Source organism: Glandiceps talaboti, chromosome 14 (genome assembly GCF_964340395.1).
Source record: "Glandiceps talaboti chromosome 14, keGlaTala1.1, whole genome shotgun sequence".
Classification (NCBI taxonomy): Eukaryota; Metazoa; Hemichordata; class Enteropneusta; family Spengelidae; genus Glandiceps; species Glandiceps talaboti.
The window spans coordinates 15761296-15882949 of record NC_135562.1 but is presented as its reverse complement, the minus strand read 5'-3'; the positions used below and the strand labels follow the sequence as shown (position 1 = coordinate 15882949).

Here is a 121654-nt window from a genome sequence, read left to right as displayed (position 1 = left end):
ATATATATATATATATATATATATATATATATATATAACTCGGTGAGTATCAATCTGCTAAGACAGTGCTCTATACCGCAGTGGCAGAGCGTAATAAAACTATATATATATATATATATATATATATATATATATATATATATATATATATATATATATATATGTCTGTGTGTCTGTGTCTGTGTCTGTGTCTGTGTGTGTAAGATCATAGAATGCTGTAAGACATTAACTGGAAGCCCACAATGTTGTAATGTATTTGATATGATTTTAGTATCATTTATTTATTTTTCTCATAAACCTATCGGCTACAAAACCCAAGAGAAAACTGTACACTCTAAGGAAATCTGTTTTACCAAGTTCATTGGATACTTAGAAATTATGTGGTCAACAACAGCATGCATCCCTTATCACGTACAGAAAGTATCATGGAATGTTCTGCTTGAATCTGGGTTGGTAAAAATTTCTCTGTTTAAAGTGAAGTCATCAACAACACCATAATCAGTTTTACCATCCACAGCTAACTCGGACAGAATCTTTCCAAACAAACAGCTGAACCTGTAGAATGACAACAAAATGAAAGCAACCATAAATATTCCAAACCATCAACAACAGGGTCACTCACAGGGGTCGGGGGGGGGGGATAAACATTTTTTTCCATGATTTCCCAGATTGCTAATATTGTTTTATTTTTCCTGTTTTAATAATCACTGTGTTATTTTGCATTACTTAGTACATAGCTAATCCTAGAACAAACGAACAGGTTATTTGTTCAATAAAGACATTCAGCTACCAATACAGCTCTGGAAAATATTGGAATAAATTAAAACGAAAAAAAAATGATTTAATTTTTTTCGTCTGCATCTAGACTGAGTAACAAGAAAACATGTCATTATGTTTGGAACACTAATTTAAAAACAAGAACTAGTATATACTATATTGTTGTATTTTCTGTAAAAAATTAACGAACACTGGTGACTCAAAATGGAACAATGGTCAACATTCTCATATGGACGTACAGTAATGTGTGTAATGCATGGACCAGATCTAGAAGGTCAAGGTAATGATCCAGGAATGAATTCTACTGTTTCGCCCAGTACTGAAAATTTCACCACATATAGAGGTGTGACTGCACACACACACAAACAACCTGTATCTGCTTCTTAAACTCTTGCCATGGGATGGGATGGGATGAGGAAGAAGGGAGTATTAATACACATGACGTTTCAGGTACAAATTTATAAATACACAAAGCTACTGTCTCGCACGTGTATGACACATTTGTGTCTATGTAAGAAATATTCTGTTCGTATGCTTCTATCTTGAATTTGAAACCATTCTCATCATTAAAGAGAACCGTCTTTCATTTAGAAATTATCCATTCAAAAGTACATAGATCACAAAGTACTTAGTTGAATGCATGGCCAGCACAATGTATTACTTGTTCATCAAAATTAGAGTAATTTATTACTTACTTGAATGCATGACCCGCACCAATGAATAGAAAGATTTGTGGATAACCTTTACTTGCCAAAGAGTCCAGGATGAAATTTGTATCTGGAGTGTTGGTATAAAGGCAAGTTTTGGTACACAGTACTGGCCCCACAGCCTGATGAAACAGAGGACAGTAGATATCAGTTGAGCATAAAACTATTGATATATGATATATATATTACCATACAAATATGTTTAAACTACCTATACATGACTGTTATATGTTTATTCGTCTCTAGATATCTATGTCTTCTCAACAACCAGACACATATTCACAAAATCTGAATAGTACATACATACATACATACATACATACATACATACATACATACATACATACCGACTGAAATGCTGACAGACAGACTTCTAATAAAATAATTCATTATAACCAACCTTGGGAATATATTTTCTTAAAAAGTCAAGACATTTTTTCTCTTTGACAGGATCAGGCTCATATGTTCTTGTCTCTGTGGTGACAATCTTTGTCCTGTCATCAATTGCAATTTTAACACCTGTATTGCCATGGATTGGATGACCATAGAATAAATGATCACCGCCAATGAAATCCCATGTTGGAAAACTTAAAAGAAAGCAGAAAGCAGTATATTGCAATCCATTATAAAAGTGATGTCTCAATGTATCATTAAAGATCCAACACATTCACAGTGAACATACATAAATTTAGGACTGGTACATCTTCAGACTGGGGTCCTGTGATTGTTGCTTTGTGGACATTCAACCGCGAGCCAAGTATAAAATATGCTACCACACGACTTTGTGTGACTGCATGTACCCGAGTGCAATTATACAGTTACAATACATACACATGTATAGCGTGAACCCATAACTTCAATTTTCTGAGGAATTCAGTAAAGGACGCTAATTATTAGTTTACTAAGAGTGGTATATACAGCCCACCAGGAGATATTCCTACCGATTTACTTGTCTTTGACAGCACAAAGTTGGCGTCATTCAGAATTTGATGGAAGTGACGTACGGGCCTTGGTAGGGAACTTCCGATACCCATAATTATACAGTTCACACAAAGAAATGACTCGAAACCTCGTTGAATGAAAGTTACCAAACATGGCCTATGCGTCAATATTTTGGGTAATTTTAACAGGTATTTTCATCTTTAATGGTATGTATAATGAAAGTAAACTCGATATTGTCAAACTCTTGTGCAATAATACTTGTCTTTCAAAGATTCAACTGTAATATCCAAATATGGAAGACAAGTAACACTGACGGAAGAGTAATTTTGAATAAGCAAAATCCTATTAAATCCTCTACAGAGACTGACCCCACCCCACTCAATTCCCGACTGTGTTACATTCTGACTTGTTTTAAACATTTAACTGTGGAGATATATACCGTACTTACGCGGGTTAGCGCCCTCACATGGGCAAATGCTGTGTTTTTGTTTATACAATGTCTATTTACAGAATAGTTGCGGTTGACCGCAACTATTATATATATATTAATATATGTAATCAATATATATATATATATATATATATATATATATATATATATATATATATATATATATATATATATATATATATATGTATATATGTATATATGTTTATATATATTGTTTGATCAGCAGCTTTAGCAACTAGTGGCATTGTAATCTCAAGCAAACTCTCATAATTCACTTATTGTACTTACTTGTCCTTGGTGAAGTCTTTGATATGTGGCGTTGCTACGTAAGTGACCTGTTCTTGTGAAACTGTAAGTGGTAGCTGAAAACCCAGTGATTCAATCACTTTATTGGTCCAAGCACCAGATGAAATGATGAGACGACGACAACGGAATATGCCTTGATTGGTGTGTACCTGTATTCATTCATAGAAACAAACACGTGTACGCTTTGTCAAAATCCGATTGTGTCTCTACTCTATCATAAAGTTGTATAGTTTCTGCTGTGATCTCCACTTCAAACGAAAGAAGAGAACGTTGAAAAATTCCTTGATTACATGTAGTGTACATGATATGTTAGCTATAATTTCTTTAGCTGTATACAATGAAGGCAAACACAGCTCTTCAATTGGAGACCTGGTAGGAAAGAGTTTACTGTCCACATGTGACTCGGTAGTTGCATCCCTGGGTTACTAGCTTGTCAAGTTGACCTAGTTCATATAAGTAAACACATGGATATATATTTGATACAGTGTAGCGAAAGATTACTGTCTTACTTCCCGTCTATTCTTTCCCATAACACGCTTACGGTACTGGCATTTTCTTTCTTTTCTTTCCGCTGACCAGTATATATTTCGCATGCCAATCTTTGGTGAATACATACATACTACAACCCCCGGAGGGGGAGGGGGTACTCCCATAGAAAGGGTATACGTATGTACCGCGGCTTTGACCCTTTTTCGACTCGTGTAGATTTTTGAGTCTTGATTTTTAAAGCATTGTGTAGAGTGTCTGTCTACACAAGTACCCCCCTCCCCCTCCGGGGGTTGTAGTATGTATGTTTTCACCAGAGATTGGCATGCGAAATATATACTGGTCAGCGGAAAGAAAAGAAAGAAAATGCCAGTACCGTAAGCGTGGTATGGGGAAGAATAGACGGGAAGTAAGACAGTAATCTTTCGCTACACTGTATCAAATATATATCCATGTGTTGACTTATATGAACTAGGTCAACTTGACAAGCTAGTAACCCAGGGATGCAACTACCAGCCGAGCACCTATAAAGATGAAGATATGTAGACAAATGTCTGTGGTCACAGCAGAAGAAATTAAAATGAAAGTGGTGGTGGAGAGAATTCCAGAAAACACGAAAAATAATGCGAGGAAAGGTGCAATACTATTAACAGTGCAGTGTATATCAACAACCTACCAAAACAAGGTCAGACTACAGATATGAGTTACAAAGTAATATTTTTTCTTTCAGATCATTATCAGGATTGTCTTTTGGGTACAAAATACATATGTATACCATCCTCAGACGTTATGTAATTTCCCAATCTGAATATAATCCGATGTAGATGTCGGCTAATCGTACATGATTGTTATTTTACCTCGATATTTTGCTTGAATTGCCCTGTGTGATACATGTTTACGTTTTCGACTTGATGGCCGCCTCTATTGGTAATGACCGAGGTATTGCTCTGCCAATATGAGTCTGCAGACAGTATATATTACTTGTATGCATGTATGTATGTATGTATGTATGTATGTATGTCTCTGTCTAGTCTCTCTCTCTCTAGTCTATGTCTGTCTGTCTGTCTAACTCCAGCCTAACTGGAGGATCATTTTTCATCCTGACAACCACAACATATTCACTGCAAATTGTTAAAATGCCAATAACTAGACATTGATCATGTTATTCAGTGGTTTATATTATCCATGTATTGCCATAACCAACTGGAGGGGGGGGGGGGGTTGCTTCCATAGAAAGGGTATATACGTATGTACAGTGGTTTTGACCCCCCCCCCCTTTTTTTTCTACTCATGTAGATTTATGTATGTATGTATGTATGTATGTATGTATGTATGTATGTATGTATGTATGTGTGTATATATATATATATATATGTATGTATGTAAGTATGTATGTATGTATGTATGTATGTATGTTACGAGCATTAGTGCTATTGATTGATTAGTCTTGTTTTGATAATTCTATTCCATTCACTTACCAATACATGTACATCATCTGTATCTTTGACTAATTTTACAACTTCACAGTTTTCTAGTATCGTGGCACCGTGTTGTCTTGCTAACTGAGTGTGTACACCATTCGCCATAGCTGCATCAATTAATCCCATGTCTTTCATATAGAGACCTCTTATATCAGCTTCAGTATTGAACTGATGAAATCGTTCCTGTATTTGTACACCTTCCAACAAAGCATGCCTGCAATTTAATATTTTCATTTTCAAAGTAGAGACAGAGAAATTTAAGCCTGCAATTAAATATTTCCATTTTTAAAGGGGAGAGAGAGAGAGAGAGAGAGAGAGAGAGAGAGAGAGAGAGAGAGAGAGAGAGAGAGAGAGAGAGAGAAAGAGAGAGAGAGAGAGAGAGAGAGAGAGAGAGAGAGAGAGAGGGAGAGAGAGACAGAGACAGAGACAGAGAGACAGAGAGAGAGAGAGAGGGGGGAGGGAGACAGAGACTTAATGTAAGCAATTAGGAGGTCCTAAGACATAATTATCATGCTTTAAAATTTGTTCGCCTAAGGTATTCGTTGCAATGATCGGTCTAATCTACTTCTCATGGTGGCTTTCTTATGGGGTTGGAGAGGTAGAATTTATTTGCGGCGGCATTTCAAAACCATATACACACCAGATCTTTTATTAAATATTAACAAAAGATCTGTCGTTCGTGTGTGTGTGTGTGTGTGTGTGTGTGTGTGTGTGTGTTCTTATGTTCGTATTTTCACATGATACAAGGCACAAGAACAATACAGCTACACCATGCATAAGGTATTACCAAATAAATGGCATATGCTTCGCTTACTGTACAACTTTATTTGATAACTGTGGCTCTGTATATCTAGAATTAATGACAAAATTGTATATACTTACTGGAGATTGTTCTTTCTCAAGGCTGTTACCATTTTCTGAATGTACAAGTCAGTGCTTGGTGAGGTACTAGCGAAAAGTTGTAAACCACCAGTCTTGTAGATTAACTGTATACCAGATTCTTCTTCTACTTCTTGAAATGCACTGTAGCTGTCTTGTAATAATTTGGTATACTTCTCATCATTATACATCACCCTTCTGAGAAGTAATTATAAAACCAACATACTAAACATTTGGTAGTTAGCTAGTATTGCTGTTAATAGTCTTAACAACTCAACAAAGCTATAACCATAATACTTCAAATATCCAGAGTATGGTGATATCCAGACAGGCCCTAAATATTATATATTTATCCTATATCACCTCAAATCTGTATATATATATATATATATATATATATATATATATATATATATATATATATATATATATATATATATATATATATATATATATCAGTCTGCTAAGACAGTGCTCTATACCGCAGTGGCAGAGCGTAATAGTTTTGGTAGTACTGGAACTCTTTCTTGGTTGTAACTCGGAGTTTCACGCATTGTGCGATCATCAGACAACAATATATATATCTGTACCCATGGGTAGATGTATTTACGTGTTTACCTTGATTAAATGATTGCTTGTGTTTACTCACCAGTTTGTTCACAAATCCCTTTCTGTACATACAATAACAAACTTTTAAAACAAACTGTGTAGTGTTTTGCAATTAATTTAGTTGATATACAAAAACTGGTCTATGTTTCAAATATTTTTTCAAGCAGAAAAACAAAAATAAGCACCAATTTCTTATCCCATGGCTATGCTACTTTAAAATGTTTTTACAGATGTAACATTTTGATAACATTTGGTCTTCAAAACCGTGAGACAATCATTTTTTGTCGTAATGTGATTAGATCTTACTACTGAGGTGTGATATGCATGGAGTTTGACATTTTGTTTAAATATTTTATTTCAACTCAGACAATATATATATGTATACTCTAATAAAGTCCAGTCTTCAGATATTCTAGTGATATTAGAGGTGCACTACACATTTTTTTATATACTGTTTTGTTCTATATAACAACCGTATCGTAATATCGTACATACTACACAGTGCTGAATCACCTAAGATATGTATACATACTTGTGTAGCAATACACATGATATGGTGCAACATATTCAATCACATTTTGGGATCCGTACCCAAAAATCAGCACCCAAGTGCCTCACGATGTCAACTTATTATAATACAACTTACAGATAAAATATGTCTCTTAAATGACGTGTAGAATTTCTAATATGTTGTTTGTTGTCTGATCGATAAAATAAAATAGTGCCGCTTTAAAGTGAACATTTTATGTTGTATTTCTAAACCATCCTGTCAGATGTTAATCAAAGTTACTTACATCGTTCGGGAATGATCCTGTGAACTGCCATGGTAATGACCCAATTTGAATTGTTCAAGTCCAAGGACATCTAAGTGAAACATAAAGATAGTTTATAAATCAAACCAACCAAACAAAGTGGACTAAAATCATGAGGTGATTGTAACAATAAACACAACATATTAATTGTGTCGTCATACACTGATGTGCTAACTTTAGTCGAGTATATGATCTAAACGACTATAGACTAAAGTCTAGTGAGAGCAAGCTGAAAGTATTCCATTCATACCGGTAGCACATTCGTCTGGAGGCCAAGGTGGTCTCTAACTAAGTTAGTGGAGGTGTAAATCGTAATAATACCGTATAGGAACTAGACTAGTGTCACATGTACATGTGTACAGGCGAATGACCGATATCAATGAATCAAGTTATGTATGTTTTCTATCCTTCCTTATACATAACATTTACCACCCGAATACTGCTATATATAATACCATAGTTTGTATATACATTAATATACTATAGATTTATATACACACCAATGTAATAATAACAAACCTATCTGTAGTCCGCGGTTTATTAAGATGTGTATAGAGAATTAAGGACAGTGTAGTAAATGTCGCATTGGCGTCGTAACATATATGGTTGATTCGTGTGCCCATGTTTCATACCTACTTGGACCAACTCTCTTGGAAAGCCAGTAGATAGTAGCACTGCCTATTCCTCCACAGCCGACCACGATGTACTCATAATAAAGTGGAACACTGTCAGCCATAGTCTGGATGCCAACGTGTAGGGGTCTAAATTAAAAGGTGTAAATCGTAACGATACCGTATAGGAACTAGACTGTGCCAGCCATTGTTGCATTGCTTTCAACGTCCATGAACTTTGACATCACTATTAGCGTAAACACATACATGTGTACATTATAACGCTGGAGTCAGAATTTACGACAGGGGAGGAAAGGGGGCTGTGGAGGAATTGTTTTGGTCAAAGAATTTGGTACACTACATGACACACTGTAAACTAACAGTAGAAATTAACTTCAGCTTTCATACATAACATGCGGAGAGATGTGTTTACAAATAGATGTGGGCTTTGTGAAAAAGGTCTCTCATGGGGTGTAACCTGTACTTGGAAAACTTAGCCAGCATTTTTCTTTTTGAATCTTAATTCTGGGTAGAAGATAGCTTATGGGGAGGGTTTGGGTACACAAATGCATTCGCATAGCTGTCACGCAACTAAGCACTGGATACATAGCAGTTGCGGCGAAGGCGCGATAATTTTTAAAAAAATTACTCGGTAAGTAACCGCTCCTGAGGTTTAATTGTGGTTCAAATCATGAGCAAAATATTTCGCCCCCCCCCCCCCTTTCAGACCATCAGATTTTTCATGCCCCTCTTCGAACTCTCAAATTTGTACATGTCCCCCCATTATTCGTAGCCCGAAATTTCGTTATATAAATGACGTTTTTCCTCAAAATTTTGAAGAAACAAAACGTTTTTAGTTGACTTCTAAATCAATCAAATCAAACGATATATTAATGCGAGAAAGCTTTAGTTATTAATTTGTTTTTGTGGACAATGTTCGAATTCGACTGACGAATCCTGCGAGTCGAATCGATCAATGCACCGTTCACCAGTCAGACGAAAATGGTCGACATGTTTGTTGACTAGCCGAGAAGTGCATACGGAACTTATGAGGCAGTCCGAATAAATAGAAGGCGATTATTAGTTATGTTTGATGTGGCAGCGTAATGTGATATTTTCACTGAGGAAAACAACACTTCAACTATTTGACTACTAAATGATTGACTGGTCAAATTTAAAGTAGTGAAGCGTCGATGGTAGAATAATTTAGACTGACCTTAAACACCCCTGATTATAAAATGCATGGCGAAATACAGACTCCTGGGTTTGGAGATAAACACGGATTCGATTTTGTCAGACACGGTACGGTTGGGGTCAGCGATTAGTGAACTCAAGACCTTGAATACCCTCGCAGAGGGCGCTAATCAAATGAACGTACTCATGGTCTCTCTCTCTCTCTCTCTCTCTCTCTCTCTCTCTCTCTCTCTCTCAAGCACACACACATATATATGTAAATATTATAACATCCTACAATGCTGTAAGACATGATTTGAAAACCCTCAAGTTTGCAATGTATGTATGTTTAATGTCATTTATTTATTTTTCTCATTAAATTCAAAGTACAATCAGCTACAAACCCCCAGAAAAACTGTACACTCTAAGGAAATCAGTTTAACAAGTTTCAAAAGTGTGACTTAGAAATTATATAGTCAACAACAGCATGGCATTCTTATCATGGCTAGAAAGTATCATGGCGTGAAGTTCTGCTTGAAATCTGGGTTGGTAAAAACTTCTCTGTTTAAAGTAAATTCATCAACAATACCATAATCAGTTTTACCATCCACAGCTAACTCGGACAGAATCTTTCCAAACAAACAACTGAACCTGTAGAATGACAACAAAATCTAATTAAACACTTAAAAAGACAACCAGGGGAAATACAAGAAAATGTTGAAATATAAGTATTATATGAAACATAATTTAAAGTGTTTAGTCTGTCCAGAATATCATTCAACATTGGATTGAACATTGTTCCAACACTTCTGTGGTTAGAACCGTACTTTTAGTGTGACAAAAGTGTATAACGCCAAATGCATTGTATCAGATTCGTTGATACCAGACTTATAAATGTGACCAGATTTGATCTACACTCCTCCCATAATAGGGTAAGTATATATAAGTACGGTATAAGTACAGTGGTAAACAGCACCACTACCACTAAGGACGTGGATATGAACTATTTGTACTTTTACACGGACAAAGCAACCTAGATCAGCTAGCCAACACTGTTTATTCAAAATGATTTAATTTAAATAACTTGCACAGGTCTTGTAAAAAATCAAAAAAGTAATAAGTATAAATCAACTCTTAGTTTGTCATTCACTAAATTTCAAAAAGAAATGTAAAAAACGTTGTTATTGTACAATAACAAACATTGTACACATTTTTTTTAATGTTTTGCAATTTATTGAGTTACAAACAAGGACTTAGTATATGTTATTTCACATTGTTTTTGAAGTAGATAGACATTGTAGTTGTTTTATCAATTAAAAATCCAAAATATCAATACTCAATTCTAATATATATGACCACTATAGGAGTCTATCAAATACATAAATTTCACATCTTGATGATAACATTGAAATAATGTTCAAATGGAAATTCATCTGTGTTGGTAATTCATTTCAGGTGATAATTTTCTAGTTTTGTGCTTGGATCAAAAACTTAATGCAGTACTTTGAAATAATGAAGCAGTTATATGTTTATTACTTATTCATCAAAATTAGAGTCATTTATTACTTACTTGAATGCATGACCTGAACCAATGAATAGAAAGATTTGTGGATAACCTTTACTTGCCAAAGAGTCCAGGATGAAACCATTATCTGGAGCATTGGTGTAAAGGCAAGTCTTGGTATAAAGTACTGGACCTACAGCCTGGTGAAACAGATGAGAATAGACAACCTGCTGATGAGTGATGACATTTTTTTTGTAAATGTTCATATACATAGCATGCATGCACACACTCGTGTATATATATATATATATATATATATATATATATATATATATATATATATATATACATATACATATATATATACATACATATATATACATACGCATGCATGCATGCACAGACAGACAGACAGACAGACAGACAGACATACACACACACATACATACATACATACATACATACATACATACACACACATACATACATACATACATACATACATACATACATACATACATACATACATACATACAGACATACACACATACATACATACATACATACATACATACATACATACATACATACATGCATACATATATGCATGCATGCATGCATGCAGACATACATACATACAAACAGACAGAAACAGCCAGAGACATACATACATACATACATACATACATACATACATACATACATACATACATACATACATACATACATATATAAATGCAGAGCCAGAGAGACAGACAGACAGACATACATACATACATACATACATACGTATACATACATACATACATACGTATACATACATACATACATAAATGCAGACAGACACAATCAGATATACAGACAGACAGACAGACAGACAGACAGACAGACAGACAGACACAGACAGACAGACAATGACGATGATGCAAAATAACCAACCTTGGGTATGCACTTTTTTAAAAAGTCAAGACATTTTCTCTCTTTGACAGGATCAGGCTCATATGTTCTTGTCTCTGTGGTGACAATATTTGTCTTGTCATGGATCGCAATTTTTACACCTGTATTGCCATGGATTGGGTGACCATAGTATAAGTGATCGTTACCAAAGAAATCCCAAGTTGGAAAACTAAAACAAACAGGAGGAGGATATTGTATTTTAATAACACATCGTCTCTATATAGCCTTCAGTGACTGGTAAGGACCTGGTATTACTGACAATGATGACTTTAATTTGCATACAGAGGGTAATAATCGTTTTTGATTTTCCCTAGGTCACTAGTACAGTAGCACGAGAGTCCAACGGTGGTTTGTTTTTTACTGAAAAAATGTGTACATGCAGATATGTTGTGTTGTTATTTGGGTACTAATAAATGTCACACTTTTACATTCGTGATATTAGTATATAGCAGCTATTTTCATCGGTTTTGTAACATGAACAAATGTTTACTGTATTATAGCCCTTGGGGTAAGAGAGGTATGCTTGGCTAGTGCTCTAATAGCCAGGTATATTAAGCGTATTTTATTATGCCTCGTTGTAGAACTGTCCAATATGTCTTGAGACCACAGACATGTCATATACTCTGACGTCATCTGGAAGACAATGAGACCTAGTAATAATCTAGCAGTAATGGGTACCACAGGAAGTTGAGGCACACGGTACGTTAGGATACAATTCACAAGGTGGTGTACAGCATACTTCGATAATCCGATTAATTGACCAATCAGTGTTTATTACAGTTAAATTGGTACTCCTGAAGCATGAAAGTGGATGCACTTAATATGAAGTAAGCTGTGGTACAAAAGTGTTAGCAATGAATTTTTTGTATCCACCAATGTTGTATGACAAAGGCAAAAATACGGTCGTGACACACACTGTGTCGGTGACTCTGCCTGTAAGTCCATGCATAGCTTTCATGATTCCTGAGAAGCATTCTATTTTAATAGTGGAATTGTTATCATCTCAAATAACAAACTTTCATAACTCACTTATTGTACTTACTTGTCCTTGGTGAAGTCTTTGATATGTGGCGTTGCTACATAAGTGACCTGTTCTTGTGAAACTGTAAGCGGTAGCTGAAAACCCAGTGATTCAATCACTTTATTGGTCCAAGCACCAGATGAAATGATGAGACGACGACAACGGAATATGCCTTGATTGGTATGTACCTATATTCACAGAAATAAAATCATTCTGCTGTTAAAATTCACGAAGTGAATATTCGCCATAATCAGTGGTCCACACCTGCTGTGGGTTTTGACTTTTAATATTTCTTCAAATAATGAAATGAGAAGAGTATACGTACATACAAAGTGTAATGGCAAACTGGACTTATCTATTCAAATTTTGAGAAATACTTTGTATTACTTTCAAAAAGCTTTCTTTTCAACTTTAGAAAAGGTAACTGAAAAACAACGTCATACTGTATTAAATTTTCTTAATCATTGCATGATAATGTATATAACATGCGATCATTCTTTTTTATTTTGGTGCATTCAGTATTACAGTTCCTTCATCATTCACTTACCAATACATATACATCATCTGTATCTTTGACCAACTTTGTAACTGTACAATTTTCTAGTATCGTGGCACCGTGTTGTCTTGCTAACTGAGTGTGTACACCATTGGCCATAGCTGCATCAATTAATCCCATGTCTTTCATATAGAGACCTCTTATCTCTGGTTCAGTGTTGAATTGATGAAATCGTTGCTGTATTTGTTCACCTTGTAACAAAGCATGCCTGGTGTGAGTAACATATAAATGGTATTCTGTGATTAATTTACAATAATTTCAATACATATATTTTACACAATTCCAAACAAACGAACGAACAAACAAACAAACAAACAAACAAACAAACAAACATACATACATACATACATACATACATACATACATACATACATACATGTCTGTCTGTCTGTCTATGTCTGTCTATCTGTCTGTCTGTCGGTCTGTCTGTATGTGTCTATCCACATGTACGTTTGTATTTTATATCTCGGTCTGCCTGTATGCATGAGTGTATATATGTATATATGTATGTATTATGTGTGTGTGTATGTATGTATGTATGTATGTATGTATGTATGTATGTATGTATGTATGTATGTATGTATGTATGTATGTATGCATGCATGTATGTATGTATGTATGTATGTATGTATGTATATAATGTATGTATGTATGTATGTATGTATGTACACTACCAGACAAATGTTTCTTGACCATTCCCGCGTTGTAAACGAGGGATTATCGCGTGTGTAAACGAGGGATTTCACACATGCGTGGCTGTGTCCACGCATTTTGCTTCCGTGTAGGTCCACGTGAAATGCATGGACGTGATGTTATTTACGATAGTACACTATATAGTAGAATTAAACCAAGTTCAATTCCTATGGCTATGTAGTGAATTTATACTGACCAAATTTCACCAGGATATTGTAGAATGTGTTACATAAAGTTGCTGCTCAGTAAAAAAAAAAAAGACTGCCTAAACATTGACCGCAACTGTGCCAGCGTTTGTTTGACTATGATTATCCTGATGTTATTACATGTATGTTTACCACAACTTACAAGTAGGTCCACGTACATGTAGTTATCGGTAGGAACGCTGGTATATTTTCGGCCTGTGTTGTGTCTTGATCCCACGAACTCTACACGTGGGTGATACTTCTATGCTCTACGTAAACCCTTTTGGTTTATATATACTTCCCGCCCTCACTGTAAAACAACACATACACATATGGCTTAGCATGGGTGGTCACACGCTATTTTATTCACGAATTTGGTGATTTATCGGCACTGCTTTTGTCAATTTCGTCTGGCCGTATGAACCTTGTTAGTGATTATAGACCGCTCACGACTTTATGCACTGATCTGTCTGCTATAACCACGGAGAACCATAGACATGAAAATGTTTTGAATATCGATGTTTTAGCAACGATACAAGGTGGACGAATACACTGTTATGCACTTTCACATAAAGGAAATGGCAAGCACAGTACGAATCGAATGCGTACAGACTCGTCTTTGGAATGTCGACCTAGCCTCTGGGTCAACAACGGAAGTCAGCAGTGTCAAAGGTTATCCGCGTATCATGATAAATATCGCTGTAAAATCGATACACTTATTAGTCATAGAAAGCGTGATATATGTTAATATTTGTAATTACATCTAATTCATTTATTTTGTCGTCACTGCTCAGTTTTCTCTACACTACCAATAAATAAACAGTGCAGTAGTCCGTAGCTAGTGGGCGGGATATATTTGATGTTTAATATATATTTATTCACTCAACCCACATGACTACAATCTACTATCCCTTCATAAAATATAACTCACGTTCATCATAATATGTATATGTACATGTAGGTTACCATTTTGCAGTCGGTGAATATAATTACGATCTCAATTTAAAGGGGGGAAACTTGATACGGGCCATCATGCATGTGACGCTCATTTCTATCGATGACGTCGCCTCAGAAGTTTCCCGTTGATAGCAAATTGACAAAATCTTTTTTTTTCATACACTTATTTTTGTCTTTTAATCCGTGTGCTACCATTAGTGGTATCAGTAGATGTTTACACTCACGGTATAATGCGTTAATTTGGGCAAATAGTGAGTTTGTTCTAGCAAGCTACTAATTAATGCAAAGCTGATAAACACAGATAAGACATTGATATCAGGTAGGAAATAGAGAAAAACAGTGAGAGGAAACAGTATTTAAAACTTTATTTGAAATATACAGAAAATAATATTAGAAATCCGGAAAATCGCGAGTACAAAATTGATCATTTGTCCTTTACCCTGTGATCTGATGGGAAGAAACCAATAACACAGAGACCATATGGAGACAGCGGAAAACATAATTACCTGAACTTGACACTCACGTATGAAAATTAAAAAAAAATCTATCTACCCCAACTATTCTAAAATGGAGCGTAATCGGAACCACAAATTTTTTTTAAATAGGCCTTAACGTCTTGGTGTAATTCGATCATGAAATCACTCACCCCCCCCCCCCTCGTGACGCGTGGGGTCATTGTTGTGTTTATCCCAAAAGAGATAATGGCTGCCACACATTTTTATTCCATGAACGTTTTAAATAATGTGAGTGTCGCATATAAATGACAAATGAACATATCGATTTTAAATGGCTGTAAAATAAGCGTTATGAAAGCGTTATGTCTTTTTTATCTTCCAATATGATATAATATGCAAGTCTTTGGGAATATGATTCACTAAAAATAACCCTTTCCACGCCATAAAATGAACGTTTTAAACGATGTGGCACGGGACTATTTTCGTGGCTATCCCGAAAAGGACAAATACGTACAATGTACCATACATGTACATGTACATGACTTTTGTACATGTACGTCGAAGGGGAGGGGGATGTCAAAACCGCGGTACATACAAGTATATATGCCGTTACTACACTGAGTACCCCCCCCCCGGGGGGAGGGGCAGCAGTGTTACATCCCTGGAACAGTTTTCAGTATTTATTCTAGAACTACGTGTATAGAGTACATGTACAAGGATTTGCGTGTATTTTTTTTACTGCAAAAGCCCCTAGAAAACTAAGAAACGTGTACTTAGAAAATGGACTTCGATGCATTTTTGGTTGAGTTAGTCACTAAATCTAAATGGTTTTACTTGTTGTGAACTAAATAGTACATGTACATATGCATGAGTCTTGCTGCTAGTGCTAGACGTTCGGGCTTTCTTTCGATAGTATAAGCGAACGAAGTTCGCAGTGAGGGCTTGCCCAAACATGCGATGTTCGGTCGTGTGTCGTATTCTATGTGAAGAACATCCGAGGTCTAGCAGATAGACTACATGTACATGTACATGTACATAACGGACGTCTAAGTTTACGTACGGTACATTGTCTAAATTGTCATATTGACAGTTTGCGCTGTTACAAATTGATACATGGCTTTGGTGGTTGGCTTATTCGCATGATTATTCTTTCAAGTAATGATTCCTTGGTCACCGACATGAGAAGTAAGGACAGGTAGTGTATATGTACAAAGCTGATGACAAAATAATTTTACAACTGTCACAAATTGACCAGTATTCAAAGGTCATGGGGCTGAGCAATTTCTTAAAGAACTTAATAACATGTATCATGTACATGTGATCATGACACGCGTGTACCATGTCTTCACTTTAATAGTGAGGTCATGCAAGGAGGACTTTAATAGCTATCCATGTAATACGTCGATGTCAAGTCATACCAAATATGATCCAGTATTTATGTCAGAAGTGGAACTAGTTAATTGTATCTGCTGTCCAGTAGTGGAATGTGATGAGCTAAAATAATACATTATAAATGAACTGCTATCACACTATCATAGGTTTTGACAACGCTTCACACATGCATAAAAAGTGTGTTGTTTTCAGTGTCACTCAACGGTCACCCAACTCTCGTGGCCCGGGATTATTTTCGTGGCTATCCCGAAAGGGTCTATAACACATTTTCAGACGATAAAATCTTTGAAATAACAACCATTTAAATAACGTGTGCGTCTTTTGATTTACAAAATGTATATAATATGCTACAAATACACGAATCCTGTAGTTTATTGAGTGTCCGTATCGTTCAGTAAACCCTCGTGGGGTGGGATAATTTATGTTGACTTTACCTCATAAGTGACAAATTTGATAGAGAAATTAAACCTAAGCCTGAATATTCGTCGATGGAAAATAAATATTCTTAGTTACTTTTACATACGGGAGTATTCTGAATGTTTGTCTATAGACTAGGGTTCGCACGGTCCTGGAAAACCATAGAATTTCAAACCCTCCCTAGAAACCCTGGAAAATGCACCCTAACCCTAAAAATGATCGCGATCGATTGATTGGCGATCGACATTTCAGTACGTGCTCGAGCACATATTCACATGATTCACTACACTCGTTGAATAACCTTTTTACCCTTTATACTGTACCATACGAACTTTTGGTTTTGCCCTGTTCGGAGTCCATCAACGTCATATCAACGTTCTCTTGATTACATGACCTGACTATTAATTTTCAAAATTATTACATCAAGTTTCCACTTTAAACACGCCCATCTGAAGCCCTGATCGACGTGTAAACTTAACAACTGTAAATTAAAAGGGAAATGCCTGACATATTCGATGATATCGTCTAAAAGTCTAACATTTTGGATAACTATCCCTTTTCCAATGATCGGTAATATCGGATAAAAGACTTCGTCTTGAAAGTCTAAGTTATTCAATGTGTTAGATATATATCGGATAGCATCGATAACATCGATAACATTTGATAAATATGCTTCATTGGGAAGGAATCTCTGTCGTCTGGATAGGTATTCAAAATGTTTGTTTTTTAGACAATATTATCGGATAAAAACGCTTCATCGGGAAGAGAATTCCGTCGTCAAGTTTGTCTAAGTTTTTCAAAATGTTATATGTTTAACGATGCTATCGGATAACACCCGACACTACCGTACAGGCGTAGGCACACGTCCACACAAATGGCTGTCTGATATAGTTATTTTTCGTTGAAATAGAATTGACGAAATGCAATAACAACGTAGTACATTTTTGTAATTACATTTCTTCTTGTAGACGTAGGTATTGTTTTCAAGTTGCACTATCACCGTTTTGATTTCTGAAGGCCAGAGTTAATATGTAGTTTATTGAATGTCATGGTGTAACTCTGTCGTTCACGCAACCCTCGTGTTGCGGGACCATATTTCCATTTTGTACTTGTTAAGGATGCATAATTTTTTTCTTGCATTCATTTAATATGACAGCTTTTATCACCACAATAGTTAAAGGGAACACACTGAGTGCGTACGTATATATATCAAAGATAACTGTTTTTGCTGCATACTTGGTATTCACAGTATTCGGCCACTTTTTCATCTCCTCGTATCACAGGTTCATTTTTGTGACTATCGAAAAAGAGACAAGTTATGCTTTCAAAAATAAACGTTTGAAGAATCTGTGAATCTTTTTATCTCGCAAATATAATAAATAATGTAAGTTTTCTCAATACCTCACCGGCACAGACAGCATGTACATGTACATGCACATTGTACATGTACTGTGGTGCGTCAACTCGCGTGACTTGGGCCGTGTTTCGTGGCTAACCTTAAATGTCAAATCTTATATGAGATATGATAAAACTGCTTAGTTGAAAAGGGATCTCCGTCATCTAGATAGTCTAAGTTACGAAACTGTTAGATTTTTGGACGATGTTATCGGATAAAAACGCTTGGACGGGAAGGGACCTCCGTCATCAACTTTGTTTAGTACGTTATTCAACATGTTAGATTAATTTATTTGGTCGGCGTGTAGTCATCCAGGATGCTTGCACGAAATACATTTACTACACTATTTTATACATTCACTACTTATTATTACGAATGTACATTGCATGTTTGATTTCATTATCTCAGCACAAGAAAAAAAAACGTACCATAAATCTTAATCACTAATTCATCTGCTTTTACATGTAATACATCTAACATGACGCTGTCGTACATGGCACACATCTACATGTACACACATTTTAATTGACTGAAATGGTTGTCCGATACAATTATTTTTCGTTGAAATAAAATAGGCAAAATGCAATACAAAGTAATTTATTTTTATCTTATAAACGTAGGTATTCTTTTCAAGTCGCACTATCACATGCCAGTTTACATGAGAGTTATGTAGTGTACATGTACATGTGTATAAGATGTCACGATGTAACTCTGTCGTTCACGCAACACGTCACGCAACCCTCGTGTTGCGGGACCATATTTCCAGTTTGTACTTTGCATCTTTTCTAAGCTTTTGTCACCAAAGTCATTTTAAGGAGGAACACGCCGAGTTTGTACGTTTATCAAGTATAACAATTTTTACTTGAATATTTCGGTGTTTACATTCTTCAACCACTTTTCCCTGCCTCGTGATGCAGGGTCATTTTCGTAGCTATCGTAAAGGAGACGAAGTTGGGCTTTAAAAAATAAACGTTTTAAGAATCTTTTTATCTCGCAAATATGAAATATAAGATTTCTCAACATACAGCATATACATGTACCGTGGTGTCTCTGTGCCTCTCAACTGTCATTGAACTCGAAAATCACGGAGTAACGTGTGGAATTGTGTCTTTCCCTAGGGTATGTAGCTAAGTATGTATTACCTGTGGGAGCTAAACTAGATAAACGCAGCTAAACTGCATGACTTTAGCGGATATGTATGTTCTAAACTTATAAACTATCCACTAATTAGTCCCTAGCGAAAAAAGTTTTACAAGGATGTATCCGCTAATTATCGCATCTAAATATCGTTCTCAACTTTATAAACGTTATCCACTAATTATGGCATCTAAATATCTACCTACACTTTATACATTATATAAACTATCCGCTAATTAGACGGGCACAATATCAATGTGACAATAGGGAGTATGATTTTTGAAGCATGTGCTAAAGTATATAATGAGACGTACATATGAAGTGATGAGGAGCGAGACGGTCATCAGTTGTTGAAAAATATTTGCAAATTTTGGCGAGGCAGTACTGTTGACTGGCTTTTAAATGAACAGCGTTTGAATTTAAGTACTTTACGTTTGAGAATTGTCTGGAGGAGAACTTTGGTTACGACACTAGAGGAATGAGAAGATATATAGCAGGAGTATGTGAAGAAGAAGTTGAAATAATTTTCAGCAGCGAGCCGAAGGTACGAAATCAATATTGTATACTTCTTTTTCTTCTTTTTGAATTTCTTTTTGTACTGGGAATTCCTCCCACCGATTTTCTGTTATGCAGACATGTACACACAATCACACGAATTTCCACAGAGTTCCATTCAGGTGTGGGACTACCTGACAGGGCCATGTTGCACGCTCTATATCACGTTACAGCTGTGGAACTGTCAAGGCTTTCCCAGTCAGTCCACAGGCTATCATTGAGTCACCCAGGCCCGGCAAACAGCACCTGTGGGCTCGTGTGAGTAATCGTCCCCGACTTTTCGAGTCATTATTCTAAGCCCCCCCCCCCCCCCCCCCGATATTCGCATTGGTCTTGTGAGTGAGAGACGGCTGAGTGATACAGCCTACCCATTGAGTCTGTAGAACACTCGCCCTGGATTTGGGTCGGTCACAGAAAAATCCCTAGTTTCCAGTGGGATTCAAACCCATGACCTCCCGACTGCTACTCCTGTGCACTAACCACCATGCTACACGGAGCTGGTATATTCTACAAACTTCCTTATATACACTGTCATGTCACAGGCACTCGAATCAATATGTATGATTTTAAAAAAAACATGTTTTCACACACACACACACACACACACACACACACACACACACGTACGTACGTACGTACGTACGTACGTACATACATACATACATACATACATACATACATACATGCACGCATGCATGAATGCATACATACATACATACATACATACATACATACATACATACATACATACATACAGTACAAGACTGCAACGAAAACTGTGAAACATTTATATGACATTTCATATAATTACACACAATTACACAATTACACACAATTACACAATCACACAATTAGGCCGACTTCTTTTTTGTCTCGTCAAATGCCTGCTCCCGCGCCGCAAACCCATTTTAGATGTAGTAATCACGTTACTTCTGGGACGGAAAAAAATCGACAATTTATGCTGCAGCTTGGATCGAATTATGAAGATTTCTCGGGTTCGATTACATTCTGGTATTTTGCTATCGACTTGTAGCAATTGTTGAGCTCCTAGTTTTATCGAGGTCCAAATCAGCAATAGAATTCGATGATCAACCCAATGCTCTCCAAAATCATTAGTAGCATTTTCACTATTGCTACTATTGTAAGACACGACGCCTATATAGCTATACTACATAAGATTTATAAAAAAACAATCCATCGAACATGATAAAGTCGTCATTGAATTTGCCACTGGCTGCTATTGCTTAGTATACTACATGTAAATATACTGAGACGAAACGCTCCTCTCTATATGACGTTGTATTCCCAAACGTTAGAACAATAGGCAGTGTAACATATAACTTGTAAGTTCATGGCTGCTCGGGTCGGTCACCAATCGCCTGTTTGACTTTTTTTTCTCACTTCTGCAATTTTGAATAGTTACCTTTGAATTTACTGGTTAAGAGTCATGTAAAGAAAAAATTTCAAGATTGTGGTATAGGGTATATAGAATCACCTTTAAAAGAGGGGGAAACACACCCGTTGATGTGTCATATCTCACACAATTCTTGAGATTCAAGTGCCAGATTGTTTTTCGTTTGATTATATTTGCTGTGACGTAACCATAATACTATGAGTTGTAAACAGAAACATTCTTGACGTTCGACTAGCATGCATAAAATTTGAAAGGAGGACACACCGCTTCATGGATTCTACATTACACAAAAATTATATATTGGCGTTTATATTATACTTTCCGCGATTTTCGAAGAAAAATAAATATCGTAGCCTTCCACAAAAACAAACACAAACGCTGCCGTTTCCCGTAATTTTCTCCTACTCGGAAAGGTCACTGATTCCGTAAACAGGCTAGGCGAGCTAGACTTCACATGTGTGCATAAGATTATAAGATTTACTTATTGTATTAGTGGTCTGAGTTCAAACACCTTCCACCTTCCCCAGTGCTGTAACATCTTTTGCCCGTGGCATTCCTCGCTAATTCATCGTTACCAGAATTTGATTGTTTCTAAGGACGTATTATTAGGCATGCTTACGATAATTTCTTTACATGTCTACGCACAGGCTTCCAATCCCTATTACTGTCTGTACCATATATATTTTATTTGACCATTTTCGTCAGGGACGAAAATCTCTGGTTTGCGAAAGCTACTACCATCGAATACATCCAGTTGATAATATTTGTCTCTGTCACTATCTTTAAATCTCCTTCCATTGATCTGCTTCCATGCATTGAATCTAGCTCACTGTACGCCCACTACTCCATTCACCAATTGTGAGGTCATGTAATGTTATATAATGTTATGTAATGTACATTAGTCATAAAACAAGGTTCACGTACCCAATATCTGAATACAATATTGAGGATAGCGCAACATGTTATCTGTAAAGAATAATATTTAACTCGAGAGTGTAATCACGGTGAGGGCAAATCGTATGCGGCGTCCACGATCGATATTAGACGATAAACGTAATATTTGATTGTAATACATTTGTAACATTTGATATATATGTAACAACGTCAAGTAAAATCACACGTTCGCAAACTATTCCTGGTAACATATTTTTGGTTCATCTGAAGACATTTCATCACCCAGTATCTGGGCTATTACAGATCCTGTACTTACATTCAACTAAAGTCATGATCGTACATAGCGGTAGAAACATACATATAAAGAGGACAGAGTAGAGACTGAACTTCTTGAGATAGTCACAGCTCAGACCACTAAGGTCACACCAAGACAAATCACTGGGCTATCAACAATTCCATTTATCCGCATTTCTCAAGTCAAGCACCAACAACATTTCAGTGAATTTGATATTTTATTATTGTAAATGTGGTAGACAGTGTTGTACTTACATTTGTTTCGGGTACTAGCCACGAAACACGGCCCAACTCACGCAGTAAGGTGTATTAGCTAGTTTTGAAAGTTTAGCTAGGACTTAGAAGTTTAGACAGCTAAGCTAGAAGTGTATAAATCTAAACTTTTTTAAGTTTAGAAAGTTTAGCTTGAAATTTAGTCATCTAAGTTAGAAGTGTCTAACCATTATGGTCTAACTCTAATTCTAAACTTTATAAACTATCTAAAGTTTATCAACTTTAGCTCGATATTTAGATGGTCTAAATAGCGGATAAAGTTTAGACTTTATAAACTATCCACTATTTAGACCATCTAAATATCGTTATAAACTTTCTAAATTGTCCACTATTTAGACGATCTGAACTTAAATATCCCACAACGATATATCCGCTATTTAGACGATCTAAATATCGTTCTGAACTTTATAAATTATCCGCTAACTAGATGAACTGTCCCTACTGTAAAAAGTTTTACAAGGATATATCCGCCAATTATCCGATCTAAAAATCGTTGTAAACTTTAGAAAGTTTATAAACTATCCACACTTATGCCCTTTATCTGTCATAATGTTGACACATTGTTTGACATGTACGGGATTAGCACACACTTACATAACATTTCTGTACTCACATATGACCCCATAAAAATTGAACTTGTATTACGTCATTCTTCTAACATTAGATTTAAACTTGCCTAGCCACTTGAAGCACTAGTGCTCCCCGCATTCAGTGTTTACATCGTTTACATTATATATGTCTTAGAATTTTAGCAACCGAGGACGGTATCGACACTTGTCTTTGTTTTCCAATGGCAAGCACGTTATCTTTGTGTGCTTTATGCAATGAAAATAGTCGACAAGATATTCTAAATTTTGAAATAGAACTTCTGCTCCAACGTTACCCTTTCGCCTCAAATTGACTCGAACTCACAAGCGTGACCATAACCGGCATATCGAAATCGACTGAAATTCTCACTACAATTCTGAGTAGAAAAACAAACACCTGTGTGCTAATGTGACGGGTATTCACATGTATATAATGGTGCATACATTACAATAATTACGCCACAAGGACGGACTTTGGACAACATTCTGGCTGTACAGTCGTAAAACCTGTCAACATTACAGTTTATCTTACAGCCAACAAATGTGTCCGAGTCATTTGCAGGCATTCGGTTGGCATACCACAGTGAGCGCAGGCTCAGTTAGTTTTGTTTACAAATATAAACAAACAAGTAAACAAACAAGTAAAAAAAACAGACAAACAAATAAACAAGTAAACAAACAAATAAACAAGTAAACAAACGTAGAAATAAACAAACAAACAAACAAATAAAGCAAACAAAAGCAAGCAAAAGCAAACAAACAAACAAACTAACCGACACATGAGTAGATACATACATGAGTAAACGACAACAAACAAACACTACCCCCATATATGATCTAGCGAGGTGTATTTTTGACTGCTTCAAAAATCATACTCCCTATTGTCACATTGATATTGTGCCCGTCTAATTAGCGGATAGTTTATATAATGTATAAAGTGTAGGTAGATATTTAGATGCCATAATTAGTGGATAACGTTTATAAAGTTGAGAACGATATTTAGATGCGATAATTAGCGGATACATCCTTGTAAAACTTACTAATTAGTGGATAGTTTATAAGTTTAGAACATACATATCCGCTAAAGTCATGCAGTTTAGCTGCGTTTATCTAGTTTAGCTCCCACAGGTAATACATACTTAGCTACATACCCTAGGGAAAGACACAATTCCACACGTTACTCCGTGATTTTCGAGTTCAATGACAGTTGAGAGGCACAGAGACACCACGGTACATGTATATGCTGTATGTTGAGAAATCTTATATTTCATATTTGCGAGATAAAAAGATTCTTAAAACGTTTATTTTTTAAAGCCCAACTTCGTCTCCTTTACGATAGCTACGAAAATGACCCTGCATCACGAGGCAGGGAAAAGTGGTTGAAGAATGTAAACACCGAAATATTCAAGTAAAAATTGTTATACTTGATAAACGTACAAACTCGGCGTGTTCCTCCTTAAAATGACTTTGGTGACAAAAGCTTAGAAAAGATGCAAAGTACAAACTGGAAATATGGTCCCGCAACACGAGGGTTGCGTGACGTGTTGCGTGAACGACAGAGTTACATCGTGACATCTTATACACATGTACATGTACACTACATAACTCTCATGTAAACTGGCATGTGATAGTGCGACTTGAAAAGAATACCTACGTTTATAAGATAAAAATAAATTACTTTGTATTGCATTTTGCCTATTTTATTTCAACGAAAAATAATTGTATCGGACAACCATTTCAGTCAATTAAAATGTGTGTACATGTAGATGTGTGCCATGTACGACAGCGTCATGTTAGATGTATTACATGTAAAAGCAGATGAATTAGTGATTAAGATTTATGGTACGTTTTTTTTTCTTGTGCTGAGATAATGAAATCAAACATGCAATGTACATTCGTAATAATAAGTAGTGAATGTATAAAATAATGTAGTAAATGTATTTCGTGCAAGCATCCTGGATGACTACACGCCGACCAAATAAATTAATCTAACATGTTGAATAACGTACTAAACAAAGTTGATGACGGAGGTCCCTTCCCGTCCAAGCGTTTTTATCCGATAACATCGTCCAAAAATCTAACAGTTTCGTAACTTAGACTATCTAGATGACGGAGATCCCTTTTCAACTAAGCAGTTTTATCATATCTCATATAAGATTTGACATTTAAGGTTAGCCACGAAACACGGCCCAAGTCACGCGAGTTGACGCACCACAGTACATGTACAATGTGCATGTACATGTACATGCTGTCTGTGCCGGTGAGGTATTGAGAAAACTTACATTATTTATTATATTTGCGAGATAAAAAGATTCACAGATTCTTCAAACGTTTATTTTTGAAAGCATAACTTGTCTCTTTTTCGATAGTCACAAAAATGAACCTGTGATACGAGGAGATGAAAAAGTGGCCGAATACTGTGAATACCAAGTATGCAGCAAAAACAGTTATCTTTGATATATATACGTACGCACTCAGTGTGTTCCCTTTAACTATTGTGGTGATAAAAGCTGTCATATTAAATGAATGCAAGAAAAAAATTATGCATCCTTAACAAGTACAAAATGGAAATATGGTCCCGCAACACGAGGGTTGCGTGAACGACAGAGTTACACCATGACATTCAATAAACTACATATTAACTCTGGCCTTCAGAAATCAAAACGGTGATAGTGCAACTTGAAAACAATACCTACGTCTACAAGAAGAAATGTAATTACAAAAATGTACTACGTTGTTATTGCATTTCGTCAATTCTATTTCAACGAAAAATAACTATATCAGACAGCCATTTGTGTGGACGTGTGCCTACGCCTGTACGGTAGTGTCGGGTGTTATCCGATAGCATCGTTAAACATATAACATTTTGAAAAACTTAGACAAACTTGACGACGGAATTCTCTTCCCGATGAAGCGTTTTTATCCGATAATATTGTCTAAAAAACAAACATTTTGAATACCTATCCAGACGACAGAGATTCCTTCCCAATGAAGCATATTTATCAAATGTTATCGATGTTATCGATGCTATCCGATATATATCTAACACATTGAATAACTTAGACTTTCAAGACGAAGTCTTTTATCCGATATTACCGATCATTGGAAAAGGGATAGTTATCCAAAATGTTAGACTTTTAGACGATATCATCGAATATGTCAGGCATTTCCCTTTTAATTTACAGTTGTTAAGTTTACACGTCGATCAGGGCTTCAGATGGGCGTGTTTAAAGTGGAAACTTGATGTAATAATTTTGAAAATTAATAGTCAGGTCATGTAATCAAGAGAACGTTGATATGACGTTGATGGACTCCGAACAGGGCAAAACCAAAAGTTCGTATGGTACAGTATAAAGGGTAAAAAGGTTATTCAACGAGTGTAGTGAATCATGTGAATATGTGCTCGAGCACGTACTGAAATGTCGATCGCCAATCAATCGATCGCGATCATTTTTAGGGTTAGGGTGCATTTTCCAGGGTTTCTAGGGAGGGTTTGAAATTCTAGGGTTTTCCAGGACCGTGCGAACCCTAGTCTATAGACAAACATTCAGAATACTCCCGTATGTAAAAGTAACTAAGAATATTTATTTTCCATCGACGAATATTCAGGCTTAGGTTTAATTTCTCTATCAAATTTGTCACTTATGAGGTAAAGTCAACATAAATTATCCCACCCCACGAGGGTTTACTGAACGATACGGACACTCAATAAACTACAGGATTCGTGTATTTGTAGCATATTATATACATTTTGTAAATCAAAAGACGCACACGTTAATTAAATGGTTGTTATTTCAAAGAATTTATCGTCTGAAAATGTGTTATAGACCCTTTCGGGATAGCCACGAAAATAATCCCGGGCCACGAGAGTTGGGTGACCGTTGAGTGACACTGAAAACAACACACTTTTTATGCATGTGTGAAGCGTTGTCAAAACCTATGATAGTGTGATAGCAGTTCATTTATAATGTATTATTTTAGCTCATCACATTCCACTACTGGACAGCAGATACAATTAACTAGTTCCACTTCTGACATAAATACTGGATCATATTTGGTATGACTTGACATCGACGTATTACATGGATAGCTATTAAAGTCCTCCTTGCATGACCTCACTATTAAAGTGAAGACATGGTACACGCGTGTCATGATCACATGTACATGTTGTATTGTGGCGTACATGTATAAATGACGTGAGGAAGTTGTTGTAACGATAGCTAGACTACAAGCACTTATTGCTGGTAAAATTGAAAGGTAAACGGTAAAAGTTGATTTGAAGTTTGAAGGAGCCAAGTGGGTGGTGGGTACGGCAGGGAGTTCCCGCCCTCCCCTGGAGATTTTTTAAATTCAAGGACTAAACAGTTAAATTTCCTATCTGCTGTTATTTCAACATGTCAAGGTGATGACAATACCCTCTCCTGATCCGTCGAAATTGAAATTTGAATTTCGAAAACTAACATCAACAAAAATACTCAAAGTATATTGTTTCATGCCATACCATTTACAATTATTTTATCATAATGAAATATTACAGTATTCAATATACTATAAGTCAGGTAGGCCGTCGACCGACGCCTTTTGCCAAGTAAACTTTGTGTCTGAACAAGTGAAAACATAAATCCGTTCTCCCGACGGACAAGAAAACTTCATGTGAAAATTACGGGCCCTGACATTAAAACAATTGACACATTCTACACAAAATCACATCATTGTAACAGGAAAAGAAATTAGTAAGATTTACATATTTGTACTCGGAAGTGTTTTATACAAAATGTTGCGAAACCACTTCATGTTAGTGTACAAGTGATTTAAGGTTATAGACCACGTTCAATGTCCCTTGCTGATATTGGTTTGCAGTTAAGAAAGTAATGATTATACACATCCATAACTATACATTTTCTGAAAGCTCTTGATCCACTCTTTACAATGAAATTAGTAAAATTTGGTTTTATGTACTTCAGATCACGTGACCTCTACATACGTGATAATTTGCATGTTTGGTTCAACAAAAATTAGCTCCTTCAAATTTCGACCAACAATAGAAAACGACGCACAGTGTTTATCACCACGTCAGTGGCTACAAAACCGTGTCTCAGATTTTTCCTATCTGTTTTTGTAACGAAGATATATAAATAATAATAAATAGTGTCCAAATAAACCATGTATGTCTCATCTAAATCCGTCTTACTTTCGAACAAAAGACGCAATCAAAAATCTGAGACACGGTTTTGGAGCCACTGACGTGGTGAATAAGATCCTACTGTGTTTGTTATTGTCGGGTACTCTTTGAGGTTGCTAATTTCCACAAAGTAACGCAATTCTTTACAAAATGTAAACTTGAGAAAATGACAAAAACATGTGTTTGGGTTGAAACAAACAAAAAACGTTTAACACATTCCTTACAGAAAAGTTGTAAGTGTCACATCCTTTATCACCTTAGAAAATTTGTTTTTTTCCATGTTATGACCATTCTATTGGCCAAAAAATATGAAATCTGTCAGTTCAAAGGTAGCCAACGCCCACTATTCGACATGCGATTTTGGCTATTCGGGTTAAAAATTAACTTCCTCATTTGCATATGTTTGCGAACAAATTGAGGGCGGAGCCTACTTCCTTTTATGGAAAGCAGAGTGTCAAGCTACGTTTTAGCGGTCTCAGGTTTTATGTAAAATAAACGTAGTGGTTTCCGGTGAGAGAGTAAATGTTCCCTGGGTTCCCGTTCAACATGAAACGACGGAAAATATACCAAATGCTTTGAAAGTGGTGTTTTAACTAATAAAGAATCTAGTTAGCTTCATAAAACATATTTAGTATGATGGTATTTTCTTGGAGTAACAATGTATAGTCCGGTCGCGATTGTAGATGTACTAATACTACTATGTTTTGCTTAGAAGCATCTTACTCAGAGTCGATTGTTTTTATTTTGATACATAACATGTATCTGTGTCGAAATCAACGTCAAAAGACGCACCACTATTGTTGTAATTTGATATGTTGCCATTGTTGAATTTGTTGTGTCTACCAGCGCCGGTTCATCTGGATACAGCATACACAGTACATTCAACCATGGGTGGAGGATCTATGATTCAACACATCGCTTCAACGTCAATGCAAAACGAAAACTGTTAGACACTTCTAGCAATATAGCTCTCTCATGTCTCTAGCTCTTCGGCATATTAATTTTTTTTTTACAAAAGCAAAAATAGTCGGAGATGACACGGCACCACGCGAGGGCTTCAGTGAGCACGGGCCGTGTTTAGAAAGAAGACGAAACCACCTCGTGTCAATTTGTGGTTGGTAATGAACTCAATCAAAAGAAAATGAAATAAGCGAGTACATAGTTTTCAAGAGGGATAGTTATCCGACAGCTTCGCTCTACTACGCGTATACGACGACTTCGCATTTGGAAGGTCGAAGACTGTAGCGTGATGACACGTACTACGTGCTACGAAGGGAAGGGGGCGGGGGCGGACTTAGCGTTCGATACTGACGTACCGCGTATACCGATGGAAAATCTGTACATTGAATATCGTAGATTTTTGAGGACATGTACCCAAAAATTCAATAACTGGGAATGACAATGTACCACGTTGTTCGTTTCTGTGACATTTTATTTAGTGTCACCTAAGTGAAGTAGTGTCGATGAACAACACGGGACGGTATATGTATTATGTTTACATGGAAACGATCTGTTGACCTGTCATGTACTAGATAACTAGTCTTGCTGCTAGACGTTCGGGCTTTCTTTCGTATAAGTTACTATAACATATAAGCGAACGAAGTTTGCAGTGAGGGCTTGCCCAAACATCCTCGATAGCGATGTTAGGTCGTGTGTCGTAATTGTAACGGAAGAACATCCGAGGTCTAACAGATAGATTACTAGATAACGGGAGAGATACGAGTGGTGAGTTATTTTTTTTATTACAAAATAGCTATGCATGTGGTTCACGAAAAGATAACTTCCAAATCGTGGGTTTTGACTTCACTCGCTGAAACATAATCACCACTACTGTACCACAAGGGCGAGTATGTTTTGTAAACCTAGGCTATGAATCATTACTTCGCCTAGATAGCGAAAATGGATTCCCCAGAGGATCGATGCGTTGCTGATAAATCAGCTGATAAGTACTTTTTTCCCTTTTTTGTTTAAAATTGTGATGATGTGGTACTATTTACACCTTTCCACCATTCTTTGTTGTAGGATGCCTTTGGGTTTTGGAAGACTTCGCAAAGACCATCTGTGCTAAACTGTAACAAAGCTGACTTTCACTTGCATTTTGACACCTATTGTAATACATTCCTTTATGCACAGTAAAATTTCATTAAAATTGAGAAATGTTTTCACCATTTAAATAGTTTTGAGTAGACAATCGGTTATAAGCAATATCTTGAAAAGACTGAGTAAGAGAGAGAGAGAGAGAGAGAGAGAGAGAGAGAGAGAGAGAGAGAGAGAGAGAGAGAGAGAGAGAGAGAGAGAGAGAGAGAGAGAGAGAGACAGCAACTCTAATTCATTCTCTTTATTCATTTTTTTAGCTCGCTCATTACATTATTGGGCAACTCTTTTTTGACACTGGAAGGACGTCCTCTTGTTATTCATACTTGTGGTACACTGTACCATGACCATAGCAATTCTTTTACTGGTCTGAGACTGTTCTGTATCAGCAAGTTTATGTAAATGAGTAGCCAAGTACTTGACACATTTCGTCAAATGTATGCTAATGAGCTGCCTAGTACTTGACACTTTCCGTTATATTATAATAAAGTGTGCAAATGGTTGTAAAGCCATGTGCATTTGTTTTGGTTTTTTATTCCTTCCCATATCTCAAGATTGAGAAGTGCTACATTTATTTGGGTTGCATACAATGATAGCTCAAATGGTTGGTAGTCATTTCCCCCCAAAAAGTTAATTTTGTAATTTTTTCTAGCTTTATCGTGGTCTATAACCTTAACTACTAATCTCGGTAAGCGAAAGATTGCGTCAACCTTGCAACGGCAGAATTCTCCTATTGCAAATACACGTAATTAGCAAATCTAAGAAAGTATTGAAAATGAAAATTATTGTCATGAGATTTCGTTGGTTACACGTTAGTTGGTATTTTGACAGAATCTCCACCAATCCACCCATGGTCGAAGTTATGTGTCGCTAATTATATTTCACGCAATTCGAACTTTGAACTTTGAAGAGCGTTCTCATACCTAGCTAGCAGACATGTTGCGCAAGTCGAAGTCGATCAATCACAATGTATTTTACAGGTAAATGCAGATGTGAACAATAACATGCTACACGCATGCACATGGGCAAAACATGAATGATTTACTGTGATAGCTCTCCAGTCAGAAAATATAAAATAGGAACACAATAGCAGCAGTCAAACATATTACATAATATGTCCTGACGCATGACGAATCATATGTAAGAAACGATCAATGGACTTGAAAATCAAAGACTAGGCTTAAGTCAAAAACAAGCCAACGACAATAGTTCACGACCATGCCGTCGTTTCAAAGACAGCAACATGATGCATGATGAACGCACTACTGATTTTCGCCCGAGACGGTACGGAAAATATAACATGTAAAAATCTACTGTAAAAGACGTACTTGTTCATTGAATCTGTAATGATTGCACACAGCGTAAATAAACGTGATTAGGGCTACTATCCTTTTTTTTTCACTACAACAAATTTAGTTATTGATCGTTTCATGTAGCAACGATATAAAAATGCTTTCTGTTTCAAAAACGATTTTCAAGAAACATAACACTCGCTAAAATGACATACGTGCACATTTCAAGAACTGTTGACACAAGCATAGATTAGATGTCGTTATCCCTAAAATAAATAAACTACGGTGTTTAAACACATCCAGGATAACATTCGATGTAATGTGTAAGACAATTTAATAGGGTAGGAAACTAAACAAATCTAGTGTGTGTTCATTAAACTCCAAGGACAAAACCACGACTTAAGTCTCAGACCACTAAAACACTTCTTTTAATCGTTTGAACTTCAGTAAAAAGTTCAAAAACTACTTGTGAGAATACAAGTCCCGGGTGTCGTTGACTTTAACAATACTTATAAGCCTATGTACATTGCGCGCAGAAATGTCCACTGATGACGTCGTCGTTTCCAACATGTTACAAACTCAAAGCATAGCGTAAGGTTGGAGAGAAACGACGTCTATGCTCAAAGATTTATAAGACACAAACTAAATTTCATTGGAAGCCATTCATAAGAAGTGGGTAAATATGAAATTGTGTTATCACCTGCAGCGGAGTAGAAAAAGTCGCTAGCCTTGAGTGTTAATGCAAATGTATTCTACTCGCACGGTCATTTTCTCATACACTGTACATATTTGTATTGACCATAACACTCGTGACCTCCACATGGCGACGACTCTGAATAATGTTGAAGTACAGTGTATGTTTCGTCTTGTTCCCATTCAAGTTAGAAACGTGTTTTACGGGTATCTGTACGACTTGTGCACTGTGTAGCTAAGTAATCTCATTGTTTCCCTACTAGTTACTAGACTAGTAAAATCACAACCTTTGTCTACCTTCATGCTGTAAGCTACTTCCAAATGATAAATACACAAACATGTAAATTGCCGGCTATTACGGCAATATGAAAGCCTTGCTGTTGTTTAGCTGAAACTCAAACCACTATAGTTGTCTGAGGCTGAAGTTATTAATACTAGTATATGTTTTAACTGTTAAAATTACGGATTGTACTAAAACCGGAAGTAGTCACATAAGCAACACAGTAAGACATTTTCAATATGCATAATAAAGACGAAGTGAACGCGCCCGTCTTTCATCGACCGGAAGATATCGTTCATCTCATGTTTTGAGTCGTCAAGTGTGCAGGCACGTTTTATTACATACATGTACAATCGCAATTGTGAAAGACGCCAAACGATGTAGTCGAATACAGTTAGTCACGACATGGTCACAACACAACAAGCCGCATGCTTACGTGAAGTGTAATAGTCACACGTTTGAGTCTAGTAACAGAAAACAACGTAAACAGTAAATGTTTCATTTTTTGGGTGTGCAGAATGCATCCTTGGTTCATGAATATCATTCTACACTACCATGATGTGAAATCTTGAAACACTTAAAAAGACATGCATGTACAGTGTGACACGCAACACACGGGTTGAAATGAAACACGAGGGATATAACGCGAGTACTCCACGTGACTCCCAACACGCATTTGCGTGTCACGCAAATTTCCCCGCGTTTCGAATGCATTTGTCCCGCGAGTGTTGGTCAAGTTACATTTGTCTGGTAGTGTATGTATGTATGTATGTATGTATGTATTATTATTTTCCCAGGAACAACCGATTCGAAAAAAATAAAATCTGTTGCACGTATTCTATATTGTTTTCTATAGATCTCATTAGTTCTTTTGTAGAAATTGACAGCATATAAATTACTCCTATTTGCACATAATTTATAAAGTTTGTAGTTACATCCTTCTTTTTCTTTTTTCTTTCTTTTCTTTTTTTTTTGGGGGGGGGGGTTAAATCTGCGTGCACTGACTAGCATAATTAGTATTAATATGAATCTCAAATACTTTTTGATATAGCATATTGATTTGGGGAAATTTAAATAATGAAATTGTTTAAATACTTTTCAATGTATATAAGTAAGAATCTATTTTATTGACAGAATATGTGACATCTTATGCCATAGAGGGCGAATGCCTTCGTGATAAATGTTTAAAAGCGTGTGAGTTACTTAGTACAACTAGCATTCTCATCAAACCGTTTCACTTTCCTCTGTGTCTACGTGCCACTGTCATGTCATGTATGTTTGTCTGTCATCTACCAAATACCCAGAACTGCACTACATGATGATACATTTTTCTCAACTTACTCGAGATTGTTATTTTTCAGGTTAGATTTCGTTTTTTCCACCAAAAAGTCATTGCTTGGTGAGTTACTAGCGAAAAGTTGTAAACCACCAGTCTTGTAGATTAACTGTATACCAGATTCTTCTTCTACTTCTTCAAATGCACTGTAGCTGTCCTGGAATAATTTGATATACTTCTCTTTAGCATTCGCAACCCGCCTACAAGACAACAGGTAACTGTACCACATAAGTAGACGTTTAATTTGGCAATATTTTTATATTTATTTTCAGATATTTTATATTTTTAATTAACGCAATCTAAAATTGCGCTGTGTTGATTGTTTTGTTTTGCTATTTTCTTTCCTCTTTTGCTTAGTTTTGGATGTTTAAGTTTTGTACGATGAGAAGGACATGTAGCATGTTTTTATAAAAGATAAATAACAAGAAAAAACAACAACAACAACAATAATCATCTTACTTACATTGTTCGGGAATGGTCCTGTGAACCGCCATGGTTATGACCCAATTTGAATTGCTCAAGTCCAAGGACATCTAAATGAACGAATGCAATTGTGTATTCAAATATCATACCAACAAGCATTGACAAATTAAAGGCATATTAAAACATTCACACGAATGAGCCACTAATAATAGCATAATATGTATGCCATCACACATTGGTTAGGTAAGATAATACTAGTATCGTCAATTATAGTTACCACTAAATAGATTGAAATAAGTGCTCGAACCAAGCCATATTGGAGGCAACTCTTCCCCTCCCCACATACATACATACATACATACATACATACATATATACATACATACATACGTACACACACGCACACACACATACATACATACATACATACATACATACATACATATATGCATACATACATACATGCATAGATACACAGGCGTACGAACACACACCATTAAAAAATGTGTTAATTGCATGCAAAATAGGTTAGCCTAGGAGTACCTCGTCAGTTCTCTTTTCGTTATTATAATATATTCAATGACGCTATCGACGATGACACACTTCTAGAACTGAGATGTAATATAAACACCATGTCTACATCTCAATAGCAATACAAATAAACCTTTTTCAATTTAGGTCAAAGCAAGGGTCACTGGTCGAGGCCATTGTGTTTGTTGTGTTCACCGTCTGGACTATTCATCAGTCGGTCTGTGTTATCCAAAGCAATGGAACAAACACAGGGTTAACAAATATTTTTAACTACTGAATCCACCACATTATTATCTCATAACTACCTTGATATAAGCATATAACTGGGTGTGTAGTATTGAAATTGTTTTCGTTAATAAGTATGAAAACAATAATTGCTAGTGCTCGAACATAGAAGTGTCGACTCGATTAATATTACATTCCATTGACCTCAAATTCTATACCTACTTGGACCAACTCTCCTGGAAAGCCAGTAGATAGTAGCACTGCCTATTCCTCCACAGCCGACCACGATGTACTCGTAGAACTGTGGATCGCTAGCAGCCATTATTGACAATGCTACAGTGCAATTGGTTTTACTATTTACATAATTACACAGGGGTGACCTTCAAGCTTGCATAGCATGTCACATACATGTAGCTGTAACCAATCGCTAAAGTGACCTTTCAGGCAAAGGTTAGAATACTTCTGCGCACGGAACATCAGGTTTACTATTATTTGTACAGCTTACACATGTGTAGACTTAGTATTTCCCGCGGTACGTAGTATAGAGGTAAATTAATGTCTCAATGTTTCGCCTAAATAGAATACTGACCTTGAGCAATTAGAGGCATAAAGGTGACGGTCACATGTCGTGTGACCACGTGTGTTGGGCATTGGTTCAGGGTGAACTGGTAGTCTAGTCAGTGCTTTCTTCGTAGACGGACACATTTCATTTTGTATCCGTTCCAGTTCTAATTTATGTACTGTGTACTTTCATGTATTTTATTCTATTGCGTAGATCTATGTAAAATCGAATGAGGTCCGACATTCTCTACCCGGTACAAGTCGCAAGGCCACGGACACAGGTTTCCAGAGAATATTTTTTTTACCTTTATATACTAGGTTTTTTACCTCTGTTTTTTCCTGGGCGACGATTGTGCAAGTCTGGGGGTTCTTTTTTATGTTTTTGCATCCCAACAGTATGCAATTATTAACCACAAAACTGTCAACGTTTTGTAATTATATCACTAGCTTTACGTATGTAGTTGTTACCATAGTAACTGTCGGTTAACATTGACAATAATTACAGCCCCCCCCCCATTACAGCCCCACCCCCTCCCACCCCACCTCACCCCTTCCAATGACAGATATGAACAATCATGTGCTTAAATTTCGGAAGCAACGATGTTTTCATGGTTATCTGTTGTACGTGACCAACCCTAGGTTTTGGATATGACTTAGATATTGGCTGCAACTGGAATTAGGTACAATAAGTTACTTGTAATATCTACACACCATGAACAGTACTAGTATTGTATCACCTCATCAAATCAAATCAAATCAAATCAAATTGGTTTTTAGGTCTGCACCCAGAAAGCAGCGCCCTCAACCTGTTTCTGTACTACTTATGGCAAATATCGACCAATGATTAACATGTACAATGAGGTAATATAGTAATTTGCAGTGTAACCTGTACTTGCCAATCATCAAATTGACAACTTTCATGTCGCTCAAGATTTAAACTTGCCATTGAACTACCTACAGATAATATTGACCACTAAATAAAAGATAAATAACAGATTTTCAGTGAATACATCTTTGGTTACTTGATGAAAATGATGTCCCTCCAAGTTGCAGCTAGTGCAGGCTCACAATTTTGTTCGCAAGCCTCCTTCGCGCTCTAAAAAAGATTATGCCGCTACAATGACAGTGAATGCACACAGAAGTTTTCGTAGCCTCCAACCCCAGTCGTTCGGTACCCCCCCCCCCCCACACACACACACCCACACCTAGTCGCGTATTCTGGAGACGTTCAACTCAAAGTTTCATGGTAAAATTCAGTAAAATAACAGTGGCACTGATCGACTTCGTGTCCATACATACAGATACTATATATTTACATGCATTTACAAATACATATTGGAGTTGGAAGGAGATATCTCAAATCGGACTGTAACCTATACTTGTCAATCATCAAAATGAGAAATTCCATAGTCACAGCTGACCACTAGGTGGCGGTATGATCCGCCAATTGTAGATGTTATTAAATAGTTCGATGCCCCCGTCTCTGTTGATCCTAGGATTGTAGCGTCTGGTGTTGATAGCCTCCCTGATCTTCCTCGGGTGGGGATGTATCAATAAAATTTATAATCCATGGAAACAGCGCCACAGACGATGATATGATAATATATATAGCTACGGGAACGTTCCGCTAAAGCCGATGTGCAACATTTTTGGTGAATGCTAAAAACTTCGAACTGCTTGTGCATTACTTACCTCTGTAAATCATTTTATCTACTATAAGGTAAAGACTATTTTGGTCAACGGCAGAAATAGACTGTGTGTGTGTGTGTGTGTGTACGTACGTACATGTACGTACGTACGTGTGCGTGCGTGCAAGTGTGTGCGTGTATGTGTGTATATGTATGTATGCGCGTGTGCGTGTGCGTGCGTGTGTGTGTTCATAACGTACATACCTATATCTGCACAAGCTGATCCACGTTTTTTTTTGTAGAATGGCTACTGAAACTGACATGTACAACATTTTCTGTTCAATTTCTAGTCGTTGATGATAAGCAATATTGGTCATACACAACAAACTCAATCTATTGATGTACATGTATCACTGAATTCCAAACAAAAAGCAGATTTTGTGTCGTTTTCCTGGTCAAAGTGCGTTATTCAAATGCTTATTTTATATATCCTAATCATTACTACATACCCCCATTGAACAATTGGCTATGGGGCCCTGTTAAACACACACCACGTACACATTCCACGAAGAGAAAACCTATCTAGTAATAAGCAGTTTATTGAAGCCCCCAATAAGTATTGTTGTGTGTTAAAGAGTTTATTTCTCTACTACTATCGTGTTTGTGGATATGACACCTTGCTAAAGTCGTATAGGGAAAAATATTAAAACGCGTTCCACATCACGCAAACTCGATCATGCGCCATTCAGACTCTATCACTCCAAAAAACATTCTTTGGCCGCAGTAGGGAATTAATTCAAACTGAGATTGACATTTCGGCTTACCACAATCAGTTCCAAGTGATTATTGGTTGACTTTAATTCTCATTTGTACAGCTACAGAACAATATAATCATTCGATGACAATCTTAAATTAACACATCACCTCATATAAAACGTCTCATCGTACTCGGTACAAAACTGTCACCCTAAGTTTGCGATATGTTTCCATGTCATGCTCCTGTACGTACGATCATTTGACCTTTAACCAACATTGCCAAACTAGTCGAATTTAAATAAAATTGCTAAAATACGGTAACCCCTCGTAAAGGTATTACACAGCCCAAATATTAATCGATTATCCACTCTGACAACAGTGGCTCGGGAAAGGCTATATTTGTTTACAAATAATTTTTTTTCTTTTGAAGATTGAACTTTCTGCGCGAGGGGTTACGTCTTCCTTCTCGTGCCTTGGCGAAGGCTGCATTCTCCTGTCTCCTTTTCCAATATTTCGCGTTATTTGATATGGTCTTATTAATACTTGTGTTTGATCGACCATTTCTTCGGTTCATAATACGGATCCTCTGACCCCATGTCTGAGGTGGATGATAAGTGCGCCTGCCATTCTTCAGCATCTGCCTTCCAATTGAAGAAGGTTTTGGGCTGGGCGTTTTCATTTTGTACCTGAAGACCGAAAGGAAATTACACTAACGAGTTAATATAAAACAAAAACGATTGTCTCTTTATCTATTTAATACGTATAATATTCCTTCAAGGCAAAACTGAACCCATGCCGTGCATCTATGGCAACAAGTTAAAATTATAGGCAAAATCAATTATTACAGAAACAGCTCACCGATGTTGCTAAATCAACAAAAATCTACTGATTGTCTCAAAAATAGCAGAACGTTAGCACATGCTGTCCTTTTATAGTGAGCAGATAATAATAATAATGTTGGGTTCTTATATAGCGCTTTCCCATTCCCACACCGTGCTCAAAGCGGTTTACAATTATTATTTCTGGCTCGGATCAGAACGGCACAACGGCCCTTTAGTCTTCCTCAACTCCCTGGGGAGCATACAATATATTGAAGCCATTTCAGCGCATAGGAATAAAGCCTTCACATTGCAACCTACATCCTACCAGGTTCCCAATTATACAGCTTGGTTGACTGAAGCACAGTCATGGTTCAAATCTTGCCCAAGGACTTTAGCCACTCAGAAACAAACAGCAGGCAGCGACAGGGCTCGAACCTGCAACCTGTAGATTCCAAGCCAGTCACGCTAACCATTCACCCATCGTGGCTCCACTGGTAACTCATCAGTGTAGCAATGTCGGTAAGATGTCTTGTCAGACAATTAAAGAAACACTAGGTGGCAGCCAGACCATAAAATGCAGCAACGTTAACGTTTGAAACAAACGACAGCGTTCGAGTATGCACAGATGAATTCAGTGATCACTCGTACTACGTGCATTGAACTGAACTTCTAGCCAACCACCCAATATTTTAAGTTCGTTTAATTCGCCGTGTCATGTCACTGTGTGTTTATAATTGTGTTCAGTGTAGTTGTAATGATTCGATAATTATATATATACTTTGAGTGTATATATACTAGGCATAATTTACATTTCTCAGAATCAAATTAAAAAGTTAAGAGGTTAAAAGGTAGTGTTTATCATCATTATGTCCTCAATTTTACGATTTCCTAGTTATTATAGAGAGAATCCATTTCATGGACGATAAAACGATAAGGACTTTAATGATCCTCCCTGACAGTGATTGTCAATGATGCTCTTTAATTAAAGACACATTTCTAGCATGGATATTATGTTGCAATTAAAAATATACATTGCCAATCGAAGTTGGTTTCTAGTGAACTTTTCAGAATTCGCTACTCCACTACATTACGCAATCCGTGAGATGTCACAAACAACAAGAACAGAAAACGTAATTCGACGTCATTATGGTCCAGTCCCAGGGATGTATGCATGGTCGAATTCTTTATTTCATCAGGGTAATATTAGACAAGTTTTTCATGATGTACGATTAATGTCATTTTTTTAGAAAACAAGAAATTTTATAACTAAGCTTATCCATCTGATGGTACTGATGTGACTGCACGGTGGTCATCTGATAACGTCCAGGTCGAAACAATACCATGTAACTATCGTCACTGCGATTGTGCTATGTACTAAAACACAAATAAATTGACACACTTACCGGTTGCGAGACAGGTCGGGTAGAATCCTTATATTACAACGTCTGAGTCAAAATTGTGAGCGAGCTGTTAAGGCTTGTGGAAACTTCAGACGATCAACCGTGACGAGCCAAATGAAGGTACGTTCTGGATCCCAGCTGAGGTATCACTTCCTATGTGTATGGTGTGTCTCTTCGAATTCCTTCGATATTTGTTGCGACACAGGGTTTATATAGCCTTCAAGAGGATCCAAGCTGCATCGATGTTTAACCAATCAGAGGCTAGGGAAGGTTAATCGAGCCAACGATATATCGTATAACAATTAACATTGATTTCATTATATTATGTTAATTTGGAACCTGGCAACGTTCCAATTAATTATTCAGACTGAGTGTGTTCCTTGACAGTAGATTGCGATATATGCAAATACTCATATTGACTTAGTCTCCGTAGATTAGATTAGGTATATGTGTATACACCCTTCAATGAGATAAACTCGGCAATTAGCATCGGAATATTTCATATATGTTAATATTAAGCTGCAAAAGTACGGCACCTTGTTGGAAAAAAATGTAAAAGTAAACAAAATATAAACAATATGGCCAATTCCAAGCCCCCGTGGGCAAACCATGTAATCATGATTCAGCAGAAAACGGGAATAATATGCTATTTTTGGTAATGCTGAAATCTGTTCAAGCTACGGTGGGTCTACATAACCTTCAGAAGGATCCTAGCAACAGTACTGTTTGGCCAAACAGAGGGAAAGCTAGTAGAGACAACAATCATACTTATTTTCGTTTATAACAATTGGCATCCCTAGGTCGGGTGTATTAACTTTATTATGATATGTTACCTTGGACCCTGGCAGCGCTCCAGTTCTTTGTCCATTGTCTCCTTTCACAGTGTATATCACAGACTGGGACGAGGCTGCAATATGGAAATCGCCATGTTGACAGGCTCCCGTAGAAGTTTAGCAGAACTACATCATGTGTCCTGTGACTAGTGACATACTCTATAGACTTATACTTTGTCACGAGAACCATAATTATACTAAGCTGAACTTATTAAATGTAACCACACAGCAAAACCAGAAGATTAGCCAGTCTACTTCGCAGATCTGTGATTCCCCTTCACTCTTCACAGTCTACTTGCAGCGGTGTCAGTGTCAATTTCAATAATATCATAACACCGCGTGTGTTATAATAATGACGTGTATATCTGAATGTACATACATTAAAAGACACCCATTCAATTCGTTTGCAGTACATTTTATCTTAATGAGTAACGATGAAATAAGCAACTAAGCAAGACTTCAGTAGAAACCCCACGTTCTTATATATGCAATCCCTCCATATATCATTAACTATATACGTCAGCATTATTGACGATAGTGATGTCCTCGTGGGTCAAGAATTTTTGTGGACTGTCTGGTCCCAAACTTTGGAACCATTGTTGGCACAGGTTTTTGTTGTTTAAAAAAATGTTTGAAAGTTTGTTGCACCCCAAGGGTGTTTTATTCCAATCGTCTCACTCCATATATATTCAAATGTAAGAAATCACGATATTTCAAACTACTGAGTTGATCTTTATTTCTTTAAATCTGTATTTTTGTAAATATTTTATCTTTTTATCTCCTACATAATTATGCGGTAAACCAACCACGAAAACTATTAATTAGCTACAGCAACGCGTGGACGTATACCATACACACATCTGTTTACCTAGTACATGACAATAGGAAATGAAAGAGTTCAAGAGAAAAGAGAGCGTTCATGTCAATTCAGGGTATAGAATCAAGCCCTATCTGTTGTATAGAATGAGCCACTCCATGGATTCCGTTTTCTAAAAAGGTGATCCCCTTAGATTACCTTTCTCTAAAACATAACCCTCCCACCCACTGTTCAAATAAATAGAACACTTATTAAAATGCCGACAGATATGATAAGGGACATGAGTCCTAGAGTGCTGTTACTTTACTCAAGAAAACTCCAACCAGGTCTCGGGGAACACGGGGTATATTGTTTTATAGTTTTGAAAAAGTGGTGTCATGGAACAAGGTGGAGTATAACAAATAAACTGACATATACATACCTATGTTAGCAAGACTAGTAGATTGTATGCTGATCAAGACTCAAGAATATGGCGGGGGTGAGGGGGATTGAATATGATAAAAACAACAACATTATAATCAGTAGCGAACTCAATTAATCACATAACCTATATCACTGTTTCTTTCTTGATATTTGAAGTAGGTTTCGGCTTTGACTAATATATGATGTCTGAATTTTGGTTTATAAACTATGGCAAAAGTCTGGAAGTTAAAATTTGTATATGACTTTTTTTTTAAAATTATTAATTACCGACCCGCAAACGGGGCGCCCTCTTTGGTCGATGTTTCTTTTTGCTAGTTGGCGCCTTTTGTGCTGTTTATTTTGTGCTTGTTGTATTACCCATTTTATCTATCGGTATGCCACGCAGAGGGAGAAAGAGAAAAACTGAAGAAGCCGTGGAATATCATGCTTGAAGTCGACAGAGAAATCGATAAATTAATTGAGCAGTTTCCAGCCTTAGCAGCCGAAGAGACGTTACCACTACTGGGTCATGTATTCAACAAAACACTGTCCGACCACATGTAGCCATACATCTAGACACGATTTGTGCAATCTACGTAACGATGATCACTTGGTATGGTGAACAGAAGAATATACACAAAATTACTTCTTTTTTGCACATCTATTACAGATTGTTGGAAGAACAGTTTTATATTGTCATTTTAGTTGTCAGTTTCCACATCCACTATTTCTTGCGAGACTTCACCACAATTTTTGCAATTTTATTTTATTTTTTCTCGAATACGTAAAAAATTCAGGGTCGATGTGAAAAACTAGATGGTGTCGGGTAACCGGAACCAAAAAAATGTTTAGGCCTAATTGAAGCTCTACAGTTTGGTTTGGTAGTACATGGTGTATTACATGAACATTCATGTACACTAGAATTGTGAACATGGGTCAGAAAAAGGGTGTGCATCACAGTATCGATACACATAGACACACTTTCGTGTTTCGAATTATTTTCATATCCTTTTGATATTCTAGCACAATCCTGTTTTTGTTTATGTTAGTGTACGTTATATTCATCATAATTCTTGTCTTTATAAATCATTAAACCACTGATGATGCACACTTCATGACAAAGTGGTCAATTTTATCACATAAGTTGCTTTAGAACCTGTGAATATGTAACGAGCCCAAGGACACACACAAACACACCTCCATCCACCAATGAACACAACTATTGCGTGCAGGCAGTGGAATCACGTGCCCCCTCATTCCAAACTTAAAATAGACATGTTTTGCTCATTTATATAACAAAACATTTTGTGTTTGTGTCGACATAGCATTCAGGCATAAAAAAAAAGAAATCAAACCAAACCAAACCAAACCAAACCAAACCACATAACAGTACATATTTTGGCCGTGCACGTATTAGACGGTGCCGTGCGCTTATTTGCCCAGGCATCGAAGTGGTTTCCAATGACAGCGACCCAGAAGGTATAGGTATGCTATTTGTTGGTAACCGAATAATTCTATAAAGAGTTTGCACAAGATAACAGAGATCACCAACGTCTGCAACTCCTAGGTACGTATACTCTATGGGGTTCCTGACCCAAGACGAGTTCACTTCATTGATGGGGAGGTCATGTTCTCTGTGACAGAGAATTATACATCATATCTATGTTCTATTGGGTGGTTTAATAACGTTTTGCCCACCGTTCGTATGCCTACACACATATATTAGACACTGAATTCAAACGGCCACAAACTATTCTTCAGTATTCTAGTCGAACACAGGCATTCGTCAAGCGATGATGTAGTCTCCCATATCTATACATTTTGTTTATATTCAGAATGTGCTGCTATAAATAGTAGACTATTTTAACATGGATTAAATATCTACGTCTGGGACCATAGACAAAGTAGTGTCTGTTATTTTTCATATGTTGTTGGATAATATACATCGAAACCTCCTAACGGATGGATTCTGAGACATGTGCTTCTCCAGTTGTAACGGAATATATCCATCAAACAGGATAATATTGCGAAAACAGGCAAAACATGGCTTGCAGACAGAGCAATGCCGGGGATTGGATAGAGGTAGGGCTAACGTTAAGTATATTTTCTCTAAAAGTGACATTTCATAGGTTCCAATTTTATTAGAAAACACGGACGAGGATGTGATGGTTGGCAAATTGAGACTAATCTGTTCAAACATTGACAACGTAATAAACATTTAGCGATATATATATATGTATATATATATATATATATATATATATATATATATATATATATATATATATATATATATATATATATACTAATTCAGTGTAAGAGGTAAGTCATAAACTGAAGGAAAAGTGCTCAATACTGAGAAGTAGAGCTGTATTACACAAAATACACAAGTTATGGTACGGAGCCGTTACTCACGGTTTCATGCTTGAATGCGATCTTCGGACGACACAATCAATAATCACAATCAATCTTCGTCCGAAGATCGCATTCAAGCGTGAAACTTTGAGTAACGGCTCCGTACCATAACTTGTGTATTTTATATATATATATATATATATATATATATATATATATATATATATATATATATATATATATATATATCATTTCTTATACTCATGGACATGGAGCTCTATTGAGTTCATTGGTATACCTCCATTGTCGCCATGAAACATGCACACTACTAGCTTCTGTCACAGCAGATGATGCATTGATATTAACTGCATAAAGCTAGTTACATATTGACTGCAATGTCCTGTTTACTCTGACCTGAAATATACCAGATAAGTAGAGGACTAAGTAAATATTTAAACCATATATATAGCCCAGTTCAGTCGATTGCTTTATTTTGGGGTGAAAGGTCACCATATTTATTGAGTAAATGTAAAGCATCCAAAATCCACAGTTGCAATTTAAAGATGGACTTGTAATCTCTAATTCAAAATAGCATGGAGATTTTAAATACTTAACAAAGTACATCAATGTGAAATTTTCTCATCACAGTGTCAAATTTATAATATAAAGCGATTGCATTGTCGACAAAAATATTCTTATATTTGTTTTTTGTATGTATATACATACATATATATATATATATATATATATATATATATATATATATATATATATATATATATATATATATATATATATATGCATACATAGTTGAGGATAATCGTGCTTCAAAGTAACAATATACAAAAATATCATCCAAATTAAAAACATGATTTCAAAATGTTAAAAGATGATACTTTGGAAAAGGAGTCTTAGTAAAATTCTATAATACAATTATTTGTGAACGTTGCCATGGCAACGCATCAACCAAATTTTGAGAAAAGGCAAGCAGAAATTTGTACTGCCTACAATATGCAAAATCTTCCCTTTTGATATTAAGTTATTTGTATGTTGACTCTGTGGAGATATCATATCAGTGCGTAGATACAGTCTTTAGTACTCATTTTCACATTTGTATAACTGCATATAGCTATACATACATACATACATACATACATACATACATACATACATACATGCATACATGCATACATACATACATACATATACATACATACATACATACATACATACATACAATATATGTATGTATGTATGTATGTATGTATGTATGTATGTATGTATGTATGCTTCAAAATATGTTGGCATAAGTACGTCAATGGTATAGAAAATTATAGAAGAAATGAAAAGACGTTGTCAAAACAAAACTCAACTCTAATAGATGATATGCACGTACGTCATCCGTTACCTAGCAACCCAGGCGGCGCCATATTGAGTGGCAAGAACGAACAATGGCGGGTAAACAAAGTACGTCGTTAGCCGCGCCTCTGGGCGGAGTTCAACCTCTACGTTCCTCAAAGTACGTGGAAAACTTAACCACCGATGCAAAACAACGCTACCTTCAAAAGTTACATATTTGTGGACTAAAATCGGACCCGTACACATTTTTGAAGTCCGAATTCGACTGCAATGAGCCAAAGTTGTGGCCGGAGGTAACCTACGCTGATATTTATGCATACTTTATTAGCAAGCCGAGTTTGTACACTCACTCACAACTGAAATCGTACAAAAGTTTAGATGCATACCAATTCGTTGTTACCGGACAAACTTTTGATGTAATGTGCAAAAAAATCAAAATCAATGACGACCCCAACACTGGATTTCTGTTTGTAGGGAAAGTACGGCATTCACAGAGCATCTTCACTTCGCCCCCGAACCGCGTATGGGTTGCACTCACAGCAGACGGTACAGTGACTACCGCTCATTGTATCTGTATGGCTGGGCTTGGTGAAGCCTGTTCTCATGTAGGAGCGATCCTATTCTACATCGATGCAGTGACTCAATTCAAAAGAAGAACTGACATGTCAGCATGCACCTCAAAAGTCTGTTCATGGCTACCACCGACTCTGAAAAAGGTTACATTTGAAGAAATCTCGAACATAAACTTCGCCAGACCAAACAAGAAATACAAACTGCTTTGCAACGCCAGTGCCACGGAACGTGTGATTACCGGTAGTGACAAATCTACAGGGAAAGCCCCGACTAGAAAGTCTGCACCATCGTTAACACAGGGCGAATTAAAAGACTTCGTGGTTAAACTCGAGCAAACAGGTGTAAAAAGTGCCGTGTTACGTGTACATCCTGACACATACAAGCAATTTGTACCCACGTCAACAAAGCTGGTCAAGCCGCTCACTGAACTCTACAACCCGTCCTTCCATGACCTCGCGTACAATGAACTGTTGCTAAAGTGTGACAATGTTTATGAAAACATGACCTTATCAAAATCTGAGGCTGAGGACATAGAAATTGCTACACGCAAACAGGCCACTTCCAATATTTGGTTTAGACAACGTGCAGGCTTGATTACTGCAAGTAGATTTAAATCAGTATGTAGTACAGATCCAAGTATGCCCTCCCAGAGTCTAATTCTCAGCATATGTCACCCTCTTAAACACAAATTTTCAACAGAAGCTACATGTTATGGTTGTGTGCATGAAAAAGATGCCATTGAAAGATTGAAAATACGTATGATAAATGAAGGGCATGTAGGAGTTCAAATTTTACAGTGTGGACTGTACAGAAGCACCAAGTATCCCTTTCTTGCAGGTTCCCCTGATGCTTTAATTAGATGTGAGTGTCATGGGATTTTTACAGTTGAAGTAAAGTGTCCCCTCAAATGTAAACATAGGACTCCACAAATGCAAACAGAATTAGATGCATCATTTTGTATGCAGAACATTGATGGAAAGTATGTTTTAAAGCGAACTCATCAATATTTTTATCAAGTTCAGTTACAAATGTTTTTAGTTGGCATTTCATCCAGCTATTTTGTTATTTGGTCACCTGAGGGTGAAGTAATACAGCAAGTATATTTTGATGAAATCTTCATGGAGCAGATGATAAAGAAAGCTGATAAACTCTTCAGGCATTGCATTCTCCCTGAAATACTCTCCAAGTGGTACTCTAGAAAATATCTACAACTGGGGAGCACAGAGAACCAGCCAGAAAGTCAGTTGTCATGTGATACACATTCAGATACGTCTGTTTGTTATTGCCGTGGTGAGAGTTTTGGGAGGGACATGATTGTTTGCAGTAGCAAAGATTGTGAAGTGAAATACTATCACTTGGATTGTTTGAAAATTAAGCATGCTAAGAAGGGGAAGTGGCTTTGTCCAAGTTGTTCAAAGAAAAGGACAGGAAAAAAATAGACTGTCCTGCACAGTAACACACCACTGTTGATGATGACTAGGTCCTAGGTAAAACAATGGGTAACACCAGTAGAAAGGTCTGTAATTAGTAGCATTCATGTAAATAAAATATATTTACTGCACTAATATACTTATGTATTATTTGAAATTACAGGAGGCTAGTCAGGTGACCCCTTTATATTTTTAAAATCCATAAGTTTAATATTTGAACTTGCCTCATTGAACAGTAGTGTGTACCTGCACAGGACAATAATTAAGAGAAGAAATGGAGAAACAAGTAATACAAAGAATATAGTTTTTTTTAATTCTGAAACAGTTCAAAATGAATTAGTACATTTCATTAAATCTCTCCCTGTTGTTGTAAATATTTCATTAGGACATAAAAAAATCAATATCAGTTCTGTATAATTTGTGTAGTAAAGCTATAAGAAGTACAACAGGAATACTATTACACATTTATATCTATAATGAATGTAATTCGAGGTAAAATATAAACTTACAATAAATTACTGACACTATTCAACATTGTCTTTACAATTCATTTGACAGTTGTTTGTTATTGCATGTACAGGAAATTATTTGTAAACAAACAATAAATACAAGGGACCAAATCAAAATCACAGTTTGAAACTTCATACATTGTTAAAATGCACTCTACAGTACACTGACCTCAGATTACAAGTTACAAAATGTAGGTTTTAATAGCAATTGTCTCACCAAGCACAGAAGAATAATTCTTTGCAATCTTCTCAATTCTAACTACTGATAAGATAAACTCTTACTATTGACTTTGAGTTAGGCGTAATAAAAAAAAAATTGTGTGGTTCTGAACTTCTGATTACATTCTATTTGAGAATAGGTGGGATAGGGCAATTTTTTTTTTTCATTTCCTAGTCTCTAGTTCAGGTAGTTATGTTTTCTGTTGTTTTCCATATTGTACCCATGTCATTGATTTCTTCTCATCACATATGGTCATTACAGATTGGAAGAATTTTATGTTGTGTTTGTTTATTAGATGATGTAGGTTTCCACATCCATCATTACTTCCTAGACTTCAAATTTGTTGCGATTTTAGCATTTTTTTTGCTCAAATATGTAACCCGAACCAAACAATTATTTTGTTTGACCTAAGACACTGACATGGTTCCTTTCTTTTTGTTTTGTTAACAAGAACAATACACATTCATATACCAAGGCCTTAGCACTATGTTCTAGAATACTATTAAATCAATTGTGGATCAGACATTGTCGTTTCATGTATAGCATGCCATGTATACAGTGTAAAGGCTATATGGATACAACTTTTTTCAGTGTTTGTGAGAGCTAATATAAATACTAGAGTGAACCTGGGTGTCTCTAGTGAGGTGATTTACAGAATGCACACATCCTGGAAGCAGATTGTGATTCAGCTGTGTTTTTTTTTAAGTATCTAGGGGAACAACAGATTCACAAAGATTGCACAAAGCTGAACAAACTATGGCTATATCATCCACTACAGTATTACCACCACACGTTTTATTCATGATCATTTTAATGGGGAGGGTTCCTTGTAATATTCTATATTTATTTCTTAGAAGGCCAATCACTCTTTCAACATGGATTCTCACATGAGCTAATTCCCTGGACCAATCAATATCCTTCCTTTCAAGTTGCAGTTTCCCTTTGGTAAATGCAGGAATTTTTAATACTGCCCTATAAGCACTAACAGAAGCTTCAATAGTAAACCCTCTATCTGCTAGAACTTCATCCCCGGGTAACAATTTTTTCAGGATTCCACAACTTTCGGTCAAGTAAACATCTGAGACCCTCCCTCCCCATGCTTTGGATATATATATTATTGTACCTTGTGGTGATATTCCAATTAAAAATTTTGCAGTGTTATGATGTTTATAATTGGACCATGTCTGCGCCCTGGCTACTAGATCTGTTGGTCTTTCACTAAAAACTTCGAAACAATCTAAAATAACAACACAATTTTTGAAGTGATCTCTAAAACATAATGGCATAGTTGAACGTAAAACTTCTCTGTCAGGCCATATAATAAATGATGACAACCTTGAGGACATTACTGGGACCCACCTGTTAAAAATTCTGCTGATTGTGGACTGGTCAACTCCAAATCGATATGATAAATCTTCATCAAGTAAATTTAACCTAAGTTTCATAAGAACAGATAAAAACTCCTGGAATTATGTCAATTTGTTTTGTGAATATGTCTTAATGTGTGAAGCAACTAAATTAAAAACCATTTTAACTATAACAAAGTTAGGTAATCCTGTATAAAAACTACATTTCTTTTCATTCAAACTAAAAGTTTCTTCAGAAAAAGATATGCTATCTAGTCTTTCTTTCAACCTGTCCCTTTCAATTTTCAAATTCTGATTGTCATCTCTTAACTGTTTGTTTTCAATAATCAGCCAACTATTCATTTCCTTTAGCTCTGCAACTTCTGATCTCAGTTTTATACTCGCATCATTATTCTCTTGAGTCAGGTCCTTGGTTAACATCTCTTCCTGTTTTCCAAATTTGGTTTCCTGCTCAGTTTCATTGGATTCCTCATCAGGCACCATACAAGCTTTAAATTTACTGCTTCTCCGTTCAAACCTCTGAAGATCAGTTTCCGCCTTTCTTTTTCTTTGTTGTGTGATGAACGAAAACACTGATGGTACATAGTCTGGATGATTGGGGTCGTCATTCTTGGCACCTTGAATGAACGACAAAATATCTAGGTTACAGCAATATTCATACATGGGAATAATTATACAAAAAGTGATACTGCAAAACAAGGGTTATTGGCTGTAGTCATTTTCCTCAGGATAATTAAAAAGAATTTCATTTATAGAATGTCAGATGTACAATAGTAATAATTGTCGAGTACATTCAAGGTCTAGTCATGGAAATATCACCCATATGTGTGATACTTCATTTCTTAGTCTAGTTCCTATAATTTGTATAAAATATCATTACCATTTATATTTCTATGAAAAATGTTCTTCATTTTTCTTTCTTTCAAGAACCACTACTACTGATACTCAAAACCAATGAGCTATACAAATCCCCTATACTTGCATGTCGAAAAGAAACAATCGTGTCTGAAGCAAAAACTTGCATCACGGCTAACTTTTACAGAAATAAACAAACTGATAAGAGTCGCTTGAACCTACATAAGAGGGACCGTGTGTTGTTTTTTGTATCAAGTTTGACAATGATAAGAAGTAGACTTTTTTCGGCACCATCAAAGGCATTTTTCATCGCCCACAACTGTTACAATGCGAAGTTCTGTTCACAGGCAATGGTGTACAACGCGCTGTCAACACTCGTACTAGTCCTGCTTGCAGACGGTGCACGGGTCTTCATTACTGACAGGACCCTCAACACCAGAAGGAAGTAGGACTACACTCGTACTAGCTATTTTGTACTAGTTCACTGAGCGAACGCGCCATATTTTCATTAGTCCTGCTTGCATACGGAGTGAGTTGTACCTTCGGAATTCGGACAACGCGGTGGTGAGGGTCATATCATCATGTCGACCCGTACAAGCAGGACTACATTTTCATAATCGTAGCATTTCTGTCAATAGCAAAAAGAACTAATGCATGAATTTGAACTTCGAAAATATCAGGTGTGGTACTTGGATAATCAATCATCTTGAAACTTAAAAATATTTGGGGGAGGCGTTTCAAAGACAACTTTATTTTTCTACTTACCGGTAATGAAATGCTTGCTACACAGCCATGCATGTTTTGGTTCTAGATTCTTCCGATTTATTGCCGAAAGCCACTGTCGCCGTCGATCTAAATCCTTTGGAATTCGGTAAAAGGAAAAATCACATCCTTTTTTATGACGGTTTGTACATCCAAAGGCACAGCAACTCTTTCCCATGGTACTGAAATTTCAAATTAGGCGCTAGTGGAAGCAGAAGACACGCATTTGCTTACAGTGCATGCCACTCGCTTTTGCCACTCAATATGGCGGCCGTCGTGAATTAGCCTCGTTCCCGTGACGGATGACGTCATATGCATATCATCTATAACATGTTAAGACTTTGGCCATCTTTACACTAGTGATTTCTTAATCCTATACCAATGTTTTATCTTGAGGTCTATTCAATGGCACTGATGATGCCTTCGAATTCCCCGGCCAAAAATGTCTCCACCATCGTTGCAGCGTCTTCACGCCCGATTTCCTTTAGGGCTGTATGTATAGCTTTTAAAGGCTGTCTTTCAGTATGTAGTAAAAAGAGAAGGGTTTTTGTTGGGCTTCCTTTCGATTCCAAGTATCTTATTTGGTCTAACCCAAATCTGAACTTGCTTGCTAGCATTTTCCAATCTGCTTCCAAAGGGTGCTCCGGGTCCAGTAAGACTGCCAGTTTTTGAATAAGTTCAAAGGTGATATTATATTGCGGATCCGGCTTCGTCTCGCGTTTGATCCATGGATTGGTATTGTTTCCTGGCAGCCTGAGCCACGTATGCCCATTTGTTAACTTAAAGTGGCGGTCCTCAATTGCACTGTAGGCATTGGTTGTAGATAATAATCCGTCTCCACATATTTCTCCGGTATTCTCTACACTTCCTCCAATAGCCATTTGCCCTGTGAACTCGTTCGAAATTTGACGATGAGACCTCGCACCATCTTCATGTTGACTGATTGTGCATAAATCAAAACGTTGTTGCATCTGGAGATATGTTTGTGGTACTGGTGTCATTGCCTGCCGTTCTTCGGGTGACGAGACATCATCGGTCATTGTCGACGTCGGGGTCAGTTCTTGACTGCTAACAAGGTCAATCCCTCTGCTGCTAGGTCCACTTTGAGATCCCTGTGAAAACATTACCAGAAGATAGTATATCTAATTATTGTGTACTTAATTAAGGAGCGGGCAAGTTCGGAAAGGCTGAAGCCACTCCAAACTGATACATATCCGAAGAAAAGAAACCTTTAGGAATCACGATTATTCAGTATGCATCTACTGAATATTCATGTCTGCTAACATCCATGATGCAGTGATGTATCACTTAAAGAACAATATAGTTGAAAAGGCGTTTCAATGTGTGTGTTTTTTTTTGTGGTAAGCGAAAATTATATGATGTCAAATCATTAAATGACTCTCCAGAACACACAGTTAATGAAAATGCGTTTACTTCTTGGAGTGGCGTTCCCCCTTCCTAACCAACTGCACAAGTCATAATATTTATCCAAAATATTTAAAATCCGGCAACGTCGGCTTTTGAATCTTAGCCCATTAGCAAGCTATATGTTGTTCAGCAAACTCCGGCTGTGTGCTTAATTTGTCGTGTATTTAATGACATTGCGGATGATCTTCCCTACCTGAGATGTGATTCTCTTTGATATGCACAGTTCCACGCCTTTAGACATTCCTTGGCAAACGTTAATGACGCAGCGGAATTTATTAATATCTTCGTTTTCTGGTTCAAAGATGTGTGTAGTGTTGGCTTTGCACTTTCCTTCACAGACGGAAAGGATATGTATTGTCTGAAATGACACGAAAATTAATGTCAGTGTATCGATATAGGATTGCTTGAATTTTAAATTGCTATAATATGATATGTAATGGCATATATGCTAGAAGAATATTTGTCTTTGCAAGAGATAAACGGGTCAATCAATTGGTTGACTTTTCCACCTTCACTTGTTTCCCTACATGATGAAAATGGCATTCTGTAAAGCAGTCGTGTTGTTTACACTACAGGGTTCTCTTGAACATTACTACGCACCTGCTCTGTGGAGTTAAGACACTCCCATCCTTTCAGAATCTTATCAACAGCTACGTTAATGTCCACGCCATTGTTATGACAGAAAATTTGCTTCTCACCGTCGACTAGTTGTGAATCGAGAGAAAGTGCCTCTTCATCTGCTAACTACAAGGTAGTTACACAAAGTGAAATATGAATACACAAGATTTACCAAATCTAACAAATTATTGATAAGCAAATGAACTACAAATCTTACAATAATGGAGAGGATCCTATCACTGATACCAATTTGTATGACCTGAGTTTAACACAGATTATAATTGAAAAAAATAAATCTAACTTGTTTATTGTTACAGTGAAACATTACTATCTGATTAAACAATGCAAAGTGGTTCGTGAACTAATACTCTTTTTTGCCGAAAATCACCCCGTTGACCAATATTTGGCTGGTATAATTGATTTTTAAAATATTTCCTAATGATCCTGATAACATCTCATTATAAAGAAATACTGTATACATTTATTTATTTTCTTTATAAATTTCAGCTATGTCTTTTCACATAAAAATATCAACTAAAGTGTGTGTATTTGTTTTACAACGTACAGTACACAGAGTGCAGGCAGTGATGTGAGTAGATGTGGCAGTATTTGTTCACATGTTTATAGGTCACGACCCCTGATAAGTAGAATGCCTGCGTTGACCATGGGTGCCCTCACACAGGTGATTTGCGATGTAATAATTGTAATATCTACTCACCATAACATTATCAGGGAGGTCTTGTCCCACGTAAACTCTTAGAAGCACGTCGTCACCAGCGGCACTGCGATTGTTGTACGCTCTGACAAAAAGCCTGGTAATTGTGTGGCAACCGCTTTCCTCACTGCATGCACATGTAAATTTAGTGAAATGTCGTGTGATTACCAAGCATTTGTCTGCCTTGACCCAATATTTGTAATCGCATTGCGACGAATGATCGTCTTCCCAGTTGGTTTCAGCACACATAGCAGTCTCACTCCTTAGGACGGAAAGTGTAGATGGGTTAACAGTTACTGCGCAGTGGGGAAATGAAACCATGACTGGCTCTTCAAACACTGTGCCGTGAGGACCACATACAACCACTGGACTAACTCGACGACCATGGCGAATACTGTTCGGTCGTTGCTTATCATTCCAGGACATTTGACATTTTTCAGTCTCGTTCCACTGGACACCAATGTAGACTGACTTAGTTTGACCCTTAGGAACTGCACCTGGAGGAATTAGGAGTCTTAATCCTGTTTGGGGGACATCGATACAAGCTCCTTCATAAGTGACATCAAGGGTTGAGAAAATCCCTTGACTCTGATCTGGCAAGAAATCATAAGTGCTCTCTACGATTGATTGAAGTTCATGCTCTCCTGAGTACGAGTCGCCGTCTGAAAATAGAAGCGGCAATATGTTTTATATGGTTAGAAATATATAGAATAATTTTTACACAGCCAGGTTTTAAGATAGACATAATCTCAGTGTAATGTTTGAAGGTCTGTAATTGCAATTTAGAAAGATGACTTTTTTCTCTTAAACTAACACTTGATTTCAGTCTGACATTAGTCTAGTCATGTGGCAAGTTTTGTGGAATTGCCAGAAAAAACGAACAAGTTTAATAGCTGTAATTTTCTTTTCTTTTCGAAAGTATTTAATATGGATATGTAATTAAAACTGGTAGTTAAGATGTTGGTCTATTTATACGGAACATAGCAATGATGCCTCCGATGAGTGTCAACGCGATTTTTGGTCGTGTATAAAATATCCTGTAGGCAATGGTACACTGTACAATAGACTAGTAGTAATGTACACATTTGACATTGGTTTAATAAGTACTCAAACGCACTCTTAAAATTGAGGTATAACAAGGGACCACTTTTTTACAGTTTCCTTCAGTTATTTAGGTATTCTAGGTGGGCGAGCTGGAGTGATATTTATAAGTTTGAAGCAACCAGCTGTTAGTTCTCATCTTGATTATGCAAACTCCATATTGTATGGAATGCCACAGTATTTGTTTAACAGATTGCAGCGAGTACAAAATAATGCCGCACGAGTTGTAAAAGGTTTGAGAAAGTATGATGGAATAACATAATCTCTTACTGAGCTTTCCTGGCTGCCTGTCAAGGCAAGAGTTGATTTTAAAGTAATTTGACTATTTTTAAGGCTTCGAATGGAAAATCACCTTTGTATATCCAGGATTCGTTCACACGTACCAACAATTCTCGTTACAATTTAGGTAACGACTGTAGTCAAAATCTTGTTGTACCTCGATCATATAATACACTAAATGACAGAGCGCTTACCATTTGTGGACCAAAGCTATGGCACTCAATTCCTGGAGAACTAAAGCTGATCACTGATGTTGAACTTTTTAAAGGCGAACTTAAAACACAACTGTTATAAACTGTATTGATGTCTTACCACGTGTCTTTTACCAAGTAGTCATTTTAGCCTTTTTGTAATTATTGTAACCAATTTGTTGTTTTTAGCTTTATATTGTTTTACCATGCTTTTAAATATATTGTATGTACAGCGCTTTTGAATATTAATAAATAGAAAAGGCACTTTAGAAGATAAATAAACTTTAAACTTTTAAACTTTAAGCAGCCAAACACCCTTTGACGTTTATGCATGTTTGCACGAACACGTCTACATATACACAGAAACTACACAACCACCAGCACCACCACCACCACCACCACCATCATCATCATCATCATCATCATCATCATCACCACTACTACCACCACCACCACCATCATCATCATCATCACCATCATCATCATCATCATCATCATCATCATCACCACCACCATGAATTACCTTTCTGACATGAGTGTCCTTCAATATATAGTGGCAGTCTTTTCATGATGACATAGTCTATTGGTGAATTCTTTATCGGTTGACCATCCAACTCTATGTGAACTTGGTGTTCACCGCACACATCACCAATTATTGTTACACTGAGTGTTCCATCGTTTCTATCAGCAACACTCAGATACTCCCATGTTCCATCGGGTTTGCGAAGCTTTACTGTTACTTCTTGGATTGGTGCGATTTGACCTCCACTACTATCACGGATAACTATGACAAGGTTAACAGCATCACCCAACCACACCCTCTTGGGAGGTTTATCGACGGTACATCGGGAAACATTGGCAATGGATCGAACCGTCCCTAACATATTTTGGTCGGTTATGTTGTTGCTTGGCTCAAAGCGTATGTTTTCAGGTGACAGGAGGCCTCTATCAGAGTCAAGGAGCTCATTTGCCTGGCGTACAAGGTCACATTTTTCAGAGAGGAGTATACGAACATTCTGATTAGTAATTAATGTATTTATATCCATCAAAAGTCGGCGACTTTTTAATTGCCACTCGTCGTAGTGTGAGGTCGCATTTTCTAACATTATATCGCATGATCTATTCAGCTCGTTGAGGAGTTCTTCCTCTTCTTTCTTTACCTTTTGAATTAGAGTGGTTGATTTATTCTTCACTTTACATTCTTCCCCCTCTCTCTGTTTTTGTATTTTGGCTTTCCATGCAACCCTTTTATCACCATCATTACTTTCCCCAGTGGCTTTTATGAATATGGCTTTGAGTTCTTCCCTATATTCATGGATGACTTCCTGTATGTCGCGACAAACATGTGTAGGGTCATGGCCATTGTCGAATTTAATGCATTCATCACACACTGGTACTTGACATGTTGTACAGAAGTGTTTCGCGGTGTTGTATGAGTGGGTGTTGCAGTTTATGTAGTTAGGGTTGACATCTGTTGACATTTTTAACCCCCTCATACCTGAACTGCTAATCGCAGAATCACCACTACTAATACTGTAGAAATTACTGTCACAGCTACTTGCATAGCTGAAAGCGGAGTCCACGGATTCTTTTCCAATACTTCTCATTATGCTGTCTGACCCAAGGTCGGATGAACTGTCGTCATCTTTTGGCAGTAACGACATATCACTCTTGAATGTGAGATATTGAAGTTTATCGTATGTGGGATATGTGCCCGATCGCAAACGAGTTACTGGCACGTTCTCACATTTGCCTTCCCCAGACGAAACGGAACGGGTCCGACCTTTACCGGTTTTTCCAACCAGAGCTACTGGCTGTTCACTAGTATCATCATAGAAACTAAGATTCCTTGGATCATGAAACTCCTCACCTATCATGGTTGTTGGTTTATCAGTAAATTCTACGACGTCGATTGAATATTGAGCACCACTTTTAGGGCATTTTGAACACATCTTGGATGATGCAGACATTTTGAAACATGGTACACAAATGGCATGCTGACATTCAAGTTGTACACAATCACTGGGCTCCAAGCAGATGGAACAAGTTTCAATCATTTGAAAACAATCGTCCAGAACTGCCATTTGAGCAGCCATCTTGGTACAATTACCTGTTAAGTTGTTATCAACGACACATGAACTGAAGTGATAGCCACGTAGCACTACCTATCTTTGTGAGAAAATTGACGTCAAACTGGCATGTTTGAAATGTATCACTTGATACTCATTATTTCTTTTAAAAAAATATTACTTGATATTTGTTATTTCTTAATGTTGCTTATAGTATGGCACACATTCAAGAAAAGGCACTGATATGGTAATGTCTTTAATTTATTAATAATAAAATAAGCTCGAAATGTTGGCATAATAAAAGAAACAGAAATACAAAAGAGCAACCACAGGTTCAGATGGTGATTTCATATTACTAAGATGAGAGCCCAACTTTGTTATAGATGCTGGAAGCAGCGTTACTCACTGAAGTATACTAATTGGTTCAGTAATATTCATACATATTAATATACTCGTGATGATATGTATAAAAGTTAAATTCTAATTCATAGGGTAGGGTAGTAGAGACGATGGTGGCAGAGATGAGAGAGCTGACTTGCTCCTAGTTACATGATCTTAATACTATGGAAGGGTGGAATATTTCATGAGTACCGTTCAAAAATATGAAATACATTCACTCGGGGTCGCTATGTGCCTGGAAAAAAGTTGTTCTCATCCATGGAATACGTTCAACCGAGGCTGTATTATAAGACATGGGACACTCGGCAATTGGAGCATGTTAGCACGTTTGTTAAATGCACAAATCGAACTTCATAGGGAGTCCAAATATGTCGACACAATAGTGGCAATCAGCCAAACATTCAACGTGCTATACAGTTTGTATTTGGACATTACGTAGATGCAACATCTAAAGGTTACCTGACCACAACCACTTACTGTGTTTGATGTTTTATTTACGTATATTGCGGAAGTTGAGTGGAATTGTACATTTACTTAGCACATATACCTACAGAATCAGATGCGTTCTTGATATGTATTTAAACGAATTCGAATTAAAATCAGAAGGATGTGTTGGAACCTCACTGTACATAGAGGTTTATTTCAAAGGAGTCAACATATAAGCCACCATATTACATATGTTATACTATTGTGCTATATCGCAAGAGACTTTAACTCTAATGACAATGTGCAGGAATGCATATATCTCTATGATCTAAAAAGGTCCAAAGGTCACAATCGCAAGAGACTTAACTATAATAAATAATATCATGTGCAGTGACGTCACTGCACAGCTGTGCCTTGATGTCACCGTGACTTGACATTTGGTCAAAGCTTAAGGTCACCGTTGGTCAGATACCAATATACTATTTTTAATAGGCTTTGTAATTTTTATTTTTTTTTCCTATATTATAATTTTAATTTCTTTCCCTATATTATAATATATACGGATCCACAAAATTCATCAATTTGTGATTTGAAAGATGTACATAATACAGATAGAGGCAATAAAGTAAAACATAGAACTAGTTTTGCTCTTGAATTAAATAACTATGATCAGATATTTATTCTAAAACCAATTATTCAGAAAACAAATCCTAGCTCCAATCAATATATTTTAGGTTTAATCAAATCGGTTGGTACTAATAGTGAAGGTATTAAATTATTTAAGAAATGAATTGGATGATGTCATAGAACAAAGGCTCCATACTTTTTGGAATGGTAGGTTGACATTTTATTTTACTGAACTAATTAAGGAATAGTATAAATGCACTTCATATATAATGTGGTATTTAATGTTGACAGTTTACTATTACAACCTACAGCTAGAAGAAAAATAATTTTACCAACTATGGTATTATTATTATTAATCTTTATTACGGACACATAGTTCAGAGAAGAAGAAATTCATACCACAAGACAACTTAAATATTACATAAGGCTGCGCAAATTAAATTCTGTGTTTGACGTCAGCGTGCCTAGGTTTGAGAGAGATGGGGAGAAAACAAACAATTCAAATTAGGCTTCGTACGTCAATTTTTGTAACTTTGCCATAAACAACACTGAATTTGTTTTTACACAAAACGGAATTCATTGGATGTAGGTAACTTTGTTGATATGACAGCGTTGCTTTCTGTCATCAACACAAATAACAGTCCAGGGCTCGAAATTAGCGTCGGTCACGGCCAGCGGCCCACGGCAGCTATTAAAATCTTCTGGCTGGACCGGAAGATTTTAGAAAGACCTGCCCAACTGGACGGTAGATTTTGCTGCAATGTTAGCTCAGAATGTTGCTATCATTTTCAAAATTATGCTCAAAATTCAATTTGAATTCCTCTAAAGGCAATTGTTTTGACCAGTTTCAGCTCTAAATCAGTTGTACCATCAGGAAACTGATCGACTAGCTCGGTAATGGTAATGCGTCTTTCATGACCCATTACCTTGGAAGACGTTCTTTGTTCGCTGCGCATATGCAATAAATAATGAAATGATGTAACTCAGTGAAAATCGCTACAAAATGAGGTGATGTAACTCAGTGAAAATTGCTATATAAAGAAGGTAATGCAATGCAGTAAAAATTGCTACAACTCAGTGAAATTTGTCCTACAAAACGAGGTAATGCAACTCAGTGAAAATTATCGAGTAGACTTCACACATTCGAATAATTTAGCTGACTGACTGACTGATGACTGACTGACTGACTGACTGACTTGTTGGTTGGGTGGGTGGGTGGGTGGGTGAGTGAGTGGGTGGGTGCAGTGGTTGGTTATTTGGTTGGTCGGACGGACAGATGGTTGGTCGGTCAGTTGATCGGTCGATCAGTGATTAATCAATTGATCAATTGATTGGATGATTGACCGAAAATAATATCTGCTGTGAGGGTTACTGAACGGTTGTAACATTCCCAGGGATAAGACAATACTTACGTGTACTTTCACTGTTGTCGCTAGTTTGAAATTGTGTATAAAATGCACTATCCAACAAAGAGGGCAGCAGAGCTAGTTAAGTTCCATAAGACTAGTCCTGTTTTACAGTTTCTACGAATTGAGTTTCTAGGAATTCTGACGCATTCAACGAATTATAACTGAACGCATTCGAGAATTTAGACAACCAATATAATGCTAGTATATATGCATCACTTCGTATGTCTGGTTAAGGAGGGTTTCACCCATAGAGAGTAACCCTCACAGCAGATATTGTTTTCGGTCAATCATCCAATCAATTGATCAATTGATTAATCACTGATTGACCGACCGACCGACCATCCAATCAACCAACCAACCAACCAACCAACCCCACTCACTCACCAACCAAACAAACCATCAACCAACAAGTCAGTCAGTCAGTCAGTTAGTTAGTCAGCAAAATTATTCGGATATGTGAAGTCTACTTGAAACAGTTCACTGAGTTGCAGTACTACGTTTTTTTTAGCTTTTCTCCGTTTTAATACAATATTATTATTTATCGATTCATCTAACAACTCAATATTGTAATTACCAACATCTATTCTTTTTGTAAATCATTTAGTTCCTTGTAAATATCTTAATTTATTGTTGTCCTTAGTTATTTAAACCAATATTTATATAGTTTACATTGTAGTAGTCTGATATGTTTATAAATTGCACGTGTAAATCTTAACATGTCAATGCAACCGTCGATCTGTTCAGGTAGCAATCAATTGCCATGCAATATATATTTACTATTGACTTAAGTAGAGTCATTGGGTTCAAGTATCATATCATGTCATTAATCTAATATTTTCCATTCCATGTCATGTCTGGGGATAAGCAAAAATGACGTTTAGTAATCTCGTATTTTATTCTTTTGTTGTTTTGTGCCACCGATCTTTATTTCCGTATGTTGCTAATATTGGCACAGGCAGCTGAATCAATCTTGTATATGAATTTTTACAACAATACATTACAGATTCTTTCAAGTGTTAGCGGATATGATTATATCTCACTATATACCATACAATTGAATCAACACCATATTTACTTATTTCTTAGACGAAAGTACTCGTTTGGTTAATTGGATAATTTAATTGGATAATTTAACCTACATGTCGCCTAAACAGATAGATGTACAATAATTGAAATAACATTACAGTAAATGCTATCGATCTCTCGGCCCTTCGGCCCTCGATATCTGTATGCGATTATAGTAGTGTTGCGTCGGATCGGAGCGCGGCGACGACCTAAGTTTAGATAAAACGTAGGAAAAAAAGGCGCGAGCGACTGTCGACAGTCTATAGGTTGACCTGTCATTGTTGCCTGCAAGCCTAGTTTGATCTATAGGGGAGTTCATCTCTAAATTACGTAGGTCGTCACCTTTCACCTGTGTCTGTTTGTCCACTTGTCAGTCACCATGGTTGTGTATTATTCTGCTGTCTACCCAGTTCTGTCCTTGTATTATATTTTATCCTGTTGATGTCTCTACATGTCTACCTTTTCCGTCAGCACTGATTCTGTAACTATGTCCCATTGTCTGTCTATATCTGTTCCTTTTATGTAAGTTTCCTTCTATGGCCAAGTTACGCTGTGTTGGCACATAACTACTTTTGTAAGAGATGCTACCAAATCTTGACAGAAACCACTATGTGTCGTAAATTGATTGTTATAGGTTTCTCTCTCTCTCTGTCTGTCTGTCTGTCTGTCTGTCTGTCTGTCTGTCTGTCTGTCTGTCTGTCTGTTTGTTTGTTTGTGTGTGTGTGTGTGTTTTATTGACGCCTAGTCATAATGGCATGTAGCCACGATTGATATCAGTGTCACCGACTTAATAGCATATGACCTTTCAAGTCAGTTTGCAAACAAGTCGGATGTATACTCGAAACACAACGCATGTTTTCATAGACACTTTATGTAATAGATAAAACTGCACTAGCTTCAACTTAACATTTTGAGACTGTTTTGTTAGCTATAATGACATACTCATTATATCGTACAAAATGAATAGTATTGACTTTGTGCGTTCAACTGTATTTGATATGCAATAGCTTTATGCATTTTAACGGAATTTTAACGAAGTACATATTTATAGTTTCAAGGATTCTAATTGTGTAAGCTCCTGCTAGATATAAAATAGAAAGGAAAATGTCATTCCTACTGTAGTCTTCCTCACTGGTGTCGTCGTTAAGGTCAAACGCGTCATGTTACCCAACTACCAACTGAACTGCTTTGACTCTAACAGGCAGATAAATATAAAAGCGTACTGGTGATTTATTTATAGTCAGCAGTTGACAGCTTAGTGTGTGAAATATTTGATTACGTCTATAGTATACCAGTCTGATAATTAAAAGGTAGATGAACTCTTGCCAGACTGGTTAATAGGGCATAATTTAGGAGAGACTAAATAATAACGTGACATCTGACCTCAACAGTTGACGTTTGAGTGGCCCATTGCTTGATAGAAGGGATGTCAAATTGGAGTTTGAAAATAATGTGACAAACGTTTTTGATTTTAGAATGGTCATTTTTTATTTGCAAAACCTAGGAATCACTGGCTGAATCCTGAGTACTGTTTCTGTGCACTTCAAACTAAATTAGACTAAAAATGAATCATATATCAATACCTTTACTAGTACAACTTGTCTAGAGTGTGGCATTTTACCTTGCTATATATTTTCAATTTAACTATTAAAAAATCAAATAACAAAATTATTGCTAATATAATGCAATACCTAAGCTTATTGAAATAAATGCAAAATATTGAAAACAGTAGTAGTAGTGGCACATTAGCTGCATTTTATAAACTTTTTACTGGAGTGTAAATGCTCATAAAACCTCGGTTAAACTATTCTAGTATAATTGTAACATCAATGGATTCATTCTATGACATTACTATTGTCTCCTGACTCTGTTTGAATAGTTGATTGCATAGTAGGGTTTTCCATTTATTAATGTGTGTACACACATAAAAACGTGCTCAGCTTGTGTATACGTTATATCTTGATGACAGGTTTGAGTTTAGAGTAAGCTTCATTGTATGTAGAATACTAGGTGTATTTTTGAATGCACAGTAAAACATTACTCCCTAAATCGTATAAAACTCAGCTTATGCCTCTCTAAGGTCACTCAGAGGAAAACATCGAATTTGATGATTATGTGATACTGTCTTAATCACCTCTACTTAATGATATACTTTAAGTGGAGGCTGAAACTCCAGGCTGTAGAATAACTTTAGTAATGTTCTTGAATATAAATATGTGTGCTATTTTCGCTCCGACACTACATTTAAAAGGACCATCCATCTTTTTAATACAAATCTGAGAACTTCCGTTAAGTGTCTGCAAGCGTGCGTCACCATATTGGCGAGAGTTTTCATCACAGAACAGTGATAGGGCCTGGTCCCTTAGGTCATCCATGCAGGTCTTCAGGAAAGCATTCTGTAAGGTTGTGTATCATAGCAACATGGCCTATTTTCTTCCAAAGTCGAAGCCCTAGGCCTGCAGTGTAAACAAAATTTAAAGAGTGTGTATAGTATGGTGTGTGTATAACAAACCTTTTACACACTTCTTAGCTTTTTGTCATGTACTGAGTTACAAACACAGACTTTGACCATGTTGTTTCACATTGATTTTACAAGTAGGAAACCATGATAGAAATGTTTTATACACTAAAAATACAAAAATAAATACCCAATACTCAATGCATGCCATTTTAATTTCCTATTGTGATTGCTTTTGTGTGCAACGTGTATATTACAAATATTTCTGATATACGAGCATATTTCGCAGGTCAAAGGCATGATGCAATAAATTACCTTGATCGCACATTCTTCCAAACATGGATTATGTTATCCTCAATATCACTTAATTGAAGCCGTAAACTTCGGGGAGAATCTCCCAATGTTTCCCCACATTTGTTGCGAAACCTCGCAGAGTATCATTGGATATACATGTTGAAGAGAGTAAAGCAAGCATTGTTAATCATTTGATAGGGTTTGGAGGTCATATACACTGTGATAATTATCTATCATGCCATACATTATTCATTCTACCAGTAAACTGTCAGAGACATTGAATAAACCATCAATTTCAGGGCAAAGAACATTATAAACTTTTATATTCTGAAGAGCTCTCGTCAATAAAAGCTAATTTTTTTTCAAAACAAAAGTGAAATTCATTATACCTGATTTACTGTTGCAGTGAAAAGTCCTGAATAAAAAGTGTCGACAAATTTAATGAAACTGAATATGTGGATCATATCATATGATTGGGCTTAAACGTTGCATATAAAATTTAGATAAGACTTTATTAGCATTGATCAAAACATTGGGGCAATTTTAATATTAATTTTAATTTTTTTTTAATTATCACATATGCGTTATATCACTCCTGCATCACTACCTGGTAGTTGTTTCCATCTTGTGCATTGCTCCATTCAGCATATCACCATGGGATCCATTACCGTGTGTGTGTATGTGTAATATTCTTATCTGTCACTCCAGATTGTGTACTTCTAATTCCGAGATAAATTTTACAACCGTTGTGAATTATGCCCTGATCTACATATTACATTTCCCATGACCAAATATTATATACCTATTTTGACCAACTCTCTTTACAATAAGAGTACACAGTAACACTTTCTATTCCGCCTCACCCAACTACGGTGTGATTGTAATATTTGCTAGACTTGTTACGCTAAACTGTTTTCAATATTGTCTTTCAATGAGCACCTTCCGGGAGTCATAGTCGTAGTCACAGTTACTTGTATGGTGCGCCCTCACCGTTCTCACCATGTCCCAATAGCATTTCTGTCTGCATCATCATCACCTAGTGCGACTGATCAGTTTGCAGATCACGTGTATTCAATCGAGATGCGTGCTTATCCGATTTTTCGTTGATTCTGTTATCACTGACTTACTAAAAAGGTGCATAGAAAAGGTGCACACTAGAGTGAATACTGGACAGGTTGCAGATTCTGAAGTGGAAATTGCGAAAACTAACCAGTTGAAGAATGCTTATTGTGTTGCCGTCCAAACAGACGTGATGTCTCTGAAGCTTGTAGGCCATAATAAAAACATTCACTCTGCCGTTTGTTGAAAATGTTAGCAATTCAGAACGTGCACGCTTAGGCAATGACATCAAATGCATCCGTTTGAGTTACAGATATACATTATCTATTATTAATATGTGAAGGTTTGTGACCTTTCACACCAGAGCTTGCTGAATGAGATGCTCGCGTGCTATTCACATCACCAACAGGAGTTTGAAATGTGCTGATAATTTGAGAATACCAGAGAAGACATTCCGATCGAGATAATATCCACCATTCTTATAGTCATCCCTAAATAGTAGATTAAACATTAATATTGTGTAAATATCACAGAGTACATAATTACAAAGGTTAGACACCAATTTAATATGACCTTAGTATTCAATTTGAACTTTTGTTCCAAACACAACTAGAAAATTTACCTGAAATTTTCGACTGTACACTTCAGTCTTTCTAGTTGTGTTTGGAACAAAAGTTCAAATTGAATACTATGGTTTACCAACACAGATGAATTTCCATTTGAAGTTAATATGACCTTGTTGCCACCTTTCTCAATGAACAGTTACTGTACATTTTAGAGGTGTACTTATATGGTAAAATATATTGAAACGGTGCTCACAATGAGGACGAACTTGACAATTTTCTTTTCTGGCAATTTATGTGAGTTTTTCTTTTCTGGCACTTTATGTGATGTGTTTGAAGCAATAATATCCCCATTATATATCTCAAGCTTAAGCAATGCGTATAGGCAAAGTCGGTTTCACAACAGTAGAGCTGCAGACACCTATAGCATTTACTATTTAGTTTCGATCTGCCTGCTTGTGAAATTTGATGTAACGATGACATCTTTTGTTCTTTTCGTATATGTCAAGTGGTCAAATATTAACTATTTCAATAGTAACAGCTGTTTATGGATGATGTCATTAAATTTCGGCGAACATATATGTTTGTCAGGCCCTTTCCATGAAGAACGAATCAGTGCCTACAAATAAGTACTTTCGGTATTGATGTATAAGTTCATGACACTATTGGGTCTTATTTTGTATAATCATTACATTTTTACGTTGCGAGACATCTTCGTTCAAACTAAATAAAACATTTGACGTCGTGTAATTGAAAAGAAACTTGCAAATATTGGTATACATGTATAATCGAACGAAGTACGTTAACCGAAGGAGGCGTTATACAACAGGTATGTCTATTCCCTTCTCGGGCGTTTTTTATCATGTTTAAAATAACGGAATAACATGTCGTTGACCATGATATAATGCCTTTAGGTCACAGGGGTTGTAAGATTTGATCAAACATCTGTATTTATATTAGACATGTGTATTTGATTAGGACTACTAGGAAAATATATAATGTGTGTAGGCGTGTACATTTGTGGCGACTTCAGTAGTTTAGAGGCTATCCATTTGGGTTTGAATCTGAAGAGCTCTTGATACCACATCGGCATACAGACTACGGCTTCGGGATATCGAATGAAGGATTTGCCATTGGGTCGCTCCCAACTCTATATAAAGCGCATATACACAAGAAAGAATCTCCTAATCTATACAGTAGTGTCAAGTCCAATTGTAAAGTATTATATGTGAAGACTGGCTCGCACTCATCTCGTAAACGGCAGCTGCAGGAAATAAAATCATTATGACATCCGACACATATCTAGTTCTCTTCCTTGTTTGCTTAATCTCTAATTTCAACAAAATACTTCAAAATATGTTGCCTAATATGCTTTATTCTTCCTGTCATGGCCATTCTGAATCAGGTCTGATGAGATCAAAGACTAATAGTATTCAATTGCCAACGAAACTATGTTGTTATCTGCAAACTACACTGGCATTTGGTTGTTGCTAGTGACATAATCAAAGTCATATTCTTGAACGATATACGCAGAATAAGAAAGCAACCCTAACAAATTTCAGATCCCGCCAAGCAATTTTCGAGATAACTGTTTTAACCAATATTCAGATTTCTAGATGCAATTTGCATATCGGTCATGAGATGTCTTCTGCCGAATATTGTTTCTATCTACACATCACAAACGAAATCATCCCACTAAACTTCAGGCCAAGCTCCCTGGTAAATTTTGGGTTTAAATATTTTTTTTTACCAAATTCAAATTCTTTTGTCCCAAAATTATACACTTGTACTGCGATCATTTACATTTGAACAATTTTCTTAACCAGACACCCAAAGTAGAATCCCCACCAAATACAACAAGCACATACACACAGATACACATACATACACAAACACAGACACGTACAGGCATCCATACATACATACATACATACATACATACATACATACATACATACATACATACATACATACATACAGACAGACAGCCAGAAGACTGACACTTTGTCACGCCTATACATTTACTGAGTTACAAACTTATGACATTAACAAATTCTGCCCTTTACTGTTTGTGATTGGCTATGCCCTCTGTAATATCAATTAATTCGTAATCTCAAGGGGTACTAACCCTGAAGTGGCCTAAATAATGGTTTCCAGCCGTAATGCAATAGCAATTATCTCACATGCTGAGTATAAAAGCAGACATTCGTCCATTCTTCCAAAAAGGCGAGATAATCTAATAATCGGTGATGCTGATATTACTTTTGAAAGATTTCATTGGCAGATGGAGAGATGGTGCAATCATTGTTCTCAGAATGCGATAGCCTAATATGTATTCGTGGTATAATGACATCATACTGAGTATGAGTATACTTCACCGCAGTATCGGACTTCAACTCATTCTGGTTTCAGTACATTTCTCTATCAGTAAGCTCTGTAGCGGTTCAACTCAACTAACAGAATTGTTCATTTCAACGGCTTGTATAGCAGGATATTTGAGGTAAGACCATAGTTTGACATGTATGTTTTCATATAGCATACTTAAAAAAAAAAAAAAAAAATTTCATCTCTGACCAAAGGTATGCAATACAGATTTACCAGCCAAAATATCGTTGTAGTACACAGTGATTTTATTCCATACAAAAATAACGCTTGAGCAATGCTGCATGGCTCGAGTACTAAACCGATTTGTTACTTCTAAAATCTCGAGGGCAAATTTGCAAATGTTGCTACACACATGTACTAGCTTTACCATATATATTATTTACTTAATTATTATCCTAACAGATGTTGGGGAAACACTTGACAGTAACTTGAAGAAAAAAAACCACCATCTCATTGCTTGCTGGACCATGTAGGACATCGCATATCATCTTTAAAACATGTATACATGACGATTATCACCATAGATAATAGGCATGTCCAAAGAGGTCAAATATCAGGGTTTAGTAGGAGCATGCTTGTCAAGACATGACACAGGTGCCAGACATCATGTTATACTCCCATTGTTTCAATGATGTTTCAAAGTCCTGTTATATAACAGACTGGACACTTTCCAGTTAATAGGGCAGTTTTTTACACAATAAAAGAGTCTTCAAACTTGTTATCCACCAACGAAACTGTCCAAAATTTACAATGGAGCTGTTGCAAAATCTAGTTAACCATCACAATGTCACTACCTGACAACCTGCAAACATATGTGCATGTCATGTCTAAGCACACAGTATGCATGTGTATACCTTGATTGGATCCCAAACACAATTTACCTATTTGTAACTCTCCATCTGAAGTCAGTCTGTAACCTTTTTACTATGAAGAAATGTGATCTGATTTATTAATATGATAACGACCTAGTGTGCACGGTTACAAACAGAAATGCAAGACAGTGATGATGTCAATGTTCTGGTGAAAATGCTAAAAATAAAACTCGTCAAAGTTGTATAGAAAGGAGTGGTGTTATGGTAATATGGTAAAACAAAATACTCCCATGGTATTTTTTAAATACTCTCATGATGGTAAAACAAAATTCTTGACATAAAAACTACTCCCATGATAAACAAAACTACCACCATGAAATTAATAATACACTCATGGTAAAAAGTTAATGAGTATAAGAAACTAGATGAACAAGTAATAGATAGAGAAGTACTGTCCGCATTGGCCAAGTGATCTGAGGATGATATATATTTTGCCCTCTAGAGACAATCCGCGTAGCATTTCTCATATACCCTTCCCGGGCCCATAGACTAATCACTTACCGCTGCGCATGCGCCGCAAAAATATATGTCCTCCAATAGACAAAACATTGGCTGTCTTATATTCTCCGTTCAACGTAAAAATTGCGTTGTCTAAATCCCATAACCTGTGTACATGTGTTTTGACCGGATCCGGTAATTTAATTCCCGGCGACCGGATACGAATGAAAAATAGTGTTACTTTGTAACACATATTTGCAGTCTGACTTTGTTTTTGAATGCTTTTGACCTACATAGTTATTAGTAAATTTACACATATACGCGTATTATTGTTCGTGTTTTCTGGAATTTTCTTTTTCATTTCTTCTGCTGTGACCATAGTCTCGCTGCCAGACTCGTGACTATCGTCCCTAATCGTTTATGTATGCCGAGCGGCTTAGCCCTTAGAAGAGAGGGACTTTTCCCGACAAGTCCATCTCTTCTCGCGGCTGCGCCGCTCGGCATACGAAGTCACGAGTCTGGCAACGACACTACTGTGACCACAGCAAATCGACGTTTCTCTAATTTCTACATGTTACTTTATATATTTACTCGATTGTAGTTGCATGGCTGGGCTACTAGTGTGTCACGTTGACCTAGTCAACACATGGTTATATATTTAACACAGTGCAGTGAAAGATTAATATAATAAACTCGCAATTGGTGTCTTTCTTTCCGTCTATTCTTTCCCATACTGGTATCGTGGCATTTTCTTTCTTTTCTTATTTTCCTATTTCTTTATAAATTTATGGCTTATGTTTCGCTAAAAGTGTTATTTACCGACGCGTGTTTTGTTAATGTTCTCATGTGCAGATGTCAGTCACACTGGTTACGCCTACCGTGGGTACAATGTACACACTCGCACACTTCTACTCAAGGCAGGCGTACCCAGTGCAGTGTGACTGACAGTGTGACAGTATCAATACATGATAGGTAATAGATAGTCGGGAGGGCAATGTGCCAATAAACGAGGGTGCGTAGCCCCCGAGATTTTGGCACATAACCGTACCGAACGAGTTGTCTATCTTATTTATACTACGACGTGATTGGCTCAAACGGATCTTTTGAAACACATCCCTAAGAAAGAGTGGGCTATGGCTCCATCCATATAACCAATCGAAATCAAGGCTCCTGATTGGCTAAGTCGGTCAGGCCTTAGTATACCCACTCATTATGTATCAAGTTATAAGAACTGAAAATGGCGTCATTTTGTTGACCTTTGGCCTACTTATGATATTTTCAACTTCAAAATGTTTGAAATTTTTCTTTGATTGGATGATAATTCATAAAATGCAGTATGTAAGATTCAAAAATATGACGTTCAAGTAACTTTTACATTGTGTTGTGGGCATTACGTCATTTGGACACGTCATTTGGGTCATGGTACGTCGTATTACAGAAAAGGCCATCAGGTTACCAACTGCACAATCATTGGAGAGTTGAAAAAAAACTACATTTTGTGAATTTAAGCTAAATTGTCCTTTTTGAATAACCGATGTTTTTTATAACAAAAGTTACCATTGGTTGAGCAAATATTTATTTATTGATTCTGTTGAACTTTAGTAGATTTTTCATGAGCAAGGCATGCCTTAATTGGTGATTACTTGCCAATGAGTTCTCACAAGTTCTCCACCTCCAAACATAGTCAGTCATATACAAAATTGGGTCCCAGGCACCGGCAGTCGTACCTCAGCAATGCAGTATTCATACAATGTACATTTTCGTTTTAATAGAGTTTCATGATTCCATGTGTATTCAAGATTATTTCGAAAATCGGATATTCCCAAGACACTATTGGCTTTAGCTTGTTCTATATTTTGTGTTAACATAAGTTTAGCTTCATTGGACCTAACATCAAGTTCATTGATTTGTTGTGACGTACTGATAATTCCACATAGGATCTCTGTGAGTAAGACAATATGTCAACCTCGACAACTACTGGTAGCGGCAGCTGTTGGGTAATCACAAGTTGGAGTTCGAAATATGAAGATAGTACAGTATCTCCGCGGAAAACATATGAAGTAAGTGGTGATCTATCTATCTATCTATCTAATAAATTTATATAGCGCCAAATATCCAAAGAAAACAATGTTCAGTGGCGCTTAGAGTTAGAAAGGAGATGAAAAAGCTCTCTGAAATATGTGGGTTTTCAAGCGTCTTTTGAAAATGTTAACATTGGGAGAGGTTTTAATGTCCAGGGGTAGAGAGTTCCAAAGTTCAGGAGCTGCTGAAGAGAAGGAACGGCGACCATAGGAAACCAGATTCCATTTGGGTGTATGCAGAAGGCATTTATCCGATGAACGAAGAGTGCGTAATGAAGAACGAGGTGTAATTAAGTTCTTGAGATATTGTGGAGATATTCCATTTAGGGCTTTATAAGTGAAGAGCAGAAGTTTGAAAACAATACGATGAGATACTGGAAGCCAATGAAGTTGTTTTAGAATAGGGGTTATGTGTTCGAATTTCCTGGTGCGCGTAATAATCCTAGCTGCCGTATTTTGGGCACGTTGTAAGCGCTGTAAGTGAACGTCAGGCAGACCATATAGTAAGGAATTACAATAGTCCAGCTTCGATGATATGACAGCATGGACGAGGGTGGCACAAGAATCCTGAGAGAGGTATTTCCTGATGTGTCCAATTTTACGAAGGAGGAAGTGAATGGTGCGGCAGGTGGTAATTATGTGTTGTTGAAATGTATAATTGTCATCAAATATGACACCAATGTTTCTCGCAGATGAAGTAGTTTCAATAACACTTGAACATATGTTGATGGAAGTGAGAGGCAACGGCGAATGATCAAATTTGGAACGAATTAAAATGACTTCTGTCTTAGAATCATTTAACTTCAGTTTATTTTGCGTCATCCATTTCTTAATATCGTTGACACATTCTTCAATAGAAGATATGGCGGAGGTGGTGTTGGATTTCTTAAAAGACAAGTACAGTTCATTATCGTCGGCGAATTGGTGAAACTGAAGTTTATGACGGCGAATGATCTGACCGAGTGGTGAAATGTAAATAGTAAACAATAGAGGACCTAGGACAGAGCCCTGAGGTACTCCGAACCGTAGCAATTGAGCAAGTGACATTTTCCCATTTACTGTAACTGATTGAAATCTGTCTGTGAGGTATGAGCAAAGCCATTTAAGAGGAGTTCCTTTGATACCAAGATCTGACAAACGCTTTAGAAGTATTTCGTGATCTATGGTATCAAACGCTGCCGATAGGTCTAAAAGAACAAGAAGAACAATTTGTCCGGAGTCGAGTGCAGTCAGAATATCATTATGTACAAGGAGAAGTGCTGTTTCGGTACTGTGGTGTTGTTTGTAGGCAGATTGAAGTGGCTCAAATAAAAGGTTATTATTCAAGAAGTCTGTGAGCTGAGCAGCAACTACCTTTTCAAGTAACTTAGACAGAAAAGGTAGATTGGAAATTGGACGAAAGTTTTTGAGAAATTCCGGATCGAGCGTGGGTTTCTTTATAAGTGGTGTGACAACTGCAGACTTCAATAAATGAGGTACAACGCCAGATTCGAGTGACAAATTAATAATCCAAGTGATAATCACGAGTAGTTTATCAAGACACAGCTTGACAAATGATGTTGGCAATGGATCTAAACTACTTGACTTGTTTGGTGCACCCCTGATGATATCGTGAATTTCCTTCTCTGATACTGGTTGAAAACAATCAAGCGATTCCGAAGAGATGACTTCCACATTGCTAAAGTCAACAGCTGAGCTTTGGGCATCTAGACTTGAGCGGATATCAATGATCTTTTGCATGAAAAAATCACAGAAACGGTTACTTAATTCCAGTTCAGATATGTGAGAAGGAAGCAAAGTGTCATTAGGTGATGAAGAAATTGATGACAATATTTTGAAGAGAGACTTTTGATCATGTGCATTCTTTTCAATGAGATCTTTGTAGTAGGTCACTTTGGCGTTGCGGATCAGGAAGTTGACATTTTTACAAGATTCACGATATATTTCTCGGTGAATTTCAAGTTTTGACTTACGCCACAGCTTTTCAGCACAGCGTCTATCTTTCTTGGCAACTGCAATGTCAGGTGTGTACCATTTACAATCCGGTCTAATAGTAACAACACGCTTTTTTATGGGTGCATGTTTGTCAAGAAGTTCTCTAAGTTTGGTATTATAAGTATTAACAGCATCAATAAGATCAGACGGTGGATCGGAGAACTCTGTAACGCTGTCAAGATCTTTCAACAAATCTTCCGTTGAAATTCTTGCAAGTTGACGATAAGTAATTTCTTTTTTGAGTCGACGTGGTTTAGGGAGAGATAACTTGGCAACAACCGGGTTGTGATCAGAGGAACGGAGACCATCCACACGAAGAGATGATATGAGAGAGTCATCGACGATGCGTTTTAAAATCAAATAAAAAAGTCAGGTATGTAAATATGGATCTTCGTAAGTCAGAATGTACAGGAGGAGGAGGGGGCATACTTGAATGTATGTGTACCATTCAAGTCTGTTAGTAATAGTTATCATTCTCCTAAATATGTTTAAAGACAATAAAACATTTTTATAATGTCTAAACCTGTATATTCCATCGTGTGTACGTTTACTGGAGAAAGGATGCAGTAACAGAAGTGTCCATGGCAAGAAGAACAGTTCCAGGATGACCATTCTAAGCAACTGAATTGAGATGACAGGCAAAAGCAACTCAAAAGTGTTAGACAAACAAGTAAGGAAGATTCAGGGTACAGCATATTCAGCAGGTTCCTGTCGTAATTTTCACTCGCAGTGGAAATCATTTTTTCCCGTTCTGTTCGTACTTCAGATTGAAACCATTACCATGTACCACTGAAACCCTCTGTCATTTTCTGTTTTATTTGAATCTTCAGTCAAATCCCAAGGTGCACTACACAACTATGTGTATGCAATAAGGCTACAGCAGGGAGTCCGGTAGTTTGAAAAACCAACCCGCCCACCCCTGGAGTAATTTTTTTGCTGTTAGTTAGTTGGTACTTTAACCTTATATGTGATTCAGCATCCACCTTTTGTAATGTGAAACTTTCATGTTTAGCATTGCATGGCTTGTCCAGGTACTAATAGGTGCCTTTTCTTTAGAGGCTGCACATTTTTGTTCTCTAGCTGCTATTAATAAAGATTTGACCGTTTCGGCCAAACACTTGTTTTGTGTAGTTTGTAGAATAAGTACTCTGCATTAAGTGGCTTCGACAGCCAAAATCATACCAGAATTATTTATCAAATTTGGAATGATTGAAGTCATATCCGACAATTATCATAATTATGACTTATAAATATTGTTTTACTGCATGTAGGTCTTCAAAATACATGTTACTAGGGAAAAAAGTGAATACTACATCGAACGAAGATATTCAGAATTCCAGATGCTAAATTATAAGGTAAGAGATTAAATATTGGTTATTACCTTGGCTGATGGTATCCCCGAGAGAGAGAGAGAGAGAGAGAGAGAGAGAGAGAGAGAGAGAGACAGACAGACAGACAGACAGACAGACAGACAGACAGACAGAGAGGGGGAGATTCACACTTTGCTTGGATTAGTCTGCAATGCTCAGTTACTGATATTGCATTTAGCACTAATTTTCTATCTAGTTTAATATTTTCAAAGCTACATTTTGTCACCAAAAATGTATGAATATCCAAAATGCATGAATATCTTATGTAGCCTTCATTGGCATCATATATCTGTACTCTGTCTTCAAATGCAGCTAAGAGAATTATTCCCCACGATACTGTTAACTATTCCTCGCCGACATAATATATTTAATATCGACAGGAAAGGTAAGTTTAATATGGTTTTCATTTTAATCTACAGTACGAAAAATTTCTCACGAGACAAAGATTGCTTGTAAATCCCTCCAAATTACATAAGATATATTCTGAAAACTGCACGTCCCTTTCTCTGTATTACGGTATTATAAAGTGTGAGAGTTTATGATTAGCGGGAACGCAATGCCTCTGACCACTAAAGCTGGTGTTCAGAGGCATCACATAACTATTGCTTGGCTTCCAAGAAATCCCAAATTGAAACTATTTTTTAAAACTATATTGGTGTTTCAGTGGAACGCATCTACTACACTGCGTAATGTTGTTTCTGTATGATTAGGTGCTGGGATGTGTTGAGTCCCTTGTTGTTGATGTGTGTCGTACTTTGGTTATCTCGATCGTTCGTCATGACTGCAAAACTAAAGATATCTTATTGGGAGGGTGGGAGCCTGGTGTATCAGCCTTTTCATCATGTGAAATCATTAAACGACTCTCCAGAACCCAACGTTTATGAACATACTTTTATTTCCGGGAGTAGCGTTATTATTTAAATCATTGGAAACTTTTTACTAAGAATGTTTACATGATGCATTATTTATATGTCAATATGATCTGATCAATCTTAGCATTTAGACTGCAAACTGTGTTAACAGAGTCCAGAGTATATCCACTCGATCTATTTTAAGTTACGATTTAGTGATGTCTATCTATGTGCGTGGCATGTGCACTTTGTTATAGTTCATGTTTGTACCAAATTACATGGAAATTGAAGTGTTCATTCTTAAGATATAGCCTGATTACTGAAAATTATTAATTTTACCTTTATTTTAAATTCCAGAATTCGTTAATAAGCGACTTGATGCTCTGAATGTCTATATAGAACATCTTTCCGACCACAAACGTCTTCGCAGTAGGTAGGTACATTCATATGTATTTCATAACATTATTTGATATTGTTCGTGATCTAAAATTAGAGAGCTCTTGTCGATATGATCTTAATTATCGGTACCTTCAATATATAGCCGATTCTAATCGTTGCTATGCGACGGATCGCCCTCAATCAACGGACGGCTTCGAATTCGACTTACATGTTGGTCGTTTTTCGTCATTCAACTTTTAAAGATGGCAGGCACATCCTTTTCACAGCATCTTAGGTCTATTTAATCGCTAGCTTCATTGCAAATATAGTATATCACTCTTTCATTACTGTTTGAGACACGTCTTCAAAATCGAATGGCACGACCATGTAAATTTCAATACCCAATGTACTATACCTTGGTTTTGAGTGAGGCCTATATATGTTTCTTGTTTGTTGTTATCAGCTAGTGTGACAGTGGCCTGGTAGACTAATATATATATATATATATATATATATATATATATATATATATATATATATATATATATATATATATATATATATACGTGTGTGTGTGTGTGTGTGTGTATATATATATATATATATATATATATATATATATATAATATATCCGAACAAAGAAAGAGTTTTGATAATCATATCTTATGTTTGCCAAATACTCCAATGAATATCTGTATCCTTTCTATCCTTTCTGATTTATTGCCAGTGAACCAGTTGCAAATTTCTTTCGAGAAGGCAAGCTCATTAACTTGCATGACATTTATGATGATCAGGTAATTAACAAATATCATCCTATGTACATTGTTAGGAAAGGAGCACTTAGAACCAAGTAACATTGCATTAACTTGACTTGCTCGTAACAAGTATAGTTCTCTTGCCTGCAATTAAGTTATATATAAGGAACCTTTCCAAGAATCCAAGATGAGGCTTATGCGTACACTTGTCTTCTCCATCTTCTTGTACGCTTTTGAGACATGGGCTCTCACTGCAGAACTTCACCGAAGTAAACAAGCCCCGGAAATAAGAGTGTTATAGAACGATAATGAACATCTCGTACAAGGACCCTTATTATGAATGAGGAAGTTAGCAACAGGATCAGAAGAGCCATTGGGCCATATATATAGATCTACTAACGGTTGTCAAGAAGAGGAAACTGAAAGGGTATGGACACGTCACTAGATTAACCGGCCTTGCAAAAACCACCCTTCGAGGCACAGTACCAGGGGGAAGACGTAGAGGTAGACTGAGAAAGAGATGGGAAGACAACATCCGGGAGTGCACGGGCCTGACCTTCGCCAGATAGCAGGGGGCTGCAGCAGATCGTGACACGTGGCGGGACATTGTCAGGGCCGATATCATCAGTGGCGCCTCAACATCTCCACTAGGGTTATGAGACAGTAGTAGTAGTAGTAGTAGTAGTAGTAGTAGTAGTAGTAGTAGTAGTAGCAGCAGCAGCAATACCGTACATCATTACATATTGACCAGGGATTACTTCCAATGGTGCGCGCATACCACTGATAAGTAGACTACAGTGCAATACCAAACATATTATAGCATACTAAGGCCTAAAAAAATAGTTACCCGATCGACACACCTATTTTTCAAGCCGACCCTAAACTTTGTTTACGTATTCGAAAAGAAAATCGCGAAAATTGTGAAGTCTCGCAAGAAATAGTGGATGCGGAATCTGGCATCAATTTAAAAAGACAGTATAAAAGTGTTCCTCCAATCTGTAGGGATGTACATCTAACACTGAGGCCATTTCAAAAACAACGGAAAACATCTGCTTACCCTACCTATTCTAAAGTTCAGCGTAATCGGAAGCATACAATTTTTTGTTAGGCCTAATAAATGAGTGCATGATCGTTCCATGCATATGAAATCGCGTGATCACAGCGTATGCTTTTACGGAACTTTGGGGTTTAGTAGGTTCTTGTTGAAAACAAGCGAGAAATTAAAGAATCCTAGCGTGACCCGGCCCCGGGACCTACACAATGAGAGTTTTGCTTTACACGGGGTTTCGACTATAGTTTGTATACGAATCTTCAGAATAATATGAAAATTCATAAAAGTTTTGAAGTCACTTTGACGTTGTGCCTGTTTTTTTTTCACAGGATCCATTTTCCAGTTTAGACCCTGATGCAGTGTTTGACATCGAAACAGGTGGCGGATCAGGGCCAGGTATTTAGGCTATATGTGTTTCATTAATTAAAGTAATTGTTAATCGGACATATTGTCTGATTAGAACTAGTGTGTAGGAAATAATCTAAATTGCAATAATAATCAACCCATAATTAGCGCTGTCGCAGGTGTATTCGTCGCTAACGCCAGTAGATTATACTCGCTAAAACTGCTCAATTAATCATTAAAGGACACTGTATTGAGATCTGTTACTAGCTGGTCTATTTCATGCGTAGGTACTGTAGTGACATATTAATATCTTGATGGAATATTTGCATTTGAATCTATCCCAAGTTAGTTTATGAGTTGCCTCGATACCTATACACGGCGCGCACGGTAGTGCACATTACTGTTTCATAAATGTATGTTCCGTATTTCTGTCTTTAAAATTGTCCATCACCGACCAATATAGGGTAATTATTAAAGATTACATTTATAGTTAATAGTGTATTGATTTTGCAGTTCAATATTTATAGTGTGCACGTGGTGGTCAAGAAAATGGTTGTTATGGTTTTATCATTTTTCACCTTATTCAAGAATATAAAAATATGATCGTAGTATAGAATGGCTGGAGCAAGTCATTCTGAACAATTGTGGGAAACAAGTTGGGAAGAACAGGGGTGTTTTGGGTGTTTGATCTATCCTGTTTGATGTCACACAGGTGCAGATTTGCACTTGTGATAAGAGTTTATTTCAACGTAGTGTTAGAATTGGCGCGAGATTTTGAAATGTTATATGATGTAATAAACAAATCTAATACTTATAATTTTATAATTATAGTTTTGTAACATTGGAAAGTTATATCGTACAACATCTTATCGTGATTAAGATCAACTCGAAATGGCACAAGTATCATGTATTTGATCAATTGAAAAGAGGTAACACGCACATAAATTACGACCATCGGCTCAGATAACCTTACTAGTTGTGAATATGATGTTGTATTGATGATCATCATAAGCATAATATGTTGCCCCAATCTGATTAAAATATGATGTTGGGAAAGCTGCTAGAGGTCTCTGTTTACCCCTATTTCCACCGTGTTGTGATGTTTGCTTTGTTCCGGATGATCGCTGCCATCCCACATCTGACCCTGTGTAATAGAAAATCTCGTTTGAATCTCAACGACCTTGTAAGGTTTCTACAACTTCTACTTCTACCACTTCAACTTCTCTACTGTGTAAACATCCGAAAGGGTTATTATCACACAGGCATAACGCTGGCGGCGTCCTTTAGATCTCACACGTGTTCTACTTAGCAAGATCTATGAGATAGGTGATATCAATGCTGGAGATGGCAGATTTGAAACTGTCTATTGTCTTTGCTTGTTGAATGAATAATGGTAAGAGATTCCATTCTGGAATTGTCCGAGGAATAAGTGAATATTTATATTCAGGTACACTTCCCCTGATAATTCTGGTAGTTTACCATCTTGAAAAGCAATTATTTGTAGCGTTGTATAGGAAAGTTAGTCTGCTAACTGCCCTGCGATTTTCAAGGCATGGCCCATTGAAGCTTCCGTAGCATATCGGATACACTGGCTTCCCTCTTGTAGTTTCCGGTGACAAATCGAGCTGCTTTGCGTTGATTTTTTTCAACAGCATATGTTTGCCAACTTTGGTGTAAGGGTCCCAAATACTTGCACAATATTCCAAACGCGGTCTTACAAGGGATATATATGCGGTTTGTTTGGTACTGGGAGGACAGTCATGTAGATGTCTTTGTCGTATCCCTAGATGTGATATTTGATATGTGGTGCTCCCATTCCATGTCTATCACACGCTTCTTTCCAAATCATTTAGAGAGACCTCCGTACGTGTTGACATTCACGTGTTGTGTAAGGGTAGGTCGTCTGGGTTTTTTAAATAATTTTTCCAGTGTACTCATCTTGATTGACTACTCGAAAGCGCGAGATCAATTACAATCGCGGGATTGTCAATTACACATGTACAGGGTCGGATGTGGACTGCCGCGATCACCAACAAATGTCACAACACGAAGGAAATGGAGGTAAATAAAGACATCGAGCCACAACATCAGCTTTTATTCAGATTAATGTTGCCCCAACAGCTTCTTTTCACGAAGTGCGAGTGGACAGAGACCTTGAATTAATGGAAATTCAAAGCAACCTAGAAGATCTTCTACGTAGTGTTAACGAAGCGAAAGATAAAGTTGGTTACTTAAAACTGTCGCCTGGCACGGATAAAAAGTTGGAAGAGCTTTGCATGAATCTGAATGCTGCCAAGACGGATTTAAACAACATTCAAGGTTTGTTTGATTATTGACATGTTCTATGATATATATATATATATATATATATATATATATATATATATATATATATATATATATATATATATATATATATATAGAGTGTCTGATGATCGCAATATGCGTGAAACTCCGAGTTACACCCAAGAAAGAGTTCCAGTACTACCAAAACTATATATATATATATATATATATATATATATATATATATATATATATATATATATATATATATATATATATATAAAATCATGTTAGGGTATATGCACAACATTCTAAAATTACACCGATATTAATATTATATTAATTTTGATTTTACAGTACGTTATAATTAAGTTTGATTACATTATACGACATTGTCCTCACAGAATCACTTGGAGAAATGCAGAATCGCAATAAATCAGCCGTAGACGATTTTCTAAAAAAGTTGAATTCCCTGATAGAGTATGCAGCCAGTGTGAAGCAAAACTTGAATGATGTACCTATTGGTAGAGAAAGTTTTGAACAGCTTATTGAAAACCTAAATGATGCCAAGAAGAATCTACCCACTGGCAAAGGTATATCTACGTCTACATCTTTCAAAAGACAGACAGACATCGAGACAGCCAGCCAGCCAGAGCGACCGCCCGACATACATACATACAGACATACATACAGACAGACAGACAGACAGACAGACAGACAGACAGACAGACGTACTGACAGGCAGTCAGGCAGACAGACAGACAAACATTTTTGTTTGTTTACCTACCTGTTTTTCCATATTTCGATATCTTTATCTTAATACGGCTTATTAGACAGAAAAACTCGTTAAAGTGGTCATATGGATGAGAATTTGGTACAATAACAAACATTTTATACATTGTTTAATGTTTTGCAGTTCATTGAGTTATGAACATAGACTTGGTATATGTTATTTCACATTATTTTTTCAAGTAGAAAAACATGGTGAAGCTGTTTTATCAAATAAAAAGCCAAAATAAATACCAAATTCTCATCCATATGACCACTTTAAGGGAACCAGCAGACCGAGTGACTGACTGGCCGATCGCGACTATTTGGTTGGTTGGTTGATTGGTTGGTTGGTTGGTTGGTTGGTTGGTTGGTCGGTCGATCGGTTGGTCGGTCGGTCAGTTGGTTTTCGGTCGGTCAACAATTACGCAATATCAGACGGTTACTTTGGACACAATAATATATGACATAGAGTTGTTGGATATTACTTGTTTATTGATTATACTTTTATCGCAAATATAACATATATATAACCAAATCTCTACCATGTCATTTAAGTTAGCATAGCACATGTATTATTTATATGTAGCACATGACAGCGAGGGCAATAACACAGTTTAGTGCCTGCTCAAGCTTAGAGTTGACAATCTTTTACCGATAAATGGTGCTAGCCTGAGGGCAGGCATTAAATTGTGATATTGCCTGCGAAGCTGCGAGCACGTGTAATTATGTCCAGTCTTCATTCATCATCAGCGTCATAACCTTACAGCTAATATAATTGAAAATGTGTAATTAATCATATTTATTCTAATTCTGCAAGAAATAATGTTGTGTGTCTCACTAGCTGTAGTGACGTTACGATCTTGAGCGCTCAACATTAGAAATTGTCTCCTTTTGCTGCTCGTAACAGATGCACATCGGTCAATATATACTCCAGCAAGTTCCGGGAAGGTTCACAGAAGCTCATGCAATTTCACCGCGATTATGTGATTCGTATTAAAGAACGCTGATATGTAATAATAAGTTTGATAATAATAGTTTGTCTAATCAACGTGAAAATCACGGAGTAAAAGTTATATTCTCAATCGCTAATCACCAGTTGAGTTAATAGGCTCATCCGATATTTGCATCAGTTTGCATCCAATATTTGGTATAATATTTGACCCACTTGTTTTATAGAAATGGTTCTGAATCTTACCGGTGAATACATCCAAGTGGGAGATTACAATAGAATGGACAGCAACCTACCATCAATCGAAAGACGCGACAATGAGAGTAAGTTATGATGATATGCTTCAAATTAGTCTGGCAATTATTGGGGTTTTGTTGTTATCATTCGTCGAATTATGCATGTGCATATGCAGGATTATCTAAACTACTAGCTTTTGAAATGTCTGTACTTTCAATATAAAACTTCAGGAACAAGCAAACACCATCGGTACACATATATCGTGATTGATGCATAGAATAAAACAATGTAAAATAACAACAAACCATAGTGTTACCAACAACATCATTTTTTTGCAATATTCAATTATTGACAATTGATGTAGATTATTCGCGTACGTGCATTTGATATGTAATCAAATGTACTAATAATGTTTTTTATTTAATTATCATTTTATTTCAAGTTTGATGATCTCCTCCTAGCTTATAATAATTTAGTAAGTGGTGCCAATAATAGACCACATTCAACCATGAACAAACTCTTCTCTACATGATTTCGGTTTAAATGTGGGAAACAATAATATTGGTAAATTCCATCTCTTAGTTATAGATAAACTTGAACAAATACAAGCTGAAGTGGAAAAGGGTTTTCAGACGTCTGTCAACGAAATGGAAAGACGTCTTCAAACATCCATCAACGATATTGGAACTGGTGTCCAGACATCTGTCAGTGATATGAACGTTGGGGTTAAAACACTAGAGAGGAGGGTGCTTAAAAGATTAAAGTCTGCAGTGACCGATACGACACATATTGAGAGTATGTTTTACAAGCCTGTTGCCTTTATTACAATATATATGGTGTCCAATCCATGACAAAATTACAACTCCTCATTTTGCTATTCTTATTTCAATTTTACAACTCAAATATCTGTTTTTCTGTTCTATATTCCATTTTACAATTCGTCATTCCAATTCTTATTTCAGTTTTACAACTCAGATATCTATTTTTCTGTTCTATATTCCATTTTACAATTCACCATTCCAAAGCAAAATGAGGAGTTGTAATTTTGTCATGGATTGGACACCATACAATATATACGTCAAACCATTCATCAATTCACAACAAAGCGTTAAATAGTAGAATGAAATAATCAAACGACGTATTTGCAACAGTTGTACTCTTTAAATCCAGTTGGATCTCATTATGGACTTTTGTCAATTTATAGAAAATAACCCTCATAATATTCAAAAAGCTTTTACTAAATTTTCTTTTTAGTATTTTTTTTTTAAATTTCAAATATAAATGTAATAGTATTAAGTAGTTGAAAAGCAGACCATTCAAGTTGTCTGCTATTTGTATAACAAAGACGAGATGCATCAATGTTAAGCTAGTTGGACATCTCGCGAGTGTGGTATATATTGTATACAATTTTGCGAAATCGGTATGATAATATGGGTTCAATACAACATTATGCGAAATCGGTATGATAATATGGGTTCAATACATACTGTATTATGTACGATCATATCATATTCATCAAAATTTGAACGATGAGTAATGTATTATAGACAAGTTTAAGAGACAGTTTTTTTATGTATTATGTATTCATGTGTATTATTTTAAGGGCCCACTTAGGATCAGGATTGAATCTAGGTGTGAAACAGGCTATTGGTTGAGATGTAGAAAAAGTTGGTCCAAAGCAAAACAATGATCCTTTTTAACCCTTGTTAAGATAACACTAATGCAGTGAGCTGGGATTGAAACTTAACCCTTTGAATAGTCTCTCTTCACATGGTATAGCTTATTGTGTAATTCATATTCAATACGAATAGCTCCATTGACATTGTACGTGTCAATCAGCAACCTTCACCTTGACTATTAGTTCTAAAGATCTATTATCTGTGTCTAAAATAGTTTAATTATTTTGAGGAGATCAAGGCTTTGAATATTTTTTGCATGTTCTTTACTACCTTCAGAATGCATCGCTCGATTAAGTGGGAATGGTCAGTCTGGCTCAGCTAGTGTGCTTGGAAAACTCGGCAATAGTCAAAATTATAAAGGCAATGCAGAAGATAAATCAACAACGCTAGGAAAAGAGGAAACCACACCAAACATAGGACAAATCACCTCGGAAATGTCGGGGCATCTCCTTAATGCAGGTGACCTGAAGACCAGTGCAACACGTATTGAGGGTGGGTTTGTAATTGTCTTATTCACACATATCACTTCACTTTATATATGTATGAATTCATGAACAGACAATACTTATGGATATTGTTCATGGTTGTGTAAGAAAATGTAAATTTTTCACAAGGACATATTAACTTACAAATTATTAAATTATCAGATTATCAAATCAAGTTGCGTGTATTGACTAAATTTCAAGTACTCAAAATATTGCAATGTATAATTTGTGGTTCAATGCTCAAATGAATTCAAAATATTATCGATAATTACTGATAGGTTTATTACTGTATATCAAAATACCCATTATTTTTGTTTACGAAATTAATGAAACTGCAAAAGTCGTGTTTTATCCCAAAAAACTGCTTTAGAAATGTTTCATCAACTTAAAATTTAGAATAATTGCAGTTCACCCTTTTTTGTATAGAAAGTTCTACCGAAAATATCATTATGCAACCTATCAACGGACAGGATGATAGTAAACATTGCCGAACAATAGGAGTCAGACATTCCGATACAACTGAACAGCAAGCAGATGGGGAAGGAATTGAAAACACAGATTCTAACGAAAACGATTCTGTTGATGGTGAGCCACGTGATGAACTGCAGGTAGGTAGGTTGTATGAATGATACACGCATCTTTCTTTTAGACTCATCCCTTTGCAAACAAACAATAAGTAATGATTGCCCAGATGTAAACTGAATACATCAAAAGTTGACAATAAACGTAAGACGTTCGTTTAACACCTCCAAGGCATTGACTTCAGAAAAGACTCCATATGCGTTGAAGCGTGATGGAATGTACACGGCGTCCTCGCTTGACAGAACTCGAAAATGTCTTCCAACAAATATATTCGATATACGCGATTATCGGTTATATTCATAGCATGCCTGCCTGGTGTATAACGTGTACGGGAAAAGAAATGGAATTATCAGTGCCAGAAACAACATGCCAGTACTATAAAAAGTAACATATCCGACTATATGGTATACTCGTTTCTTTTCATTTAATTTGGCCCGCATTGTGTGTTTCCTACTTTTGTTAATCACATTGCAGCGATCCTCTGATTCTTAAAAGCATTAATAATGTCAATTGATAATTAATTGATAACAATTACAATACTTTTTAGAAAGCTGTATTTTACAATAATCCGCATACTAGGTCAATCCGCGTAGGCGAAGGAACCAACATATTTACTCTTCTTGCCCAAATTGGTGACACTTTGCCTCATAAAAGTATTCCCTACACATGCAAATGATTAGTAAATAATGTACATTTATTGCACAGCCTCTTCGGATAGACAAAGACCTCGACAACAACGATAATGTAAACAAAGAGGAGAAGAATGGGAAAAAGAAATCCAAACAGAATAAGCGAAAGGAAGCCAAAAAAAGGAAAGAGAAGTGGGTATTTATTTATTTATATATGAATGGGTTGCAAAGTTCCTAATCGGTCGTACTTCCTCTAGCCACATAGAAATATTTTCAGCAACGTTTCGATATGGCTAGCACAACTCTTTCTCGCTGAATATCAATACCGACAGAAAGTATTCTTGCACCCTGACGACGCCGTGCTGTACACGGATAAACGTGTTCATTGACGTATAAAGATGGAATGGATGCAATTCCCTTGGGGTCTGGTGGTACCTCCCCTAGCCTCCTTCTGGAGTCTTTGGAGTTGGTGAAATGCAAGCGTGGGGCTTATTTCATTGTCCGCAATGATTGGCTATTCTTATTATGACATATAACGCCGCCAGTATTCACACAATGTAGGTTATGTGATTATTTGTGTATGATTGTCTAACTACCAGATGGTCTGACATTTCGGTACATTAATAATAATACGCGCCTCTAAGCTGCAAATCCACGTCAGGTAAAAACACGAGAAACAATATGAACATCACACACTTTTTCCGTTCTACTTTTTCAGGAATTGTTGCCATTGTTGCTGTCTCTGATGATGTCTGAAAAAATAGGTCTTTCATGATGAGCTTGAACCATCGAAGAATGTAATTTATGTTACTTCTCAAAATAAGTTAGATAGGTAGCTATGAAACTGCATTGAAGTTGCTTGTGTGTATTGATAGCTATATTTTGCTACATACCGTCTGATAGATATTTTCTTTTTGCTACAAGTCTGTCTTCTATGATAAACTGAAATAACTATGTCTGACTATGACAGTGTTATATTTTTGATGCTGTGTTTGTTTGCTGCCAAAAAGTTGCAATGTTACTATTTTCCTCTGCGTGTTTGATCGCTTTTCCTTTCATTAGAAATGTATTGTCTTGACATATGAGACTGCTTATGTCGTGATTTCCATTTATTATAAGACCTCACAAATACATAATAATTATTTATTTGTGAGGTCTGTATTGGTTTGCGAATATAAAATTACACACGACAATTGATAACAGCCCCAATTTCGAACTCTGCAAGAATCTTTATCTTCATCGTGTCACACTGTCTCTCTCTCCTACATGAACTGAACTGAACTACACTACACTACACTACACTACACTACACCACACCACACCACACCACACCGCACTTCACTACACTAGTACACTACACTAGTACACCGCACTACACTACACTACACTACTACACTACACTGCACTTCAGCTTCGCTGAATGGTTGTTGTTGTATTGGCATTTAAACATAAATAAATATTGATGTTATAGGACAACCTTATATTCATATGGCTGTCACCCAATTCATCACTGAATATAGGTTATAGAAGGTCAGGTTTTTTCATTTAAACGGTAAACGACCGCTCCTGAGATGTAATTCAAATCATGAGCAAAATATTTGAGGCCCCACTTTCAGACCATCAGAATTGTCATATCCCCTTTAAACCCTCATTTCTTATTTCACCCCCACCCCCATTTCTCCCCCCCCCCTGCCATAAATTCTGACCCCATCTAAGTTGAAATTATTACTTGGAGTTCCAATTTTGAAAATTTTGGGTTCAATATTTGTTTGTTTGTTTGTTTGTTTGTTTGTTTGTTTGTTGTTTATTTATTTATTTATCTATTTATTTATGTTTGTGTTTCATTTGTTTGTTTGTTTACCTGTTTACATGTATGTATGTATGTATGTATGTATGTATGTATGTATGTATGTATGTATGTGTGTTTGTTTGTTTGTTTATTTGTTTGTATTTGTAAACAAAGCTAACCGAGCCTGAGCCCCTGTGCTAAAACATGCATACATCATTTGTAATTCACCTAAAGCATGGGTATATACCTCCTTGCCTAAAGCCAAATACAGCACAGGAGGTCAAGAACAGAACGTGAATTTTACAAAAAATCGAAAGATCACAATTAATAACCCAACTATCTGTAATGAAACTTGATTTGATGTGGTGCTACAGCAAGCGATTTCAAACAACTTTGCATTGTTGGATTTTAGACAAATGAACTTGAACACAACTGCCAATGTCAAAATGTCAATATCGTCGTAGATCTTGCTGCGAAATTTTCACACGTAAATTTGAATTGCATACACACATGAAAAGATGCTTGTAAAGAGATATAACAAAAATGATGTAATTTTGCAGTGGGCAAAATTTGACAATACGAAATGGGACCACAATTAACTCGCACACCAGTCTGCATGCTTCTGACACACTCGAATTTCCCGGTGTTTACGTTCTGAAAACTTCATGACGTCACTGGTGATAGCATATGCAGACCATCGTAATTCGACCCTTTAGGTCTTCCATAATAGTGACCTTAACGTCGTAACTTCGCTGACGAAATTACATGTAGATGTAGTAACAGACTATTGGACACCAGCATTAATAAATGAAAACGTTTATCGACAAATGACAAACCAGGAACTGTATATTGGCAATTTCTTCCCCCCTTTTTGCAACTTTACTTGCGTAACTTACACCGGGAATTTGGAGACTTACGTTGCAAGTAGCTAAAAATAATTCTAACCTAGGGAGTCTTATTTCGAGTTCCCTACTCCATACTCGTGCTTGACAGACAACAACAACATCATGAACATGTTGGACGAGGAGGAAAGGTTGGTGAAAAGAAGGAAATGTAAAACTTCGAGTACAAGTTTGGACAGTAGCAATTCACTTACACATTACGATTTACGTGCAACCTCGTCGCCCATTTGCCCTTTCGGCGGAAAGAACGTGAGTGACAGTGCGTCAGAGTCGACGTCGAGTACTCGTAATGATGTCCGTGGTTCTTCGATTAGTAGGTGGGATGCGGCTCACTACGATCGATTGAATTTCAATTTGCACAAGGGCAGAAGACTCAGTAAAGACGCAAGTAGACTCCTAGTTGCACGTACTCGTTTGGATGACCTCGTAGCAGATGTACATTGTACTGGATATACTATTTGACCCCTCACCAATGCTATATCAACCCGTATATCTAGCACCACCAAGAATTATACAAGAAGGCTCCATAGAGAAGTCGACAGTGAAAGAGTGGATAGGTAATGTTCATTGTGCTTTGTACATTGTACCACAGTATCTTTTAGTAGTTCACTAACTTTATGAATGGATGTACAATTATTTGTAAATGTCACACGATGATTAATAACATGATTTACTTACAATTCTTCAATATATCATTGTCACCTGTTTAAAATGGTCACAGCTGGCAATATTTAATATCGATAAGTTAACACTTGCTCAGATCATAGACCCAGCTCCACCAGTTGGTGGAGGGTCTATGCTCAGATCCAACACTTGCCCTGTATCACCCATATCCAGCTGCAGTGCAATGGCACAGTGACGGCTGACCCGATTCACATAGATTGGTGCTCAGAGAATATTTACTACTATGTAAAGCTCATTCCAACACCAAAACGGTCAAACAGGAAATATTTGTTGTACTATGTAAACATTTGAAAAGTGAGATTACGATATGTCATCGTGTGACATTTACAAATAATTGTACATCCATTCATAAAGTTAGTGAACTACTAAAAGATACAAAGTTAGCGATCTTGAATGTTAATATTTCCTTTCACTTTGGCTTTAGTCAAGTTCCATGACTTTTAGTTTTACTTTCACTTTTTCATAAAAATGTGCATACTGTCCATCATGGAACTAGACTACTTTGGGTTGGACTGATACTTGTTTACTACTGGTACTGCTGTTTACACTCCCTGAGCGCCAATCTATGTCACGTCTTTAGCAACCAGATCCACTCCTAAAATATGTGAATGGCTTGTTTGTAGATGCAGAGAATAAATTCCAACTAATCATGGCATCAGAGACAGATCTTGTACCATTTATAGTAAGTAAATAACCATTTCTTCAAAAACACTATTGACTTTGAAAGGCTCTTATCATAAGTATTAATGTGTGTGTATTTCCATTGATACAAAGGTATATTTACAAGGTATTTAAGCCAGATGTTTTGTGTTTGTTCCTATTACACAGGCCTACATGAAGAAATATAAGTCGAAGCACATTAAAAGAGGTGACTTATCAGATGAGGTTTTTACTGAACTACATCGTTTACTTTCAAAGATCTATGACACCTGTGCAAAAAATGACAGCGCTGAGACGAAACTTGATCAAATTATACACGATATTATTAAAATTATTATTCAAAATACTGGCTGGCACCATTACGAGGTTCTGTAAGTAAACTTGAGTTTAGATGTGATGTGAAACTATTATTTCATTAATAATTATACAACATGTTGTTTCCTAGTTACAGATGATCATGTTATCCATGGCTCAAAATTAGTGGTAGTTATGCAACATTAGGCTGTGCAAATTTAATTATTTGTTTGACGTCAGCAGTGCCTAGGGTTGAGAGAGATGATAATAATCATTTTATTGCACCTCCAGAGACATATATAATGTTTGGGAACATGGTTGAAAAATTGTAAAACACATTAACAATAGCGATAAAATACAAGTTGATATTCATTTGTTTAAAGATGAAATTAAAAAAATCTCTATCTCTATTTTTTGAACATGACTGCATTGGTTATCATAGGTTTGGTAGGTAGGACCATGTTTACTTTAAAATGGCAAACTCGATATGAAGTGAATGACCACTGAACCACAGGAACATTGCTATCATACTATTCATAGCCAACTGTACAAAAAAATTAAAATATGTACGTCAGATATCAGTGTCTATAGTAGCTAGTTGTGGTAAATGCTATTAGCACTATTTCATTTTGTTTGGAGTGTATTTATTTGTATGTTTGTCAACATAGCCTATTACATGTAAGGATGGGCCCACTGCACTTTAGCATAAGGTACACATAACAAGCAACATGTGCAAAATTTCATCCTTTGATTTTGCATTCAGCATAGGTATAGATATAGTAAATCACTATTTATGCACTACTTATACAAACGTTCATTGTCACTAGAATTGTATGTTATTCATAAGGAAAATTTACTGTAATTACTTTCCAGGTTACGTGATGCAACTAAGACACAATTTGAAATCTGTGGATCACAAGTGTCATCAGCAACTAATGTTCAGTTGTCATATTGTGATGACGAACATAATTCAAGAACTCCAATCATATTAAGTGAGGTATGTATTAATTATATAAGTACCTATTTCAGTGTACTCAGGTGATTCAGTGTTTGCAGTGATTTTGTTTCATTGTGTGGGGGCCATTGAAATTTGCATATTAACCTAATTTTGGTGCATCACCAATTTAATTTGCTTCTGGGTTTATGTGTTTCGAAAGTCTAATTTATCTCGGGTCATTTAGATTGAAATAATTTCAGCTTTCCAAAGAAAAATAATCAAAAACACTAGCTTAAAAAATTGATATCTAAAGTTATGAGTTTCTTATTGGTGCTAATATTTTGTAGTAATACATTGGCCTTCAACTTTCCTTTGGCATAATGTAAAAGTAATTTGTTTTGCAGACATAGTGAAAGTGTACGCCGTTGTAAATTTTTGCGCGGAACGATAACAACCATAGTTGTTACATATCTGAAATTCAAGTGGGATACTTCTATGCATGTCTTGATCATTATTTCTTCCAGCATACACAACTTTAAGCGTTCATTTGCAAATTATTTTTTTTTATTAAACTTTAAATTTTCTGAAAAGTGTGAAAGAAAGCAATAAAAGTTGTAGTACAGTACAAATTTCACTATTTTTATATACACAAAAATGCAACAGAGCTATTATTAACAATAAGTCTCTTGAATTATATAAAAAAATATTCATTCCAGCACTGATTTGGCGAAAGGGTAAACTTACATATTTTATGGTTTCTGTTGTCAATGGTAAATGTTGCAGAGCATTGCACAGTTACAGCTGCACTATGCAAGTTTGAAAGAATAAGTTAAGAAATAATGTGGAAGTGTTTCACTGTCACAATATGAGATTTTGATGCACTTCTTATTGTTTGGTGCAATAGTTTGGTGCAAATTATTTTAAAGAAATAATATGGTAGTGTTTCACTGAAATAATATGAAAGAATGTAACATGAGAAAATTTATGACAGCGTACACATTCAAACACCTTCACTATGGCAATGAAAGAGAGCTGTATGTTGTCATTATTAACAAATGAGCTGTCTCCTTCATTTGTGTTAGAAAGGGCCATTCTCATTGCTGAGCAACCCTTCTACATGTTCAATTGTTAATACATACCAATTTTCATTCTGTTACTAAAACCTTTATTGATTTTTTTTCACACTTTTCAGAAAATTTAAAGTTTAATCAAAAAGTCACATTTTAACTATTGCACTATAAACAATAAGAAGTGCATCAAAATCTAATATTGTGACAGTGAAACACTTCCATGTCATTTCTGAGACATTCCCCTGAAGTTGATGATTCTCCTTTCCTTGTTTATTTAATGTAGAACAAAAGTGATAATACCGAGAAAGATAAAGTAACTACCAAATCAACTATATCAATTCACCGTAAGAAGAAAGTACATATGGAACATAAGAAAATCTCCCAGGTCATTGGCCAGGCTGTCAGTGTTGCAGATGTATCTCCGTTTGAAACAGATGATTATAAGATTGTGTACCATATTTCTCTTATGGGATTATCCAAGATTGTTATCACACGTACACACATGGCAAAGAGCACCCTTACGGCAATGAAAGAGGGCTGTATGCTGTCATTAACAAATGAGCTGTCTCCTTCATTTGTGTTAGAAAGGGCCATTCCCTTTGATGAACAACCCTTCTACATGTTCAATTGTTTGTACATACCAATTTTCATTCTGTTGAAAGTTTCTGTAATTATGTACCATCCTGAACTTGATAAACAAATATCAAAACCTGTATTTAACAAAAACAGCCTTCTAGGTAAAAGGAAGCTACTTAAAATAACTTCCAGAAAGAGCAAGAAGAAGTAGTACCCTGGGTGATACCAACCTAACAGTAACTTTTCAATAATACCTTCGCTTTCATAGGTTTAACTATAAAAAACAGGCAAATAAAAACATTAAAAACTTGTAAATTAATTAGCTTTGCTAAGAGACAGCTGGCGGTGCTATAGTGCTAGGTGGACTGTCTGACTTTTGACCACTGTCTGTCTACTTTTTAGCTCCACTGTCAGCGAAAGCTGAGCTTTAATGTTAGGTTGATTCTCGCCATCGCCATACATCTATCCATCAACTGTTTCTAGTGTCATCTTCTCCGAAACTAACAGTCAGAATACTTTGATATTTGATGTGCATGTTCCTTGTGGGGAGGCTATTCAGATTTTTTTCATGCCAAGTTGATCTGTGCTATTTTCATTTTTTATGAATTCTTTTTCAAAAATGACATTTTCATCTTCTCAAATACTACTCGTCAGATTGCTTTGATATCTGGTGTGTCTTTGAGAGTCAGTGGAGCTACATGTAATAGGGTTAGGTTGACCTTTGAACGGTATCTGTCTGCCATCCGTTGTCTGTCATCTATCAACTTTTTACATTTCAATCTTCTCCAAAACTACTTTACCGATGGATCAGTTGTTTCAGACTATTTTTTGAATTGAATGGTTGCATATCTTTATTAACTGCAGTTAGTTGCAAGCTAAATGTGAAAAATAGAATTTAATGACAATATCAAATGTGTATAATTTGTGATTTAATACAAGATGCAATCTACTTTTTACCTGTCTGAAGGTAGAATGGCTCATTATTCATGCACAGTCATTGTAATGTATGTTAAATGTCGTGTGCACAATACAAGTTGCACTAGCAAGAATATAATTATAAAATATATCAACATATTGATACATACAAGGTTTGTGTATATTTTCATTCTGTTCATTGTGAGGTGTTATTTTAACAACTAAAATGATGTAGGCTTGGTGTTTCACCCATGTAACATGACATTTTTACACACTCTCAGACAACTTCTAATGCAAAAGAATGCCATGCACAGTGGGGATGTAGAAGTAGTCAAGTTTAAATGTTGATTATCAGTTAGAAAAAAAACAATTGACACCATTAAAATCATCAAGTCAGCTTGTAATGTTTTCATAAGAGGCAATATTCATTGTGATTGGGCAAAGGATCGTGCTGTGTTTGTTGTGTCTCTGTTATTGTTAGTCTAGACTTATAATTTGTCTATCTGTGTGTCAAAAACAATTGTCCCATGAATGAAACACCAAGCCTATATCATTTTAGCTGTAAAGTGTGCCCAAAGTTTACAAAGCATGTATACATTATCACTGGATTTAAGTGGTGGCGGGATTTCTTATGCCACTGTGTTGGGTGATCCAACCCGGAAAACGGCAAGATATCAATGAAATTAGGTAAATAAATGACAACCAGGCCATCTATCTACACATCGGATTTTAATAAGATTGATATACAATGAACTGCCAATTTCAGTAGTCATTTTGTTTATGGCTAATTTTACAAAGGCAGAAATTATGAACACTTAACAGTCAATTTTGTGTTTTCAATATGATCCAGTATTAATTTGATATTCATTGAAGTTCCATAAATAACATATTTTATTAATCATAAACTTCACCTTATGTATATTGTATATCTTGTCACAAGTTTCAAAATTAGATTGTCTGCAATATACAATCAATCTGATTTTATTTATTTAACTTAACTTTATCAATATATTGTCATTTTTTTCTCATGTATTTGTGCTCTGGGTTTAATAATCCAACACATATCTGACCCAGTTGCATAGGAATTCCCATTCCCAATCTCGCAGATTTAAAGAATCACTCCACCAATCGGGAACATTCTTTCTTCGGCATTCTGAGTGATTTTAAAAAGACTAGTAAGCATGTGTACATTGTCACTTGATTCATGTGGCTGCAAACAGTGTATTGTTTAAGTAGGTTAATAGTCAGTTGTGTATTTTCATTCACTATTGACTTAGAGGGTGTTAATGTGTTGTAATGAGTTTTGATTTGGTAGAAATTGGCCACAATGGAGAGTTGTGCTATACATGGATAGTCCTTGTGATGAAACATTCACTCTGATTGGCTATTGAAATATGTGAGACTTTGGAAATACATACATACATACATACATACATACATACATACATACATACATACATACATACATACATACATACATTCATACATACCTACATTCATACATACATACCTACATTCATTCATACATACATACATACCTACATTCATACATACATACATACATACATACATACATGTACATACATACATACATACATACATACATACATACATTCATACATACCTACATTCATACATACATACATACATACATACATACATACATACATACATACATACATACATACCTACATTCATACATACATACATACATACATACATACATACATACATACATACCTACATACATACATACATACATACATACATACATACATACATACATACATACATACATGTACATACATACATACGTACGTAGGCCCGGATGATATTTGTGGACGCACCCAGAAGTTTTGTGCTGATCAGCTCAGTGGAGTCTTTCAACACCTTTTCAAAATTTCTGTTGATATGGTCATCATTCCTACCATTTGGAAAAAATTTAAAGTATTAAGAATCAATTGCTAAGAAAAGTGACCCATAGCATATCAATTATTTTCAACCATTGTTCTAATGTCTCTTGTTATGAAAATGTTGGTGAAAATCATAAAGTCCATTGTCCTTTCTACGATAGAACATAAGCTTGACCCTCTTCCATTTGCGTATCGTCCTGGAAAAGAGGTGGAAGATGTTAAGCTGTTCATTTTAAATGATTTGTATAAACATCTTGAGATACTACATGTAGACGCACACGTTAAAAATGCTTTTCGCAGATTTTCTAGTGCTTTCAATACTATTCAACAACACATCCTTGCAGGAAAACTCAAAGTTTAATCTTGATAACCAACTTGTGCTGTGGATCATTGATTTTCTTAGCTTTCCAACAGAATGCATAGTTTTTGTTACCACAACTGAACTGAAGTTCACTAGCACTATAGGGATCGCCCGACGTCTGTCTGTCTGTATGTGTGTGTGTGTGTGTGTGTGTGTGTGTGTAAACAACTTAAAGTCAAAAACCGCTGAACCGATTGCCATGATATTTGGTTGGTCCATTACCTTGGGTGTCGAGTTGGGAAATTGTTCAAATCAAAATGATCTTACCACTGGTTTGTGATTTGGGTCAAAACATGTGATTTTTGGTCAAACAACTTAAACTCGAAAACTACAGGGCAGATTGGGCTGAAATTTGGGTGAAACATTCTTCAGGGTGTTCAGAATTGTTCATGATATGATGGTCCCATCAGGGATATGCAAATTAGGTCTAAAAATGTGTCTTTTTGGTAAAAAAATTATAATTCCAAAGCCACTGAGCAGATCGGGCTGAAATTTAATGGGAATGCATCAGGAATGTATGGACGAAGAACTATTGAGCATACAATGATTCCATGAGTGATATGCAAATTAGGTGTAAAAATGTTCATTTTTGATCAAAAAATACTTGGTCAATGAGTCTGAAACTGAGAGAGAGAGAGAGAGAGAGAGAGAGAGAGAGAGAGAGAGAGAGAGAGATGTTTCTGAAAGTGGTATTCTGCAGATTTTCCTCAAAAGATTTTGACAAAATTGGCCTTAGCAACTATGACCACGCCCTTAGCAACAACCAAATGGCAGTATATTTTGGTCAAATAACATCATCTGGTAGGCAAGTGAGTAAACATTCAAAAAATGTATGCAGATACGCTAGCAACCATGACCATGCCCATAGCAACAGCCAAACGGCGTATTTCTCAAAGAGAACAGGTATTCTTAGAAAATTGAATAAACATTTAAAAAATGTATGTAAACTGTCCTAGTAACAAGACCACGCCCATAGCAACAGCCAAATAATCACATATATTGCAAAGATAACAACAGCAATAGAAAGACATGAATAAACATTCAATAAATGTGCCTAGCAACAAGACCACGCCCATAGCAACAGCCAAATGATCACACATATTTTGATAACAATGGGGATTAATAAACAATTGAATAAATATTCAAAAGTATGCAAATATGTCTAACACCATGACCACGCCCATAGCAACAACCAAATAACCATGTATATTGCAGCGATAACAGGAATAGAAAGAAAAATGAATAAACATTCAAAAAATGTTTGCAAATGTGCCTAGCAACACAACCACGCCCATAGCCAAATGATCACATATATTGCGAAGATAACGGGGATTAATAGACAATTGAATAAACATTCAAAAAATGTATGTGAATTTGCCTACAAACAAGACCACGCCCATAGCAACAGCTAAATGATCACGTATATTGCAAAGATAATATCAGGAATGCATACACAAGTGAACAAAAACATTCAAAAATGTATGCAAATATATCTAACACCATGACAACGCCCATAGCAACAGCCAAATAGTACGTATATTGCAAAGATAACAGGAACAGAAAGACAAATGTCAATGAATCAACATTCAAAAAATGTTTGCAAATGTGCCGAGGAACACGACCATGCCCATGGCAACAACCAAATGATCACACATATTGCAAATATAACGACGGGAATTAATAGACAATTGAATGAAAATTTTGCCTAGCAACAAGACCACGCCCATAGCAACAGCCAAATAATCACGTATATTGCAAAGAACAGGAATTAAAAGAAATGAATACACATTCAAAAAAGTATTCAAATGTGCCTAGCAACACGACCACGCCCATAGCAACAATCAAATAATCACATATATTGCCGCGAAGATAACAGGATTAATAAACAAATGAATAAACATTCAAAAAATGTATGCAAATATTCCTAGCAACACGACCATGCCCATAGCAACAGTCAAATAATCACGTATATTGCAAAAATAACATCAGGAATTCATACACAAGTGAACAGAAACATTCAAAAATGTATGCAAATATAACTAACAACATGACCACGCCCATAGCAACAGCCAAATGATCGCGTATATTGCAAAAATAATATCAGGAATTCATACACAAGTGAACAGAAACATTCAAAAATGTATGCAAATATATCTAACACCATGACAACGCCCATAGCAACAACCAAATAGTCACGTATATTGCAAAGATAACAGGAACAGAAAGACAAATGTCAATGAATCAACATTCAAAAAATGTTTGCAAATGTGCCCAGGAACACGACCACGCTCATAGCAACAGCCAAATAATCAAATATATTGCGAAGATAACAGGATTAAGACAAATGAATAAACATTAAAACTGTATGCAAATATGCCTAGCAAAAAGACCACGCCCATAGCAACAGCCAAATAATCACGTATATTGCAAAGGTAGCAACATGGTTGGATAGGCAACTGGATAGTCATTCATGAAATGATCACCTGTCAACTTGGTGAGTTTAAAATCTCTGTGAATACCATGTATGATGAATCAGTGAATATAGAACTCATTGAATGACGAAATATGACATAGTCCAATAGTTGTAATTGGATTCTTTATCACTTACATGACCTGTCGACGCGTCATCCAGGAGAGATTGCATTGTTTGAGTTCGCAGTACACATTAGAGATTACCAAACCCTTTGCCATGTCATCCGATTTGGTATATTATTCTGTCAGGACAGCCGATATCAAATTCTAGTCTGAATTCATTTAATACTGCACATATCTCTTGTATATACTGATCTGTCTCATCAACACACAAATTTGAAAATAACCAAATACAATATCCATTTTAGTGGTATCTCGTTTGTAGAACTTTAGTGTGATTCACAGACTTCAGGGTCACTTTGACCTGAAATGAATCGAAACTAAAGTGGTGAATTTATCGGAGGTAACAGTATTATTCACCCCACCAGTTGGCAAGCGCATGTGCCGCTAATCTAAACTGCAATTGAGGTAAGTCCACCGATGAATTTATTTTCCTTATTTCAATATTATTTAATGCCACGGTACAGTCAATTGTCATCATGGTGCCAGCACTACATACGGAACCTTGCACACCTCTAAAGCATTCACATACCTAGGACAGCGTTGTGCACATAGCTGTACCAGCTCAGTGGAGCCACGGGAACTGTACCAGCTATATGCAAAATATCACTGTAACTGCTCTGGCCAACACACTAGGTGTAACGCACCTTGATTAGACAGATGTGTAACTGGTATACCAGTTATTACCAGCATTAATGTAACATGGATATGGATAGTAAGATAGTAAGAATGCAGAGTAAGTTTTTACAACATTCATGTACAAGAGCTTTTTCCCACAACCATGTACCAGCTATGTTAGCATCGCTGTAACATATAGGTATTTCCCACAGCCATGTACCAGCTGTTAGCATAGCTGTAACATAGATATTTCCCACGGCCATGTACCAGCTATGTCAGCATAGCTGTAACAGCAGTATTTCCCACAGCCATGTACCAGCTATGTTATAGCATAGCTGTAACATAGGTATTTCCCACAGCCATGTGAGCAGTGCTAGTCAGATATGAACAAAAGGGTTGTTACAGGGTATTATTCTACCATAGCTGTTACATAGCTGTATGTGCACAACTGGGTGCTTGGATGTATGGACATCATGACACAGGCGGTATTCAACATCCATGCAACAGGCATATTTGTCACAACCATGTACCAGGGCTGGGGAAAAATATACCCTGCAGCGGGACTGTGAGGTACACAGTTGGTACATAACTGACTGTCCTTTTCTTCCTGGCTCTAGGATGTGGCCACATCCTAGCACTAGGATATTCACATCCTAGTGCTAGAATGTACAAGATTCCCTATGTAGATGTATAACCTTTGTTTTTTTTCTCTCGAAAATTGATCAATGCCCACGGCAGGTGACAACTGGTACAGTAATGACGCTATAAATCAAATAGATGAAATTTCATATCTCAAGGTTGGACTGATGTTGCTGCGTTTACGTATAAATCGTTCATTTAAGCTATTGTCTGTATTAATTCAAGCGCTTTGTATAGTTAAAGAGTATGTTTGTCTAAAACCAAGCAGACCAAGTCCCACGTCTGTGCTGAGTACGCGAATCGTGAGCTATTCTCGAGTAATACATAGTGGTCTTTTATTCAAAACATAATGGACAGGTGTAAATTAACGTATTGTTTCCCAAATAATGTATAATTAACAAAGCAATTTTCAGAGAGAAAAACCGAAGAACGGTTATATTGCATGGACGAGTTTGCATACAACTATGTATAGATACCAAAATTAAAAAAAATAATGCTTACTTAGACAATACAGTTAGTCAAAATAAAACTTGACCCCTAAACCCATTTTCTAAAATATGGCCTTCCCCGAGAACAGAAGTGTAAAAAGCTACTCGCCCCTCCCATCCCCACCCCCTCTTATTACTGATGGATCCCTTACCCAATATCACCTCTTCATTCGTCGTATCATCGTACGTGACGTCTGGCAACATGACACTCGTGTAATGACTAATGATGATAAGACGCACGAAGAGGCAATATCAGGTAATGACGCCATATTATACCACCAACCATTCATAATGCGCTAATCAGAATAACCTGTTACACTGAGACACTGACAGGAATCAATCAATCTCTCTCTCTCTCTCTCTCTCTCTCTCTCTCTCTCTCTCTCTCTCTCTCTCTCTCTCTCTCTCTCTCTCTCTCTCTCTCTCTCTCTCTCTCTCTCTCTCTCTCTCTCTCTCTCTCTCTCTCTCTCTCTCTCTCTCTCTCTCTCTCTCTCTCTGGCTGATAAAATACACAAATACATGGCAAATCGTATAACAGTGGACTGATATGCAATAGATACACATTCGTATTCAAGCTAGGGAGTTAGGTATAAGGATGGGAATCGGATTAGACTCCATAGCATAAACATGATTTGTATAACCTTATATCAATAATGCGCCTACGCAGTTCAATGTGGCCACAACCGGACGGACGCACCAATCGAGCCAGCCTGTCTACTAGGCGCTATCGTCCACGGTTTATAAATTAACATTCATTAATTTATCTTAACACCTATTCTTATCTCGGATCATCCTTTGGAGCGACACATCTAAACCTCAGATCACGAGAAGAATTCTTCTATCGGTATGATCATGAGTCTAAACCAATCACAAACCGAACATTGCGGACAGAATGCTTTCAAAAATGTATTTCCACATTTCATCTGCCCTCTTACCAGATCAGAGATATCGAGAGAAAACAGATTTTTGGGGAAACATTTTAAATACAAATTAGCCAAACTTACTAATATTAATTGATTATAATAACGTCTTTATCGCAACGCAGGAGGCATAGATCAATGACAACAGCGATAAAATTTGACAGACATAAATATGTGTCACATCTTTACCAACCCAAATGATTTATGTACGAAAACGAGGCCACTGCTAGGTGGCGATATGATTAGTGGATTTTGATGTTTTGGAATTCGATGTCCCATATTTTGTTTAAAATGTACCTCAAAAGCAAGTAACTCTCTGGCATGCGATGACATATATTTTACACTTAGAAAATAAGCCACATACGTAGTTTACTCGTGTCTAATCTTGAATATAATTAACCTATACAGTAGTCTGAACTTTGGAATTATCATGAATCGTTAGATATGTTTGCGTTGTTGTCGTTTTTCTTTAAAATGTGTTTTTAATTATGCTTAACATTTGGGGAACGACACGAGCATATCAAACTCACACAGTTATATTCTGAAATAAGACCAGTGACAACATTATCATGTCTCTACGCGAGATTATATTGAGCTTACGATTCGCGTAGTGGATGTGAACACTGGGAACATACATGGTCATCTCATGAACACGATTGTACACTATGCATAAATTTATTCTCTAACAATATTTAATACTGGTATTCATACTCACAGTACCTTGAATAAACGGTTTACATGTAAAACACTAACATCAATCCAACTACGAGATAAAATGTGTTTCCTCATTTTGATTCATGGTATAAATATTGCAATAGTTACTTGACTTAAGTGTAGATCCAGGCTTTATGTGTTTTGGAAACATTTCCTATGTGATAGAGTCCCAAGATAACCTAAAACCAACTAACAATGGGTGACTATTTTTGTCTGTCTTTATATTTTTGCTAGTGAACTGGTCATGTTTTTTACGGACGTACTGGACCTACTTGCTTTAATTTCAATTTATGCTGCAGATCAGGTAAGCTTTAAAGTTACTGAGCAATTAGAATCATCAATAAGTAGTTGTGTCAAATATGATCACTAAATCAAATTTAACCATAGCCTGAATTCACTACAGTATTAATCGCCACTCTTGCCAAAATATCTCGAGCTAAAACATTCAGAAGGTAACACAACATTGTGATCACTGTCACCTTACTTCTCACACTAAGGGTACGTTACTGAACACTGCAATTGCCCAAAAAGAAGCCCTGGTTTTAACACCCGTTACGTGTATTTATTTTAAACAGGAACCTGCAGATGTAGCCATTAACAATGATAAGTCTTCTGAAGCAGTTGACGAAAAAGGTACTGTCAGCTATATTCCTTTTTTAGTGACTAGAATGATAATTATGCTTATTTCTCCACGATATATATGCCACCGGCTCCGAGTGTGATAAGCAAAGACATGTTTAGATATAGTTTCATTAATAGTGTGATATAAAGAAATAAATTGATAAACGAAGGAGTCAAATTTGACTATATGGATTTCCTTAAGAGAATTGAAACAAATGCTAATCTCTCTGGTATAATTCGAAGACATGTTTATCAATCAGATTAATAATCTAATTTACTGAGAAACTGTTGTCATGACTACATTATTTACAGTTGGTTCAAATATGTATTGCATGGAATCTATTCAATAACTTTGACATTGTGACAATATGAGTAATACTAGTATCATGTATGCAGACTGGTCATTACTATCTAACGATCTAAGTACTTATTGTGTACAGTTATGTGTATCAAACTATCCACCTTCTGTGATGATATCATTGTACATTAGCGGAATGCCATAGGTCATCAACCTCCAAAACAAAGTGGAGATCATCAAAAGGAAGGAACACATGAATAAAATTATATTATTATCAAAGTCAATAATCCGTTACTTAATGCCATTGTAGCAAAATGGTACATATCGCCAATCTACAGTGACATTATCACAGAAGGTAGACAGCTGGTACTTTCATATTGAAGCTGGCCTTTTCACGTCCCTAGTTTACTCAACACCTCCAGCAAATTTGGATCATTATGTCAAATCCAGTTTAAGCAATATTACAGGACAAGTGATTTGCTGAAAACCTGTTGTCTGTTTCCCTATCAGAGGTAGAAGAGAGGTAATTCTTCCACGTATGAAGTTAGAAGAAACGTGTTTTAAATCATTCTTTCTTTTCATGGGTGTTGTGTGTGTATTGATCTTACAGCATCTCATACGCCTAACCAAACCCATAAGCAAAGGGAAACTAAAATTGATGAAGTTCTACAAATATTGGATAGCCTTAATACCAGCATTTTAGATACTCGAGACAGCTTTAAGGATGTTTCTGGTGGTTTTGGTGATAAATTCGACCAGATTCTGAAGAAACTTAACGGTGTGAAGAAGGGTGTCACAAAAGTCAAAAGTATGTTTAGTTTCTTGAATACATTTCGAAAAGTTAAGATTTTTGGTGGATTAATATCATGATTTCTATTTTGCCTTTTAAGCTTTTATTATAAGGGAACCGATTTGTGTGTTTTTTAAACATCTGACCACAAAACATATTCAATGTCACTTGTTGCGCATCCTTACGTTTATCTCACAACTCTATAAGTTTGTGGAAATATAATAAGTACACAATAACAACTGAAAAAAGGGAATATAAACTAGGTTAATTATTTACGCACTAAGTTCGGAACTAATACAGAAATGTACTCGTGTGTTTTCTGACTAAATTTAAATCTAAACTCTCAACCGTGTACTCTCCCAAATTCATGACATATAAACATACATATTAAATCACACGTAAATCCTATTGCTCAACATCAAAGTAAATACATACATAATTCCCATGTCTTCGTTGAAATGACTGCAGTGTGTTCTTAGCAACATTAGAAGAGCCAGGGAAGGGTAGAACATACAAAGCCATAGTAACATATTTTAGAAAGTTAGATGGTATCTGGTGAACATGAATATGAGACAAAAAGTACAGCACTGAATAAAGGATATTGTATTTTGTACGAGTTTAGATTACCAGACATTTTAGGACACAGAAAGGTACATGAATGCATCTGGTGAAAATACATAGTTAGATAGATATTGGAACAAATCGGATTATTTATACCTTTTTTTGTAGAGGTTTACGATACTAGGATCACTGCTGGAAATTTTCAAATTGGAGATTATACTACCATGTTTCCAAAGGAACAACGTAAGTAGTACTCGTCACATCTAACTATTAACGTGGTACTGGAATGTGACCACACACACACACACACACACACACACACACACACACACACACACACACACACACACACACACACACACACACACACATACATACATACATACACACATACATACATACACGTACGTGCGTACGTTCCCACACAAACAGACTGACAGACACACACACATACATACATACATACATACATACATACATACATACATACACACATACATACATACATACACACACACACACACACACATACATACATGCATGCATGCATACATACATACATACATACATACATACATACATACACAGACACACACATACATACATACATACATACATACATACATACATACATACATACATACATACATACATGCATACACGTACGTACGTACGTACCCACACAAACAGACAGACACACACACACACACATACATACATACATACATACATACATACATACATACATACATACATACACACACACATACATACATACATACATACATACATACATACATGCATGCATGCATGCATGCATGCATGCATGCATACATACATACATACATACATACATACATACATACATACATACATACATACATACATACATACAGACAGACAGACAGACAGTAAGACAGACAGACATACATACATACATACATACATACATACATACATACATACATACATACATACATACATACATACATACATAGGTAATATTTCACTACTAACTGATTTTCACACAAAGTACACAGGTTTGACCAGGGCTCACTCTGAATTCAATGTTCAGGTTAATATATTTTACTAAAAAAATTATTAAGTATGTAATTACGAATTTTGTTCAGGGATCTCGAGGCATAACAAAACAAACAATCGCAAAATTCAGTCACGAATTAAGTCTTTGATATTATCTCCTATTTGCAGCTACACTTGATGAAATGATGGAGGAAATAGAATCTGGAAAAGCTGATATACTTAAAATGGTTGATAATCTTAAAGAAATGGTCGCGAGCCAGAATATCTCAATGAAGGAGTTGAGTACGAGAATGGATAAGACCTCATCTACGATATCAGGTATTAAATTTAAGCAGCAATAACAATGATATCTTACACGGTATGGCTTATATTTGATGTAAGATTTGTAGAACATTCCAGGAATAGTCAATCACTTGTACCTTATGCACACTTTTGCGTATAAAACTAACATAACAGAACCCCATAACGCTATATGATCATACCGGAGTATTTGCGCTCGTGCTGGTAGTGCATACATGGCACTGTAGCCGGAATTCATGTGGGTAGCGAGTTGCAGAGTAACACATTTAAAATACCACAGATACGAGGGTAAATGAATTAAGCCATGAAGGACTTTATATGTCAACAGTTACCTGTTACAGGTCCTTTTCACATCTGTAACAATCCTGTGGTACACGTGTGCAAAGGACCTGTTAGAGGAAAAGTGAGTGGTAGCACATTTATATAGTCGATAGAGGAATACTGACTGTCTAGTACATTTAAAAAAAATATGAGCAGCATTCATTTGGTAACTTACATCTTAGATAAACTCACCACAATGCATGACGACTCCAACAATATTCGTGGAAAGCTGGAGGAATTGATACCTGAGGTTGGAAGTTTAAAGGCAGATATGGATGATAGTAACGAACAACTGAATATTATATTGAACAAAACAACAAATACTGCAGGTAGGTGTTTCGGAACAACTGGAATTATAGATCTAAATATGGTACATTGCAGTTTGCCTATTTGTCGCTCAATTGGTATGCTTGTTTGTCCACTTGTTTTGAGTGAAATCTCGGTATTTCCTGTCTTCAAGCATAAGTTTTATAAATCTATATTTTCCTGTAGAATTTATATGTTTTGTGTCCGGGATTTCATAGGAAAGGACATAAATTAAGGTCGTGGCTCGAACTTTGTCTTTGATACAATAACGTTATCATGTTTATAGTCAGCCACCCAAAATATCATTTACAAAAAATTGTCAAAAATATGAGTTGTGAAATGCTGCATTATAAGCTATATGTATATATTGTTCCACGCACTCGATTTACACTATAGCAGTTTAACATTTCACAGACTATTCTGTTCATAGTGGCATTGTTTATAATACTTCCAATTATAAGTCCGAAAGCTGAATAATTAGATACATTGTTCACTGATGTAACGTCATTTACTGTTCGTCTGCAGATAAACTCATCGAAATACATGATGACTCACATTCCCAATCGAAGAAAATTCGTCGCAAGATTGACGATCTGGAGAAATCACTTATAACTGTGAACACCGGAGTCGGGAGTTTAAGGACAGATATACATGAAACTAAGAAACAACTGGATAATGTCATAACTAACACAGCAAGTAACACGGGTAGGTGTTTTACAGCTGGACTGAATGCCCGTACATGCATGATAATTGCAGGATATGTGGCCGTCTGTTTCCTTTTTGAATTGCCTAATTTTTCTCAACTAGATCAATATATTCGTCCGACTCTCTAACTGACGCGGCCACGTTGATGAGTATTGAATGTTCGTATAACTTGTCGGTTTAACAAGGCCATTATGAGATATAGTATATGTTATTCATGAAAACTTACATATACGTTTACGTCGGGAAAGCATGATATTGTGGTGTTTCGATGTCATACTGTACAAATAACACATGACATAAACTACGTTGTGTATTACATCTGCATCTCAGAAATATTTTTGAATTGTTATTTTAGCCTTTATGTTTCATCGAAAAAATTTAAAAATTGAGATGATTACAAAGTAACAATTAATTGCTTTCTATTTTACCGTATTTCTTGACTCCCCATCTACTCACTGTTATATTCCTTTGGGGTAAAATAAACTGATTATTATTTTGTGCTTGCAGGTGAACTTACCCACTTACAGTCCGATTTGAAATGTATACTTGGGAGACTTGACGATCTGGAAAAGTCGGTTGGTAAGGTTAAGGATTTAAAAACATGTATACAGGAAGTACAAACTCAAGTTGATAGTGTGCTGACTAGCACAAGGGAGACTACAGGTTTGTTTGTTTTCGTATTAACTGTACTTGCATTTTGTCCCTTTCAGGAAGCGCATCACCAAACAACATTTACCACTATGTTGCCATTCTTGTCATTCATTGGCAATTTCGGTATTAATTCGACCGTTTGCTAAAGATACCGGATTTGTTGTGTGTTAAATATAAAAAAAGTGTGTTGTGTTTTCATAAAGTATGTGAGGCAACACTCAATTCTGTTTGTAAATTATCGGGTTTATAACACACCGTTCTCAGAAAGTTAGCAGTGATTGACTTAAACCGTATCATGCGGTGCAGACATGTGACCCACAGTGACGTAATTTGCATACAGAGGGCAATAATATTGATGTTCCCTTTTCCATGTGAGGCACTAATACAGCGCAGTAGTATGGGAGTTCTACCGATGATTTGTATTGACTCTGGAAAGAAACCTTGCCAGAGATTAAGCCTTAACACACTTATTATCTGGCCTTATTCTGGCAGATGTCATATTACCTCTCCTGGTGAAGAACGTATTTCCTTCCTATTTCAGTCTCGGAAGATACCTTTATATACGACTTTTATGCTAATAGGTATACAATGTTGAGGCTACTAGTACCAGCCGTAGTACCCTCATAGCTAAGCAATACGTTTTTATCACTCACACCAATCACACTGTTTGCTTTGATATTTCATGTAATGTACCTAGGTTTGAGTCTAATGATATTTGTGAATAGGAAGATAATGATGTTTTAAGAGATTTTGAAATTGATGTAAAATTGACGAAAACCAGAAAAACAAAATGACAACTACAAAACTATTTTCTTTTCTTTAAAAAAAAAAACAATTTACATTTACATTTAAAAGACTGAAGAGTAGTGGAAGATTTGAAATCAACTCTTAAACGATTCCATACTTTTACATTCATTATGTAAAAAATTCCTCTTGAAAATGTGTGTTTTGTGTTTTGGAATGTATTCTATATTATATAGATTCACAGAACACAATGCTCAATGTACATACTCGGAAGTATATTCTTGTTATTCAATGCAATGCAATGCCAGTAAAGATTTAGCGAAACCAAATAAACAACTGTGCAATGCATTATTTTTTCTTGTACTTGCAGATAAACTTATCCAAAGATTTGAAGAGTCAGAGTCGAAATCAAGTAGTCTACTGCTCAGGAAAGTTGGTGAACTTAAGACTTCAGTTGGCAACATTAAATCTCAAGTTGGAATCTTCAAGAAACAAGTAAAGGAAACCCTTGGAGGCGCCATAACTAATACAACAAGTATACACGGTTGGTTTATAATATATATAGTTATGACAATTCCTCATCATAATGACATTTACATAAATATGTTCTACTTGAGGTACCTTATCTTAAAATTCTCCCTTAGATATTTCATATTCAATTTTATAGCACTAATAATGATTATTTGTTATGTCTTACATGCAGTTGCAATTGATCAAATAAGTTGCGATTTACAGAAACATATGGAGGAAACACTTCATCATACAACTTGTGCACAAACTGGTGCAATGGCCAGGATTGATGGTGGGTCTTAAATTCATTTCACAGTACATAATATTTGATATATGTAGAAAATGTCGTGTCCATCAAAAAAAGTGTTATATGTATATCCACAATTGAAGTAGTTAATTATGTTAATCATTACGTAAACAAATGTGATAACATTTAACATGAATAATTAGAGTAATCAATAAAGAACTGTTTCCTAATTGAAACTTCATGTGACATTCTAGAGTATGATGAAGCTGAAGACACAGAACTGATGCAAGTCGGAAAGGTATGTATGTATGTATGTATGTATGTATGTATGTATGTATGTATGTATGCAAATGTACGTATGTATGTATGTATGTATGTATGTATGTATGGATGTATGTATTGTGTATGTGTGTATGTATGTATGTATGTATGTATGTATGTATGTATGTATGTATGTATGTATGTACATGTATTGTGTGTGTGTGTGCATGTATGCATGTATGTACATGTATTGTGTGTGTGCGTGTGTGTCTGTGTGTGACTAGGTGAACTAGTAAAGGAATGGGTATGATGTTAGTGTATTTTGGTGTTTGATAAATATTTGGTTTCATTGTTGTTCAGATTGTGATATATATAGATGGGTTTGCTTCATTTTAAATCTTAAAGCAAACATGGTTGTACATTATTTTTAATTTCTATGGCAGAATTCGTATGGAAGAAATGGAAAACAGAAACAAACAGCTGATACCGATCGTGTAAAGAAGGTGGTCTCCTCTCCGGTGTTGAAACGACGCAATGTGAACTCTAGATCTCCGATGTCGAAACGCCGCAATACGAAAAAGGGAAAAAAGTTGAAATCTGAGAAATGAAACATCAAAGTATAAATTTCTTCATATATGCATAATCTATAACGCTATATACCTAGACATAGACATCCCCAAGCTAATCGAGCTGTCGTATTTTATATTGCATGAAAAAACTCACGTATATGGAAGTGGAGATAGGTTAATCTGGTGTTAAGATGGCTCGATTCGTAAGATACTTTAGAAACACAACAGTAGTTTTTATTTTAAAAAATGGTTCCTTAGATTGACCCATGACTGTGATATGTCAACATTGTCTACTGTTGGAGGGGATACTCACAGACATGTACCATGGAATTTTGCAGGGGTCTGCTAGGAAATTGTTAATTTTAGTAAACGTACGGGATACCTTATAAAATAAATTGGAATGTCGCCAGAACAACTGGTAAATATTTTGGATAGCTTGTCAAATGGAAATCATCGGAGTTTAGAAAGTGTGGTCACTTCAATACATAACCGATCTGAATATGCTTAAATACTTATCCTAATTAACGTCATTATGGGGGGGGAGACCTGGAACTGTATCGCCTTAAGACGCTACTTTTATTTTATATTTCTCCCACATTCTAAGACATGTTATACTATGTCAAATGGCGTGGTTTACTTTCACAAGTATCTGTTACAGCTCTCATCTGAAATGTAGATGTAAAATTGACATTAAAATACATTTTATTGGAAGTAACTAAATGTAAAAGAAATTTTTATGTGATGAAGCCTTTCTGTTCATATCTAATTATCTTTATCAAACGTCTTGAATTTCAGCTAATGTTTTTCAGATACATTTCTAAGGGTTGATTGCATGATCATGATCACATGCGGTCGTTGAAATATACAGTGATAAATGGCAGGAGGAAATAACACGATGAGGTCAACCCTACCGTGTCAACTACGAAGGATTGAGATAACAATTATGAGTAAGGAAACGGCAAAGCACAGATCCAAACATATGAAGCCGGTAGATCATTTGACCTATGACTAAATTTATCTTGTATATATAGTATCAATTGTCACGGTGGTTGCACCAAGAACGACCAGTCTCTGAACTTGTAGTTGACCTCACCTTTATTCTGAAAGTATACACACAAAAGTTACACTCGTGTAGCCGTACTGCCACGACTGCACCTCAGCCTTATCTAACCTGCCAGGCATACTTATAAGGTGATGGATGTGATTAAACCTGACCCTAACCCTAATCAATGTGGCAGCCGTGGAAACCGATTTTAACAAGTGACCCCCCCCCCCTGTAATTACTTGAGGCTCCCTTTATTAAAAATAACTGTATCAAGATGTATGCATGGTTTGTTTAAACAGTGGTTGTATCGTCCGACGTCTAATTACTTCGGCTTTGTAGTAACCACAATCAAAATAACGCTGGTAAAATCAGGGCAGATTGTGTAATTACCACATGGTATTCGAAGGCCCTGAACATGGATTGGTAGCTACAGCGCGTGCTGGAAAGGAACGCGATACTTAGGGACGATCGCACAATTAATGTCGCACAAGCTTAATAAGCGAACATCGTCTGTTTATGAACCCCCCCTCCTCCCCCTAAACAAACGATCACAAGTGTGACATCAATACGTTTGTATATGATATAAACCATGATGCAAAGTGCAGCAGTCACACCACTACCATCGATGCAATGTAAAAACATGGTAAACATGAATTTCCTACCTTATGAACCTATTTACTGAGATGATGGTAAACACATCAAAATACTACCGGAAACCCAGCACTGTGTGTCACATGACAAATATTTAGCAACTTAACAACAAGTCACTAGTAAATACAGAGGCTGTTATCAGTGAAAACGTAGAAGGTTTCGAAATTTGGTTAGAAGTGCGAAAATGAAGTTCACCAATCGCATTGTAGCGGTTATTACGAATTTCAAAGACGTTTTGAAACGAAATTGTCAATATCATACAGGAATCGAAGATGATTTCACCGTACCTTGAAATAGAATCGACCGAGTGACGCAGTGCTATCTGTGACCTTCGGGCATACTACATTAATAGTAATCTGTGATTTCATGGTTTTCCCTAAATAAGTTCAGCATGTAATTTTTGGGTCTGATATAAGGCCCGATCGGATTATTTCTTGTAAATATATAGCCAGAAAGTAAAATTTATTGCACATTTGCCGCAAATAGTTAATAATGGTTCGAACCCAAACTACAGTGGCGGGAGAGACCCACGCTATATTAAACCGAAGCTAAACATACATGTATTCACCAGCAACCATCTATCAATATATGGACATGCAAATAACGACAGTTTGGGTCACCTAGTCAAATACCGATGTAGTGCGGGACGTCCTACCTAACCCTTGCACAGGTGGCCCCAAAGTATGCCATCAATCGCAGATTGACACACATTATACAAACTAACATGTCATGATGTCATGTGTAATTATTAATATCAATATCAACACGTGTTAAGAGCAAATACGGCATTTTTCTATAAATGTGAATCCTGTACCACCACCACTACCACCACCACCACAACTTCTACTATGTATGTATCAAATTATGGACATTGCTTTTGTGCTGCATCACACTGTGTATACACCATATGAAGCATGTAAGTTGTTGTTCGTCGTATGGACATAATACTGTACAAGGCGAGTAACACCAATTCGAGAATAGTTCACCAACGTTATAGGTGAGTTATATGTATGGCGTTCATCTGCAACAGCCATTTTCATTGTTTTCAATTTACAAGTAAAGCCAAGATGAAATATACATAGAAATGTATTATAATTTATTATTTTAATCGCGTCATTCTTTCCATCGTTCTTAGTGGAATATTAACTTTTAAATAATACACATTGAAAATAAAATCCACAATACGTGTTGTGACTATCTCGTTGTACGATATACGCTACCACAGACTTAGTATGGCACATTGGTTTGTGTAACTTAAACTGTCTGTTTGTCTAGTGTGTGACTGCTTCCCAGTACGTTCATAGGATTATGATCATGTATACAGTAGTCTCTATCCTATCATATCCCTAGTTATACAACTGGGCTGACTGGGGCACTGTTATTGATTTTAGCCAGTCAAAGACTTTAACCATTCAGCCGCAGTGCTCCAACACATCAAAATAATCGTGTCTCGCTAGCAGCTAGGTGACAAAAAACGTACTTGTGTCATTGATTTATAATTTATTCTTCATACGATTAGTATCACATTTTGTAAAGGACGTTTTTTATGATAATACAAATAGCAGTCAGTTAAATTATAGGAAATGTGTAATTTTCTTCTCGTTGGTGCTTTGGGATTTACGATGTGGCAAGCAGTACATTTATGATTTAATGACCCCCTCCAAATAATCAAATCTAAGAGATAAGTGGTCAAGATCTCAAACGGAAAATCCAAGTGATAATTGTAGCAGTTTCGATACGTTTTGAGGGACATGGCACTAGGTGACATTCCACACATGTGTTTCTGTTTACGTAATTGGTTAATTATTAATAATAGTCATGGTTAGTCCATGACGTCATCATACTTCAAAGAACACCGTCAAGGTGCAAAGTTTGGATTTCGCATATCTCCAGTATGTTTCCGTCGCCCACAGGACATAGGCCATTTTCTCAGGAAATTTTGTTATAAAATCATGGATTCCTTGAAACTCCACGAGCAGAAATCCGTAATGTGCATAGGCTGAGAGTTTCTAATGTTTCGATGGTTATTAAGACTATGTACTTTTTTTATCATTCATGATTGGTGGAAATCGAGGTCATGGACCAGTTGGCCACATCATTGTAAATTTGAAATGTTTTCGACCTTTTTTGTAACTGTAAAAGATTTTTTTTTAATCCAACCAAATAAAATAACATAAAATAAAATTAAAAATTAAAAAAAATAATATAAAATAAAACATGATAAAAATGATAAAACTTGATTTCAAAAATGAAATACTTAAAATAATTATGAATATATGATACATAGTTAAAATATAAAATACAGAAAGTTTATATCAAATGAACATATTGTAACAATCAAAGAATACAGTGACTTAGAGGATGACCAAGTCAGATGGCAATAATGAAATAACTGATTTGATGATGATGTCATCTATGATTTAAAGACATTTAAAACTGAGTGAATGTATTATTTTTGTAACTTTAAATAACCTCTAAAAGACTGAACTTTTGTAAAGCTCCCCTGCTTTAATAGTTCCACCCGTCCCAACTCACCCCAACCCACCCCACCCCACACCTGCTAGACAAGGGCAAAGCTGCTTCGAGATAGCTCTATTTTAATGACACAGTAGACTGCATGTCATTAATGTCAGTACTGTATATAACATGGTTTATTAATTCACAACGTATCACTAGTACTCCATCCATATGATAACCTTTTTAAAGGCGTTGTCCAAAAGACGTGATTGTTGGGAGTACATTGTCAAGTGTGTGTGTGTGTTTGTGTGTGTACGTGTGTGTGTGTGTGTGTGTGTGAGTTAGGGGTATACTCAAGTTAACGTATGCTATGCGAATGGGTAGGGATGTCGTCAGTAACATTTTACATAATAAAGACCCCCTTATGGATACAATATAGTATACGATATATAATTAAAAAACATGCACTGTATTCTGTATTATCCAAGTTATCATTTGCAGTACTGGTTACCCATTCCGTGTGGCTACTGTGCAATACTATTCAGACTTTGCTATGAAAACACTGATTAACTTATGGGTCAAGTGGAGTTTACATAATGGCTCGCTATGATAAGGAGACTGGGGAGAAAGATTAATAAGCTTAACTAATAATGTGGTATTTAGCATGTAGAGGTTATCGTGTGCGAGGACACGGCAAAAAGTAGATAAGTAGATAAGCTATGGGTCGATGGTTTGTTAACACGTCGGTTTGCTTGTGTATAATGTCGTTTTATCTGGGCATTGCTCTCCGAGTGACGTAAACGAGGAAAGTTACCACCCACCATATTTCAGTTGACTTGTCTGTCTGCAATATGACACCACAGTGAAAATGCATGTATCTTATATATTATACGAACGTGTGTTATGTATGTAAGAGGGTGTTTCTTGACCGTTGTCTTTATTAATGCATTGCGACAAGCAAGGTGATACTACATAATATATATTATCATGTTGCCTGTACTGTACATAGGATATCATTGGCAACATTTCAACAAACTAGGTGTTGTGACACGGAGAAGCGCCAGTCTCCGTGTTTGTATTGACATTGTAGATCCTTTTCATTAGACACGCATTATATATTCTTTGAAATCATGACCTTCTCTTATCAACAACCAAATGCGATAAAACGGTGGATTAACACTGATCTGTATATGTAGACATCTCATCTACATCAGTGATGGGTTGTCTAAGGATTACACATTCAAAAAGACCTAAGTTACGTAGTAACCACGATCACACTTTTAGCCACAACCATGTGTCAATGCCTTTTGCAAATGTAATAATACTGCTGAGGGATACCAGTAGACATTCAGAAATAAATTAGCACCGCAACCCCGGTCACGTCTTTAGCAACCAGATTACAACTGTGCTGTATATGGACAATAATCAACCGCCCTTGGTTAAACTTCAGCCTGAAAATAGCACGTCAAATCCATGCCTAGGAGCATATGTTGTTGTACTATAAAGCGATTATTTGAGAAGCCCAACTCTGTATAACGTCGTATTTTGAGTATTAAATTTGCAGATTTGTATTGGCAACCGACCAATGTGCCTTAGCAACATAAATATTTTGAAATGGTCATTATATGGTCCGCTGTATTCCGATATATATTGGTTTCCATGGGTGAAAAATTCCAAACCACAACAGAATGGCAGGCCCACCCCTCCCTGCAAGTACGTTAAGTTGGCAATTCGCCGCTGGTTCAAGTTATTGATAATATCAAGACAATGCCCACAATGAATTATCTAGACATGTTAAATGTCCTAAGTAAGGAGCAGCTATCTCTCATTCATTGATAGTAATGAGCAACCACCCTACCTGACCTTGTCACATGCCCTCTTCCACCTGAAACAGGCATTTGTCAAAGACACGATAAGATTTCTTTCAACCATCGATCTGGGTCAGGACGACTCTTATCAACTGTGTATATTTAATTCTACCGGGTTCAAAGTCTACCATGTGTTAGAACTGGAAGCAAAGGGGGATGGGTAATCTATTTTTCCGCAACTTGCAAATACGTGAGATTTTAGCCCAGAGTGAGGATATCAGTCACTGAGAAGCACATATTGTTCTAACGGATGTAGTAGAAACCATTTGCAATTGCCTGTTGGTAGATTTAACGATGAAATGTTCAAACTAAGGTAGAATTTGTTGAGAATGCAGGGACACAATGTGTCATGATAAGAACAGATGTACTAGTGTAGAGTACATCATTTCTTAATACAATCCCTTAATTTACGTTTTTACTTTACTGTAATTTGAGTTTCCGGGAAGATTGCTTCCATTTGTGTACAGTTTTACAATCTTCAGTGTTCACCGTTCATAACTTACGTAAAAGTATATTTATGCTGCCTTTTTTTTGCAGTGACTGACCAGTGCAGAGTCTGGGAATCAAGGCAGAATGGCGACCAGCAGAAGAAAAAGTTGGTATATTACCGAAAGGTATTCAAAAAAGGAGGAAAAAAGACGTTCGCTATTAATGACTGACCAAATAGGATCACATGTCGTAAGTAACGGTTTGCATCGTACGAGTCATCACGTTATTCTACAATAATGTTGATCCCGTCATTTCTGATCATCATTTTACTAATCATTTGAGGGAAATTATAATATAAATATCATATTTGTTTTTAATATGTTAAAAGTCTCTTGTGTTTAAAACGCATGCCCTGTTGTTTTATGAGAATACATGCCAATGACTTTTTGTTTTTGTAATCCACACTTAAATATTGCGTATATTAATTTAGTTTTTTTATTTGTCATTTTAACACTAGTTGCCAAAGGATTAAATATATGATTCTCCTACGACTCCTACAACCAGATAAATATTTAGTTTTAGTTTCGAACCCATTAGAATATAACTAGTTTACCAAGCATACACAGAGAACCTTGTACATCCTAGTGCAAGGATGTGGCCACATCCTAGTGCTAGGAAGAAGAGCACAGCTGTGTACCAGCTGTGTGCATCACAGCCCCGTTACAGGGTATAGTTTTCCACAGCCCTGGTACGTGACTCCAAGAGATGGTACAGCTATGTGCACAACCCTGTTGTGGATATGTGAATGTTACAGGGGTGTGTGCAAGGTTCCCTGTGTATTTCGGCTAAATTATTCGGCCTTGTTCAGCAGTAATTGCCATCGGGTGTATGACATTGACTTGTTATATGACCCCAGGATAGCGTTGTATACTAGTGCTACCGGTATTCCACCCCTATTTCCTGCAAATATGCAGGGAAGACGGGTGAGTGTTGCTGTTTGATCTTGATAGCTTCCTAAATTTACTGGACATTTGATGAAGTGATCTGTCAGGTGCGATAACCTTGGTGTTTTCAGAGATGACAGAATGTCAAGACTTCAAACATTTCCTTTATGAATATGACTACGTCATTGAACCGAGGCCGAATGATTTAGCTGAAATACGAGTCCAGAACTAATACCAAATATTATTCTAGAGCAAGGTAACAACGTTTTAGTTGTACTATACATTTGGTCTGCGGGAATTTTGATATATTTGACCAACGAATCATTCAATCACTGTGCCTAGAGATGCTTATACATAACTTGTTTGTAGGTGGTAAAATATTTCCTCGAATAATACATAGGTAAATAGTATTGTGTTGGATATTTTTTTCCAAAAGTGGGAAATATGCTGTGAAACGTTATTGTTTTCAACAGGTCTACAAAATTCATGTGAACAGTAAAACAATTGGTGAATACGATATCGAAAGAAGATACTCAGATTTCGTTCGTCTTAACCTGAAGGTAACTGTACTGGGTTTTAGAATCGCAGAGAAGGAGAGAGAGAGAGAGAGAGAGAGAGAGAGAGAGAGAGAGAGAGAGAGAGAGAGAGAGAGAGAGAGAGAGAGAGAGAGAGAGAGAGAGAGAGAGAGAGAGAGAGAGAGAGAGAGAGAGAGGGGGGGAGGGAAGGGATGGAGGGGAAGGAGAGATAGATTACTTTATAATTACTAAAAAAATTAAATCAAATCTACTTTATCGTGAGTATTGTAAAATGAAATGGCTATAATATGATACCACAGCACATTTTTACACGTACTTTACATATCAATGCTATCTACCGATTTCCTTGAATACTCATTCATCCAGATACCTTGGAATACCTGCACATCAAATTTCCGCCCAGTCAGTCCATTAGTTTCGTGAAGCTGTCATTTTTTTTACTTTAATTGTTATCACTTCTAAATAATCACGCTCGAACTATAATTAAATCTGTTATTTAACTATTTTGGCTCTTTTCACAATGTTTTGTTTGTGATTGATTTAGGCAATAGTCTGTCTATAATTAACGGTAAGGATGATCCGAGCTAAGACAAATGAATATTTATGAACCCTAGACGATAGTATCAAGTAGAGAGACCGGATTGGGGCTTCCGTCCGGACGTGGCCACTTTGAACTGCGTAAGCGCATTATTGATATAAAGTGATAACAATCCCGTGTATGCTATAATAGTCTAACCGGATTCCCAGGGCCTGCGGATTCCTATCTGTAAACCTAACTCAAGTCCCTAGCTTGAATACGAATGTGTACCTATTGTACATCAGTCCAGTACTGTTATACATATTTGCCATGTATTTGTATATTTTATCAGCCCAAGCTAGTATGGCATATATACATTTGTATGAATGTCAAATACTGTTATTAAAGTCAGAAAATATTTCAAGAGGGAGTGGGTTCTAGCAATGGCGAGAGAGAGAGAGAGAGAGAGAGAGAGAGAGAGAGAGAGAGAGAGAGAGAGAGAGAGAGAGAGAGAGAGAGGGGGGGAGAGATTACTTTATAATTACTAAAAATATTAAATCAAATGAAAAGGCTATAATATGATAAAGTAAAATGAATGGCTATAATATGATACCACAGCACATTTTTACACGTAATTTGCATATCAATGCCATCTTCCTATTTTCTTGAATACTCATTCATCCAGATACCTTGGAATAGGGCGGCCCTTTTTATTTTTCTGTTTCTTATCTCCCGACCTAATTTGCAGCTCCGACATTTTATTTCCAACCGACCCCTAAGCACAGCAAAATTGTAACGTTCCTTATGACGTCTTAGACCAGTGTTCTGCGGAGACCGCGACCTTGGGACATTGGCCCCCTAAAATTACAAATGACGCAATGATTTTCCCAAATTATCTAAGTCCAGGGCCGGGCTGGGCAAGGCCCCGATGACGTCAATCCCACAAGAAGTATACTGACTCTGTAAGGGAAAGTTTTGTTGACATCTTATAAGATACAGTGACAACGCGCAGTTCTATTGTTAACATAAAAAATGCCACAAAAAGATCAACTTTGATAAACTTAGATGAGACCTCGAAATGGACGTCTCTAGTCACGTTTTGTCTACGTGACCGTCACTGTCGTGACCTACTCACTGACGTGTGCGAAACACTGAACTTGCTACCGGAGCATCTATCTGCCACAGCTCAGAAGCCTTAGTAAACCAAATTTATGGAACTGATTCAATAAAGAGAAGAGAAAAGAAGTTGTAGAGAGACTGACAGGACAGAGAATAGAACTGAAAAAATACAGATTGGTTTTTTCTTGCCCCCCCCCCCTCCCCTTTCTTTTTTATTTCGCCCGCCTGACTATTCCACTGGAGCTGAGAAACAAAAAAAGGTCATCCATACCGTACCTGCACATCAAATTTCCACCCAGTCAGTCCATTAGTTTCATGAAGCTGTCATCTTTTTTAATTTTAATTTTTTTTCATATCCAAAAAGTCACGCTTGTATTATAATGTAATCGATTATTTAACTATTTTGGCTTTTTTCGCAATGTTTGGTTTGTGATCGATTTAGGCAATAGTCTGTCTACAGTTAACGGTCAGGATGATCCGAGCTAAGGGTGACCTTTTTTGTTTTGTTTCACATCTCCAGTGGAATAGTCAGGCGGGGCGGGCGGGCGAAATAAAAAAAAGGGGGGGGGGCAAGAAAAAAAAATCTGTATTTTTTCAGTTCTATTCTCTGTCCTTTCTATCCTGTC

At 36.4% G+C, this 121654-nt stretch overlaps 3 protein-coding genes across 7 annotated transcripts; all 3 read right to left on the bottom strand.

Annotated features, from left to right (window-relative positions):
- Window positions 1-301: 301 nt before the first annotated feature.
- LOC144445834 (monomeric sarcosine oxidase-like) lies at window positions 302-9375 on the bottom strand. Of its 5 annotated transcripts, none has more exons than XM_078135474.1 (9): window positions 9278-9375; window positions 8087-8211; window positions 7433-7502; window positions 6033-6227; window positions 5148-5364; window positions 3166-3332; window positions 1885-2071; window positions 1473-1606; window positions 302-555 (listed from the first exon to the last, which is right to left on the bottom strand). In XM_078135474.1, exons 2-9 carry the CDS (start codon window positions 8184-8186, stop codon window positions 408-410), a joined length of 1218 nt encoding a protein of 405 aa, XP_077991600.1. In that variant the 5' UTR covers window positions 8187-8211; window positions 9278-9375; the 3' UTR covers window positions 302-407. The 5 variants fall into 5 exon arrangements, with proteins under 5 accessions (XP_077991600.1, XP_077991601.1, XP_077991602.1 ...); XM_078135475.1 differs by lacking the exon at window positions 9278-9375 and adding an exon at window positions 8711-8738; XM_078135476.1 differs by lacking the exon at window positions 8087-8211 and having other exon boundaries at window positions 9278-9355.
- Window positions 9376-9662: 287 nt separating this feature from the next.
- LOC144445739 (monomeric sarcosine oxidase-like) lies at window positions 9663-36324 on the bottom strand. Its single transcript, XM_078135383.1, has 8 exons — window positions 36200-36324; window positions 35262-35331; window positions 34804-34998; window positions 13264-13480; window positions 12738-12904; window positions 11678-11864; window positions 10805-10938; window positions 9663-9885 (listed from the first exon to the last, which is right to left on the bottom strand). Exons 1-8 carry the CDS (start codon window positions 36297-36299, stop codon window positions 9750-9752), a joined length of 1206 nt encoding a protein of 401 aa, XP_077991509.1. The 5' UTR covers window positions 36300-36324; the 3' UTR covers window positions 9663-9749.
- Window positions 36325-51110: 14786 nt separating this feature from the next.
- LOC144445324 (uncharacterized) lies at window positions 51111-52901 on the bottom strand. The gene is made up of 2 exons (XM_078134862.1): window positions 52629-52901; window positions 51111-51625 (listed from the first exon to the last, which is right to left on the bottom strand). Exons 1-2 carry the CDS (start codon window positions 52801-52803, stop codon window positions 51111-51113), a joined length of 690 nt encoding a protein of 229 aa, XP_077990988.1. The 5' UTR covers window positions 52804-52901.
- Window positions 52902-121654: the final 68753 nt, after the last annotated feature.

Coding starts and splice junctions, on each gene's coding strand:
- LOC144445834 (XM_078135474.1), bottom strand. CDS start 8,186: ATGGCTGACAGTGTTCCACTTTATTATGAGTACATCGTGGTCGGCTGT. Junction 6,228..7,432: donor CAGGATCATTCCCGAACGAT/GTAAGTAACTTT, acceptor ATTACTTCTCAG/AAGGGTGATGTATAATGATG. Junction 2,072..3,165: donor AAAGACTTCACCAAGGACAA/GTAAGTACAATA, acceptor CTTTCTTTTAAG/TTTTCCAACATGGGATTTCA.
- LOC144445739 (XM_078135383.1), bottom strand. CDS start 36,299: ATGGCTGCTAGCGATCCACAGTTCTACGAGTACATCGTGGTCGGCTGT. Junction 35,332..36,199: donor TTCCAGGAGAGTTGGTCCAA/GTAGGTATAGAA, acceptor TCGTTCATTTAG/ATGTCCTTGGACTTGAGCAA. Junction 12,905..13,263: donor CAGATGATGTATATGTATTG/GTAAGTGAATGA, acceptor CTGTGAATATAG/GTACATACCAATCAAGGCAT.
- LOC144445324 (XM_078134862.1), bottom strand. CDS start 52,803: ATGGGAAAGAGTTGCTGTGCCTTTGGATGTACAAACCGTCATAAAAAA. Junction 51,626..52,628: donor TAGCAAGCATTTCATTACCG/GTAAGTAGAAAA, acceptor CGTTCATTCAAG/GTGCCAAGAATGACGACCCC.